The sequence below is a fragment of the Agelaius tricolor genome, unplaced genomic scaffold (genome assembly GCF_023055355.1).
Source record: "Agelaius tricolor isolate 1412-34295 unplaced genomic scaffold, bAgeTri1.0.p SCAF_1, whole genome shotgun sequence".
Classification (NCBI taxonomy): Eukaryota; Metazoa; Chordata; class Aves; order Passeriformes; family Icteridae; genus Agelaius; species Agelaius tricolor.
Genome location: NW_027269261.1, coordinates 70,513,170 through 70,656,705, shown reverse-complemented (window position 1 = coordinate 70,656,705; position 143,536 = coordinate 70,513,170). Strand labels below are relative to the sequence as shown.

Here is a 143,536-nt window from a genome sequence, read left to right as displayed (position 1 = left end):
GCAGCCCTTTGAAGGTGCCTCACCTGTACCATGCATACTCCTGTCTAAGTCTGGTTGATCTCCTTGTAGAGCTGCAACAGAGAGGAAACTGCACTTACCCTTGTACACTTCTCTCAGCAGGCTGTGGACAGACCAGTCCAGCTCCAGATTCACATTCTGAAATTTCATATTCTGAAATTTCACATTCTGGTGACTGTCACATGCTGGTGACTTTGAAAGTACACTGAATTAAAAACCTGTGGGTATGCTTTGTGTATCAGCAATATTTTTATTCGTTACATACTACATTTTTGCTGAAGATGATTCTTGTTCTGCCATAGTTATAGAAAATGCAGTTGTAATGGTATCCTTTGGATGGAGAAGCCTTTTCTTTAAATTGCTTAAGGAAGAATATTAAGAAGGAATAATATGCTAGTTGATAATTTAACACTATATGGAGTCAAATAATGAAAAATAAAAAAGGTTAAGTCTAGTGAGCTTTGTTTACCTGAGGAACTCTTTCTCTGTTAGCTGGTGACTCTCATCACATCTACATGTTGTGTGATGTGGAAGAACACCTTAGGCTGAATGTAAATGTATGAAAAGAATGATTGCAAATGAACAATCGAATTATTTTCTGGTTTGCTGGAGGAAAGGAGTACTAGTGATCCTGTGACCAAATCAGAGGATGCATTTGAAAAGGAGGGTGAGATCCACGTGAAAATTCCTTTTCCTCAGAAAGAGTGGCTGGAAGTTGCACTTCTTAGATAGGCATGGTTACTAATAGTAGGTGTTCTGATGGGCTTGTTCAGAGGCCAAGAGTGTGAATTGTGCAGCTTTGCCTGCTTGGAGATAGGACTGTACTCTTCCTTGCTCATATGGAAAATCAGCATTTGATACTGCAGTGCTGCCACTGCATTTTCCAGGTGTCTGGTTTGACCCAGGCATGAAAGGCTGTGGAAGCTCAGCACCTGTGGGAATTAAGGTGACGATCCTCCTAAATTGAAGCACTCTTGTATCTCTGCTCCCCTACACCTTCTCTGGAGGTCCTCAGGTGGACACAGCTAAGTGCTAATCTAAACACTCCACTTGGTTCTTTGGCTGCTGATTAGAACTGTGGGGTGATTAGTTTGTCTATTCTTGTGGTGTAATAGGATGATTTATATGTTGGTTTTTTTGATTTTTGTTTTAATACCATTAAAATTCAGAGCAGAGAATGATAATTGAGTTAACTTAGGGTGATCTTCAAGGTTAAGAAGTATCTACTCACCTGCATTATCAAGTGTTACAAGCTGATCACAATAAGTGAGCTCAGAGGGCACATGGTACTTAGTGTGGTGTTTGTTGTGGACTGCAAGGCTCTCTATGGCATTTCAGGGCTTTTTGTGACACAGGGGAGACATGTGTGGCACAAGTGTAATAAAAAGATTGATTGCAAAAATTATATTTGGCAATATTTACTGCCAAAACTTAAAACTTGAGAACTTGCAGGTTATTCAGCGAATGTAGATTGCCTTTTGAAATTTTCTGAAGTTTCTTTCTTCATAATAATCTATCCTGTCATGTGCTTTAATTTCTTGAGCAGTTAAACATTTTAATAGCTACCATTCTTGATTGCAGCAATAAGGGAATATCAGAGATGCTTACTGGAAAAAAAAGTATTTGTTAGTCTGTATTTAATAACTTTCTAGAATAGATCTTTTGACAGTCTAATTTTATCTATTCTGTCTAAAGGTGGTTGTTTTAAGCGTCTTGAGTTGAGCCATGATGTTTTACCTTTTTTTTCCCTTCTGAAATAAAAAGTTTTTGAGCCACTCAGTGGGAATGAGTCCATGCTTACACTGCATTTTCAACTTACTAATTGCATTTTCAATTCTGTAATTGTATTTGCTCTTTGTATACATAAATACATAATAACTAATTAATTTTATGCATTTGAATTGAATAGGGTAAGTCAGACTTTAAATATCTCAATAGAATAAAATATTTGTTGGAAACTGAGGATGGCTCCACTAGACTGACTGTAGCTTCAATATTAAGCATGTATTTCAAAAGGAGTTTAGCCCAAAATGAAATTTGCAAATTTAAAACTCCATCTTAAGAAATGGAAACCAATTGTTATAGTTATGGGTTTGACAATTAAGTGCTAACAACCTGAGCACTCCAGTTAGTTCTTTGGCTGTTGATTAGGATTCCATGGTGATTAATGAGTGTGAGAATGCAATCACATCCATAGCTTTAATCAGTCCCGTGCTGGATGAGGAAGTCCAAAGATGGAGAAAGAAAGAACTTCTATATGTAATCTTAGTAGGGGTTTTCCCCATGCTGTAAGAAGCTGAATGGTAAAAAGTAGAGAAGCCTATCCTTTCACCCCTCTCCAAACTTCCAGGATCTTTAAATTATAGTAGTGATTTTTTAGTACCATGATGCAGGAGAATAATATTGCTGATACCTGTGAAGGGTAGACAAGATGCATGGTGATACTCACATAGGCACCCTCTCTGATGTTCAGTATTTCATTTTTACACTGTGAGCAGGATTTGTTTTTCTGTACCATGCTACCATGCATCTGGTTTTCTTTTTTCCAGATCTAGTATTTTAAATGTTTAGCTTGAACATTAACATTTTTTTTGTGTGCTTTATTTTATTTTGTTGTGTATTCTGATTATATGCTGTCTTTTTAACATTTAGCCATGTATCCTAAAAAAAATTATAAATATGCATATTTTTCCCTCTGCCTTCCTGTGAAACAGATAAGTGAATGTTTATGTGTGCAGAAATAAAGAACCAGGGTGGGTATCCTTGTTGACGAAGGAGACCCCAAAAAGAAAACCTTTGGATCTCTACTCAGCACATAACTTCCCTGTGACCTTTCTGAGTGAGCAAAGATCACCATGTGCTGCATCTCCCTTTAGAGCTATCTCCAAGGGTACATTCTTAGCTCAGAGAAGAGATGGTGGTGTTATTGTCTGGCAGTGTGAGCAATCCTCCTACTACTGCCCTTCGGTTCACTGCTGCTGCTGCTGTCCCACCTTTTCTCTCCTCTACTATGCTGAGCTCAGTTTGTGTAAATAACATTTCCCACTTCTGTTTGGTGGTTTGGGGTTTTTTTGTTATGTTATTTTCCATTAGCACCTATGGATCTGTACTTGTCACATATTCACATAAGGAAAGGTTGTTCCTACCCTGCAAAGGTAGCTTATACTCTAACTGCAGGGATCATGTCCTAAAGGGCTGTTTTCTGAGAGTGTGTTGTGATTCAGATGATGATATTTGAGTTGAATGGCAGGAGCTGTTCATTTTATGTATATTCATAGAGTGTCTTAACACAATAGGTGTGGGTGAGCTTTGAAGTGTCTCAGTGAAAATAATTAGCAATGAGTATGGATAGACACCTGAACCTGTAGAAGGGTTAGGGAATTCCTGTGGCTCTTATTTGTATTTAGAATACGATCTCTAAATGGCCAGAGTACTTTCCTGAACTGACCATCAGTATGGAGAGACCAAACATGTCAATTAAATAGGAACTTCCCAGGACTAAAATGCCAAATATTTCCAAAAGGACTAAGTATTTCTTGTCTCCTGTTAGCTGTCCTCTGCTTTTATGCTTACACTGTGCATTACAGAAAACTGCTGTACATCAGAATTCTGTTTTTCCATTTTGTTTACATTTGGTTCAGTTGACTTTCGCCTCCTAAGGAAGCAAAAAATCACTAGGATTATATGAATTGTATTTTATAGATCTCTGAACTGGATTCTGCTATTGCATTTTTGGCTGAAAGGTCTTACATCTAACAGGGTTTTTTGAAATAAACTACATCATGTTGTATCATATTAGAATCAAAAATAGTACATCATTACAGACATAACAAACAAAGCTTATAGGGAAGGAAATATCTCTGTTAGGCAATGTTTGTATCTTAAAAGAGGTCCAAAAACTTAAATAATTTTTTGAACACACAAGTTCTTTTTAACTAGAGTCACTAATTATAGTGTTTTTTCCTGAAGAGTGATAATACTAATTACTTCAAAGACAGAGAAAAGAGAAGGAAGGAAAAAAAAAAAAAAAAAAAAAGAAAAAGGCATCTTCTCTTTAGCTGTATTGGTGGTATTTATATCTTCAGTTTCATGGTTCTTACCTCTGAAACTCATTCAGTGTTATGTCATGGAGTCATAAAAGCTGTCGGTGCATGGAAGGAGTGACAAATTTGTAAGTGGAACACAAGTGGACTAAAACAGTGTAGCACTGGGCACCCATTTCTGTTTCATCAAGCTGCACAGACCTGCATAACATAGCCCAGTACAAGTCTGTATCTGAGTGCACAGGACACCTGCTTGTCATTGGCAGCTGGGCCTCCAGCACCACTGTAAATATCAGGGAACAAATTTACACCAGCTACAGTGTTCAGGTGTGCTTTTGTTTTTTCAGCTCTACCATAACCATGGAATACTCTCAAGTATATGTGGGTCTATGTTCACTTTTCACTATGTGCAACACAACACCCTAAGGGAGCAGTAGAGTTTATAAATCTGACTTGAAGGCCAAAGAGATGAGGCTGAATTCATGTAAAAGTCCCATCTCTTGTTTCCAGGAAAAAACAAGCCATATTGATTAACAGCATTACTAAATTTGCAAGTATCTAAAGTTAATCCAAGTAATCTCATCATCCTCAAAGCTGTAGTAGTAATCTGTGGGGTTTTTCCCCATCTAACATAAAGAAAATAGTACTTAAGTTATTCTACTACTTTGGAAAAATAAACTATTAGGTGGGAAGATGCTGGCAAAGAAAAACTAACTGAACTAGCTTTGCTGTGAAATTTCAGTAATCTTCCTTCTGGCCTTGGCTGCCAGACTGATGCTGAGGAAAAGCTTAAACATCCTCCCTCCCCTGTGCATGTTATTTATTACATGCCTCTGGAACTTTTTTCTTCTGCTCTGTTATTCTCTTTCTTTGTGAGCTCTCATGAAAAGAAAGGGAATAGATTATAATAATATTGTAGCACCGATGCTATTGTGTTTGCAGTAGCCTTAGACCGAGATAATGATTTGATTAGCATGGCTTTTTCACTAACTGGAATTAAAGATACATGGATTTTCCTGGGATTCTGTGCTTTCAGGATGATTTTTGTTTTACCTTCTTTCTTCAGCTGTGTATCTTTGCAGAGAAGTTGGAGGTTAAAAGTAGGTATAGAGCTTTCACTAATAGCCAAGGGCAAAAAATTAGTGCAATGAGTCATCACAGTAATTCCTGCAGATATTTGTGGTCTGTGTCCTATGCAATGCATTTGTTCAAAAGGGCCATTGTTCCCTAAATCACTGATGGTAGTTCTTCTAAATATTTTTCCTGCAATGTAGTTGCTGTGACTGAGGTTTGACGTTTCCAGTTTTGTTATTTGATTGGCCTCAAGGAGGCCTTGAAAATTTTGAACATGCAGAATATGAAATGCTTGACAAGAATATTAAAGATAAACCAATAGTTCACGGTGCAGTGAAGAAGCAGACTAATTTAGTGGATTCTAGCAAATGGAAGAATTTTACTGGTGTTGAATTACATTAAAAAAATGTTTTATTGCTTAAATTTAATTGTTGATACAGCTGTGTTTTCTAAAATACAGAAACTTTCCTCTCTTTCTTCTATAGCTTCTTTTGCTTCTTGCTCTATATAACACCCAGAAGTTGTGTGTGTTGGAAATAGTCATAACAGATAAGCAGAGCTATTCCCTTTGTTGGGGTGGGTTGAGGGGGGTAAAATCTTGATCTTACTGATAGTAGTGAGAATCTTGCTCTCAGCCTCAGGCCTTGAATCAAAAAAAACACCCTTTATTCAGCTGGGTTTAAGTTTTTTAACAGAAGCAATTATTGTAACTACTCAGGGACATCTGTTTCACACTTAGACTCCTACAGGTTGTTTAAAGGAGAGCAGAAAGGATCCTCTTCTGAGTTAATTCATACATTGCAAAAATGAAATAAAATCTTCTAGATACAGAGCTTTTTTTATTCCCCCCTCATCCATTTTGCAGCAAAACTTGTTGTGATTCATATGTTTGATCTTTGTATCAAGATCAAAAATTATTACTCCTCTTAGTAAAAGGAAAAGATAAAATTATTTTTGGCTTATAAAATAGAAGTAGTTTCACTTGTTGCTAGAATTTGTGTTCCATCAAGCTTCTAGTGCTTCTAATTTTGTATTTCAAAAGGTATATATTTTAATGTGAAAATAATTTTTGCAACAAAGCGGTGCCTAGAGAGAATGAGGAATATCCACCCTCATTTCATCCCATGTGCTTCTAATCTATATTAATTTTTTAGTTGATGGACTTGTGATAGGCCTTTTTGTTTTGCATATGTGAGTGATGTTCAGCTTATTTTTTTGCTTCGATAATTGCAAATGAGACTTCAGCTTTTAGATCTTGAATTTCAGTTTTCAGATGATATTCATGCTGATGGTTTATCACAGCAGTGTGTCTTCTCTGTATCACAGACAATAGTAAATACAGCTTCGGCTCGAGGAAAGCTATTTTTTTTTTTCTCTCTGTAGAAATACTGCAGCACAGTCCAGCTTGATTCTGGAATAGACTACAGGAAACGAGAGCTTCCAGCTGCTGGAAAACTTTACTACCTGTAAGTTTATCTATGATATTGTATTAGCTTCCTTCTTCCTTCTTATTAGCCAATAATTTCCTATTCAGTGGGAAAAGAAAAATGTAAAGTAGAATTAGCAGGGTGTGACTTTTCCTTTCTTTGCCTTCTGGTCCATTTTGTTCAGCAAACCGCCTTCCATTATGCTTTGATATTAACTTCATTAAACTACATTTTTGGTAACCACACTAGCATCATTTATAATGTGTGACTGAATAAAAACTAATTAGATTTTTTGGGGAGGTGTGGTATTTGGAGAACTGAAGTGACAGATGGTTAGAAAGTGATGAATATCCTCTTGTAAAAGACTGCACAATTCTCTTATAATAGAATAACATCCTTATTGTATTTAAGTAATTAAGTATTTATAGAAATCCAATGACAAGGATTTATTTAATTTTGGGTGTTTCCAATGCTGTGGATTAAAAAACCCAACACCCTTCTGTTTTGACAGATTGTTTTTGTTTATCATGACAAAATTTCTTTAGCACTTTATATTTGCAAATAAATACATTTTAAAATATATGTGCAGATGTGTTTCTGCTTGCAGCATAAATCTGCCTCATAGGAACATCCTCTTTAATACTTTGAAACCTTTGCAATGTTACATTTTTCTGTCTTGTATTTTCTCTTGTAATATTATTTACTCAGTGACAACTTGAACAAAGCAGACTACAGTCACTTAATATTAGATTTATAATAGTTGTATCTTTAAAATACTGATTTAAAAATCATGTTTCCAGAAAGGTGGGGTATTTTCATCACTGTGATGGGTGTTTGAAACCATGTATGTCCATGCTACTTTTTAATTAAGTTAGATGTTGTAGCTGTTTGTCTGGAAGGAGGAATACTGCTTGGTAGAACTTTTCCTGCTTTTGAAAGGAAGTGACAGAATTTCAAATACGGAAAACAGGTCCAGTGAAAGTTCTGTATCCTTAAACTGTGGCTGTATGAACTTGAGAAAAGTAGCTCTTGTGCTGTATTTTTGCCTGGCTGCACTTGCTCAGTGCTTTGTCACACCTGCTCAGAAGAACTTTCTGAAGCCACCACTGATACCTGTGCTCATCATGGCCCTCCTGAGTGCTGCTGTCCCTGCCTGTGGTGCTGCTCCCTGGGCCTGCTGCACTCTGTGACTTTCTGCTGGACGCTGTGGAGAGCACCTGCCACATTGTTTTCCATAATCTGGAGAAAGGAAATGGATGTTTGTGGTTTCTAGCAGGTAATAGGCCAAACATGGTGCCTGTGGCATCAGCTCTAAGAGGAGAAGCAATATAAACAAATTCCAGGAGTAGTACCCAGCCAAAATATCTCATTGTGTTCTGCTGTAAAACTTCTGATCAAGTGAATGGCAGAGATGGGCAATAATTCTGTCTTATGTTCTCTTACTGGATAGATGTTGGTTGCCTTCAGAACTTGATGTGTAAATCATTAGGAAGCAGTGGGGTGAAAAAATTATTAAAAAACCCCCATAGCTGCCAGTGGAATTAGGTACTTATTTCTTTATCCTTTCTTCTTCTGAGGGAATCTTATTAATTCTTCTATTCAAATTGGTTCATTGGAGCTTTAACCCTGTAGAACTAGCTTAGTATGTGGGGATTCCTTTTGTTTGGTTTGTTTTAAAATTGGGTACAGTATTTTGCTACAGATTCTAAAATTTAATTAGCAGGCTTGTCCCCCAAAGAAAATGTTCTTGTTCAACATGTATATGTTCTTCTATTAATGGCTATAGTATCGTCACATTTTTTTAAAGAATCCTCTTAATGCTTCATATGTTGTGTAGTCCTGTCTTCATTTAAAACATGTAACTGAGGGTTACTTAAAACTGTTTCATACTCCTCTGAGAGCAGTCAGTGTAACACCATTACAAGATGCCTGATCAAAGCAACTTCATCGATCTCAGTCTCAGGTGTCTATTTTCAAAACAAACTTTCTTGGCAATTATGTACAAATATTCACCTTAGCATCATATTCACCTGTTTCTTCTGGTAGCCTTTCAGTTGAAATTTCTGTTACTCATATGCATGCACATGCACATACTCTCTGAGATAGATACAGATATATAGATACATTTATACACACATGCACACACTCTTTACTCCCTTTTATGGCCTTTTTCTCTGGTGTTGTCTATTCTTTATTGTTTTGTCAGAGGAATGCATCACACCAATATCAGTGTTGAGAGAAGCTTCTAGAATTTTATGTAACCTCCTAGTCAGAAAAGGTTTTTCACGTCTTCAAAATGGCACTTGTATAAGTTCATGGGTTTTTAATTTTTTTCCCCAAATTCTTTGTATCTACAAGATTTGTCATCATTAAGCTTTAGCTAAAAAGTAGTTACTTCAGTTCTGCTCTTAACATTTTTAAGGTGCTTAAGGCCTAATGAGCAGGAGAGTATGTGTTTAACAAGCTGATATTCATTTGTCAGTTAAGAGGATGTCTAGAATTGTGTGAAGCAGTGTGACTTCAGTGCATCAAGATCTATAAGATTTCACACCAAAAGTTTACACCAACTTCAGTGAAGCATTATATATCCTAGTTCTAGTTTGTTGTCTACTGTAATAGTAATTTACTATTCTCAGCTGGAAATCTTATCTATCTCTCTATCTATCTCTCAATTCATCTTTAAGAATAAAACATGGAAAGATTGGCTCACTACCCTATTCAGTGATTAAAAAAAAGTTTTCTGATTGGACTGATTTTTTAATTATTTTGGCCCAGAAGATGAATGTAAACTTTACTTCAGCTATCAGCACAGATATTTTGCATTTTTACCATCTGTGGTTGATCTTTTACCAAGCAGTATTAGGAACAGAGGTTGGGAAACTGCTAAAACTGCTATTAACAGATGATAGTGGTATTTTTAATTTCACAGTTAAATTTTGCAAATTGTTTGGTCAATATAATCGGTTGACTTGACACACCAAACCCCTCCCCCCCCCAAAAAAAGAAAATCTGTTTCAACATTTAATTTCACAAAGTCCCCTCTCAGAAATTTCAAAGGATACTTCTTTAGGTGCTTGACTGCCTTCCCTTGCCTTGTCTATTTGCTCTTATTTTGCATGCAAGATAGAGCCAGAAGCCTTTTTTCTCATTGTGTACACATAGTGTTAATGGGTCTGCTCTGCCTGTATTGCCTCATTACTGGAAACAGCTCAAAACACAGAAGTCTTTCAGTGTATGCAAATAAGGCAGAATCATCTACCTGAGAGTTAATATTCTCTACTTTTAAGTGTATTCTAAATGTAATGTTTGTATTTAGAGCATAACATCCTGTTCTCTTTTTTTTATGGGCAAAAAGCTAAGCAGGCTCAGGCAGCTGTTTGATGTTGGCTTCAAGTGTTATTAATTTCATATTCTATTATTCTTTTCACTGTAGCACAAGTGAAGCTGATGTGGAGGCTGTCATGGATAAGTTGTTTGATGAGCTGGCTCAGAAACAAAATGATTGTACGTAAGTTAATTTCTCTTGAAAGAGAATACATTTAGAACACAATGCCCAATCTCCACTGACCAATTAATAAGTTCCATTGCTGTATATGGGTTGATGCCACACTCAAGTGGCAGTCATTGTATCAGCATTTTGTCTAATTTATGTGTTGAATCATGTGCTATTATTCATGAAGCTATGCATTTCCTATCTGTAAGAGATGAATTTTATAGTAATTATCCAGAGAAGATTGAGTCTTTGTTCATGTTCCCATAGTAACTAGACCAAGGATTCTGAAAGTGCAAGGCAGAGAGCTGGGGCTGAATAAAGCATGTGGAACCATTGCAGACTTCACGTTTGAAGAGCTGTGCGACAGAGTGAGTACCCAGTCCAATCTAGATCGGTTAATGCTCAGGCTTTTCACAGTTAAAAAAAAATCAAACCACAAAAATTTGCTATCTTCCCAAGATGCACTGAATTAAAAAGGCTTTTTACAAAACTTGATTAACAGAAATATTTTTAATTTAACAGGAAAAACCCCTTTCTTCAAAAGAACCATACTAATTTTCTTTTTAATGATATAGTAAATTCACTCTTAGGTGTATCACAGATTATCTACAAAAATCCTACTGCAGTATATGCCTGGCCTAACATCAGTGCTGGTGTATGAGTGTTGGTAACATCTCAATATGTAAATAGCAATCAAATGCTGTTTTTATAATCTGGGATTTCAGCTTGATACTCAAGCAAAAGAGCAGTCATCCTGGCACCACTAGAGTAACACACTGTTCCATGCTTTGATTTCAGCTGTGTGTACAAGGAATGTTTAATCCGAGGCCTTGTCAAAATATTCCAGATTTTGCTAAATACTGGCACATTCTCTGCTTTAACATGTGAGAGGTGAATCTTGAAAAGTTCTCCTTGTATTTGACCTCCAGTGGGTTGGAAGACGATTCCCCAGGAGTTGCACTGCACTTCAGTGTTCTCTGTACTGATGTGTGAAGTTGCTGTTAAATGATCACAACCCTAAACTGGCCAATAGCACTTTTGATTCAGGATGGTGACCAGTCTTTTGGTGATAACGTTTTGCTTTCACTTCCTTGCAGCAAAGGAGTTGATAACTATTTGGACAGAAATTACACTGATTGTGTTTCAGACTGCAGGTTTTAGACTTGGAGTTGGTTCTTAGTTTCAGACAAAACCAATAAGCCATTTGTAAGGGTGGAGGTGTGTCATAAGTAGAATAGCTTGCTTTTCACTTAAGGTTTTGAGATTTTTTTCTGCCTTGTGCCCCTTAAAGCATGGAGAAGCTATGCTGTCAGCAAATACTAGTACAATTCTTTAGTCCAGGAAATGCCTTATGTACTTAAATGGGATAATAAGTTGCTTCTAAGTAGAAGTGCTCTGATTGGCTCACATGTCAGTGGTCTGAAGGTTCTCATCCTGTTCAAGAATTATTTGAGGTTCAGATCATTCTTACATGGATTGCCCAAGACTTAGGAAATCTTGCTGTCTCAAATCAGATGCCTTCTGCAGATAGTAGTCCTTTACAGCAAAATCACATGCTTAAAACTAAAACAACATGGCAGACAGGAAATGGTTTTCTTTTGACAGCTTCCTCAGTTATCACTGATTTTTCTCTTCAGATCACTGATGTATCTTCATAAATATTACATCAGTATGTTGGTAAGGGGTATCAGTGTGCTCCTTTCATAGGCAAAAAAGTATAGTCATTGAACTTCAGAATAGTCTATTAAATTTAGATGAATGGTCAGACTTGCCTCCACTGTGATTTTTTTTTCCATTACTGTAAACTTTTGCAATGATTTATAGCAATGGTAGAAAATTTCACTATATTTCAATATAAGCTGTGTTTAGGATCTTGCCTGCCCCATTGCTCTGTTTGCCTGACCTGCTGCCATTAAAATCTGCTAAAAGGAAAACTTCAAAAAAGGAAAAATGCAGCTGTCAACCCATGAAACCCTCTTCCTTTTTTTTCATGAATTCTTTTAAATTTTGATGGAAAAACGTAAAACATGCAGTATCTTTTTTAAACAGTCAGAGAGGGAAAGTGCTCCCACTCATGTCACAGAAGACACAGGGAAGATCCAGAAGAGTGCACTGGTGGTTTATAGCAAAAATTACCCCAAATTAGGAGACATTCAACATGACAGGAAGTACAAAGTTTTTTATATATATTCCAGTAAGATTGCTAATAGTAGGAGTGATTTGTGGAGGGATAAAGCAGAAATCTTTAAGGGACATAGCAACAAGATATTTGCTACTTCTTGTGAAGCCAAATGGTAGATAAGTTGACAGGCATCATAAGTGCTGCTATTAAAAAAAGGAAAGTAGAAAGCTGAAAAAGATGTAATGAAAAGCAAGATTGACAAAAGAAAATACTGGAGGGGAATTTTTTGGATTTGCATGGAGCAGATCTGCAGATTTATTTGTGCAGGACATGGGCACAAAATCCCATGGGAAGACAGATTGTACAAAGGGACATGGGGCAGGAAATCTTCCTTGCTGGAGCCTGTTGCAACCAGGGTGAAGCTTAATTGACAGCTTAAGCAAAACTTCCAGGTAGATAAATGAAATCTAAAGTTGGTGTTGTAGGAGCTCATTAAACTTGTACCAGAATTGAAAACAAGATTTGCAGTCGGTTTTGTAACAGTTTTAAGATGTGGTGACAAGCATGATAAATGGGAAATTCTCAATAATGGGGGAAAATGAGAGATAATTGCTATTATTGAAACCTTGTGGGACAATTCATAAAATAATAATACAGAATGGGTGCTTACAGCCTGCTTAAAGACAGAGTGGCTGAAAGAGGTGGAGAGCAGTGTGCAACATTGAAGGTACTGGTACCTGCCTTAAAGTTAATTAACACAAAGTTCTTGAGTACCTATCAGTCTGCTAATTAACAAACCTGAAAGGAAAGTACTTGTAGGGATCTGTTGCATATGGAACATGAGATAGATTGTTCCTTGAGCTATAAGAAACATATAAAGAAAATACACCGTTGTATGTTATACTATAGATGAAACACAGGCAAAGGTGAAATGTAATTAGCCAGAAAACAGCAAATGATAATTTTCTAGCATAAAATGTACTACATCCAGTACAAGGTCATTTGGCTGGTGGTGATGAATTAATCTAGAAATTTGTGTTGTGTAGGAATAATCTTAATTGTCTAGCCTTTAATGAAACCGAAAGATATTCCAAACAGTGAAGTTGCATATATGAGTGTTCAGGAAAAGTAATTTTCAAAAGCAAAAGGGAAGTGTGACTAACTGGAAAGTGAAGTGTAAACAACAGTAACAACAAAAAGAGCAACACAAACCCAAGAAGAACTCTGAGGAGGAAGATAGTAAAAGTATCTCCTGTGTCACTGTTGAGACAGAATCAAATAATACAGAATGAATGGCAACTAGTTATGAAGTGCAGGAAAATTATAAAGTAAAGGTCATGGGCAAATATGTCCAGTCAGATAAAAGACTTAAGTAAAATTGGAGTTTTGATGTTTTATATTATCTGAATGGTACTGGCTTATTCTTAGCTGGATGAACTTTTAATAATGATGTGGAAAAAGGAAAAGGTTTGGCAAAGAATATGTGTTCTAGGTGAAGTAGAGTGAAATACTAATTTTATTTAAGGATAGTGAAATAATTTTCAGTCTCTATATAGTTAATATATGTTAAAAAGAGCCTGCAAATACATTTTGTATCATTGGAGTCCTGTAAAACTAGGCTGAGACCTTTGACTAGCTTTTTATTTTTATAAATGTTAAAGTGCAAGAGAAATTCCATGTCACTAGAAGAATGCTCTGTGTGTCAGTATTAAAAACAAACAAGTAGAATGCTTATGATGGTGGGTGGAACTGCAGGCTGTTGGTGAGATTTTAGTCCAGGAAGGGTAATGGAGAAGCTGATTCTGGATGCATACAATGGATGACTAAAGAATGGAAATAAGATTTAATTCTCCAGTCTCCCTGACTTTATAGGAAGGGTTGAGTTTTGAAGATGCTGTTCTTATTAGGAAAGTGACATTATGCAGTCTCAAGAAAGTATTTGTTAAATGGGTTCCTAAGTTAGTTAACTAACCTATAAAAAGAAATATTGCTGAAGGTTTTTTGTTTGTAGCATTTCTAATGAGCACATTTTTATACTAAGCCTGATGTAACAGGTTTTTTCCTCCAGGAGTTTTGAATATAACATAAATGCTAATACAAACTTGCTGTAAGTACAGAGTACTGTGTGTATGGGGAAGGAGCAATGAAGACAAGAATGCTTTGTGCAGTTTATCAGAACAGGTATTTTGAGGAAATGGTTGGGGTTGTTTACTTTTTTTTGAGAGAAAGTTTGTTTCATTTTGGGTTTTTTTACATCTAAGAGTAGACACAGCCTCCTTTTACTGTGTATTGGGTCAAAACTGGATGTCATTTTAGGAGGAGGCTTTTGTGTTTGAACTACTTATTAGTTTTTAGGCTTAGCCATCTCTAAAATACAGGAACTTGAAGTACCCCATGATCTTTTCTGGTTTTAAAGTGCCTGAAAGAAGGGATGTGAGGGAGTCAGGGTTCCTGCTGCCTGTTGGCAGCTCTCACTGCTCCTGCACATGCAGTGAACAAGTTCAGCAGCCAGCAGGGGAATGTGCCCAGTCCATCTTGAGGGAATAACCAGCTCTTATGCCCCTCATACTTCTGGGAGTAGGCAATGCTTCTTAGCCTACAATCAGTCTGTGCAGTCAGTTCAGACTGAGTTTATCCAAGGCTTATAACGTCCTTGGCTTTGAGGGGGGTTTCACAGGAAGTGTTATGGGGCATTTCCCTCATACCAAGCAACCTTTCTTCCAAATTTGACATATCTGGTCTGCATTATGGAAGCACTTACAAGTTATAGCATTATCTTGGAGTTGCAGTAGTATTTTTTGAGTTTTCTGAAACTGTTGTATACTGCTGCTCATGTGGGTGTCAGTAATAATTGCAGCACGAATGGACAGCATTGTACTCAAAATTTGGTTAATTGATTCCTTTGGCTGTCCATTACCCTTAAGGGTTCCAGAAAAAAGAGTAAGTTTTGCAAGAATCAACATGTGAAACGATAGATGCTTTTGTTGTGTTGGCAAAATAGCTTATCACTCAAGTGACTCTGCTTTCACTTCATTGCTGCAATCTGTCTTCTAGTCTGGTCTTGGGTAACTGTTACAGTGCATTCCAAGGGACAAATATCCAAACCTAAAAATCTGCATTTGCTGGTGTAGGATTAAGGAGATGTGTTTGAAATTTACATTTTTGGTAAAACAATATTTCATATGAACAGCCTGTAAAACTTCTTTATTTTCACTATAGTTTCCTTTAAAATAAAATCAAAATTCTGTTTTAAGGGGAAATATTGAAACATTTTCCACTTTGATAGCACATGAATTAATGAGATGTTAGCTAATAAAATAGCAAATCAGCAATTGGTAACTATTTATAACATCTCCTAGCTTAAATAGAATTTTCATAACAACTGCTTTTTAATTAATACCTGGAGACCTTGGGAATTAAGAGTTGATACCTTTCTGGTATTGTAATATTTCATTCTTGTTTCATATATTAGCATCAAACTTTTTCATGTCAAGGGTATAAAGAATTACTTCTATCTAAAATAATGCACCAGATCCTGGTAATTACTAGTTGTTCATTAATGTTCATAAAAATAAAATACAGAGAATATGTTGTATGCAATGCTGATATGACATGCAGTTGACTTGCTAAGCTATTGTGTGCATCAATTTGTAAATCCTGGTTTCCCAGATGAGGACAATCCCATGTTTTAGGTAACTAAGTTAATACCAAATTCATACACTTTGTTTTTTTTCTTTACTAGTTATGTGAACATGTGGAAAACCAACAAAAAAATGGATGAGAGGATACTGATCTATTTTGGTTGCTTTAAAGCAAAGGAGAAGCAGTTTTTCAGACTGACACACCAGGGTTTATGTGGCAGAGTGGCACGTGCTGGTCTTCCTCATGGGCATGAAGTAGTTACCCAGGAGTAGAATGGAGCCCTGTGAAAGTGCTTCTCCAGTGTAATCAGACAGGAGGACTCTGCTTGGTTTTCATCAAAATGTAGCCACAGGAGGCTGGGACAGCCACCAGGCAGAATAGAGACATACAGTTCCCAAATTTTAATACTAATGTTGACTTCTCCCGTTCTTTGGGGCCTTTAATTCCTTTCTTCCAGTTTCTCCATCTATACAATGAGGGAAACACTACCAGTGGTGTTATATTTTTGCAAAACATTATTAGTTAATTGATTTAAATGTCTGAATGAAAGATCACCAGATGCCTTTAAAAATAAAATGTATATATTAACTTGATTTTAAAATCCCTATATATACATACATATAAATGTGTGTGTGTGTATATATATATATGCAATTGTGCAAATATAAGTGTTGCCCATTGTAGTGTGTTCACACATGAATAACACTGTTTGTGACACCTTAGAAAAAATTACTCTCTACCAGTTCCCTTTCTTCACTTCCCTTTTTAACAATTTCTAAAGGAAAATTTTATAGTGCCAGTTAGATCTGTTGTAAGTAACGCAGCTGACAGCGTACCTGGTGTGTAATCTCGATGGAGCTGCGGGAGTCGGGAGGTGCCGAGCTGCTCTCGGTGCTCCCCGGGCTTGCGCGCAGCAGCTGCTGCCCTCTGCCGGGATTGAGTGCTCCGCTCGGGCATGCAGCCTGCTCCTCCCAGAGCCTCAGCTGCTTTGCTTCATGGATCCTCTAGGCTTTCCACTAGGTAATCCAATAGATCCCTTCATCCCGCTCCCAGTACCAATGAATGCAGTGTCTTAGCATCATTCTAACCATTAGCTAACATACGATAGCGTTAAAACTCTGCAAATAAATTTAGTATCAGTATTTATGTTGTAAAAGGTTATCAGACTGTGATTTTTTTTCCTAGTAGTTATTCAGTGTTTCTGAAAGTGGCAAAATAGAATTTTCGTGTAGATTAACACAACAAATAAGTGGTGAACAGTTTCTGTTAGGTTGTTGTTCCATTGCAATGGGCACATTGTATAAACCAGGAGGAAGATGTAGTTCTTAACTTGAATAGCTTGCACTTCAAAGGAAAAGATGTAACTAACCTTTTAAAAAAGAAAAGAAAATAAAAAACTCACCATTTTCAAATGCATCAAGTGATTTAGAAATGCAAGTGTCTGGTTTTGAGTCAGCTGAATGTCTGCCCTACATGATGACATAACTCAGCTGCATTTGTGGTTTAATGATTCTGAGTAATTTTGAGGGAACTGTTTTATCTTCATTAAAGGCTGCTGAATGTATCCACAGTATAATTTGGTGTCATCTTCAGGATTGTAGGATTTTCAGATATAGGTGTAAATAAATGTACCATAGATAAGCACTATTTCCAGTAACCTTAGAATCATAGTTTTCCTTAGTTTGTGATCTTAGTTTTATTCCTAAGAGATTAGCTTTTGTAGCTTAAGCTCTAGACTGAGACTCTGTCTTTTATTAGCTACATTTACCTTAAAGATTGAATCAGGTTCTCTACTCCTCAAAAAAATTGGCTTATCTTATTCACAGGCATTTTTTTATAAAATAAACCCAAGAAACTTATTTCAGGTGTAAATATTGCAATACAGTTATATTGTTAATCAAACCACCTTTCTGTTTTATATTTTATGTGTATCAAAGCTTAATTTTTAGAGAGCACTCCTTTCAGTGAAAGCTGCATAAACCTTGAGGGTTTAGATCCTATACTTTGTAGACCAGGTAATACAAGCTTTTTGAAGCTCATTGGAGTTTTAAGGGTTTGCCTTTTTAATTTAATTTTTTTGTTTCTTAAAGTCTTGAATGTACTTCTCTCTCTTTTTCAAAGCTTTTTTGATCATGGTTTTGAAATCTTAACAGTAAGTGTAAATACTTAAATAGCCCTATAATTTTTTTAAGCCTTAACTATTTTTGGAGACCATTTCATTGATAATGCTGTACTTCGCAGTTGGAACTGGAAATTTAGCAGTGAGAGCTTTTAGAGCAGAAACATTCCTTTTCTATGCTTCCAGTATTCAACCAGCTTTGAGCATATTGTTTAAAAAAATACATAAATAAATAAAAGAATGGGAAATTACAAGCATCTTCTTAAGCAGAAAAGCAAAGATCTGTAACAACTTTCCACTATGAAAAATGAGACTATAAAACTTTTGTTGTAAGAACAAGGAAAATTGCTTCTTAGCAGGATTCTGTGGTGAGATAACCTGAGATAGCAAGGGGCTGTGCTTGGTACAGAAAATGTCTTTCATTCCAGGGTTTACAGATCTTATATTCCTGCTGTCCTGGTTGGAAGTAGATGATGTTTAAGGGATCTTGCAACCCAGACTGTTCTATGGTTCTGTGATTTGCACTGCAATCAGTAGCTTTAAATTTTTTAACCAAGTTAGCCATGCCCTACCTCTTCCCATTTTTATTTAAACTTTAGTGTGCTGTGGCATCATATATCATGCCTTGGGTTTTTTCTGTTCCTTTCTTGGAGTTGTGACCTTCACACATTATCTCAGTGCTCTCTTTTATGAGCCTCACTAGTGATAGTGTGTTGTTCATTTGGAAACAACAGAGCTTTTTTTGTTTGTTTGTTTATACTTAAAGATTAAGTTGTAAATATTACCTGGTCTTAAACTGGGTGTTGTCTATAGGAAGTTTTGGAGTGTTAAGAGTGTCTGCACAAAATTATAGTTACTGTCAATCATGCGTCTTCAGGATTGGCTGGAACTGGTCCTGGAATATCTTGCAGCATCAACAAAAAAATACAAATTGAGATGACATATCCTCTTCTATAATAAGTAAAACATTCTGTATTCTTCAGACAATCTCTTAAAGGTGGTATACTGGGCCACTGATGAGTCAACAAAGAAAAAAAGATGCTTTATACTATAATTAAATGAACTCTATAATAGAAACAGGAGATTACTAACTCTAAAACAGCACACAGAGAGCTCCAAATAATAAACATCCTACTTGAACTGAGATGATGATAGCTGAAAATGCATTAAGTAGACAGAGAAACAAAAACAAATAAAGGTGAGAAATCAGTCAAGCAGGTTGAAGTGGAGTAAACACTTTGTCAGGAGTGTAGACCATGTTAGGGCTAATGTGTTTTGCATTAGTATGATGCTTGTAAAATACTGACTCTTGGCATCAGAGCTAATGACAAAAACCCACAACAGTTTTACAATATATACACATGCAGAAACAATAATACCATAAGAAAGATTCTTATTTATTAGTGTTTTGAGTTTTTAAAATAATATTATAGAATGTGAAAGAACTGGTAACGAATGGTAAGTGACGGTCATTACATAAATGTCTTACTGTTCTGCTGTTGAGTTTTGATCAATAATTGATGAAACAAAAGAGATCAGACAGTACCAGGAACACACACCAAATGAAGTTATTTTTACAGTGTTATTCAGAGGATGAGATTAATCAGGCTAAACTTTTAGTAAGAGGATTACATATATATGTATTAGTATTAGGAGGATTTGTGGCTTCGTTAGCAACTTCAGAGGAAGAAATACCTTCATGTATGCTGCTAACTAAAGTGAAATACTTTCTGTGATTGGTTGAGATTGAAAAAATAAATTTCAGCCCTGGAAAGTTATACAGAGGACAGTGCTATGTGTCTAAAATCGTGTGCCTCTAATCTTGTAGCCTAGTCTGAGCTGGTGTTCCTGCCAGTTGGGACCCAGAGAGTGCTTGCTGCAAGGTGAGGGAAAAAGGGCCTGAAGGCAATAAGGCAGTGCTGTGAAGGTAGGGGAGGGCTCTGGGCTGCTGGAGGAGCAGGAATTTACTCCTTGGTAAATGGACTGTACAGCCAGAGCAGTGGCAGTGGCACAATCTGGCCTTGAACCCATTTCCCTGTCTCTGTTCCTGTGTGGCAGAGGTGGGATGTGGGTGCTTGTGCCAGCCTCATCCCAGGTTTGAGGGGCACCAGCCCAGTGAGAATGTGAGTTGAGAAGCTGCCAGGGTGCCCCTCATCATGGTCTCTTGCGTTTGGAGCATTTTGAGTTAGCTGGTGGGTTAGACCAGCTTTGAAGCAATTACAGGGAGCATGGAAACTGGGCCTATAGCAAGGACAGAGGGATACAAAAAAGGGCTCTAACCTGTAACCAGAGCACTTGCAAACTTGCTGGTGGTTCCTTCTTTTTACACTGAGTAAGAAGGAAATTAGAGGACTTCCCAAGACAAGAGTAAGTCATGTTAGGAACAAGATTAAAAGCTTTGTCTTTCATCTCCAGGACTGTCTCTAAACTCCAAAAGCAGGGAGTTTTGAGAACTCCTCTGTGTAAGGGACTTCAGCTGATATCAGCTGAGCCATATGTAACAGCAGAATGGCTGATTTGGCATTTCAGTTGTGTCTCACTAGACTTGAGTCTTGTCAGGGAGGTACCAAATTTACTCTAATAAAGTACTCACGCTGCTAGACTCAGATCTTTCTGAGTGTAAGATTTGGGAGTCTCCAAAGGCACGTTTCTGCTAACATTCACAGAATATTATCACTTAGTGTTGGTGTCAGTTTTTCAGAAGTTCTTGTTAAAGCTTGAAATGTTCTGCCTTTTATGCCCTTAATTAGAGGAATTCTTGAATTGCGTGCTTTTTGCACTGCTGAGGTACATTGAATTTCTGTTTGACTGATAAAGCTGCATATTGTAACCTTCTATAAACCATGATGTTATGTCTGTATGAAAAGCAGTATAAGTATTACATCTTCCATTCTTCCCATTTGAAATGCATTAGCCTTATTTTTGTCTTCCACCTGTTTCTTCCCTCTGACTACCCAGGTTTTTTAATCTCCTGTTTGGATATCCACCAAAGTTCTTATCTGTATAGCTCATTAGTTGGGCACTTTTCTGTATAGCTTATTAGTTGGGCACTTCAGTTTGCCCACTTTGCAAAAGTTTGTATGCTAGTTATATATTTATTCGTTTTAGGAATCACTTTTTAATATCTGATACTTTGAGATGAGGAGGGTGTATTGGTATGGTTTGTGTGAGAAAGTGTGTCACATTGGGTCAGGGCAGAATAATTCCGCAGGGTTTTGAGTTTTGGCAGAAGACTGCTTGGGCTCTTCATGTGATAAAAGAATGAATCAGCATAGCAGTGATTTCTCTAAATTTCTTACCTAAGGGGAGACATGAGAAATTCTTACCTTTCTTGTGTACAGATTACTGCTGTTCTCCCTCATAGGTACTCATCACACAGGCATACTTGATCTCCTCTGTGTTTAATAGTGCTTCAGTCCTAAGTATGGAATAATATTACCAGTACTGAAACTATTTGCTTATCACTAATCTTAAAATCTCCAGCAGCATCCTGGTTGTGTTGCTTTTAGTGCTCCCATTGTTTTTCTTTTGCACTTGATACTTGCTGTCCAGATGTAGCACTTGTATCTGGCGGCAAGGTGTCCAGTGAGTTTGCTCTGTGTTGTTTCCATCCATCAGTTCCTTCCACTTTCTTAAACCTTTTCCTGCTTTATTTCATCAGAATATTTTGAGTTACTCTGGTTTATCCAGATAGGATTTTGGTTTTTTCAGAGGTGTTGCATGAAGCTTTGCTGGGGGCCCTCATGATGATGAGGTTTTGGTTTCTGATTAACAAGTCCATAGTAGTAACTAGGTGACTGAAATGGAGGGAGAAAATAAGCATTAAATATAATTCTAAGGGGAGAATACAGCATATACTACTCTTAAACACTGCTCAAAAGAATTGAAAGATTTTGTAATAATTCTTTTCCATAGATGCTACAGGGAAGTTGAGTGCTTGGGAATGGGAAAGCAGGGTGATTTGTGAGACTGCAAGTGGGAGAGCTGGTGGAGAGTGACAGGCTTTAGAACCTGCCTGGAAGGTTAGCTTATTCCCATTAATTCCCAAGAATTTTTGGAATGCCATCAGGGCTTCTCTCTGCTGTGCTTGTGTAGAGACCATTTCTACAAGTTTTTTTTATTCTAGTATCTAAACAAAACCTAAAGTCCTGTTCATGAGCAGCTATTGATAATTGCTTAAAGTAACTTCTTGCAGAAGTGTTCTAGTTAAGAAGTTATGTTTGGCCTACAACAAATTAGTCTCATAATTTCAGTTAAAGCAAATATTTTATATTTAGTGGTTTTAAGTTAATAGCAGTATTGCAGTGCTTTATAACAGTATTATACTTGGTACAGCACATGGTGCAGGTGATTACCTGGGAAGGGAGTTGTGACCATCCAAAATGCTGCTGAACTTGTTTACTGCAGTAGCTGCAGACATGATTCTGAAGTATTTGTATAAGTAAAACTAATGGAACAAGTTCAGGAGTACAGATTTTAATAGCTCACGATAAAGTACTGCCTGTGGTACTGATAGGACAGATCTTGCATAAAAAAATACCTTCCATGTAATGAAAAAGTAATTTTAGAGGAATGTACTTGAATGAGCTACTGCTATTTGTGCATATTTTCTGTTGATGGTTTAGATACAGAAAGAGAAACTAATGAGTTCTTCTTGAAGATTTTTATTTCATCATTACAGGAGAAACCATGAACAAAGGAACGGCTGCAAAATTGTATTTCTGTCTGTTTCCTCTTGTTTTCCATACTTAAAAAATAAGATACTTATTCAGGCTGGGTTAGTCCTGGGTGAACTAAATGCAGGTCTACTTAGGATTTAGTAACTAGCCTATACATTTGCATTTACAAATCTTTAAAGATCTAGAAAGCATCCTAATAGCTATTCAAATTATTTATGCTTTAGGTTGAAATCACATGTCTTCTATGGATTATGGTTTATAGTGATTATTTTATTTGAGGTTGTCAGAGAGAGAGCATAATGTTGTCTGGGTGCAGAAGAGCCACATTTTTCACTCTCAGTGTTCGTGTAAAGCCAGGAGTATGAACACCCCCAGGTACCTATGTCCCTAAGGGCAATCGAGCATTCCCCAAGCGAGATACAAAGGAATAAAAATAGGATTATGATCAGGACTTGACAGCTCTCTTCTGTTACTGTAGTATGTGAAGATACAGAGTTTGTGTCATTCTGTCATGGGTTTCCATTGCTTATGGTTTTGTTTTGTTTCAGCCTCTTGGAGCCAGCGACTATTTGGAAATATCAAAGCATTTTGACACAGTGTTTGTTCGTGACATACCACTCCTTACAATAGCAAAAAGGACACAAACTCGTCGTTTCATTACTCTTATTGATACCTTTTATGAGCATAAGGTGAGAACCAAGCCTTTCCTATATGCATAGGAATAATATTGGGAGTCCTAAAACTGATTCTTACTATTGGTTTGAAATAAGGCTTTCTGTAGTAATGGTTTGGAAAACATAAGCAGAATGAAGTAGCACTGCAAAGAAACACCATTCCAGCTTCACAGAAAAAAGAAAAAAAAAATGGTCCCATTTCAATAAAGGCAAATAAACAGATTTTTTTTTTTTTTGTTTCTACGAGTATTAAGTATGAGCATAAATATAAGTCTGAGCTCATTTGCCTTTTTTGAATGAGGATGTTCTTTCCTAACCGAGGAAAACAACAGAAACCATGTCATTATTTTAATAATGAAAGATTGTGCTGCCAACTGTGCTGGAATGAAATGGAGTTTTTTAGATTTTAATCTGTATGGGCAGTTGGTCAGGAATCAGTGCCTTTTTGATCAGGAAGGAGGAGTTAATAGCACAATTACATCATAAAGTTTAAAGGAAACAGTCACTATAGGATTTACATTAGATTGCAGAATTGCTCATGGAATAATAATGATAAATGCAGCACTTCATGTGGATTTACAGAGATTTCAATCTCTGTAAAGCAAAATCAGCATAACTAAAACAAAGGGAAGTTCCTGCTTAAGGTGATTTTTTTAAAAGTGATGCAAGGTTTGAAACACTATCATATATGTGATTATATTTGCATACACTTAAACATTTATGCAGTTGGAAGTGTCAGTTGAGGTTGGCTCTTATCGAGAATGTTCTGGCATGGGTTGCTGATCAGAAGGGCCCCAACTCAGTAAGGTGTTGAACTAACTCAGTGTATGAATAGTCTCATTCAAATCAGCCAGATTCAAATCAGTGTCATTCAAATTAGCCAGATTCTTTATTCTTTATGGTTGGGAAGTGGACATTTGCTAAGGCAATATGCTAATATTAAACGAATGGGTTAGAAATAGGGGGATGGTCTGCTCTGTGTTTGGGCTGTCATTAAGAATTGCAAGCAGTCACTTTCTATTATTTCCTCCATAGGAAAAACACAAGGTTAAACTCCCATCAAAAGTAGTTGGGAACAATACCTAAGTATATCTGTGGATGCCTGTCCACAACACAAACATCTTGCTTGCATGCTCTCAACAAGAGTCTCCTTCTATAGTATTATTTCAGTCTGTCTTCATTGCAGCCCCATCTCACACTGCATGTTGTAGCTCTTCCCAGCAGACATGAAAACAGCATCATTATTTTTACTAGCAAATAACTTACTGGAGTAGCACAGATGGAGGCAGGAAAGGCTTCACTCAGTCTTCTGAAACTTGTAATTTTGGAATTGGAAATTTGGAAATTGGAAATTTGGAATTTAAGTATTCTTTTAAATAGCGCAGTGTATCTACCCACTGAGAGGAGTCTCACTATGGATGAAAAGTAAGCATTGCTTACTGTACAGCTCTCATTTTAGAAAGTAAACTTTGTGGTGAACTCACTGCCTGTGTAGCAGATATTCTGGGTATTTGAAAGCACAGTTCTGTTCTGTGAGTAAAAGTTACATCAGTTGTTATTGAGAAAAAAGATCCTGTAAGGTTAATAGTTCATCTAAGTCAGGTAAATCTGTAACAACAGTGCTAATAAGAGAAAGAAAAATCATTGGGGAAAAAACACTGCCAATTTAACGTGAAATTTGCAGTGCATAGATGGTACATTTTACCCTATTTCTGTAAAGCCCAAGGGATTACACTGTTGTTGCCTCTCTCCTCCTCTCAGGTGCGCATTATCTGTTCTGCAGCAGCCCCTCTCCAAAGCTTGTTCCAGGTGAAACAGGACAGTGCTGAACTGCAGGACAACAGAGTGTTGATGGATGATTTGGACTTGAGCCAGGTACACGATTTTAACATTGTCTCCCTTCTGTAACAAAATTTGGTTTAGTCTCATAATTGCAGAGCATTTTAAGAGGGGGAATAAGGAAACATTTAACTATTGATATGCTGCTTTTTTTGCAGTGTCTGTCCCTCTGATTATTACATGTTGTGCTACTTATTCATAGTCAAAGAAAATGTCACTATATGTAGAACCATTTTGTTTAAGTTTTAGGGTAATTTTGAATGCTAATCATTGTATCTGTTCAGTTATTTATGAAAATGCTGATTTAAGTTTAGCACCTACATTTAAAATACAGAAATAAAAGATAGTTTGTTCTACCTGTTCCTAGACTACAGAACAGCCTCAAAAGTCCTCACAAACAGTACTGCTTTGCATGTTGCTTATTCTGTTTTTCTTTCTCCTGTAGCTCAGTTATTGCTAATGACTTTTTAAATAATTTTTAATGGGTGTACAATTAGTCAAAAAAAGGAAAAATAGATGGTTAACCTGTTACTGTGTTGTTTTAAAACGAAATTATTCTTTTTATGTATTCCTTCAGGGGATTTCCTGGCTGAAATAGGTGCTTTTCTTTAATTTTTGGAGATCAGTTTTAATATTTTGGTGCCATACTGCTGTCTTGTTTTGTTAAAGCCTGTAGAGCACTGAGCCTTAGGAGTTAGACAGGATGCACTTCAGTACAGCCATGAGTCTCACAGGTGTGTGGTACTGGTTTTGTGTATTGATGTAGGATTCTGCCAAAGGACTCTCCGTGTTTACAGGAGAAGAGGAAATCTTTGCCTTTCAGCGTACTCTCTCACGGCTCACAGAAATGCAAACTGAACAGTACTGGAATGATGGGGACAGAAGCAAAAAAACATAATTAAAAGTTGAATGAAATCACCAAGAAGTAAAATTACAGCATGAAATCACCAAGAAGAAAAATTGGAAAAGCTTCAGGAAAGCACTGGAAAGTTTTTTAGCACAACTTGAATAATAATTGCACTTTATCATCTGGACCATGTTTTCTTTCATCAATAGTTTTTTGAGTTTAAGACATGAGGTCTCAATTATTTGTCTGTACCACCAGTGTGTGGACATGTGAAATTCTGCCTTCATTTGTTCTTCTTCAAACCTGTCTGGATGTCTGGCTCCATGCAGTGGTGGTGAATGGAATTACCTCCAGCTGGTGGCTGGTCACCAGAGGTGTTCCCCAGGGCTCAGTATTGGGGCCAGCCCTCTTCAGTATCTTTATGCATGGTATGGACAAGGGGATCAAAGTGCACCCTCAGTAAGTTCACAGATGATGCCAAGTTGGGTGGGACTGTTGACCTGCAGGAGGGCAGGAAATCTCTGCAAAGGATCTGGACAGGCTGGATCAATGGGCTGAGGCCAGTTGTATGAGGTTCTACATAGGACAAGTGCCAGGTCCTGCCCTTGGGTCACAACAGCCCTGGGCAGCACTAAGGGCTGGGGCAGAGGGGCTGGAAAGTTGCCCAGGAGAAAAGGACCTGGGGGTGCTGGAAAACAGAACATGAGCCAGCTGTGCCCAGGTGGCCAAGAATGCCAATGGAATCTCAGCCTGTATCAGCAACAGTGTGGCCAGCAGCACCAGGGATTGTTCCCCTGTACTCAGCACTGGTGAGGCCTCAGCTTGAGTGCTGTGTCCAGGCTGGGCCCCTCACTACAAGAAGGACATTGAGGGCAGGGGCGAGTCCAGAGAAGGGCAATGAAGCTGGTGAAGGGTCTGGAGCATCAGTCCTGTGAGCAGCAGCTGAGGGAGCTGGGGGTGTTTAGCCTGGAGGAAAGGAGGCTCGGGGAGGCCTTACTGCTCGCTCTTAACTGCGTGAAAGGAGGGTATAATGAGGGGAGGTTTGGACTCTTCTCCCAGGCAACCAATGACAGAATGAGAGGACAGAGCCTCAAGCTGCTCCAGGGGAGATTCAGGTTGGACATGATGAAGAATTTCTTCACTGAAAGTGTTGTCTAGTATTGGAACAGGCTGCCCAGGGAGGTGGTGGAGTCACCATATCTGGAAGTGTTTAATTGCGGGACATGGCACTTAGTGCTGTGGTTTATTTGATAGGGTGAGGTTTGGACAAAAGTTGGATTCGATGATCTTGGAGTTTTTTCCCAACCTTAATGATTCTCTAAAATATACCTTTGATGTTCAGGAAGTTTGATGGGATTAGAATTTTTCTGGAGAATTGTTCTACAGACAAAGTTAATGGGGTGGGGCGCTATGCAGAGTAATTTTATGATGTCACATAAAGTGGGTATTTCAGTGATTATGCACTGCTTCTGTCATGTATAATGCTGCTTGCACAAAAAAAAAAATCAAATGCTTCTTTAAGAAATTCCTGATATTGTCCATGCTAGATTCCTGGAACTCCTCTGTAGTGTGTTTTGGTTTTGGTTTTTTTTCTATTCTCTTCAGTCTAGCGATGTGTTGACATGCAGGCTCCAGGAGTTTTTTTTCAAATCAGACTGTTGCTCAGTCTGGTTCATTGAAAGCTAATGGTTTTAGCCAAGAGAGAACCCTGAGGAGGAGCTTTAAGGTACTTGAAGCTGCACAGGATTAAGATTTAAATAATGGATGAGAAAAGAGACCTTGATAAGACAGGGTATGCTGTAACAGTAGGTGCAAGTTCATATTCTTCCTAAATTTTGTGGTTCTTGCAAGCCTGGATATGCTGCCTCTACACCAGTGACATCTCTACCCTGAATTTTCTTGTGCTTCTTCTACACCAAGCCTTCCACTACTGCTGACACACCTGCCCTGGTCTGGGGGGAGCAGTACTCAGTACTACTGAGGCAATTCATCACGTTACCATAGGAATGTGTTTTATGGAAAAGATAGGATAAGAACTGATACCTCAAGACACATCACCCATCCTCATGTTTGTAGTTGGAAACTCTATTTTAGAGTTGAAGATACAGTGGTGTCATTCTTGATTTTAATCTAACTGAAACAAAACATGGTATTGTGTGTATTGGCTTATTGTGTATTTTTATAAAGTAATCTTAAGAGCATATTTAGAAACTTTGAGTAGAAAAAAACATGTAGATGGACTGAAAAGACTGCACTCATGTCCTAGGGAGGAGATGTATAACACACTGTCCCCAACTATAAGAGGTTTTGTTGGATTTTGGCAACATGACTTTTTTCTGTCTCTTACCAAGTTGTCTCCCATCACAATTACAAAAGGCATCCAGAAGGGCCTTCTGGGCAGCAGGGAGGGCGGGAGAGGTCCTGTGCACTTACTTTTGTTAGGGAGCCACATGCTCAATTCTAGTTTTCTGTTCTGATCCCTTCTACTTGTCCTGGAAGTTACTTATTCTGGCTATACCTGCTCTTCAAATAATTTTTAAAGCCTATATTTATAGTTTGCAACTAATGGAACTGTATTATTATTCCCACAAGGGTGACTACCATGGAGAATTTTAATGCATATTTATGAAAACTCCAATCAGAATTCATTGTTTATATTAAGAATATCCAAATAATTGTTGTATGCTTTCAGAGTTTTGGATTAGGTTTCTCAACCGAGGGACTATTGACATTCATGCATGTGTGTCTGTATATACAAACACATATGTATATTTAATTTATACATGTACATATAAATCTAGATAAAACTAATATATATGATTTAAATGTATGTGTTTCTGTATTTATATGTGGCACTTTATACTTATCAGCCTGGGACTATGCTGATAACTCTCCTGAAGCTTCAGCCTTGAGTTTTTTTGAGTAGCATTCAAATGCCTCCTGCCTTGAACCAGAATGTGTTGTAGGAAAATGGGAGATGGTGGTAGATAACCTAAGGCGCTTTGCATCTGGATATTTATTTACATTTGCTTAAGAACTATTTATATATTTAGCCTGTATGTCCTTCTCTGTCAGGTGGTATAGGGGAAATGTGCAATTTTGCAGAACACAGATGACACGTCTGGGACACATGGGAGAGGAGGTCCTGGCAGGTTCTTCATTCCCAGAGAGACTGCCTCAGGCCAGGGAAGTGAGGTGTTTCTCCACTGTCTGTGTGGGTGATGACGAAGCTCCTTTAACCACAGGATCCCTGTTTGTGTTCAAACTGCTGCTGCTTTGCCCATTGGTATTTGAGGCTTTTCTGCAGTCTGAATGCACACCCCAAACTCAGATGCCCCAGGTTTTTGAAAGCAGTGGGACTGATGTACCACCTAAATGCAGTGGGACTGATGTACCACTGAAGGCCTCTAAGGATATAGGTGAGCTCTGTGAAAACACAGGAGGGAAGTCCCCCAAAAGCTTCCAGAGCCAGCACTACTTCTGGGACATATTGCTAAATAACACCATAGTGCAGTCTTTCCTTGGCCAGCAAGGAATTTGTCTGTTGGGAGTCCCTGGTATGTACCAGCAATAATCAAGGAAAAGAAATGGGGAAGATTCCAGAGTGTTTTGAGGCTGAAAACAAGAAAAGTTGCCTAAATCGCTGTGCTGTATTTGTGATTGTGCTGCAGAGGGAGGTTTGCCACTTTTGGGTCAGATCCACAAGGAGAAATTTATTGGACTGGTTTCTCAGCCAGCCCAGATGTGGCCAGGGCATAGGGTGCCCCTGTAACCACAGAAGCAGCACATTTATGCCCATCTACCTCCCTGAAGAAAGTGAGGCCCTATTTGCTTATTTGATGGTGCTGTAGCATGTATAAAGCCTTTTTCCAGTGCTGAGTTGGAGGTGCTGCTTCTGGGGTCAGACACCTTCAGGCAACTGGTGCTGGCCAGAATCTCACTGATACCATGGACAAGAGTGGCTTTGTTGTGCCCCAGGGTGCTGGGCCACCTGTGCTCCCAGCTGTCCTGTCCCCTGCTGCCTGGCCTGCTCCTGCTGCTGTGAGACAGCAACAGTCCATGACTTTATTCCACATGAAGATGTTGTATTTGCCAAAATGTAAACAGTGAGATGCCTGTGACTAAATTATGCATGCTCCATAATAGCCTTAAAAATTGCTGGATTTGTGCTGAATGCTTCTATCCAGAGTTTAAGTCCTGGCTTTTTAGGTTTTCCTTAACTTGTGAATTCATGTCATCTCAGATCTGCAACAAATTTTTATTTCCTTTAGTCGTTCAGCAAACACTATTGACAAGTTACTTTTAAAGGCCTTTTCAAGTGACCTTTATTGATGTGGTATAGTATTTTGCTGTCATAGGAAGTAAAATCCTGGTGATTATGGACCATGTGAAACACTTCATGTTTTCTAAAGGTCACATCCTGGCTGAGAATCTCTCAACTAACTTCTTTCAAATACTTGATTGACCAAAGAATGTTCAAAATTTAACTTCTTTTTTTTTTTAATAATAATAAATAGTGCAATTCTGTCTTTCAGAGTTGCTGGTTTTCAGTATTTGTTACTGTGCAGATTGAGGGAACAATTGCAGTATTTTGGGTAGAACAAGACAGCCTTCCAAAGGCTTTGGAGGGAGTGAAGACGCATTTTTGCTGTTGCTGGGTTTTGATCTGAAAAGGAAAAGCATTAATGTCTTTTCTTTTAGTAAAGGTGTTTGTGATGACAACACAGCTGGATAGATGTCACCTATTTTGCAGCAATCTAAACATGAAAAAAAGCAACTGAGCAGGTTTCAAACAGTGCCCAGTAGGGTCACCAGCCACATAACAAGGAGGAAGAACAGTCTCTCCATCATGACGTGGCTAACAGAATTAAGGTTCAGGATTTTTCTTTCTGCAGTTTCCTGGGTCTGAATACACCTGGTGCCTCAGTTTCCCTGTTGATAAAATGGGAATGATGCTACTTTCTCACTTGCTAACTCTGGCATGCTGCCAGGCTTCCCTCATTAATATTCTAAGATGCTTGCTGAGGCTCTGGGATGAAAATACTTCAGTAAAGTATGTAAATAGTGCAAAAAAAATAATTTAGCTACTCAGACTGGATTAGTCTCCTTGTTTGGGTTACAGAATTAATGTCATCCACTAAACACCACATCTCTTCATAGTGATTTTGTTTAATTAATGCATCTATTTTAAGAATCTATTTAAAGAAAAAAAATTTGAGATTTGCGATTAAAACTATAAACCATTTGTGTGTTTTTTCTTTTACTTGTAATAACGAATTTCCTATAAGATTCATAACAACCTCAGGTCCTATACATTTGAAATACAGTGGCTTTGTAAATTCTGTTGGCATTTTCCTTGTATAGAGAGAATATTTTTTAAAATACATCATTTTGAATCTAGTATATTACAAATTGAACACTGTCAAATCCATCTGCTATTTGAGAAGAATTTATCTTGTAATAAAAATTAATAAATCCAGATGTTATGAACTTGTCACTTACTCATGCTAATTTTAGATATGTGTTCTGGATAGACAGACCCACTGTTAGTTAGAATAACAGAATATTAAGGAGTTGGAATGGACCTTCAAGATCATCTAAACCCAACCTCCCCTGCCATGGGCAGGAACACCTCCCACTAGACCAGGTTGCTCAAGGCCTTATCCAGCCTGTCTAGGAACACTGCCAGGGATGGGGCCTCCACAGCTGCTCTGGGAAACCTATTCCAGTGCCTCCCCATGCTCACAGTAAAGAATTTATTCCTAATAGCCACTCTAAGCCTCCCTCTTTCAGTTTAAAGCCATTCCCCCTTGTCCTGTAACTATATACCCTTGTAAAAAGTGCCTCTCCAGGTCTCTTGCAGTACCCTTTAGGTACTGGAAGGTGCTGTAAGGTCTCCCTGGAGCCTTCTCCAGACTGAACAATCTCACCTCTGTCAGCCTGTCTCCATAGGAGAGGTGCTCCAGCCCTTTGGTCTTCATGACCTTAGTGTGATTGCTTTTCTTAGATGTCTGTATCCAGAGGGCAAACCTGGACTGGCAGCACTGCCAGTTTCTGGGCATGTGGTTGGCTGCACAAGCTGTAGCCATTGCCCTACACATGGTTTGGCTTTTGGAATATCCAGGGCTTGTCAGAAAGGTCCTTCTCCAGCAGTAGTTTAGACTTGTCTGCCTCAGTTACTGCTGCCAGCAGCCATAATTTTTGAGTTTGGAACCCTTTTTTCCACCTCTTTGCCTCTTTCCTCCAAAAACTTGAGGGTGAGACAAAATAGCTGCCTGGAAACCACAATTAAAGTGCATTTTCACCCTCATAATTTGAGATTCTTACTGTTCAAGATGTGCTTGTGCTGTCAGCCAGTTCGTTCTGTGGTTGGTTGTTACAGGTTCTGCACAGCTTAGATTATTGCTGGGGGAAGCAGTTGGCTGACATGGAGGCTGGCAGAGAGCCCCACATGGAAGGGCTGGCAGGGTCTGAGGATCGCTGCAGCTCCCCAGTGCAAATGTCCCAAAGGAGCACCTCTGAGCGCTGAGAGCGACACAGCACTGCTGAGCATGGCACTGCTCCATGGAAGCCAGGGGCAGACACGCAGGTCTTGCTGGCAGATGGCAAGCAGTGTTTCATAGTTCAGACTTGAGAAACCAGGGGTGTAAAATTTTTAGGTTAAACTTTGGGTCTATTTCTACACCTTTTACTGCAAACATTGTATTTTCCTGTTTCTTGAAGAGGGATATTGTAATACTGAAAGTCGAGCAACTAACTTGCTCCAGTATCTTGCTTGCAGCATTATGGTACCCAGTGTTTGAGAAGAGCATCCAGAATGGGATGTCTTACTCTCCCATTACAGATTCACACAGATTTGTGAAGGAAAAGGATGTACCCTTAACTGTGTTTGCATGCCTTGCCACTCATGGAAATGTTAGACCCTTCTCCAGATCAATTTAAGATCCTGTTTTTCTTTCAAACATCCTGCAGCAGTAAGCTGTCAGGGTTTAATTAGTAGAAATTTTGCTCAAAAAAAGGTCCCTAGGCTTTGCTGCCTCTTCTGAAATTCTTTGAGAACAGGTTTTGCCAATCTGCCTTTGCAGCTTTGTTTGTCCAGTGGATGCTCCTCTTGTGTCACCCTGATCCATTTGCTCTCAGAGATGAGCAATCCCCAACATGTCCATTTCTTGTCAATGAAGATTGCTCCTCATCCTGGGGTACTTAATATTCTCTTGTTCTGTAACCTCATTTCTGATGGAGAAGCACAGGTTTTTGTGTCTCAGCTTCCCCAAGACCCCTGGGCTTAGACTTTCCTGCTGCTTGGCTTTGGGCCTCAGGAGCTCTGGCACACATAAAATACAGGGTGTGGGGTCTGGGGGTGCACCCATGCACCTGCAGAATGGGAGACATTTCTGACCCTTGTTTTTAGGGCACTGCCTGCTTTTGCCTCTATGTCTGCCCAGAAGGGAGACTTGCAGTAGCAGTTCCTAGCATGAGAGGAGAGGGAGGATGGAGCAGATGGAGGATGCAGGCCACTTGCTCCCTCTCCAGCCTTCTGCATTCTCCACATATTTGTAAAACAACTTTTGTTTTAAATTGAATTGATTTCTAAGAGAGCCATTAAAATACAGAAATGCTTCTCACTGACCTAGTACTCTGCATTCATTTTGGTAAAATTTTGGATGTGTTTCTATAGTCCTCCCGCCAGTTCTTTGTCAGGGTGAAGGGTTTAGTTGGCTCTGTTAATCTACTCTCTAGCTGAAATTGTTCATTTAAATAGTTATAAAAATCCACTCTTTTCCAATGTGAATCCTATATTCCCAGATTTGAGTACTGCTGCCAGAGCAAAGACTTCAAATTCTCTGAGTGCAACCACACTATGTCAGTCCAAAGCCAAATTGCAAACACTTATCCACAATTCCCCTTACTCAGCTTTAAGCTAATTTTTCCAGCAGGCAACAATAGCCATAAAAGTATAGAGGAAGATTATTACAAGAGCTTAAGAAATGGTTAACTGATTTCTTCACAAGCTGTGGGATAATTCTACCACATTCTCTTATTGCAAGAAGTTACTTAATGTATTTTCAGCACACGGTTCTTCAGTGTCACAGTAATTAAGAGCAATCACAGCCACTGAAAAAATGAAGCATGGAACAAAAGATTGAGTGTTTAAGCTGAAGTCAAGGAAACTAGGAAAAGTAAGCTCACCAACACAAAGAAAAAACCTTTGAGTGCTCTGGTCTTTTACAATTAGCAAAGGCAAACACACTTCTGTAACTTTTTCTACATGCAGTGATGGATAATGTTCAGGTCACAACATGCTGTGTTGGGTGGGGAGGTTTGCTCCTGCAGGCCTGTAAAGAGCATCACTCATGTCAGGTCTTTCCTGTAGTTGAGGTATGATGTGCCCAGCAACACTTCCCTGCTAATCAAGGTTCACACGCTTTAAACAGGTAACAGAGTTCCTCAGGGAGCAGGAGGAGCAAAGCTGGTTGGAAACACAGGCAGAGGACCAGTCTCCTCCAGTTGCAGTTGATACCTCCCAAAAAGTAACATTTCAGAGGCCAGTGGAGAGAGGAGCAATTACTGTCCAGCAAAATTACAATCTGAATGGGCTGCCATTTCCAGTGCTTCACTAGGATGGCTGTGATTGCTATAGAAACTTCTGAAAGTGAGACAGAGAGGTTTTCCAGCACTGGAAACTGCGAATGGAGAAGGTTAGACTGGGTGCAAAGCCCATTCAGTCAGGCAGCTGCCAATCCAGCCTCTTTGCCAAGTAGATTGTAGGAAATGCTCATTAAAATGTCCACAGAATGCACCAGGCAAATTAAATTTCAGTCACAGCCGCCTGGGTGGTTTCGGTGGGCAGACAGCTCCAGCCTGTGGTGCACCTGGGCTTGCTCTCCCACTGTGGCCTCTCCCACGGCCACCTGCCCCTTGCACACACGTACTGCAGAGATGCTGCAGCCATGGCAGCCTAAAGAATACTAGTGAGATGAGGCTTGTGGGGAAAAGTCTGGTAAAAGGATGTTTGGGGGGAAAAAAAAAAGCCAGACATCATTCCAGGTAAGGGAGCAGTGTCCTTACCCACTCCAGCTTTGACATTTCTCCCAGGAGCTTAAGTCTAGGAAATGAGGGCTGCTGCCATGTTCACCACCCTGTGACTGGGCTGGCACCCCTAGCCTGTCTCGCCCACCCTACTCCCTGTGTTGGCATTTAAACAGGACTGCTGTCTTTGAACACTGCCTGCCAACCCCTCCCCTCCAAACAGCCGGCAGTGGACAGCTGAAAGTCTTCCTTTGGGGCAGAACAGCTGGCAGTACAGCCAAAAGCCTGCCACAAACCAGGAAAGAAGCCTAAGTCTGAGGGAAGTGTTGGTGCTTGGAACTTCCCCTTTTCCACCTTTTCAGCAGCATAGACAAGCCCCTGAAATCCCCTCCCACAGCCCATTGTCCCAAGCTTTGGTGGGACACCCAGGTGTAGCTGCAAGTCCAGTAATGATTCTTCTTGAGAAGCTGCTCTGACCTCCTTTCCATACCCCCAGTCTCCAGCCCTTTCATCTGTGCTGGGGGAGGGTTTAATATCTTTTTGTGTTCATTGCTGGCCTTGGTAAAGCAGCTTGTCACCCTTCTGGCAGCAGGCTGGCAGCAGTTATTCCAGCACCTTGCTCCCCACTGATCCCCTAAAGGAATGTTGGTATTAGCAGCCTTTATCACCACCATAGTTTCATTTCCTTCTCTTTGCTGTCTCTCCTCAGCCTCCTTAGGTTTAACTCCAGGCAGTCAGCCAGAAGAGTGTCAGGCAGGTAAGTGCAGACACAGGTAACGCTGTGGGGCAATCACACGGCCATTCCGTCCTCCTCCAGGAGCTGGATGCAGCCGCTACGCCAGGCTCAGGAAGCCTCAGCACTGTGCCCCCTGTGTCCCTTCACAACAGCTCCACTTGGGTCAGCTCCTTTTTTGCTCTTGGCTTTGAGGCAAAACAATAAAACCACTTTGTGAATCAAAGGAACTTCTTACCTACCTGTATTGCAGTTTCCAAAGGTTCTTCATAGGCTGTGCTAGGTTCCCATTTAGGTACACAAAATCATATGGCCTGCATAAATAAAAGCAATGAGTTTTGTCTTGCCACATAAGGGTGAACAATGTAAAAAGTCACACTTATCAAATCCATTAAATGTTTGCTGTATGGATTTTTTTTCCCCAGAAAAAAAAAAGAAAAAAGCCCTTTTGGTAGTGAATATAATGGATATTTTGGTTTATTTGTTTCTGCTAATTTACAGTTCCTCAATACACGGTTCTTTAAAAGTCAGAGTGACTTCATCCTTTGCTCTCAGAGCACCTGAGGACAAACATTGAGACATCTGCTCAAGCCAGTGCCTGTCACTGCCTGCCCAGCCTTTTTACATACCTTGGTTATTTGTTTTACTAACACCAAGTTGCTGCAGTACTGTCTATGTGTATATATTACATGTGCTCAAGGAGTTACAAATGGGTTCTGCAGCCCTTGTGGCCTGTAACTGCTCCCACAGCCATGAGTTAAGACTTGGTTAATGGATGCTAATCTGTCAATTCTTGAACAATTCAGGAAATTAGTTATTGACATAATGGAGAAATTACCTGAGTGTATCACAGCAGCCCATACTTGAGGACACCTCTGTCTGCTAGGGTTGACCTTAATAATTAACAGCTTTACCCACTGCCCCAGAGGTGCTTTATAAGGCAAGGGGCTGAAGGTTAAATAGCTTCTGTGCATCAGATGTGCTCATTACACCAGTTTGTCTATAATGGCTTTTCTGAAGCCACAGCAGCTTGTTAATTAATTGTTCTCATTTCGCGGTCTTTCCAGGGGTCCCCTGTACCATTACAAAAGCGCGCACTTGTCCTTGCCAGATTCCCTTTTCCTGTTCAGACTAACTAGTGTTCCCTCTCTGAACAGGGACTGCCTTCCATCCCTTTGCCTGCCCTTGGTGGGCTGTATGGTGCTGCTTGGGCACCCTCCATCCCAGTCCTCCACCTCAGCTCTTCCTTCTATCACACTCACAGGCTTGACTGCCAGCTGCCTGCAATTCAACCACCTGCCTCCACAGCACAGCATCCAGGCAGCCCTGCAGTTCTCCTGGTTTGTCCAGCATTTATTTCAGTTTTCCAAAATGAGGCAGCAATGATGAATCAGAAGCAAAGTGGCATAAGTGACTTGGTGTGGAAGAGGAACAAGGTTTGCAAGGAAAGCACAACTGAGCAGGAAACCACCATTCAGAGGGCACAGCCAGCACGACTTCCTGAGGGCAAGGTCCTTCTTGTCAAACTTCATTTTACAACAAGGGAACCCACCTAGCTGACCAAGGGAAGCCAGTTGATGTAATCTTTTTTAATTTCAGTAAAGCTTTCAATACTCTCTCACAGTATCCTTCTGGACAAAATGTCCAGGACAGAGCTGAATAAACACATCATTCCATGGGGTGAGCAACTGGCTCACCAGTCAGGCATGAAGGGTTATAGGGAATGGAGTGATAGCAAACTGGTGGCCTGACACTGGGGTTCCACAGGGCTCCATCTTAGGCCCTGTGCTCCCTCAACATCTTCATAAATGACTTGGATGCAGAATCTGAAGGGATTCTGGATAAGTTTGCTGATGATACTAAACTGGGAGGAGCTGTTGAAGCTCTCAAGGGCAGGGAGGCCCAGCAGAGAGACCTTGACAAATCAGAGGACTGAGCAATCACCAACCATATAAATTTCAATGAGGGAAAGTGTTGAATTCTGCACCTGGGATGGGGCAACCCTGGATGTATGGACAGACTGGGGAACGAGAGGCTGGAAAGCACTGCTGTCAGGATTTGTGGGTCCCCCTCCTCTGACTTTGGTGCATCTACCATCACTGACAACAGTAAGTTCAATGCTGTATTTTAAGTGTTCCGTTATCCAGGCAAAACAGAGAGTCTGGGCTAAGACAGGATAAACAGTAAATTATCATGAAAGACTGACAGAGAAAGGAAAGCTAGCCCCTAGTTCTGTAGGAATACTTTTGTACTTGGGCACATCACACGCCATCATCTGGCACCACTCTGTGTTGAGATCTCTTCTCTTGCCTCAGGGGAGGCAAAATTTTGTTCCTCACCCTTTCCTAGAGGAGTGTGCATGCACTTGCATCACTCTCTCTTCAGCAGGCTGTTGTAGTAGTGCCAAGCAGGCAATTTCTCATCAACCACGCTCATTGCTTCTGCAATTCAGTGGCACTTCCAGTCAAAATGCATTCCCTGTTCTTCACTCATCTTCCCCAGAATCTGCACACGCTGAACTCTCTGATGGTAAAAAATTAGCAGGCTGGGCCTATTAAATCCTAGACTGACAAGGATTTGTGGGGATATCTGTCTTTAGGATAACAGGAGTCATCCAGATAGCCCAGGTTCCTCACAAGACTTGCACCTGCAGGGGCTCTGGAAACACATCCACTCACTCTGCAATCAGCCACTTCCCAGTGATAAAAGGGAAAGCCTGTCTTAGGACACTGCTTTCGGCTTTTTCCTACCCTTGTTTGCAAAATCACAGAATCAGAATCGTAAAATAGCTTGGGATAGAAGGGACCTTAAAGTTCCCACACCCCTGCCATAGGCAGGGACACCTTCCACTAGACCAGGTTGTTCAGAGCCCCCACCCAACCTGGCCTTGAACACTTCCAGGGATGGGGCATCCGCAACTTCTCTGGGCAACCTGTTCCAGTCCCAGTTATCTTCCATATTTTAAGTCTGCTCGGGAAATCTCCCGTTGAAGCCCCGAGCGCCGCCAGGGCTGGGCTGAGGGCGGCCTGCAAGGCGGGCAGGGCCCACAAGATGGCGGGCGCGCTCCGCGGCTGGGCGGCGGCGGCGCGGGGGACGCGGCCTGGCAAGGAAAAGGTAAAAATACACCCCAGAGTGTCACCGCCAGGCTGAGAACAGTCAGGCAAATAGACCGTACTAGCCTGGGCTCAGATCCCTTCCAGAAAGTTCCGTTTGGAGTAGAGAAGACTGAGAGGGTATCCCATTAATGCATAGGTATCTGTCTCAAAGGCAAGAGGATGGTGCCAGACTACTGTGTCCCACGTCAGGCAGGCTGGACACAAAAATGGGGGGCAGAGGGGTCGTGAGGGGCTGCAGGGCGGCTGCTGGACAGGGAAGTGTGGGGCAGGTGGGCAGCAGGGATCCCTGTCTCCAACTCATCATTTTGAACATATATTTGTCAGCATGTTGCCTGGGTGATGTAAGGCTGTCTCCAGCCTGGAGCGCAGAAGTTCTTGGTGGGGGTCATTGCTGCCCCTGCATGTGGGGACCTTTTGGCAAATGGAGCTGGAAGTACCATCTATTCCTGGGATTGAAGTAAATCTGGGATCCTTCTTGCACATACAGGTGGTCTTACAAGAAACAGTGACTCTCACAACTTCAGACGCGCCTGTGAATTCCCCACATTAAAGGGCAGCTGTGTTAATGAGTTGTATCTCTGTATCTCAGTGAAGAAATCTATTGTGGTTGTCTTCTGCTGGGATCCTGTTCTCAAAAAATCACAAATCTGGAACAGACTTAGAGGAGTCTAGCTTTTGAACCAGCCTGAAACCCCAATGCTGTGAAACCTGGAGCACTTGTAGGATTTAGCTTATGACAGGCTCCTCAAAAATGCCCCCAAGACCGTGCCTTTGTAAAAAAAGATGGCCCTTGCTTGGGCTTACTATGGTTAAGAGCTCCAATAAGCTCCCTTAGTCCTATTCTTCCACCCCTTCATCAGCAGTGTCTCCATTTCTCCTCCTCCTCCTCCCACAGGGTTCAGCTTGGAGAAATCCTACCCACTGACAACATCCTAGGAGAATGTACAGACTGTATCCTCTCCAAAAACATGAGCAAGGAAACTAGAAGGTACTAGAGGGGATGGGTCAACCTCTGTTTAACATTTCACAACTTGTTGTTTGGTTTGGGTTTTTAAAAATTATTTTGTTGTTTGTTTTTTATCATGAGAGCAGCTCTTGTCTGCTTGGTCTTCCCCATGTGATTTCCCCTTCCAGGCTCATACCTCTGTTGATTGGTGCAAGCAGCTCCTTGTGTGTTCAGGTTCTGTTCTTCTGAGGCACCAAACTTTCCCCTCATAAAGTGCAAGCACTCCATGTGGCACTCAGGGAGTCAGGAATTTCAATGCTCAGTGTTCCTGCATACTTAAGTACCTTTTAGGCTCCATTTCTTAATCTCAAGTGTTAAAAAAAATGCTAAATTCAAGTGGAAAATATAGACGAACTTGTTAAACATTGGTCCCTCTGTGGCTTGCCTAAAGGAAGAAAATATATTGAGATTTTTTCAAGTCAAACTATTGCATAAACACATTGAAGGGAAGTACATAAGAAAAGACCTTTACTGGAACACTTTACCCCTATAGAGAATCTGCTGGAGCAGAAGTCTGATGATATGCAGAAAAATTACCTCAGTGTTTCAAGATTTTTGGTCCATGTAGAGTGAAGAAGAAACAAGGAAAAAAATTAGCTCCAACCAAGCATGCTAAAGCATAACCGTCTCTGCAGATGTCTTCTCATAACAGTCCAAGCTCATGAAAGGACTGGCATCAATAGATGCTGAAGCCTACTGAAGGCCTTTAATGTAGCAAGTCAATGAACTTCTGGCTTTTCTGGAAAGTCAGCTGGATTGCCAGGGTAACCACATCACAAAAGGATGCAGGATGGAAGGATACAGACATTTGCTGAAAAGTTCTATGGGCTTGAAAAAATTAAATGAAACTGGATGTCCTAGAAAACAGTTTTCACATTCATCATGTCTCTTGGCTGGATTCCACAGCATTACAGAAACATTTCTACAAGAATTGATTGATTTTCACATTCTGGGCCCTGGAGAGCTTCCCATGCTGCTCAGAATAGGTAGGTTTTTTTGAGTACAGGCCTGGAGGTGAGATCTAAGCCAGCTGGGCAGGGCCAACATCCTTCAGTTACACATTACCATGCATATGACTGAATCCTGCATCAACAAGCTGAAAGGAAAGGGAGTAAAAGGACAATCTGCTAATTTTATCCACATTTAGCAGCAGGATATGCAGATAAACTGTGGGGACAACAGTAAGCTAATCTAAGACAGAGAGCAAAGGTAAATCTTTTCTCTGAGACAAAGAATAACCTTCATCTGGGCAATGACTAAACAAATGGATCCAAGCTACAGGGTAAGGTTAAAAGCAACATTCATTCAGAGTTTAAAGAAGTTTTAGACTCATGTGTTCAGTTCGGACTAAAACATGGGGTTCTTAAGTTCTAAAACTAAATTTTTCCTAAAGTCTGGGTGAGTTCCTGCCAGGCTCTGTTTGCAACTGCAGTCTTTGCAGAAAAGCCTACCAGTGGCTGCAGGACTTCACCACTTCCATCTCTCCAGTAAAGCCTTATTCTTCTTACATCCTCTGTACTTTCCTGTGTTGGAGCTCTTTGCTCATGCAGATACTTCTGCTGCTTTCTAGAGGTAGGAGGACTTCAGGAAAACTGGTTGGAAAACTTCTTGCGTGTCTTCCAAAAACCCCAAATCTAAAACAAACACGACCACCCTCACCCTCCAACATTTCTTATTCTTCAAAAGGTTTTTTTCCCCACATAAAAGTAAGTTCAGGACTCTCACTATCTGGAGATGTCACTTCAAAACCCTGCTCTACCTCTAAGTTCCGTGTTCTAGAGAGTCCATGAACCAGGTTAATGGTTTGTGGAAACTGACAACAATACCATGACAACTGGATGACAGCTCCACCCCTTCATTCATAAAATCATAGACTGGTTTGGGTTGGAAGGGACATTAAAGATCAACTAGTTACTACACCCCCGCCAGGGGCAGGGACACCTTTCACTAGATCAGATGGCTTCAAGCTCCATCCAGCCTGACTTTGAACACTTCCAGAGATCCTCAGCTTCTCTGGGCAACTTGTTCCAGTGTCTCACCACCCTCACAGTAAAGAATTTCTCCCTAACATCTAATCTAGACCTATGCTCTTTAAACTTAAAACCATTCCCCCTTGTCTTAGCGCTACAAGTAAAAAGCCTCTCTCTCTCTTTTTATAAGCCACTTTAAGTACTGGAAGTCTGCAATGAGGTCTTCCTGTAGCCTCCTCTTCTCCATCAAGAGAAGAGCAATCCCAGCTCACTCAGCCTGTCTGGGCAGGAGAGGTGCTCCATCCCTCTGATCATCTTCATGGCCTCCTCTGGGCTCCCTCTAACAGGTTCACATCTTGTGCTGGGAACCCGAGCTGGATGCAGCACTCCAGGTGGGGACTGAGAGCAGAGCAGAGGGACAGAATCACCTCCCTTGACCTGCTGACAACACCTCGTGATGCAGCCCAGGATGTGTTTGGCTTTCTGGGCTGCAGGTGTTCACTGTTGGCTCCTGTCCAGCTTTTCATCCATGAGAACCCAGAAGTCCTTCTCCACAGGGCTGATCTCCATGAGTTCTTCTGCCAGTCTGTACTGTCTGGGATTGCCCTGACCCAGCTGCAGCACCTTGCACTTGTTGAACCTCAGGAAGTTCTCATGCTCCCACTTCTCCAGTTTGTCCGGGTTCCTCTAGATGGCATCCCTTCCCTCTGTTGTGCCAGCTGCACCGCTCAGCTTTATGCCATCTGCAAACTTGCTGAGGGTGTACTTGGTCCTACTGTCATGAATAAAGATACTAAAGAGACAGAGCCTCAAGGGGCACCACTCAGCACCAGCCTAGGCATGGAATCTTTGGCCACAACTCTCTGGCTGCATCCATCCAGTCATTGCCTTATCTACCAACCAGTCCACCTTTCAAATCCATGTCTCTCCAATTTGAAGACAGGGATGCTGAGTGGAAATCACTTGCCTTGTTTCAGCTCTGACTTTGTACCCTGCCCTTTGGAACCAGGAAAAGTGAGCAAACTTGTCTTAGGGCTTGAGAGTATAAAATACTTGCATCATCCCTGGCAGATGGCCAACAAGCATGAAAGCACTGGGACCCCAGAAAAGGCAACAGGAGATAAGAAATTCCTGATTTCCACCACCAACTGGTTTTCTGGAAAAGGAGCCTTGTTTTTAAAATTAGATTCTCGAGATACAGACTGCAGGTATTTTGCAAAGACACCTTAGTGTGTTTCCATCAATAGCTACAGCAGATACAAACTTGTACTTTTGGATGAAAGGTACTTTATCAAAAAGTTCCTGACAAGCTCTTATCTACACAGCACATCACTGACATACCCATCTCGTGTGAAATCTGTGCAAGAAAGACAGTGTTTATTTTGTCAAATTATGGGTAGGAAGCACTCTCCAAGACATCCTGCAACACAGATTATCAATGCAGGAAAATACACTGAGCCTGGTGGCAAAGGCAATACAAGGAAATGGATACGAGGGAAACAAGGGGATGTGAAGAACAGGCGAGACCAAAGCTTATGAAGATGGAATTAAAAAAAAAAAAAAAAAAAAACTGAAAAAGGAAACTACTTATCCTAGCTACCACTGATCCGCTGAGCATCACAAATTTTTACTCATGCTCTCCTAAAATGAAGGGTGCTGATGCCAATCTGTACAGAGAGCTTGTGGACTGGAGAAAGGTTGTTCTTGTGTTGGCAGTGGAGCAAACATTAGCAGAGCCCCAAGCAGGTGAAAGACACAGTCCTTCCAGAAACAGAGGTCACAGGAGTGTGCCAGCAATGAGGCTGTCATTCTGATTCCTCCCTTCCACTTTCTGCTAAGTGCTGTTTTTCTCAGTCTCTGGGCGGTTAAGGACAGATGGGAACCATTAGATCTTCACAGCTCCTTTGGGAGCTGTTAGTCAAGCCTGTCACACACCACAGTCCTTCAAACCTCACCTGTTTACCTTGCCTAAGACTTGACTACAGTGTCCCTCATGCTTTTAACCGTGCTTAGTGCACGCCCTTCAGAAACAGGCCCGTCTTGGCTTGGGCACATCTGGAAAATGTTCCAACTATCCTGACAGCTTGTTATGGTGATTAACCACCTTCATTCCAATAAATTTGTGCCCAGTTTTTCATATGAATGTATCTGATTTCAGCTTGCTGAAACACATTCCCATAATTCACTAGATTAAAGAGCCTTTCAGTACCTGATATTTTTCTTCCAAGGAAGTTCCTTCACCATCATAATCAATTCTCTGCTCAGCCTTTTTTGATAAACTGAAGAGACAAAGTGCTTCATGTCTCCCATTGCGAAGCATTTTCTTCAGGCTCTGAATCATTTTGCGCGGCTCTAATGTTCCACCACCCATTTTTCAACATCAATTTGTAACGTGCAGGCCATCCCAGGGCTGGTCTCACAAATACAGTACATGCTTATATCCATTTGCTTCTCCCTTAGGACTCTTAAAAAAAAAGAAAAAAAAAAAATCTATTCAGAGTCTAAGGCAGATGCAAGCCTGCTTCCTTCTGTCTGGCATTTGGAGCAACCAAAAAAGAGCCATCAGTCACCTCTGCTGCTGCTGCTGCCATCTCAGCAGGTAAAGGGGAAGCATGACAAGGCCGTCTTCCTTCTTCCCCGTGACATAATTCAACACTGGAGAGCAAGGCTGCCCCTGTGCAGGGTTCTGCTCTGAGCACAGATCGCCCCAGGCACACCCAGACCACATCCATAGGGATAAATGAGCCAATGGGCACAGATTAGCTGTAAACAGGCTGTTAAATCCTCTTACCCATCGAAGTGTAGTGACTGCAGACCTTTTATGCCCATACCTGGGAATTGTTTGGGAAAATGCTAACATCCTGAGGCCAACACTCTGCCAGGGACCAGTCTCTCCATGGACCCAGCTGGGCTCCACTATCTGGGAGTACTCCCACCTCTGCCACCTCCTTTATCAAGAGAGGTAAATGCCATCTGAACACAGAACCAGCCTCGAAAGAGGGAGAGGGATGAAATGGCTCCCTCATTTTCTCCTTCCAAACAGGTCAGCAGCATTTCTAAGACCAGGAAGGCAGCAACAGGCTGGGGCATCTGGCAGTTGCATCAAACCACTCAATGCAACCTCATGCCTCCCAACAAGGGAAAGGGCACAGGGCGAAAAGGCAAGAAGGAAAAAAAGGCAATGAAGGCACTTTTGCATAAGCTCAGAGAGGAGAGCTTGTGTCTAGGGCTTGCATCACCATGCAGCTGGGATCCAACCCAGGCTGGCAACCTCACCCAAGCTGATGCTTTAGCCCTTGGGAGACCCTGACCTGCCTGTCCTGCACCAAACATCCACTGGGCACCAGCACCCTGGAGTGTCCTCATCACAGGCCTGTCCTGCAGTTGCTTGTCAGAGCTGAAACAGCAGTCACCCAGGAATCCAATGCCAACAAAGCTGGAGGCACTTCACACAGATTATACATAGAAAAGGTGCCCAGGCTGTGCCTAAATAAAACTTTGTCTTCAGTTCCAGGGTTCTCAGATCAGGAGGCTGAGGGGAGAGTGATTTTGGGAAAATATAATCTCAACCCCAGCTCATCAGAAGGGAACAAAAGTACCTGGTGGCTAATATTTTATTAGGTTTTGATTAGAACAATAGGGACTTTCTTTTTTTGCTACAGAATTTTCCCCTTTCTTGTATCTCTCAGTGGCAGAAAATGCTGAATCACAAACCTGGAGCTTTAAAAAAAAAAGTATTTCATATGCAGAAGAAACATATCTTACATAATTTCATGCTTCCTGCTCTGCTTTCTGGTGCCACGTTCCTCATTTTCTGGCTGTTTTAAAGGTCAGCTTCACAGAACAAATCCTGACCTCAGACATGGGAAATATGCTGCCTCATCACTCCAGGATCTTTTCTCACATGATTAGTCCCAACATTCCTGCAAGTAGAACAGTCCCTACTGCCACTGCTGCAGACATTGAACAAACATACAAACAAAACAATCAAACAAACAGAAAAGAAAAAGGCAAGGTATTTTTTTCTCTTAATGCTCAAAGTTAATGCTCACCAGCATCACAGCCTTATTTTACAGGCTGGGGGCTACTTCAGCACTGTAATGCTATTGCCATCTACAGACAAGTAATAGTCTTAACAAACATACATACAAGTTAAAGTAGAAATATATGCCTAAACTGACAACTGTTTTTGAAAAAGTCTGAGAGGATGTACAGGAGAATTTTATTTAAGATTTTCCAATGGCTAAGATATAGGATCTGAGCAAAAGTTAATTGAAGACAGCAATTAGTCCTCATAGTACTGGTTTTAATTCTGATGATGCTTTCATTCAACTGGCTCCATTTTTCTGGAGATTTTTATTTTGATACTATAATTTGAGCAGACAGGAGAGGTCACATTAAGGGGCTGATCCACAAGACACACGTATACTCTGTTTATTTTGAACAAAAGATCTGAACTTATTTGAAATTACTAATATCAATTACCAAAGAATGATGGAAGGCACAGCCATGATGAACAAGCTCCAGTGCTACAGGAAAGCTGAATATTAATTTACTTGCTTAATAAAGCTGAAAATATAAGATTTCAAAATTAATAAAAAACCAGTTACTCTATTGGTTATAAATGACAAATATATACTGAAAAATATTTTGAAGGAAGTATTAAAATTACTGCAAACTCTTTTTAGTGTGCTTAGGCCTCTAAGAAGCAATATGGCTCTTATTCAGTAGCTTGGTGGACTAGTTTTTTGTCAGTATCTGTAAGAAATACAAAGCAAAACTGAAGCTCCCACTCACTGGGAGACTCTACAGATGACATTTAAAAGAAAGCATACCACCACAGCGAGATGAAAAATGGGGTTTCTGTTAAATTATAACTAGCCAGACAGTTATACTGCTCTCAGGCTCATGATAAAAGCAGAAAGGTTGCCTCCCATGCCTGCAGAGTTCATTGCCAGGTGGCTCAAACCATGCATGGTTTACTTGTCAGACTTGGCCTCTTCTTGTTGATCCCTGCTGAACCAGTGAAAGGGAAATGCCCAGGCCCTGAGAGCAAACACTGCCCCACAGCTTGTTATTCTTGGGGGGAAAGAGACAAAAGAAAAAAAAAAAAAAAAAAAAGCCGTGAAGACATCGGACCCATCTCGGTCCCTTGCCAGAGAAAAGACTTTGTAAGACTGAACCCTGAACAAGTCATAGGAAAAGAACCAAAGCACAAAGTCCTCTAACGAAGTCAGAACAAAAACGTTTGGATAGGATTTCTGGAAGAAGGAGCCAGAGGTGTTTGTGAATAAGCACAAGAATAGGCACTTCCAGTGACAACAGAACTAAAAACAAAAGCACTTTTGTGCACTCCCAGATTACTTGCTCTTATTTTCTCTTACAGTCACATGCTTATGTAGGCCTGTACTGTATGAAAACATGATCTATTAAGACGCCTTAAACTGCAACCAAGTATTGTACTGTTAATAGCAACTTTGTTTTAACTTTCCTGTTCTTAATATAAATTTACATATTTTTAATCTCTTATGCAGCCAAATCCCCACTGATTCCTTTAAAAGTTTTTCTAGATATGTGCGCTATATTTCCAAAGTGTTTCAGATTTATGGGCTTCCCCCCTCCTTTCCCATCATTGTTTCATTGGTTCGGGGACAACCCCTTCTTTTCAGCAGATTGAAACATCCAGTAATGTGAAACAGATCTGGTGACCCTATAGCATTAAATCATGCTTTGTGGTGCTTTATTCCTGCTCCAAAAGACTTTATGCATTAGCGAGTACATAAAATTGCACCAGAGACTGAATGCATATTGAAAAGCAATAAATGATTCCATATGATCTTAATTTTTCAAAGCAGTGCACCGCTGTTTTAAAGCAATAGTGTTTAATTTTCTAATTAAAGGGAGTTTTTTAAATAGCCCTTCTAACCCACAGATATGGGAACACTCTCACTTTGGATATTCTCTCCAGCTGAAAGATTTGGGTACACCAACCATTTTCACAGTCAAATGGTGTCCTTGGTTAGCAAGCTAGCAAGGGTGCAATTAGCCACGGCAGTTAATTTCTTCCTTTTATTCAAAAAAGCTTGTGTCATCATTACTGCGAAGACACAGGTCACAAAGGCTCCGTGAGCAAACTGAATAGCACACGTTCCTCTTTAAGCTTCACATACTTGAACATCTGTCAGACCTCAGCTAGAGTTCCTCCCCCAGTTTTCTCTGTTTACTTCCAAGGAAACAAGTCCATTTTGACTAAACAAGGTTTATAATACCTCTACCTATATTTTAAAATAGACATGCCTATTATGAAGAGTAGCTACTGTGTTTAGAAGCAGCACACTCTCTAGCAGATTGGCATGTATTCAATTAGATGGGCTCAAAAAATAAAATTACCCCCGAAAAATACATTTAAAAACCAACAAAATCAAGTCTCACTCTTGCTGTCATTGCCTCTCCATAGATAAACTGGCAGTGAACGACTTTAGTTGAAGTTTTGATTTGCTAAACTGAAGGAAATGATTTTGCAAGGCAGGCAAGGGTGTGTGCAAATGGAAGAATTCAACTTTTCAGATTCCAGGAAGAGTTTGCAGGGCAGTTGCTATAACTGCATGCCCTGAGCTTGTTTGAATCACGTTCACATGAGCTGCAAGGAATGTAAAGTCTTTAAGAGCAGAACAGTACCGGGGCAGAACCGAGGCATTAAAGTTCAGAACTGCCCTCCCAAAATCCCCTGCTCCTAATTAGACGCCTAATCCTGGAGGCAATAAAGTCCTATTTTTAGGCTGTCAGCATCTTAAGAAACAGGATATTCTGCCTCTCACATACACACAACCACCCCATGTTGGGCAGCTCTGGGCCTGTCTTCCCCCGGACCCAGTGCTGGAATTCGTAGCTCGGACACGTTTCCATGCAAGACGAGACCCACGGCCCCGGCTGCGTAGCCTGCTCAGAGCACATCCAGCACATACCAACAGGCTCTGGCTTCTTAGAGCACGCTGCTGGGATCGCTTTTCCAGGACGGGACGGCATGTAGGAGGTGCCCGGCGCTATCCCATCGCTCTGCGGCTATACAGGCACTCGGGAAACACGAGCCCCTTCCCATTCCTCCGACTTGATGCAGCTCCTGAGTCAGCAGTTACCCAGTTCCTCCGAGGTAGGAGAGAGAGAACCAGCTGCAAATGCTTATAATCAACTTCTCCACCATGTGCTAAGCCGCTGATTGCTTTTGCTTAACACTTCAGCAGCCCTTTTGAACCCTTCCTCAACTCCCCAGGGGAGATTTCCTTCCCTCTGTGTGCCTTGCAGTGCCCCTCACACACACCAGGAGACACGAGGTCATTTTCTCCTTTTCTGCCCGCCGGGGTTCAGATGCCTGGCTCTGACCTTCCCGAAGAGTGCTTTACCAGGGAGGCAGGCCAGCCTGACACGCACTCCATTTCCAAGCAGCCTGTTGAACCCGTACTGCTGCTTGGGGGAGAGGGTGGGGCTTCGGGATTCACGGGAGCAATCAAGGAGAGGCCATGACCCAGCAATAATAACATCGCCATGGGGAAGGGAGGGGACCAGCCTTGGATTTCAGTCCCCTTTTGAAAGTGTGCTCTATGTACTTTACATCAAACATCTGTCAGAGAAGAAAACACAACGTCCTGGGAAGAGGACCAGGAGCCACATCTTCAGCTCCTGAACAAGTGCTCTGATCACTGGAAATACAGGATGACAGCATGAGGGAGGTGCTTAGACTTTCCTCCAGGGGCCACGTACGGGAGAAAATAATTAATTCTTTGGAGGAAGCGAAATAGGCCGTATTGGGCACCTGCTGTCAAAAGGAGAGGCCAGGCTGCAAGCCTGAGAAAAGGTAAATCCTTTCCCGCAGCCCTCATTCTCGTCACCTGATCCCCGATTAAATCCCCTGCTGGACAAGCGCGCCTTCTGTTTGCAGGTAGAGGGAAGCAGGGCTGTGAGAGGTAGTTATTTTAGGGCTGTGCTGCGTGAGCACCACCACAACGAAGCAAGGATCGAGGCTGCATCTCTGCACAGCACCATGCGGACAGGACAGTCACCTCGGGGACGTTTTTGGTCCCGCGAAGACAACCGACACCGACAACCGACATTGCTTCAGAGGTGTGGCTTCCAGGTCTCCCTGTCGGTGCCCTACCTCTAGGCATCTGGCACACTGGAATGGCACACCAGGCTGCCAGACACGTACCCACCCAGTCCCTTCCCCTCCCTCCGCACACAGCCCTCCGCTGCCTCCAACCCACATCTGGAGGGCACCTACAGCCTGGCACAACTTAGCTTTGAGACAAGGGGATCGGGAAAAGCCGAGACATGGCTTTGCTTGGTTCTCAGTGCAGCAGTACCTTCTGGCTGAAGGCAATTTCCGTGCGAGCGCCGCGGCACCTTGAGGAAAGGCTTTTCTGGCGGCAGGGCTGCAGGCAGGACCCGGAGCGAGGGGCCCACCCGGACCCCCGCCCCGCGCCGCATTTTACTCGATTGTTTATTATTTTCCGAGGGGCGGCGGCGGGGCGGAGGCGCCGACCAATGGGAGGTGTCGCTGGCCTGACGGGCGACGGGCGGCGGCCAATGGGAGGCGAGGGCGGGCCCCGGCGGTCACGCGCGGCCCCGGAGCATGACATCATTCAGTTCGCACGGCGCAGCCTAGCTTGGTGGGGGCGGGGCCGCGGCGGGGGCGGTGCGGGGGTGGGGCCGCAGGGGGCGGGGCCAGCGCCGCCGCTCCCCCTCCCCGCGCCGTGTGGGAGCTGGAAGGTGTTAAGTTATAATGATGGAGCAATTAAGCGATAAGTGGGTCTAATTAACCCCACGTGGGGGTAACCGAGACGGGCTTAAGTGGACACGGCCGCGTTGCACAACGAGTCCGTGGCGGGGCAGAACGGCGTTTGGTCATTCAGACTAGCTCAAGCTAAGGGAGAGAGCTGTCTATCTTCACAAGTCAAAATTCTTTCATATAATCCAAGATTAATAATAGAAGTGGAATTTCTTGGTGTATCTCAGCAATTTGACTGCACCCTAACAGTATAAACTCAAGAACTGCATGTACCCCCAAGTATTTAAAAATTATGAAGCAAGCCTTTGAGCAAAGTCAGCCTAAAGAGCAGTTTTTTTAAAAGGGTTTAAAATATGTAATTAGTTTTTGCTTTTTCCCCACCCCTTACCTTTCTTCCTGGCCCTCAAAGCACATTTGGGTCACATCCATGGTGCATCAAGAACTTGGCTATTGGTTTAAAATGGAAGCTGAGATGCTCCTTCAACGGGACATTAAGAAGAGGGATATCAGGGAAATACCAGTATTGCAGGCCTCATAAATAATGCTGAGTCCAACTTGAAGCTAACTTCAAGTGGTCTTTAAATTGCTGTTCATCACTTCAGGGAAAATTTTATAGTTAGAAATCTGTGGCCATCTTTGGCAAACTCATCAATTTCCATGGCACAATTTGGACCCTTGTTCTGTGTCTGCCAGTCAGCCAATCTTTCCATAACAATTGCGAAACCCATTAGCCAGTTTTAGCCAAACTGGGCCAAAAAGTTAGTCTCAGGGTATCAATTTGGCTGGTTTATAAATGACATTTCTTTCTAATCATCAGCATCCAGCTTGCTCTGAATCAGCCACAAAGCCTATTGCCTGTTGCCCAGTCTGTGTTTAAAGGACACAGTAGGGAACTGTGGGAAGAACAGAAACACATTAAGGGAGCCACTCTCTCACGGTGTAACTGGGAGGGGTACACAGGGTTATTGCAGGGGACAAACTGCTCAGAGACCAGGCTGCAGGTGCCTCACAGAACAACCCATGATATGCTTGTTTGTGTGAGGTCCACATAGACAATGCAGCCGTTGTTTAATGTAAGTGCAATATAACATTCATTTACTGAGCGGTAGTACACTTCACAGGAGATGTCCATAATGCTGTACTGACAAGAAATTCCAGGTCTCCCACCCCCCATGCGACTTTATCTCCAACCCTGCTTCTGCAGTTAAGATATTTGTGTGAGAGGTGAAGCCAGAAATGTCACCTGCACTTCTCTAGCTGCCATGTGACTGTGACCCTGCCAGATCCATATAATCCAGACACCGTGATAGGCACAGGTTGCCCACATCAACTTGAGCGGCCATAGTAGATAAAAGGAGAGGCAGATGCAGCCCTGCCCTAAAACACTCGCAGCCTAAGTAGGCAAAGTAAGTGAGCTGGCTTTCAAATGGCCTGAGGGCTGGCCTAACTTTATTCCTGTTGAAGTCAGTGATAAAACTCCCATAAATGGAGCCTTTTGGAAAATCCCACCCTTGGGGCATGAAAGTACTTAAAAGAGGAGACTGAAAATTGTGCAAGCTTTAGATTCAATTTTGATCGGTTTTTATGTGTATTTCAGAGGACCCAGCCATGGAATCACAATAAGCAGAGCTCCTGTGTCTTTCTGTTTTGCTCATGCACTTTTCATAAGCAAAATGTGTAGGAAAAATTATACTGTGGTTTTAATTACGCCCCTAAACTGCATTATCATGGGCACACACGTGCTGCATGGAGCTGTGAAGAACTGGTATCATGACATGTGATAAAGGTTATGTGGCTGATATACCAGTGAATTCTGAAGAGGACAGATAATCTTGCTCAAGGCTGGCACTCAGGTGATCCAGTTTTATTTCTCAGTTCTGGCATGGGCTTCCTGTATGACCTCAGTACAGTCATGTAATTGTTCAGTGCCGCAGTCCATCATCTTTTTAATAGGGTTACTACTTACTTATTTCCTTTCTCCCGCCCTCTCCTGCCTCACTTAGACTGCAATTCTGCCAGGGAGTGGAGCATTTCTTACCACGTGCAGGGCCTTCATCCAGTACAGTAAGACCTAATAGCAGTGCCTGTAGAGTAATGCAATGCCAATTAAATAAATAGATGAAGATGATAATATCATTTAGGACTAGATTTGCTGCTTGCAACCCAGCCCAAGGTCAAAGTGTTATGCTTCCCTGGAACCTCAGGATGCGCTCCATGTGGAGGTTTCTGCAGTGGTCAAAATCAACCCGAAGCAGTACCTAGTTTTGGGAAAGGGCTGAGCACCAGTCATGGTTCACAGGCGGCCTTCTATGGCTAACTGCTGAAAGCCACAAGGAAAGCCTCCTTGGAGATGTGATGTTGGACTAAACATCTTCTCACCATGTCTTTTTGTCTGAACTTGGTTTCTGGCTCTTCAATTCCACTGTGGTTTTCCTCCCTACCAACTGCTAAATCATATACATGAATGCCAGTGTCACAATTGCAGAGTGGCTGCTGTCTTTTTGAGCTGCCTTGCATTCCTGTAGGGGCCATGTTACAACAAAAGCCATGGCAAGGCACTCAACATGGTGACCTAAAATGGAGTTGCGGCCATTATTTCCATTACTCGAACCTGCATTCATTCTGATTAATTCAGTGTCTTCTTGTACATTTAGATAACCAGGGGTTAATTGTATGCATATTGAAATGCTGTCCCTTGTAATAAAATCACACTAAATTATTCCTAACTTCAGTGGTGTTTGAATTCAAAACCTAACTAGACCCTTAGGCCCTACTTAGCAGCAGTGTAAGACACTGACTTAGGATTAGGGCCTTGATGTTTTCTAATAAAACGGAATGGTTTTCAAATCTCTCTACTTGTCTATAATGCAATACATCAGGAATAGTTTGATTTGTCTGCTAATTCTATCCAGCAAAGCTTCAGAAGCTCGCTGCTTCTCAGTCCATGCTATTGTCTGTATCTTGTCTCAGAGACAATGCTACTGTTGGACTAAATCTAGTCCACAGTCTAGGGCGATATCAAGCCAGGTGAGAACTGATACATAAAAGTTGCCATGTGAAGTATTTATAACTACATCCATATTAATAGCTTTTATGTTCCTTGGTTTTGTGGGTCATCCCTTTATTCAACCCACAATTAACATCTTCAAGCGAGCTACTTTGGAGGGCTTTCTGCTAGGGCATGGACTCCAAGGAGGAGGTGCAGCGGCACTATATTCACGTGTGGACATGTCTGAACATGTTCCTGGCATCACCCAAAGGCAGAGTGAAAGTTTACAAAGAATTATTAAATTAGTCTATATTTTAAAGTTTACCAGAATAGCTCGTACACCAATAATTTATGACCAGTGAAAACAAGTACAGAAAACAAAGAGGCCTAATACAAGCCTCGGAGAGATTTACCGGGTACTTGGAGAGGCTTGAGCGCTTTCCCCTGGGCCGGCCGGACAGGGCTCTGCAGCCGCAGGGAGGGCGAGCAGAGAGGCGCTGCCCTCGCCAGGTACCGGCAGCTTCTCCAGCCCGCCCAGCTCCGCCGGCTCCCCCCATCCCGCCGCTCCCGCCCCGTTGGGGCGGCTCCAGCGCGGCGCCGCCCGCCCGTGGGCGGGCCGTGCCGAGCCGTGCGGTTTGGTTGAGCCTCCCTGCGTGTGTCTATAACTTTGTGTTGCTGCCGGTGGTTGTTAGGAGGAGGGATGTGGAAGTCGGCGGCGAGCAGGGTGACAGGCTGCTCGGGCGGGCTGCGGCGGCGGACGGGCTGGGCGCGGGCGGATCGCTTGCCTCTCGCCGGCTGCTCGCAGGGGGAGCGGGCGCTCTGCCGTTTTCCTATCCTTCGCCTTTAAAGGGAAGGCTCTTTGGAGCTGAAGGCGCAGGAGCAGCAGGAACCATGCAGCAGCGCTGCTTCTTCCTCCCGTGAATTCGGATCTCGATTGCTGCCGGTTGTGGAGGTGGCTCTCGATCCAGCACCCCCCCCGCCGCCTCCCGCCCCTCCCGATGTGGCTTTCCCTGCCTCGTCTGCCTGCGCTTTTTAAATGACTTAAGTGAAGGGGGGAAAAACTGTCAAGATGGCAGCAGCAGGAGCAAGGAGGTTATGAATGTGGTGTTGATGCTGGAACAAAACCTATTCTCTTTGGCAGCCCTAGGGAGGGCTTAAAGCTACTGGACCTGTTGGAAGACTGGCGATTTGATTTGTTCCCGTTGTGTTTGCTTTTTCCCTGCAAGAAGGAGGATTTATTACTAATTTTTTTTTTTTGAACCGACCAGCCCCCGGGTTGGCCTTCTCCTGCCCCCTGCTCCGCCGGCTGTGAGATTTTGGGGGGTTGCTTGCGCGTGGCTTGGGGGCACCGCAAAGTGACAGGTTTACGCTAGTGTGCAGCTGGATGTATGCTAAGACTTCGGCTCCCTTTAGGGCGTTTTGAAGAAGGAAAAAGTCTTCGGCGTAACCCGAAGGACCGCTCTCCTTGCCTTCCTGCCGACGGAGGGCGCGAAGGACCACCCCCCCCAAAAGGCAAGATATCTGCGGAAGCGACGAGGAGCGAGCTCGGAGGCGCCGGGGGCGTGAGGGGGTCCTCTCCCGGCTGGATACAGCGCGGTTCCCGCCGGAGCTACTTCTGCATCCGCATGGAGTGAAACATAAACAAACGCACACACGCACCGCGGGAGCGGCCGCCGCTCCGCCGCCGCGGAGGGCAGCGCGGCGGGCAACTCCGGCACCGCCCGGCCCGTGCTGCCGCCCTGCGCGGCCGCTCCGGCTCCTAATCTGATTTTTTTTTTTTTCCTCTCTCCCTCCCCTTCTCCCCCCGCCTCCCAGCCTCGGCGTGCGCATCGCCCGCGGGGAGCGGAGCTCGGAGCGCAGCGGAGAGCCGGCCAGCCCTTAGCGGAGCGCGGCATGCCCGCCTGGCAGCCCCCCGCCTGCTAGGCTCCCGTCGGCACCGAGGAGGCGGCGGAGGAGGAGCGGGGTCGGCGGCCGCCCGCCCGCCCCGTCGCAGCGCCCCGCAGCCGCCCGTGGGGGAGGCCAAGATGGCAGAGGCGTCGCCCCCCGCCCCGCTCTCGCCCCTGGACGTGGAGCTGGACCCCGAGTTCGAGCCGCAGAGCCGCCCCCGCTCCTGCACCTGGCCCCTGCAGAGGCCTGAGCTGCAGGCCAGCCCAGCCAAGCCCGCCGGCGAGTCGACCGCCGACGCCGCCTCCATGATCCCCGAGGAGGAGGACGACGAGGAGGAGGGGGGCGGCTCGGCCATGACCGTCGGCAGCGCGGCCCCCGCGGCCGGAGAAGCGGCGGCGACCACCGCCGTGCCGGAGGAGGCGGCGCGGCTGCTGGCCCCGCTGCCCGGCGGCGGCCCGGAGGGACCGAGCCTCTCGCCGGGGGGAGCGGCGGCGGCGGCAGGCGGCGGGGGGCTGAGCGGGGGCCCGGCGGCGGCGCCGAGGAAGTGCTCGTCGCGGCGCAACGCGTGGGGTAACCTCTCCTACGCCGACCTCATCACCCGCGCCATCGAGAGCTCTCCAGAGAAGCGCCTCACTCTCTCCCAGATCTACGACTGGATGGTCCGCTGCGTGCCCTACTTCAAGGACAAGGGCGACAGCAACAGCTCGGCCGGCTGGAAGGTGAGGCGGGGTCCCGGGGCCGCGGCGCTCCCGCCGCGCCGCCCCGACGGACGGGCGGGCTGCCCGTGGAGGATGCGGCCGCGGAGCGGGGTGCTGGCGGCTCGCCCCGGCAGCAGCCCGCCGGGCGCTGGTGCTGGTCGTGCTGATGGTGGTCGTCCTGTCGGCTTTGCTTTTTTTTAAGAGAGAGATTATGGAAAGTTTTGTCTCTTTCCTGTTGCTGTGTACGGGCGGTGAGGGCTATTGACTCTGAGGGCAGAGTACACTCCGGAGCGGAGTTGAGTTTTGTGATGCACGAGCACATAAGCAGGAAAGAGAGAGGGAGAGAGAGAAAGAAAAATGAAAAATATTTATAACGTGTGTGGGTTTTGTTTTGCCTTTTTTTTTTTTTAAAGTTATGGTAACACCAGAGGTAACTCATGCTGGAAAAGAGCAGAATTGCTTGTATGTATGCTCAGTCTGCGTCTCAAAGCTCAAATGCAGAACGACTTTATTCTTTTTGTCAAGGAAACCCGCAGTTTTTTGCCTATGTGTTCCTCAAAGACAGTAGAGGGAAATTCGGGTTTTGACATTTCTTCGTAAAGTTAATCAAAGCATGGAGTTATTGGCTGTTCAGCCCCTGGAATGCTTGGTGTGCGATTCCTGCCTTGCCAGTGTATGAGAGCACCGTCTACTGATAGCCCAGCATTTTCTGTCCAGCACTGCGACAGTGAGCAGCTAAGAGTACTACCGTTTTAATAAGTGAAGGGGGCAAAAAATAAAATCTGGTTTTGTGGCTTGTTTACTCAGCGCGTGCAAAAGCACGTTGCAGGCAGGCAGGGTTTTACCCTCAAGAAAGAGTCTTATAAGGCCTACCAGGAGCCAGAACTGCACGTAAAGCACATTTGAAGTGATTTCCAGAGCTGCTTTTTTTTTTTCTTCTCGTTTTCCTGTTCATCTGTCAGCGTCTGTTGGATGCCAAAATGTCACGTACTTGCAGCTGTACAGAAATGCAGGTGCTGCTTGACGCCGATACTGTTTGCAGAAGGAAATCCCGGCAAGGTTCAGTTGCTGCTGAGGGCCGATACTAGCTGCATCTGACACTGAGTTTTTGTGTGGATGGCTGAAGGTGAATTTGCCAGCAAGTTCAATGCTTTTACAGAGAAATTAAATTTTGTCTTTGAATCTATCTAGGCTGGATCAGGTGATAACTTTCAGTATACAAATTGGTCAGAAATATTGTACAGATGAAACATTTCTGGCAGTTTCTGTACTAGCAGCCCTGTCTTGTATTTTGATGCCTGAGTAGGACTTGCTGCTAGGAATTGAAGTGTGGCTGTATGATTTTTACCTTCCAAATGAAACACAGGAGAGGAAATTTTTATTGACAGACTTGTCTCAGGCTGGGGAAAATACAAACACAAAGTTTATCTCTGGCATAGCTAGTTGAAGACAAGGCTTTTAAAACCACACATTCTATTTACAGCTTTTGTGTCTCTATTAGGTGTTGAATTTTGATCTGACTTTACAAGTGTGATGCAGAGTGTGATAAAGGGTTACATCTTCCAATGACAGCCTTTCCCTTCGTAAGTTGTTTGGTTCCACACAGAAGCAGTGGCTTTAGATGTCAGCTGTGATGACAAATCCAGCATTTTTATCTGGTACTTTGAATTTTCAGTAAATTCTCAGTATCTGATTCAAACGAAGATTTACCTAACAGCGGGGCTGACACTGTTTTGAATTTGGTGGCAAAACTCCTTTTCACTTTTGCAGAAGCAGAATCTGGGCCATAATATGAAGTGCTTACATTGATTAGTATCCTTAATACCGTCACAATTTTTCTGACAATTTATACTGTTAATTTGATATTGATTCCTTTGCTAAGCAGCATTAACTGGTACTTGAAACTAATTAAAATGTTAAAAATTTGGATCCCTTGAGATTCTTCTGTTATAATTTAGTTCAGAAGTTTCTCATAAGCCTTTAGGACGACCTTTCTCAGGAGATGCAGGCACACTGGTAGCAGCAAATTCTGTCTCTGATGATTGTGAGCCATCTCTGAAGTTAGGGTAAGGCGTTCGGTCACGTTAACGGTGGGTGCAGTTGTGTGTGGGTGGTAGGGGCATGCTGGAAGGGGCAAAGGGGAGGTCAGGAGCTAAGAATAATAATTTGCCAGACATCTAAAACTGGAAAATGTAATTCCTTAGCAGGGCTAGGATTTCTTTTTCAAATGCGTATATGTTCAGAAGAGGACTACTTCAGTTTCTCGGCTGGAAAGTAGCTTAATTTGTGCAGGGGCAGCACTCTTATATGGGGACTCCATCTTAGTCTCCTGATGTTAGAAGACATTATATCTTAATTATCACCTTTGTTTCCTTTACAGGTAATGAATACAACTCTTCAGGAACTAATGTCAGCTTTTCACATTAGACTTCTTCAGATCGCTAGTTACACCGAGACTTTAAATGAACAGAAGATAGTTCTGTGTTAGAAGGCTTTCGTCTTAATTTAGACTATTTTTACACAGCTAAATTAATTGTTGAAGGCAGTAAGCCCATTTAACAATATTCTGCTCTGCCACTGAGTGGGAAAATTGTTATTTTAAACAAAGGGAAAAAGAGAACTTGGTCTTATTACCTTATGTATTATTATATATGAAATATTAATACTGTTTCCAGTGAGATGTGCTGAACACCATAATCCGTAAACATAGCCAGGATTATTCTCCTCAAACAATTATTTTAAGAGCTGTAAATTAAAGTTACAACTATCACTTTTTTTTCTTTTCTTTTCTTTTCTTTTTTTTTCCTGGCGAGGGCATTAAAGCAGAAGTGAATATTTCAGATGTGGTTAGGAAGGCATATATTACGTTTCCGGTAATTCAGATAAGGTTTGCCCAATACACCCCCCCAACAATCTCCTTTGCTTCCCCCTCCCCCTGGCCCCGGTGGGACATTGGCTAAGCTAATAGTGCCTGAAGCTGACTGGGGCAGTGGCGTACGGTGCAGTGCTGCAGAGGTGCCGCACTCCGACACTCCTGTGTGCCACGGGCTGCCCCGGTTGGTACAGTCCCATACACTTCCAGACCACTGGAGAGGGTTTCCATGCACGTTCCGGTATTGGCTTCTGTCTTGAATACTTAGGGAAGGTCGGTATTTATCTTTGTCATCACCGGAAGGGGGAACAGATCCGAGGGTGAGCTGGTTTCACCCTTGTGAAATTCACTGTGCCAGGTGACTGTTCCAGGTACTTCACAGAGCTCCTTGATGACTAGATCTTTCCTCATTCAGGTATCTGTTACCCAATCGAAGTCCTGCAGTCACAAAACTAGTGTGCTGACTTAAAAACCAAGTTTTATCTTGCAGGTATTTAGGGTGAAGCACTCACTTCCCTCAGTAATCTTGAAATAAGAAACTGGAAAACCTTTTGGTCTGTGTACGTAGTAGAGATGCCCAGTTTCACTACAGTTTAAGTAATTCCATACCTCTTCCCACAATGTTATTTTGTAATTTCTTGAGCACTATCTTGTGAAACAGTCTTTTCTACATGGAGAGTACACTAGGGGGACTATTTTCCTCTTTGCTAAGCGATATGGCAAGACTATGAGTCTCATCCTTTATACAGAGATACCAGCAGTTCCCAAATTTAAATGTAGCTGATTTGCTTTGAATTGTGTTTCATATCAGAAGCCTATTCTGTTTTCCACCTGTTGTATTCATCTTCCCCATAGAAGATAAACACTCGCTGCTGGGATATTTACTTTGAAGGGGAGGTTTTTGTAAACTTTGTACATTTCTTACCATGTTTTATTGGCCAGTATGTACCAAAGGGCTGCAGTCCCTTTGGTGTACCAAATGCATGAGTCTCTTCTTTAATTACTGAGACTTGAAAAGGCTTGAGAAATTTGCCAGTGATGTAGACAGATGTCTAAATCTGTTAGCCAGATGCTGATATGCAAGATGTGTCGGACTCTTTTTATCATCTTCTTGCAAAGATGTGAGAAGGAAGTAACACCACACTCTTTCTTCTTACTTCTCCTTCCTCAGACTGACACACAATGTCTTCATCAGGAGTGGCAACATAAACTGGAGTCTGCGTCAGTTTCTTTTTTTCTTCTATTGACTTCTAAACTTCCTTTTATTTATTTAAAGGTTCTGTTTCCCAATTAACTGCTAGCAGGAATATTTTTTTCAACCTTCTATTATTTTTTAAATATATTTTTGTGTTGCCTTATTTATCTGTACAGAAGGGTTTGAGTTACAAGCTGTAGCCTGATTATTTTAAGTTTTGACCTACCAAGGAGAGCATGGATTTAAGCACGTGAATGGATCCTTGGGACTTCACTGGGATTACTTGTGTGCTTAAACTTGCTGCTTAAGCATCTTACCTGATCAAAGCCTTACTATGTTGTGCTTTAACAAAATACTCAGAAACATTTGTAAGTGACTTTTGTGCTGAGCAGTGTAAGAGATGTGTGGTTCCAGCGGTTGAAACCATCAGATAACAAATGTCTTTCATCAAAGAGGAGTATACTGTAGTAGCACAGTAACAAATGACTTTTTAAACTTTCCAGTAGAAACCATTTGTAGGTATTAGCACATATTGTTATTTCATATCTGTAATACACATCAGAGATCTCACTTTTCCCCAGCTCATGCAGGCAGGTGACAGCTATTAGAGCAGTGAGAGAGAGACCAAGTAAGTAGCTCTCCCAGAATCCCTCTCATTGTTTGGTCCACAGTGTGACAGTGAGGAGCACCTCTGCTGAAGGACTTGTTAAATGCAGACAGAAACACATCACCTTGGTGAATGTGTTCAGCTGGTAAGAATCACAGGCTCTGATGAACTCAAATTTTGATGTGAATGGGAAACTTCCAATCAATGATGATGTGATATTGCTGGATAGTTATCGCTGCCAGGTAGACCTGCATGATAAATGCTGGAATCGATGTCCCTCCATTGTTCAGAGACAGAAGGTTACCTAGAACAGTCATGCAGCAATTGACATTGTCTATAATAGATCGATTAGTGTCAGTATTTGTACATATTTAAAATTTGTGCATATTTAAAATAGGAAGCTTGAGAGTCAGAGGTTGGCTCCTCTTCTTACCTGTGTGCTTGAAAGCACCCAGTTAATGCCAGTAAAAATTAAATCACCTTAGTGGCAGCAATATCTGATGTATTGTACTGGCTTGAACAAACATTGTCTGAGACTGAGGCCAGGGAGGAGAAATGTCCTGGCACTCCTGCCCTGGGACATCCTGCCTCTGCTCGGTGTTGTCCTGGTGAAGCGAGCGGTGCCTTACTCTCGAGGCCATTTTGTATTCGGGTCATTTTGGTGGTGCTACACTACTTTGCTGTAATCCTGGGAGATTAGGGGAGGCTGGGCACGTGCTGGTGCATTTAGAAAGGCGAGTGATTAGGGTTAGCTGTGTGGTTTTGTGAAAGCTCTTTGTGCTGATGTGGACAAAGCAGCAGCCCAGAGTGGAAGGTAGGCAGCTCTGGGGCAGCCCCCTTGCACCCTCCCGCAGCGGCTGGGTGGGTTTCAGCCAGCTCGCCTGGGGTGCACGGGGTGAACAAGTGTGAAACCACCCCAGAAAACTACAGTGGGTGTGCTGGCTTCATCAAAGGGAGGCTGAAGGGATTGCCTTGGAGATAGGGAAAATTGAGGATAAGCAGCCAAAGCATTTCTCTAGGTGGCAGCCTCCTAAAGGTGCCCTGCTAGATTTTGGCAGCCAGCTATTTTGCGTGGAAGTATGGAAAATCTTTTGTGGGGATTGTTTCTTATTTGCAATGCAGTTAAACTCAGTCTTGGTGTAGTGGCGAATTGCCAAAGGAGAAACTGAAAGTGTTTCCTAATGCAAGTTGCTACTTAGACTAAAGTCTCTGCATGTTCTTGTTTCTCTCTCACTTTTTAAAAAAGCCTTACTTTACTACTCTGTCTGTCACAGAAAATGTGCCCAAGGGCAGCATTACAAAATGGCAATATTAGTTTGCTTTAGAGGCAAGGAGCCCTCCTCTTTTGGAGGTACTCTGTCTGGAGAAATGCATGCTCTGAGCATCCTCCCTGTTGCTGATCTGTTCCTCTTGCCATGGAAAACTGCTATTTTCAAATTGGCTCTGGAAAGGGGCACAGCTTGGCCAGGCCCTGGAACAGAAGGTACGTTCAGGTCCTGCACACAGTGACAATCCCGATAAAGGCCTGGCCGATAGCAGCACTCAGGGAGTGCAGGGATTTTTTGACGTGGCTTTTCTTGGGACTGACAATATGTGTGTAGCGCAGCGGTTCAGGAGCAAAATGAAGTGTTCGAGTAATGTGCATAGTCATGCAGTTTTCTGTACTGCTGGGTCAGCACACCATGAGTTAAGTGAAGATTATGCTTAACCTTTTATTTGCTCTTCTTTTTGTGCTTCTACAAACTTATGCTGTTCTGTTACAATTTCCTGAGCATTGCCACACACCAAGCTTGGAAAATGACGTGCATTTAGCCAATTTATGGCCTGACATATGTTAATTAACATTAATTACCTGCTTGAATAGTCCATTTAGCACTTATTATTAAAAAGTGGCTTGTCTACAGAAGGGGATTTTCCTTCAGAGTGAGATGTTTTGTTCTAACTTGTTTCAGATGAAGTCAGGTTGGGGTATCCCGTGCTTCTCTGCATGACTGTACCAGTTTCCTGATGTTCTATTGTACCTGTGGGATACATTTGTACCGCTGATAGGCACCAGCTCTTTATCCATGTGTATTTGGCATTTATTTGACAACAGTTTAGCTTCCCAAGCAAACTAGCGTGTTTCCAAGCATTTTCTGCTAGTGGTGGGTACAGCTCTTGCTCATCTGGTTGAGGCAGCAGAGAAAGAGCCGTGCTTCTCAGCCTGCCAGGAACTGCAGGGGCATCTGGAGTCCTGTGGTGATGTGAGCCCAGCACCTTTGGGGTGAAGGAGTAGGAAAAGCTCAGGTGTGCAAGGCTGGAGAGGGTATGTAGGAGTTGCTGGGGCACACCGTGGTGCCTTGCAGGGAGGTCATCTTCTGCTCTGTGTGGAGGAGGTAGATGGACCTTAGGGCTCCTGCAGCCATTGAGAACAGGACACTGCTGGAGTGGAGCGTGATCTCCAACAACAGCAGGAGTCTTGCTGTATTCATAACTACATTACCCAAGTTATCTCCTGGGCAGTGTGTTGAGTAAAGGTTGTCACAGATCATTGGTCTAAAACCTGTGAGGGTAGTAAGAACCAGAGAGGACATGTTAGCTTTCCAAATACCAATATTAAAAAAAAAAATCTGTGCCTCAATTCCCCATATCCCAGTTTCTCATTCCTGTCTTGGAATGAGAAACTTCCCCTCCAGGGACGTTATGTCCTACTTCACCTTCTCCATCCTTCCCACTTGTAACACCAGTGGGAGGGTTGCATGTTACACTTCAGTGGGAGGTAGAGGGCTGGCTTGTAGCTGGCAGTTTTGGCTGGGGATACAGCGAGGAGATGATTAGTCTACAGGACTGATGAAAAGCAATGCCATTACAGTGTGAGGAGTTGGGAACAAGTGAGTGATTGCATCCATGCTCTGCCTCATCCCTGGGGTGAAATAGCAAGGAAGCTGCCTTCCAGTAGGGCTAGAGAAGAGCATTGCTTTTTGCCAAAGTGCAAAAAGCAGAGTTCTCCTGGTGGTGTGCTTGGCTGCGAAGTCCAGGAGGAGCCCCTCTTGCCCTGCAAAGCCAGAGTCCTTTCTTTGGGCCACCTACCTTGCACATTTGCTCAAGGATTGATATGCTTATAATGCTGTTTTGCAGGGAATTTGAGGGAGGTTGGGAATTAGTAGCATTGATGTGTTCTTAATAACTCTGTCTGTGTGTGTCCTACGTGGACTTTGCTTACTGGGGCAATGTTCTGTATCTGTATGCTGATACCTATTAAAAATAAAGGCTATTTAAATACTTTTTCAAATACCTTCTTAAGATCTCACAGACAGAGAAATGCCCTTCTGTGGATTTGTACTAGTAAAGAAATGCCTTGTGAAAATTAGCTCTTATAACAGATTTGTCTAACAAATTAAATGGATTGCTTGCTCTATCACAACATGCTACATACTTTAGAGCTGAATTATGGAATGCTGGGTTCTCACATGAACATGTTTATTTGGCAGGGTATTATTTTGCTTTTCTTTATTATTTTTCCCCTGATGGTGAAGTTTCTACTCGCTGTGTGTAAAGAGAGGTGTGAGGACGGTGCATGCTGGTACAGAAGTGTAGAGGCAGCCCACGGACCGTTGTTGGAGGAGCTGGTGGAGGAAGGACCACTTGAAGCAAGGACAGCACTGTGTGGCACTGCCAGCTTGTTGTCAGGGCCCTTGCAGTGTGTGCCTCCAGTGCTGGGGGTCAGGAGGCCGTGGGCGCAGGGCTGTGCCTGTGCAGCCTGGGGCTGCTGTACACCCAAGTGCTGCCCGGGTCAGGTGCGTTTCCGTGGGGTGAGTCACTGGATCACCCCACTCCTGCATCCCTTCACCCACTGCCCCTGCCGAGGTGAAGGGTGGGTCCCTGCTGACGTCTCCACGCCAAAACCCAGTTGAGAGCTCTGGAATGAGAGCAGGAGGAAGGAGTGCTGCCAAAGAAGCCATTTTTCTCCTTTGACACCTATCTCTCAGGCTGCCTTCACACTCTGTGTTGGGCTGTGGGTCTGCCTGGGATTCCTCACAACCCAGCTCTCAGCCTTGCATTGTCTTCAGGCCAGCCTGACTCCCCATCCCTGGCCTTCCAGTTCTTTGTCTCTAGGGAGCAGCGGAGGCCATGGCACTCCCGGGACTGTGATCAGTGGGTGGGATTCAGTGCTAGGAAAGAGTTTCCAGGAGGTTTGCTGGCTCCTGAGTCATGTGAGCAGAAAAGGGCAGGTCTGGCTGCTTGCCAGGACTTGAACAGGGAGGTAACATCTGCTTATCCCAGCCCTAGAGGAGTGGGAGACCACAGATAAGTCGGAAGACTGATGAAGACAGAGTGCTGTGGGAGGACAGATAGAGGAACACCCAAAAACATCAGGATGTGTCTGCTGGGCCTTTGCTCTGCGTCCTGGTGCTGCGACTGCTTAGCTGGGAGTGGGAATGAAGAAGAGTTGGCATGGATGTGGGTTTATGACAGTGCAGCTTTCATGGGTAGATGAAGTAAAGAGGGCAGGTCTGAGTTTCATCCCTGCTAAAGGCTGTGTCAAGGCAGGAGCACACATTTGCATTAGTGCTAGACAGACTCAAGCCCGCAGTGCCAAAAATTCTGGTTGCAGCTCAGCCTGAGCCCCGTGTGAGGACTGAGTATGACCAGGGAGCATTAGTAACAGTGTCATACTTAAGTAAACAAAGCTTTGTTTAAAAATGTATTAATTACCTAGTAATATCTAATACAAGCTGCTTTCCTAGTCTAGACAGTCAGCACCTCTGACTCTGGAGACAATTTGCCCTTATAACTTAGTGTTTTCTCGTGCTGTATCATGTTGGTTTCTATGCTTTTTTCAAAATAGGTTGCAGAAGAATAAATGTACTATTCTAAAGAAATAATTTTAGGACATGGGCCGAATATTTGTTTTGTCTAGAATGTGGACTGAATTGTCTTGATATGTACTCACACAGCAGTTCTTTTAAATCCTGCTGTATCTGAGGTTTTTTCTCTCCACACTATCTCTTCAAACACCTATTGCAGTTCTCCAAAGACGCATTGTGACCAAGGTTAACTCCACTTTCTTACTTGAAATTTGCAGTGTAAACATACCTTTAAATGTGAGACTTAATCCAGATCAAAAGTTTCTGACTTTGTGTGAACCCCAGTCTTGTGTAAATATATTTGCTAATACTTCATGGAGGATTTATCAGTTTCACGTATTAAGTTCTAGATATGCTTCAGTAAATAAAATTTGGCATCTGACAAGTGAGAACAGTGCTCAAGAAAGAATGTCTTATTGTGAGTGTTTCACAAGTTCTCACATTATCACCACTTCTGCTGACTAGTTTTGTGCGGACAGCAGTGATGTGGTTTCCTGAAAGCCTATAACTTACTGTTTGTTCTGCACAACTGCTCTGAGCCTTGACTAATTTTCAGAGAAGGTTTTTTTCAGGCATTTGTACAAGAAGGTGATGCCAGTTCAAGTCGTGTCCTGAGATGCTTGTAAGCTGAGACGTGGAGCTGCTGTCCCTGCTTTTGTGCAACATGATCTATTGTGCCTGAGAGTTTCACTGTATGGGGGAACTCAAAACCGTTTGTGTGAGATGTCAGGTTTCAGAGTGAATGGTGCTTCTTTAAGTATGCATCAAGACCTACAATGGGAGGCTGCTGACCCTTCTATGCCTTTGTAGGACAAGAACATTGGCACTGATAATGATGCTGCCACTGAGGAGCTGTAAAAATTCTGAAGCATTTTTTTGAATTCGAAACCTCAGCTGAGTATAAGTGGGCTACATGTAAAATCTTCGACTTGCAAATGGAAGTCATGTCAGAGCTCTGCATGAGTTGGGCCAGAGGTTTCCAGCCTAGTTTGTGCAGCAGCCAAAAGCTCTGACCTAATATTATGTTCATCATGATGTTGACAGTGTGATTTTCACTTCCCATGGCATGTTGAGATTTATTTCTTGCCCCATTGCTCTTGCATCCTGATTCATGCACGGCAAAAATACTTCTGATTAAAATGTGCTAGAAGGTTTGCATGCTTGGGGTAGGAGAGAAATCTTTTATGAGGAACTATACTATATAAAGCTACGGGGAGGGGAGCTGTGGTGCTTAGGTGGGTATTTGAAAATCAACAATGAGGCCATTTTCCATACAAAGAAGAGGGGAAGTGTGTAGTCCATAAGGTAGTGGCATACGGGACTGGGAGGAGGAAGGATTCTCTGAGCTAGCAGTAGGGTGTAAATCAACCTGATGTATGTTCATAGACATCTGATGTCTACTGGGCCTAGTGGGGTAGCTCAAAGCAGGTGGAAGAAGCATATTGTTTACCTAATTAGAAACATAAATAAAATCTTTCCAACATTCTTCTAAATTAAAATGCATTTGAAGCATATGTCAGACTTCTCACATCCAGGAAAGATCTCTTAAAACCCCGCCGTTCCTCATGGAGGCTGTTTCTAGCCCACTTTCTGCAGGGCTCTGCCAGGTAACAAGTGTTCTTGGTTGGAAGATGGAGTGGGATGTGCATTAGCAGCTGGAGAATGCTGGGGTTCTTCCTGAGTATACCTGTACTCCTTTTTAATAAGAGGGAAAAGGCCTATTGTTTGAGATGATAGACCAGGAAATTGGAATAACAAAAGAAAATTATCATTGTTGAAATAATTGAAGACAGGATTTCACCTTTGTATTTATTGAGGAGTCAGTGATGGTGGGAAGCAGGGCCTGGGCTGCAGTACTGTCAGAGCAGTTTCATATCTCCAGTGTATTTTAGACACTGAGGAGACAAAGATGATGCTAATTGCAAGAGAAACTACTTAACTGCTTTGTATTATGTGTGAAATGAAGGGGGAATAACGCTGATTGAATGACCTATTTTGACTTTCTCAGTATAATATGTTTAATGTTTTAGTCTTTTCCTGGACAGTGAATTATAATTTTACCAAATCCTGCTGGAAATTAATATGTTGCTGGGCAAAGTTATTTTATCCTCGCAGTTTTAACTGCAAAGTTACATCTTGCCACTTAACTCGGTGGCAGGAGTTTTCTCTTTCAGCTGGAAAGGGCTTTTGCCATGCAACACAGCGACAGTAGTACTTTTTGTTTTATACAAAATAGGGACCTGTCAGGAGGAATATAAAATAGGGCACTGAAGTAGTCCAATTTAGAAGGAGAAAGGGCATAAATCTCCACCTCTCTCTGATGACAGAAGGCCAAAGTACAGCAGAAATGTTTCCCTGCTTGTAAAATGCCAGATGCCAAATGTAAAATACCAGAGAGGTTGAGCTGTTAAAGGCACAGCTGTATCTAGTGTCCTTACAAGTTTTTCAACCTTATTTTCAATATGTAAGGGGGTTCTTAGAAGCAGCTCTGTTAGGGTCTTCTCAGCTTATTGTGCAGTTACAGAAATTATTTGCTGTCTTGGACCAGTGTCAGGCAGAATAATACTGAATAAGTCCCAAATGAATGTGGGTGGTGAAAGGAGAAAAATAATTTCAAATAAAGAGGGGCATTATCAGCTGAGCAGCCAGTGTTGATCCTATGGTGCTGAAAAATGAAAGCAGGAAAAAGGCACTTTCTTATGAAGAATGGAAATTTTCGCTGAAAAGTCTGCTCTGACCAGAGCTTGGTATTCTACTTAAACTTGCAGCAAATTAGCATTGGTGCAGCAGTGCTGTGAAGCACTGAGAGGGAGAACAGAAATAGGAACTCCAAAAGTAGAAGCCTCCAAAACTTGAAGAGAATCTTCAGATTCCCTGTCCATTTTGGAAAACGTGACCTGTAGTGTCACTTGCAGCTGCTGGATCCAAGAGTATAAATAGTGAAAAGAACACTGGTTTGGCCAGGATAAAATGTTCATTTTGGGTTTTTCCAACAGCTGTGTTGGGACTTAACCCTGGCAAAAACTTCTCACGTGTCATTGCTATTCAGGCTTGTAAGCATGTCGAATGACAATGTTCTCTAATTGAAAGTAAGAAAAGAGGAATAAAGTAGTAAATTGAGAAATAAGTGTGTATTCGGTATCTTCTCAGCCTGAAGGAAAACACTGCTTGAATTGTATGATAGCAGTTGTTGGAGAAATTAAGTATGGATTTCCTTCAATTGTAGTTGAATCATGGCATCTTGCTAAATTTATCCAGCTTTGAGTGCCTGCTTTCTGGTTTTACATTTTTGTTGGTGGCTGTTGGCTGTGTTTGGTTTAAAAAAAAAACAACAAAAACTTTTCATTGCCACTGAGGTGGTATTTTCCTTATTTTTTGCAGGAAATTGTATCAAGTATCAGACCATAAATTCTTCTAGGTGATTACAGACTTGTGGGGGTCAGCAGCTTTCTCCCTAGAAGTACCATGAGGCAGTGGGTGGGTTTGAGCAATGCCAGTGATGGGCTCTCCTCATTTTCTAGGAGCTGTCAGGGAGATTTTGCATGGTTTGACCATAAACTGTAGATTACTGGAGTATCTCTGTGGATAGTTCTCACTATCTTCTGCTTGGCCCTTCACTGTTCAGTGAAGGGTTAAGCAAAAGAACTAAATAAGAGCATTCTTTATTTATCCAAAAATCTAGTCAGAAAAAAAGTATCAATATAAAAGTTAAGTGCTTGGAAAGTACAAAATGTCAGAAATGAAGCTGCCGCTAACACTTGAAATTACTTCTCATGCCGGTTGTGACACTGTTATTAGTAAGGAGCTCACAGGCTCCATCCACCCCCGCTCTCCTTGGTGGGCTGGATCCTTCAAGGAGTGCTCAGGGTTTCAGCTCATCCCCTGTGCTCTCACTGTGGGCCCCGTGCCATGGCTGTTGCACTTGGCTCTGAGTAAAGAAATACGCCCTTCTGGGTGTGCTTGTCTGTGTCTTTTGCCTCCTCAGTATCCATAGGCTTCCCTGATGAGCACTGTCCCAGCACCAGATATTCTCCCCTCCCCAAGCTCCTTACCATGTTCTCTCATCCCAGGCTCTTTCTCTTGTGATTCCCTGTCTTGCTCCATGCATTCCTCCCTCCTTTTCCTGTGACCTTCCCCACCTCTGCCCACCACCACTGGTTTTCATATCTGGTCTGCTTGTCCATCTTGTCTGTTTTTTTTTTTTTTTTTTTCCCAGCTCCCCATTCCACATTTCCCCCCTGACCCAGGACTGTGTATTTCCTGTGTCTTGCTTGCCTATCCTGGAACACTTATCCTGTTTCTAATCCCAGTTTCATTTCAGGTTTGTAAAGTTATTAGTGCTGAGGAACAAACAGGGTTTTGTAGTAGGAAGTGTTGGACAATACAAGGTGTAGGTGGGGCTCACAGCACCACCTATAATTTAGAACACTGTTTATATTTTTAACTGATCCACCCTTAGGTAAGCAGTCCTGGTGCTGTCAATGTGCAAATCCTTAGTCATTGGGATAATCCTGTTCCTTGTGCCAATACTGGGTACTGAGAGGTTGCTCATTTGTGTAAGAGATGGAGGGTCCTGTTTCAGAGAGACTTGTCTGTCTTACTTCTCTGTGGCCTGACCTAGACACCAAAGAGCATCTGAGATTCTACAATTGATGGGGCTACTGAGCTGTCCCTAAAGTATTTAATGGTATAGGTAGTAATTGCTCTTATTTCCATGGTGTGAGGGGCTGTTCCTTTTTCCTTCCTTATCTGTGAAAAGAGAGGAGACATTTGAGTACCTCACCAAAAATAGAAAAGATAGAAGGCATAGAAGTGCATGAAAGTGTACAGTCCATAGTCATAGCATATTCTGTGTCCTCCAGTAAGGACCCTCTGACTTGATGAATAGATTTAGACTTGAAAATATAATGATACAGCTGACCTTTTCTGATACTGCTTCATGGTTTCTTGTACCTTCTGCCTGTGATGCTGACTTCATGCCTGGTCTTTAATGGTTCTGGTAAAATGCTTTCACATCTAGGGAAGCTGATGGCAGTGTTTTTGTTATCAGAATTAGATTGAGAAACTCATACTGAATTGTGGTGCTAGCTAGACCAAGTCATTTATTGGTGTGAATAACCCTGTATTGACCTATTAAAGAACTTGGGCATAGAGTGTGTCATCCATGAGACTCTTGTTCCTTCATGATAAAAGTTCAAAACTTTAATCAGGTTAACAGGGTGTCCTGTCCTCTTTCCATTGCAATAAAGTGTATGCAAACACACATTGCAACAAATAGTGCAAAGGCAAATCTAGCACATCCTGCTTTTTCTCCTGCAGTTTGTTCTCTGCCACTGCTCCCCGAGCCACTCTGGCAGGGTGGCTGGCTGAAGGGTTTACTTCTGATGGCTGATGCCTTTCAGGTGCAGTGTTACAGTTTCTCAGGCTATTGATAATGGCTGTTTAGACACAGGGCTCTGGGTCACGATGTATGGGGATTTTCTGATGGTTGTGGTGACCTTGGGGAGAGAATTAGAGTGGACGTAATGTTCCCAAGAATTGGAGACGCCTGTGCCATTGCACTGGTGCACATTGCTGAATCAATTACTAGCATTGGTAGGATTTTGCTTTAGGAAAACCTCACAGCTATATCACAGTCTTGTTATTAGTAGCATATTGTTAATTTGTTTTAATGCAGAGCCAGATATTTGCAGGGAGGAGGAACCTCAGTAGTTGGTTTCTGTGAAGTATTTTCCCTAAATGCAGCACTGTTGCAGTGCATACTCCAGCATTCTTTCTCACTTTAGTTTTTAGGAAATTTTTATTAGCTCCTGTGTGGAAATAAATTTGGTATAAAACTGTCAGCCTCAGGTGAGGAATTGCAGCATGGTGTCCCTACCTCTTCCAAAGCCATTGATGACAACTAAAACTCTCAGCATGAAGATTTTCTAACTTTTTTTGTTATGTGTGTCACTCTGGTGACTCAGTCTACTGAGACATAGGCCCCTGGTGAGCTTTTGCAGAAAGCCTTCCCAACAAACCTGTGCAGCCCTTGAACTAAATCCATATCACCAGCCTCTCCTGCACCCATTGCTGTAAGTTTACAGTGTTTGTAATTGATTGTCAGTGTGTTGCATTTAATTCAGGGGCTGGTAGAGTATTCCTTGAAATGCCTGTGTAGCGTTAAGCCAGTTAGGAGTTACAAATGTAAATATGTTTACAGAGAAAAGAGGAGTGCATGAAAGCTGGCATTGCCTAAACAGCCAAAAGCAGTGTGATTTTATGCTAGAGGGACACTGGAAATGTAGGTTGCTGGAGTGTGCTTCCAGAAGTAAATCCCAACCAGAAGCACTTGCAGTCCCTGCCTTCAAATGCACTGCCCATGTGCTGGAGCTGCTGAGGCACCATGGGGGACAGGGCTCAGGAGTCTGTGGGCATCCTTGTGGAGTTTTGTAGGGAAGCTTGAAATGCCAGAGGGAAGCATGAGTTGTGTCTGAAGGGCTCCTTGTTTGAGATTTTCCCAGGCAGGAGCAGTACAGCTGGCAATGAAGTGACTCCTGACGCCGGTGTTTCATAACTGAAAGTTCAGCATTTTTCACAAGCTGTCTTCCTTGGGGTTGTGAGCGCGGGCACACGCACACCCCTCGCACACCCCCCGCACGCCCCCCCAGCACATTGTTTACTTCCTCTCTAAGTTCTGGGACATTCAGTACTAAGGAGCATGATACGCTTGCATAAACACCCCAGCCAGATTTATCTCTCAAGCCTATCTTTCCTTTCCCATCTTGGAAAGTGATTAATCTGCAGCACACATTTTGTTCTTTGATTGCAGGGCATTATTCTGTAATCATTTACAGTTTTGCAGAGCTGTAGCTCTGGCTTCATGGAGCATTTCTGTCATGTAGCCCCTGCTGTCGGCTGAAGCTTTAGCTGTGTAATGCAGGGGGAGCATTACCCCGTGTCTCTGTGTCATGTTAAAACTGTTTTCTATTTACATTGCCTGGTTTCTGCACATTCAGAAACATTCAAATGTACTCATTTAAAGTGCAGATAGTGTCTGCAGCAATACATGCTGAGAACTGAGGTTTAGGAGCAGCATCAGTACTGCACCGTGCTGGCTGCCAGCTGAGGTTTTCCTTTGCGTTTATGGAGAGTGGAGAAGTTTAAGTAACTTTTGTTTTCCATGCTGCTGGTCATCTATTGAAGCCTGCACCAGTTAGAAGTGGGCAATTTATGTAGCTACAAGAATTGTACATATTTCTTAGGGTCTGTGGAAAACAAGAAAGTGAAGAGATTGAAGTTGAATCAAAAATCTGTCCTGTCTGTACTGCACTGAGGCTTCTCCATGTGCCCTTTGTGTATTTTGTTTGTTTGCTAGTGTGCAAGGAAAGGAGATGGAAGAGGTAACAATCTTGAATTAGCATGTTGTGAATTTGAGATAAGGCTGTTGAGCAGAGTTTTGTTTGATGCAACTCTCCATGCTGTAAGCCTCTTGTTTCAGTAGAAAGATGTGAAAAGTAGGTAGAAAAAATTCAAAGAAAACCATGTTACTTTGGGTTCTGACCTTGTGGTAATTCTCTTTTTTTGCAATGTATGTGCACCTTTCTGGCCTACAAAGGCCCTGAAATGGATGGGCCTAGTCTAGTCACCCGTGCCAATGAGTATCTTTTTCTAAAGTCTCTCAGAAATCTGGCCCACAGCACATCAGATAAAGCATTTTTCTGTCACCTTATGGCAAACCAAAGTCCTGTAGTTACAAGACAGAGACCAGAACAGCAATGTATTGCATGCAGATACCAGGAAAAACTGAAGGCCTTGCAGGTGCAGCGTGCCTGTTAAATGAAATATCCAAAGGATCCCATTAAAATCCCAGGAAAAGTTTTGTGTATTTTGCTGCTGAGAAGTCAAGACAAAAAAAAAAATCTTCCAACAGCCTTCCTCGTCAGTCTGATTTTGAGGGCAGGACAAAGAAGGGGATTTTCTCTGACTGCAAATCCAGCAGTTGTTTTAAATGGGCAGGTGTCAAGAAGAGTACTCTCCTCTGCCTTGGGGATCTGACAGTGCTGGAGCAGGGAGAGCAGCTGCTTCACTCCTCCAGCAGTGGGCTGTGGAGCAGGAAGAAGAGGCAGCACAGACCAGTAATACCATGGTATTTTAGTTTAAACTCCTGTCCCCTGATTTTTGATGTATAGGGGTGTCTTGAACATCTAGTCACAAATGTCCTTTTCCCATCCTAGAAATGTAAATGCCTGAATTCTAAATAAAAGGGAACTTAAAAGCAAGGAGAAGGAGAGCTAGGGATCTTTGGAAGCAGCAGCTGTTTAGGGAAACTACCAAATTGTGTAAGGAAAGGACAGATTGAGTGTGTGCACGTATGAAGGTATCCAGCTGCCTGGGTTGTGCTAAAACCCGGGATTAAGGTTCAGTTGGTGCAGCCAGCTTTGGGCACTGGTGAGTGAGGGGAGGTGACTCCAAGTAGGAGGCAGAATGGAGTGCAGTGCTGCTGAAGTGCAGCCTGGCAGCACTAGTGCTGTGCCCTTCTGGCATGGCTTGCAGGCCCAGCTTCTGGACCACTGGGAGCTTCCTCTTACTGCACTTGGATACGTGCCACAGGGTCTTGGAGTCAAGGTTCAGCTTTGCTCACCCCAAATCCCTTATCACCTCAAAATGATTTGTAACAGTTGTATTTGTTTGTCTTTAACAGCGGGAGATGAACCCCTTTAATCTCTGTTGTTTGTTACTGTTTATACAGAGAACAGCTGCCCACAGAAAGATTTCTGGGACATACTGGATTCAGTACAAAGGAGCTTCACACTGAAAACTTGAGGCCCCATTCCATAAGGCAGAAAGGAGCCTCTGTCTCAGTGTGGGTTAATTATTTAATAGTTGGCTGAGTAGGCAGGATGATCATGTACAAGGAATGAGGCTGGTCAACTATGTCCAGCCTAATATTTCATGGAGTAGGAGGGGTTTTGCTTGGCCCTCCAGAAGCACCAGAGCTAATGTCATGCTGAAGTTAGGAATCACATAAAAGCTTTGGGAGGTGAAGAAGCTTTGGGCTTTAACACATTCAGTTATGGAAGAATACATGCACTGAAAGCAAGGTCCTCTTGAGTGGAACACATGCCTCTAAGGGAGGGTTTGGGTAAGAACCAGGTGCTGAGAACATCTGTTGGAGCACCCCAACCACTCACAGAGCTTCTCCTTGGAGCTCAGTAAAACCTTAGTCTGCTCCTGTGTACAGCCTCCTCTGCACTGTAACTGCGGTACTGATGCTTTACCTCCCCTCTTGCCTGGTGCAAGGGTGGGTGAAAACAAGGTGAGTTTGCTTTTCCAATCCGTATGGGTGAGTTTAGGAGGTGATGCTGTGGATTTCAGTTCAGAGAGGCCATCTTCCACATGCAGAGGAGCCACTGGCTCTTTTTCTTGCATCACATCACAGAGAACCCCTGAACCATGGAAGTGTCCCATAAGGGTGGAAAAGTGTGCTAAATTGCATGCCACCATTTTATCCTATTTCAGTGCAACTGAAAAGCATGTGTGGCGTTCTTTACCCAAGAAATTTGTTTTTAGACAGACTAAGATCACCGTTGCCAAGTGCTGCTGTTGTGCACCTGCACAATTTTTGACAGTGATGGCTGCAGTTGGGGCAGATCTTTAGAGAGGACTCTGGCTGTGCCAGCCCTAGTAACATACATAACAAACCCAACAGAGACTGGAAAGGGCGGTGGTGGTACCTGAGGGACCACCAGATGACAGGCAGCTCCTCTCTACCACCAGCCCCTAGCTAATTGCTGACTTTCAGTCCTTTCTTTTCCCTAAACTGTGAGGCATCGGAGATAAGTCCTGCTTATAGTCACCCACAAGGGAAACTGGACATTAAATTCTAAACTTCTAACCAGGCTAACATTTTACTTCTTCATTTCATGCTAGAGGCTAGTTCTGGTCTTGAAAGCACCTCCTGTGCAATGTAAAACAGGGCCCAGGGAAAGGAAATGAAATCAGAAATGGAGAAAAGTTATTTTAATCACAAATAGCTGTGGTAGGAAGGTAGATGTTTGTATGTGCAATAGTACAGTACCTACTGTGTGTATTTTAGGAGAACCTGAGAATAGCAGCTGTGCTGAAATACTTGGCAGTGAAGTCAAATATAGTTTAGGTTAAAAAAAAAAAAAAAGTGGCCGGGGAGGGTGGATTTGCAGCTTGAAGCCTGTAGGTGCTATCTCTGCCGCGTGGCCCAGAACAGCCTGTGACTCTGGCACTCGTTTGTGGACGCGCAGTTCCCGTAACGGGATCCGTCCCGCTCCTATCAGTGTGGCATTGTGTCTGGGTGAATGCCCCCCACCTCCCAAACTTCCTCAAGAGCCACAGTCAGATGGATGACAGCTTTGTTGCTCCCAAAGCTGCCTTTTCTGAAGTGTTGCTGGTTTTGCAGCCAGTGGACCTGTTGAGCTTTAAATCTATAGAGCTCAGAAGAAGCAAAGCTGCAGGCACTAAATCTGGAGCTCTTGCTAATGTGCCAAGGTCAAAAGGATCAAAACCTAAATTAAACTTGTCCCTGAAATTTGGCTGTGAATCACAAATTCAGGAAGTTGTACATGAAAATCGGTCTGGGCACTATTTCTTCCTTAAGAGTCCTTTAGCTAAAAATAATGTATTGCGCTGTAGTTATAAATAATATGGGTTTTTTTTTTTTTCTTCCCCTGTCTAATTAAATTGTTACTCTTGCCACAACGAAAGGAAAGGGAAAAGATAATAACATGAATCTGGTTGAACAAGTACGTAGCTTGCAGGTTTCAGCTAGAGTGTTTGCAGCTGCAGACGATGCTGAACTCTATGCTCATGTGTTTAATTGTCAAAATGAAAAGAGGGTGCTCTGGAGGGATCCGCAGTGTTTTCCATGTGTCCATCGTTTGGGAACCCTTTTGAAAGCTCACACAAAGTGGGTTTTTCCTGCACTGTCAAAATACAGAAAAAAAGGAATTTTTATTTTATGGTGGTGGGGTTTTGTTTGGTGTTTTTTTATTTTTTGCTGCTAACCGAGTGGATTTTGTAAAATTGTGGTTGAACTATATGGTGGGATGTTTTGATGGACCATGGTATCCTACTTAAATGACAAATAGTGGCTACAGACAGCTCTGCCATTATACAGTGTGACACTTGGGCAGGTTTGCTGTGGGTAAGACGTGGATAAAGCTGGATAAATGAACTTTTCTGCATATTAGTTATGGCATTGAGGTGCTCTTTGAAAGCCACGTGGGCAACCTGGCCGTGGCCTCCTGCCTGCTGAACAGTAGTGAAGGCCAGCAGCCTGGTGAGGGTACTTACCACACCTATTGCTGCTGCTGTGTTTACTCCAGGAAAATTTTGTGTATCTTGCTGCTGAGATTTGCCAATGACTTCTGGGGCCTTTTAGCAGTGTTCAGGTTTGTGGTGGCTTGTAGATGTTATTGGAGAGACTAACTCACTTGCTTCAGGGAGGGCAATGATAATGGCCAGTGAAAGCAGTAATCCCAGGAGCCTAAGGGACATCGACAGGCAATAATGTGGCTGCCAAACTTTAGGCTTAATCATGACATCTTTCAGGTGGTGAGAAAAGTTATTTTCCTCAAATGAGGCCATGCTGAAGGAGAAAGAAGGATCCTACAAACCAGAGAAGCTGGCCTGTGTGAGCAGTAGAGCTGGGCACAGGCTCAGAGATTTATTGCACTGAAATTTGCTGTCACTTTAAAAAAAGGAAAAAAAAAAAGTAGTGAGGCAGCTGCGTTATTTCACTGGCAGTGATGCAATGCTGGTGACACACCAGGACGGGAGGGACCAGCACGTTCTGTGACAGCACAGCATGTACATGGTGTCACCCGAGAGTGCCCCACCAGCCAACAGACCCAACCAAGTGCCAGCATGTCGGCTAGGACTTCATTTTCAAGCCAATATTTATACATAACAGCTGGAAGTATGTTTTTGGAAGTAACCCATCGTGACTGCACGTGTACAATTTCCAAAACACCCCCTTTTGCCCCTCCTATATTCTGTGCTTTAGGGGGTTTTAGACTTTTTTCCTAAAGTTATTTTATTGCAGTGCACTCAAAGCATTTACTAATTTTTCATTCACTTGTCAACTGCTGTAAAAGACTGAAAATCTCACAGGAAAACACCATGCTCTGGTAAGGTTGTAAACAGCAGAAATCTTGGTATTAATGTTTACTGCATTGTCCTGAAGATTTCTGCTGCCCCCAAAAGTTAGTGATGGCACAGTCAAAAAAGACTATTGTAGTATGAAAAGAAAGATCCAAAAAGAAGAAGCTTAAGGATTTTTTGAAGAAAAAAATGGAAAAGGGGTGAGGAAGAAAGCTGCTGGTATATTAAGTGTGTGTGTTTGGTTAAGGAATTGAATGGGTAGCAAATAGTTTTCCATGTGTGTGGAAAATATGAGTTGGCTTTTGCAATAGCAATTTATGGGAAGAAAGATCAAGGGTTCAGGAGCTGAAATACTTATTCATAAAATGTAGGGAGCAAAGACAAGCTACTTGTTGTGCTTCTGCCCGTTTTCTGTAAGTCCAATCTAGCTGAATCATTTCTAGGAATGGAGTGGGTAACTGGATTTCCAGCCTTCTCTCTGTCCTTGGCTCCTCTCCTGCATGGCTGCTCCTGATTAGTACTTGTTGTACTGAGCTTTATATGAAGGGTAGGTTCCTGTCCACTGCATTGCTAAAGCTTTTACCACCTTGGGATCTACACACAGTCCACTGGAAACTGGATTAAAACAGCCAACTTGTTTCACAGAGGTTTTTTAACAGCTGTCAGACAGAAGCTGACCCGGGTAGGATTTTGGTCTGATGCTGGGGAAATGAAAGGCCCTTCCCCATCACTGGTCCATTGCCACACTTTGTGGGTGGTTTCTGACAAAATCAAACCCAACCCATGCATTTTCCCTGCTGTTTGAGGTCTTCCAAAAAGGCTGAAGACGGATGATCTGCCGCATGAAGCCAAGCTTGCTGCAGGTGTAGCTTGTATTTGTTCAGTGAATGTGATTTTTTATTTGTGTATCTGAAGAAATTTGGTGTTAGGCTGCAGAGACTGCTTGCCTGAAGGTTTTTGCTGTCTGCTCCCTGCACAATGCCCAGACAATCTGAGCCCCACTCAGCTGCCACGGTGTGCAGATAGGTGTGTGCCAGGTCAGCACAGCAACCTGGGCTCGGCCCCTGCACAGTCCCGTGCTTGCCTTTGTTTAATCTGACACCCTCCCAGCTCACCTGAGACATGGCTGTGTGCCTCAGGGTGGGGTGGCTCTGCAAGGCTGCACTGCACAGGGTGGTGGTTTTCCCCTCTTTCCAGTAAGTGTAATGGGAGAGGGAATTAAAACAGCCGTTCACAACATTTTTAAGAACTTTTGAGAGCCTCTGTGTTTTCCATGGGTTTCAGGACAGGTTGATGCTGCATATGAAGGCTAAAGTTTATCTGCCCGTCAGGAGGCAAAGGGGCTGAGCTGGTGCCACACAGGGTGAATTTTGGTCACTTTGGTTAGGAAAAGCAGCTGTGGTTATCTTGGTGATGAATATAAACCCTTCTGGTTGTTAACTAGCGAGTTTTAGTGTTCTGTATTTTTGCACTTCAGTTCTGAAAAAGGCGCAATTTGGAGCTTCTGATCTTTTCATCCCAAAAGAAGGAAGTGTTTTTAGTGGTGGTCTTGATCCAAGGTGCAAATTGTTTTTTAACAGCAAGTGAAGTAGCTTCCTAGACAAAAAAGGTTCTAGGTAAGACTGTCACCTCTGCGTCCTGCAGTTGCTGTGCATTTAATGAGTGTCTTATGAGGGCTAAAAAAATTAAAAGCACTTTGTTTACCTAAAGATAATCTATGTGAAAATGCCATGTCTGGAGGAATTCAAAGCCCTCTGATGATTGAAAGTTTTTTTCATTTTTGTTGATGGTTTTAATCTTAAGCACGATTCCCTTTCACCCGTGGCTTTTCTAGCTGTGCACCCATTTGTGTGTGTGCACTTGTGTGGTTATCAGCACATGTGTGGCTCCAGGTCCCTCGGGGCAGCAGCCTTTCCCTGCCTAATGGCTCTGAAAGGGCTCTGCAGAGCCAGAAAGACCCTGAGGATTTGCAGTTACCACCCTGTTTTTAATACAAGCCTTTCACAGGCCCTGCTGCCGAAGCAGGGCTGCGCCAGGTTGGAGACTGCTCTGCTCTTTGGAGCAGCTCTGGCAGCTCAGGGGTGATCCTGCTGCCCAGGCTGGTGGGGAGATGCTGCCAGGCCAGGCAGAGCAGCTTTAGTTGGGAGGCTGCCAACTTTCCATCTCCTCTGATGGGATCTCCCCACTTCTGCTAGGGAGAACCAAAAGAAAAGGATCTGTACTCCCCAGCATGCTGTTGCAAACACAAATAGGGGCACAGAGAGGGCCAGCTCACTCCTCTATGTAGTGCTCCATTTTGGTGGTGTATGAAATATCCACCTCCATTACCAGTTCCACAGGCACTTCCTTCCCTTGCTGGCTGCCTCCTGCCTAACCCTCTCATAAGAGGTATTTTGGCAGTCATAGGTTCAGCAAGGTTAGGGGAGCACTCACTCAGGCTGAGGGTCTGCTGTCTCTTGCTACAGAGGGGGTTGAATTGTAAGGAGGAGATGATGGTCAGCCTTTAGGGTGTGAGGAGAGGGACATCTTGGGCTGGCACACTCCCCATGCAGTTACTGTGAGGCCAGGTTTCTTCTTCAAAGCCAAGAAAATACTCCTCACTGCTCTTACTGCTCACCATGGTGAACGTGAGTCCTTCCCTGTTTAAAACATGCATTAATGTTAAAAGTGGGCAAATCAGTGGCAGAATGTTTAAGATGGCAAAATGATAATTGGTGTCTGCTCTTTCCTTTTCATGGGCAGAGGCACCCCACATTGAGCTGCCAGGAGAGCCTGGCCCCATTGTGTGAAACATATCAGTGCTGCTATGCTGGAGTTAGGCTGGTTTCTTAGGATATGGGTACTGTGTCCACCAGGACTTCTGAAGGCATTTGGGGGATCCATTGGTGGGGACTTCGCCATCTTCCTCAGGACTCCCGTTATCCTGTGAGGAGATGTCTGAGTCAGGAACTAGAGAGCCAGAAAGGGAAGAGTGTAAATGCATGTGATATTTCAATCTAATAGCATGTCTGTGTTTAAATACCTTTTGGCTGCAAGAACTTGTCTTTCATACCTCATGCTGTCATTTAAAGAAATAAATAGCAAGAGATGGGACTGAATTGTTTTTTAAGCATCTTAAAGCTAGCCAAGATATAGATGTTTCCAAGACCTCTGGCAAAAAGAAATGAAATTGTTTTAATCTAGTGTATTAGGATCAGAGGCAACCTGTCTTTAGGAACCTTCTGCCTCTTCTTCCCCAGCCACCTGGGGAAAGCAAGCCTCTTTCTTTAGGAATAAATAGTTCTTTCCAGTGCTGGGACACAGTTGTCCAGCCTTCCTATCTTTGCTGCCTCCAGCCAGTACTTTACTGAGGGAGTTGTATTTATTCTTTTTTAGCCCGTGCTCATTTCAAATTAGTGCTGTGTTTCCACATAGAGTCAACTCAGATCCTTTGTTATTATCTCTAATATGTGAAGCAATTAAGGTTGTTGAGTATTTGCAAGATGAGCAAAATCCAAAGATGTTCCCCTCTCTTCCAGCCTCTTCCACATTGTGCAAGTGGTTTCGCTCAGAAAAGGCTGCGTGTTTCGGGAGCTTTTCTGTCCTCCTTGCGTGTTGGGCCAGCAACATTTTAATCCTAAAGGTTGTGAGGCAACTGCCTATGTGCTGCTGGAAGTGTTGCCAGGTATGGGGTGATCCTACCAGGCTGTTTGAAGGTGGAGGATGTTGACATGGTCTGGTAGGGTGTGATTTACAGCTGTCCTCCCTCAGGTGGGAGGTACCAGGGACAATCAAAGCCATGGGACTCAAAGGCTCTGTTCACTGCAGAATGCAGGCAGGTAACTCAAAAACCTGAATGTTTCCTTTGCAAGACCTTAAAAATTTCATTCTGTTGTAGACAGTTAGGTGTATTCAGAACAAACAATCAACAGACTGAGTGTTTTCTGCATTGTTTTCCTGTAGCAAATATTAGAGGGTTACAGTTATCATGGGATCACTGTTTTTGTCAGGATACTTGTCAGCCACTTCTCTGTACCAGGATGAAGATGTATTGATAATTATATTGGTGCATAATATGCTAGGTGAACTAATTCCTGCTCAACAGAAATAATTCAAAATTCATATTTAATGGAATGGTTTTGAGAACACTTTTGTAATCCTTTACTTATTTTAGGTACTTCTCAGTAGTCAGGTTTTTTTACCTTCCAGTAGCCTCTCTCTTTTCTTTGTCTCCAGAGATTATTTTTCTGGGAGGTTGTTTCATTAGCCCAGTGTGTGTGAGGGTCATAGTTGTCTACCCAACAGCAGTTACTTGGATTCTAAGCAGGAAAAAAAGAAAATTAATTTGAAATTTCATACTTGTCATTTTTATTTTATCTAAATACAGCTGCAGGATTATGCCAGAAGTCTTATATGAAGCTAATATTCCATATATTTTTGGTTTAATGCATGATGTACTTCTCTGTCTTCTGACTCAGAAAGGAGGGAATGAAAGTTGATTTAATGTCATAATGTGACATCAGTTTTGGACTACATCTCTGTTTTTTCACAGAAGAGTGAAAAGTTCTTAAGGAACAGTATGAACAACTTTCCCAGACAATAAAAGTACATACTGAGATTTTTCATTTACTACATTTAGGCGTCATTTTACAAACTCTTGCTTTAGATGATAATTGCTTCTTCAGAGCCAATGTGGCTAGGCATGGGGAATGATTTAGGCTGTGCTTTCAGGATGTTAAACACCTTCCCAAAAACATCCTCTTCTTGAGACAGGAAGGGGCAAGATGAGAGGACATCACTGGGACGTGGGACAGTTTTGCAACTGAGCTGGACACATCTGCCTTTGGCCAGTGTTTGTGTTAAGGCAACACAAAAGCTGACTTATTTGGTGTCAAAAGGCTCTGCTGCCTGCCACTCCGTGTTGGGAGCCTCTGGGCTCCAAAAGAATGCCACTTGGGAGTTGGTCTTCTATTATTATAGTTCTCAGTCTGGCTTGGCGGGCTGCTGAAAAGTGGCTCAGACCTTCAGTGAGTTATGACAAACCAACTGAAATTAATACCATATTTTACATTGTTTTAGAGAGTGACCTTTCCTCACTTGGGAAACATAAAAGAGCTCATCTTATTTCCCCAGTACTTCTTTCTGAGTCTGTGTTAATTTCCCCTTGGTTAGGCTGAATTTATAATGCTGGAAACAAAGACAAATGCAGAAGATTTAAAAGGACTTGTTCGTGAACTTTAAAAGTTCCCTTGAATAGACTGGGCACTTCTAAATTTCTCCTTATTTACAGTTGGTTTCCATTTTCCTTTTTTTTTTTTTTTTTTTTTTCTCTTTTCCTTTTTGGAATTCCTGACTCAGATGAAGGAGATTTCCAGTATTACTGTGCTAGAAAATGCTGGAAATTTACCTGTGCTTTCCACAATACTTTAAACAGAAAGGATTGCAAAAAAGCACCCTATGTCAAAGCTGTATTTCTTTCCTATTGCATTGTTAATCTAGTTACTCAAGTGTAATCTTAAAACACCTGATAATCAGATAGAATACACAAACTCACTTTGTTGGATTTTTTAAATTGCATTGCATTTCTCAATCACTGGCACCTGAATGAGGACAAAAGGGCAGACACCAGAGCAGTCACCTTCTGTCTTCCTTTGCATGAAGGATGGGTGGCAGCTTTAACCTTGTAGGCTGAATCTTCTTCTCTAGGGACTTGTTATGATAGATTTGCAAGGTGCTCTTTATTTTCTAAGGGTTTTTTTAGAAATTGCAAGCAGGGAAGTAGAACTAAGATCTAGTATATTTTATCAGAGTTATTACCTGTGGATTTAAATGTGTTAAACAGTGATGAAGGAGGTTCTTTTGTTCACTACTCAGTTGCTTCTCTCAGAGCTTTGATCAAAAGTTTTAGGGAGCAAGTTAGTAGATTTTTCTTAACAAAAGCACATTGTATCCTTCACATATAACCCGGTATCTTTTCTTATCAGCAATTTTTCTCAGAATTTGTGTTGGATTGGACAATTGCATTTTTTTTTCTCTAGCAAGATTGACACAGTGGAGATGACAACTTGGAGGTTTTTTTTCCCAGAGGAGTCCAAGCCTTTGGACACAAATCATCTTGATATGGATGTACTTCCTAGGAATCAAAGAGTGCTGTGAGGCTTTCAGGATCCCTGACAGCTGGTGGAGATCTCATCTGTCTTTGTGATGTGCATGCCCCATGCAGTGTGTTGTACCCAAATTTGCAGGTTTGTAAGCACTGTGAGCCCCAGCTCTGATGGACAGAAAGGTGAACTCTTGACTGATTTGTGTAAGCCAGCTTTAGCTGTGGTCCTCAAGGGAAGTGTTCCATGGAGGGTTGAGATCTCCATGTAGCTGGTCTAGCAGCTTTTTGAACACAGTCAACCTTTGCCTTTATTAGCAGGTTAGTAGTTATCTCCTTATTGGTACCTTTCACATTGTGTTTTGCAATTCACTTTTGGTAGGAGGACCTGTTAGGCACGACCCAGCTCTGTCATTGTCTCTCTGTACCCTTTGCATCTAGCTGGAGAGGACAGCCCCAGCCTGAACCACGTGCTCCAAACCACATTCCTTCTAGCTCCAAGGTCTTATCCAGGTACTCTGAGTGACTGGACTTCTTACTGTTTCAATTTTTTCTGATGTTCTCAAGATTTCTGGCTTCCAGGGCTTTTATTTTTCCCCCCATCTTTCATTAATCCATATTAGAGGTAAGAGAGCAGTGGTTGTTGTGGACTGCGGACCCAGGCTCCTAGTCTCAGAAGATTCCCATTTGTCAAAGAAAACAAAAGCTGTGCTTCTCTTGCAGGACAGCAAATGGCTGAGCTGAGCAATTCTGCTCATTAGGTCTGTAACTTGCTTCATCTCCCTCCCATACAATTATTTGCAGAGAGAAAAACTCCCATTGCATATTTTCATTCACATCAGCCAAGCTTGAGGACTTGGTCTAGAAGATTAAACTCGTGTTCTGTGTTGCCTGCCAAGATGCTGCAATCCACTGGAGATAAAATTAATTCCTTTTTGCTGAGTGAGAATCCAAAGCTATTTATTAATAAGGAAAAGAAAGTGCCAGATCTTTCTTCTTCTCATCTCGTATGTGTGGGCATGGAAAGGGTACACATCCTGCTTTTGACCCTCCATTCCCCCTTTCCACGGGACATTTTGTACAAATCAGCATTAGAATCATCAAGTTTCTGAAACAGAAAAGACTTTAGTTTAAATGCCTTTTAATTTAAAGTCATTCATGCTTTCCAGTTTTCAGTTTGAAAAATAATGAGGAGATTTTCAGGTATACCAGGAGAATTAGTCTCTCAACTCCTGTTGGCTTTTACTGGTGGGATATGAAGAGAAAGCTGAGCTGTTGTCCTTGAAAGATCTCTTTGTAAATTGTCTAGCATTTTGTGATGAGTTGGTGTTTCTCTCCAGGAGTCTTTGAAGCTAGTATTTTCCTGGATCCTTCTTACCAGAATTACCAAGCAAAGCTTTATATTCAAATCTTTAAAAGATTGTAATTGCTTTAATTAAAAAAAAACATGCACCTACTTGCATTTGATTTATATTACAAATACCTGTATTATCAGGTTGTATTTGCCAGAGTAAATACCTGAAAGGTTTTAAGAACCTCATTACATTGAAGCTCTTGGACTGAGCTGGCCTGTTTCACAGGTTTCACAAGGTTTTGTCCTATCTCCCTATGTGTGTGCATGTTTATATGGGTGTATATATGTCCTTGTGTTTACCCTACCAAAAAGCTAGCAGCCTGAAGAGCCAAAGTCATCTGTGGTGAGGAGAAATACCCATTGCCAGGTTTTCTGAAACTCCTGCAAACACTGGTGAAATTGCCTTGCATAGCAGGAAAAGGTTTGCTCTGCTCGTATGGGTGCAATCTCAGTCTCTTCTGTGCAAACTAAAGCAAAGTAGAAAACTTCACTACAAGTGAGAGCCACCATCCCTTTCTGCTCAGGTGTGTGTGTTCCCCTGGTAGTGTCACAGCTGTCACCTGAGAATCACTGGCAGGACTGAGTGATGTGCACATGATCTTCTGCTACCTTGAGATTTAATTTTATTTTTTTTCCCCTGTATGGGGTTATATTGGTTTCTTACACTCCCACTTAAAAATGCGTGTTGGGAAAAAACATTAAGAAGGTCACAGCATTTTCTAACCTGTTTTGTAAGGGATTTTATGCACACTATTCTGTAGGAGTTGTAATGCACACTTGCACAATATATTGTACCACATAAACACTTTAGCACTTATTTAATGGTTCATCAAAATGCATCATGCTGGGGGGAATTTCTGCTTGTGTCACTTGGTGAGTTGGGGACCAGTGTGAGCCAAACTTATTTTAGGAGCCAAGGTCAAGGCAGGCACTTTTGAACTAAGCCTAACTTCAGAAAATCTCAGGAATTCAGAAGTTAAATTTCACTGAGAAGTAAGTTAAGTAAATTTAATAAAGGGCAAATACTTTTTTTCCCCAGAGCAATACAACAGTCCAGCTGTATGTGCTTTAAATGTGAAAATAGCAAGGGAGGCTCCAAATAGGGAAGGGTGACAGATAAAGCAGGAAGTAGAAGAAAGGGAGTGGGAGCCTGTTTTTCCTCACCATGTTCCAAGGAATGGTGCAGTAGTGGAGGATCTCACTGGATATGTGATGGGGGTTGAAGGTACATGTGTAAAATCTGGAAAGAGCCTTCAGCTTTGAGCTCAAAAAAGCCACCTTTGTTTGAAAGTGGTCTTGGGAAGAAGCAGAGCAAACAACACTATCATAATGCGTCTTCTCTTCCTTGGCGTGCAGTTGTCACGAAAGATTTGTAACTCTTTTCTTGGTTCATTGTTCCCCAGCTAGTGTGTATTCTCCATTCAGTAGTGCCAGAATTAAGATGAAGCCTGCCCGTTTCAATAAGGCGGCTTTGTTGTCCAAATGGCAGCACTTGTATAGAAATTGGATTGACTCCAGCAGAGCTTGCACGATACACTGCAAAACTGTTGTCATATGATCCTTTTTATTACTAAGAAATAGCCTGTTCTCAAAAAAATGGACTAGACCTTTTTTTTTTTCTGTTTTTTTAGGGAGGGGAAAAAAATCACCATAAAGTTCTTTCCATTAATAATAAAATGCAAATTTGAAAACTATGCCTAATGTTTGAGTGAAAGAAAGAGATTGGATTAAGTAAAGTGGCATTAATGTAGAAATATGATAGAGCCTCATCTACTTCATTTAATGTATCAGGAGCTGTGATTAATCTACTCCCAGGTCTGAGTAAGCATGTACTGTTCAACCTTAGTAAGAGGGGATGGGAGGTGATGGCACAACAGAGAAGAGGGAGATGTTGGAGTGATACAAAGTACAGCTGAAGTTTCCAAAAAGTACGGTTCTCTCACCTACCTTCTGCATTTCCTTGAGATGTGGGGAAAAGGCAGCTTGCTCTAAACAAGCTGTTTGAAAGAGCAGACATTCCTTGGTACTCTGTGTTCAGGTAGCACCCAGCACTGTGGGTCTCTCATCCAGGCCAGCCACGAGGGAGGATGCATCCTTATGAGAAAGACATTAACTGATAATGTGTTCTAGTGCTAATAATGGAAATTGCTGTTCCAATTCCCTAAGATTTTTTTTTCTCCATTCTGGAATGAAGCATCTGTAAAGAGAGCACCTTCTTATCAACTAGGGTCCAGGTGGTGGATTTGAAAAAGAGACTTTTCCTCCCCTTTACTCTTGTTTGGTTTGTTTGGGTTTTTTTCTTTTCTTTTTTTTTTTTTTTTTCTTCCAGTCAAGCAGCAGAAAATAGGTGAACACATTTTGTTATGATTATTGATACTACTTATTAACCATGACATTTTACTAAAAAAATTGTGTTTTAACAATGTGGTAGCATGAAGAGGAATTGGCATAGGTCTAGATGAATTTTATAAAGCACCTTTTTTTAAAAAAAAATTGATTCATTAATACACTTTCATCATGATAAGAAGCCTCATTTTGCAGTGCTTTGAGATTCATGAACTGTTTCTTCTTTAGCTTGTCTTTTGCAGCAATGTGATAATATTTGTATAGATTTTGATGGTTCCAAAATGTAATTGAATTCCTAACACATATAGAATAGAATTAATAGATTTTAAAGCTGGAGGGACTGATTATGCTCATGATCTGATGTCTGTGTGACATACAGGACATCAAATTTCATCTAATACTTCCTGCATAAAGGATGTGAATTCTGGCTGAGCTTGAGGTTACTCTTAAGGCATCCAGTTCTGATTTAAAGACTTAAGATGAAGCTTTTGGAATTCTTTTTCCCAGTTGATAATTACCTTAATTTTTTTTTCTTTTGTTATAAGCTTGATACTTCTTTTCTTCTCTGAACTTGTCAAGCCACTGTTTGGGCTTTTTGGTATTCCATTTTTGTGTGCTAACATCAGCTTATGTCTCATATCCGAGAACTTTGCACAGGGAAGGTACAAATGACCAGGTGTTCTCTTAGATAACCTGAATCCTTGGACTCTTCCTGCTCCTCCTGAAAGTTGTGTCTTTTAGGGCTTTACTCTGGTAGTCCTTTACTTTTCTTAATAAAATTTATGTAAGTATTGCTACTATAGTGCATCCTGAAATGTGCTTGCAAACACACTTCATAGTATATGAGTCTCTTCATTTGCTCCAAAGCATCTAGTTGGAGTCTCCATTAAAATTCAGTTCTATTAGAAGCTTATTTTTTAGTCAACATCAGGGTTTGTGGGGGTTTTGATTATTTTTTTCTTCTTTTAATTGAATTTAGTTTGTGGATTTTTGTTTGTTTAGCATTGTAATTGAATATATTTCTGATGCTAGGGCTTCAAAATCCCCACTTCCCTCTCTAGACCTCTGTGTTGGGAAAGATAGTTTTCTTTACCTACCCAAATAGGTTAAGTGTTTTAAGTAGAAATAATGTGGGTCTTCCATTCTGTATTCTTGATCCATTTCCCTATTTTGTTCTGCATGTGATGAAGAATTTGGGCTTTTGTAGATGTAGGAGCTGCAGCTCTTCTGAAGCTACTGGAGCTCCAGTCTCCGTTTTCTGCTGCTTTTTGTTTGCCTCTTACTTTGCACAGCAATTTGCAGGGAGAAGCAGCACTGAAGCTGCTACTTCTTGAAAGGAAGAAAAGAAACTGTGAGTTCCAGCATTTCAGAGCCACTTGCAGGAGGCTAAATGCACTTTTACCACAGAGGTCAGCACCGTTTTGGGAACCTTTTCTTGCTGCATGGGAGTGTAGAAAAAGTGTCATGTGATTTTTTTTTTTTCAGATATTGAAAAGGGAGCTGCTATTTGTGTTGTACATGGCTTCTGTTCCTTGAAAGTTACCCATGGAGAGGGAGGTGCTTGTACCCACAAATGGTTACAAAAAAAAAAAAAAAGGGCACTGTCTCTGTGCAGGGAAGGTCACAGATGTCTTCTCTCAATGGCAGGCTGCTGGAAGCTCCATGACAATTTTGGTTTGCTTCTGTGTAAATCCAAATCCACAGCTTTCCAAGTACGTGGCACAGGGGAGGTTACTACGGGTCATTTAGCAGTTTCCAAGTTTGGTGAAGCTGCTATGTAGTGCTTATTAAGGGGATGGGAATATAACAGGTAAGCCAAGTAAATGAATTAGCTGTAAGCAGTCCTATTGTTGGCAGTGCCTGGAGATAGGTTGTGAACCAGGCAGGCATGTCTTGCAAGCGATATTCTTTCATCCCCCCGATTACAGAAGAGCAGCATAAATAGAGTGGCCTACATTGAAATGATTCCTGGAGGAAGGAGGCACTTAAAGCCAAGAATGGCTACGGGTACTCGGAGCAAACTGTTCAAACAGAATACCATTTCCAAGAAGGAGGGGAGGGAAGAGGGGAAAGAGCATTAAGCCAAGTGTCTCTCTGTCCGTCTCTGTCTGAATGCCTGAAATGTTAGAGGACAAATGATTCCTTCGAGGCATGCAGCACTGCTGTCGTCTTTAGAACCCTCATGGAGCAGCTTTTACCTTTATTTTTAGTGGTTGGCTACTGTTGGCTTGAGGCGGAGTTAAAAGAGGAAGGTCGCTAAAGATGGTGCCTTTGTGTTTTATCAACAAGAATGGTCGTGGGGGGGGTAGAAGCATTGTCCACTTCCAATGGTGCATATCGACATGTTTGGAGAAAGCATTTGCTCCAGCACGGGCATTGCTAATAAAAGTCATGGCTTGTGCTTTTGTGCCTGTAGTCCCTGTCCAAGAAGGTATTTGACTTTTACGTCTGCTTACCCCGAGCAGAAGAGAGCATGGCTTTACTGTGCCTGCTGGGCAGGCGGGATGCCCACCCACGCTGTACAGTGGCAGCTGGGGGGTGCATGGAATGGGAATGCCAGCTGCTGTTTGTCCCCAGGCAGAGCCCTGGCTGTGGAGGGTGTGCTCTCCTTTCCCCTGCTCTGTGGCTTCCTTTTCAGCAGAGCAGACAGCACTGATCAGTTCTCAGAGGCGTGCTATTCTTGGTGGGGTGTTTTTGGTGTCTCCCCCACCATCCTGGCAAGGTTTACAGCATTGCAAGTGCTTGACAGCATGGTTTGTTGAGATCAAAGGAGTTCAGAAGGCTTAAGGTTGTATATTTATGTGGTTTTTTATTACCTACTATTATCACTCATATTATCTAAGATTACTCAAACTGAAAAGCTCAGGCAAAACAGTTGTCTCTCCAGTGTTTCTTACTGTGCCTGCTGCACTCCAGGCTTCTTTCAGGATGAATCTGTGTTACCTGGGGCTGCCTCCCCCCATCAGCTCCTGCAGGTGTTACTGCAGTGGCTGTGTGTGTCCAAGGTGCTCTCTGCAGGCAAGGAGAGCTCACAACACAGCTCACACCTGCTGTGTTGAATCGTTCTCTTTAGGAAACCTACTCTACTCCCCATATTTCCATTATAGCACTTAGGTACCACAGGTATCTAAATTTGATCTCTTAAGGTCAGAAAAAGACACTTTCCCAATCCTGGCATCAGTCTAGGTTCCTACCTAGGTATAAACAAGCCCTTTCAGGTGGGCTGAAGGGGTCTTCAGATACAAAAGAGGTTCTGGGCAGTTCTGTCCTACCCTTGTCTCGCCAACCCCACTCTGTCTTTTTTTTTCCTCCTTTTATTTTATTAAGTTAATTGGATTTTGAGCTGATAGCAACTTCTGATGAAGATGGAAGGACATTTTCTATTGTGTGCATTAAAAGTCACCTGTAAGGTAAATGTCTTACATGCAGACTACATTGTTTAAAGTGTCCTGCTGTTTCTGCCAGGTGGAGTTGCAGGAATTAACAGTTTTATCACTTAGAAGCAATCTTTCACTATCTTCAGGCAGAAAAAATACACTGGGAGATAGAATGAAAAATCAGGTGATTTGTATCTGGAGAATAGGGCTGTTGATAGAACATTCTTCCTCTGTACTTGGCACTGATGAGGCCACACCTCAAATCCTGTGTTTGGTTCTGGGCCCCTCAGTTTAGGAAGGACATTGAGGAGCTGGAGCGAGTCCAGAGAAGGACAGTGAAGCTGGTGAAGGGTCTGGAGCACAAGTCCTGTGAGGAGGAGGTAGGGGTGTTTAGCCTGGAGGAGGCTCAGGGCTGACCTTACTGCTCTCTACGACTCCCTGAAAGGAGATGGTAGCCAGGTCTCTTCTCCCAGGCAACCAATGACAGGATGAGAGGAAATGGCCTCAAGCTGTACCAGGGGAGGATTAGTTTGGACACCAGGAGGAATTTCTTCACAGAAATGGTGGTTAGATATTGGAATGGGCTGCCCAAGGAGGTGATAGAGGCACCACCCCTGGAGGTGTTCAAGGAAAGACTGGATGTGGCACTTAGTGCCACGGTCTGGTTAACAAGGGGTGGTGTCAGGTCATAGGTTGGCCTCAATGATCTCAAAAGTCTTTTACAACCTAATAGATTTTCTGATTCTGTGTAACATGTTAAGTATTAAAGGATTGCAGGGACAGCTTCCCTCTGGGACTTGTCATCTACCCACTGTAAACCTGCTATATCAGATGTGTATGTGTTGGAAATATTGCAGTTTTATAGAAAAAAAAATGACTTTAAGCAATTGGTCTAAATAGGAATACTCATTTTCTGATGTGTTTGATTTAAAATCTTTGTGTATCTCCACATGGATCATTTCCCCCTCAAAAGTAATGGGTTTTTTTCCATATGAAGTAGTCTACAGTTATACCAAAGAGCATTAATATTTAGCATAGCATGGAAATCATGCAATTTGAGTATGTCCAATTTTCACTTGTGTTGTTTATTTAAAGGATTTCTATTAATGCAGCTCTACAAATATCATGCAACACTGTCTGCAAATAGAGGCTTGAAATCACTGTAATGCAGAGATCCCTGCAATTCTCCAGTGAGGCTGAAGAGCTTTTCGGTGCCTTGCAGCAGGCCAGAGGAAACTACTTCAGCTGCATTCCTCCATTGACATTTCTGTGATTGCTTCCACTAGGAATGATAAAGTGATATTTCACATAACTTTGTTCTTTTGGCAGTTCTTCACAGAGAACTTTGCAAAGCAGCAATGATCCATTTGAGCTCCACTTCAAGCACTGAGGGTGTCAAAGAGTGGGTACATGCCATCACTTTTGGTCTCACTTTATGTGAAGAATCGACGAGTTTCATTTCAGGAATGTTAATTGAGCCATTTGAGTTCAGGTATGAACTCTTTGCATAACTGCCTTCCATCGAGGGAGCGAATTCACATGACTCTTGCCTGTCCCTCCTGCCTTGTGTTGTTTCATTTTTTCACCACAGCCCTGCTCCAAGTGTATTCCATAATCTAGATTATGGCCAAGGGCAAGACCTACATAAGCATATGGTGCACATTGCACGTTGCATTATCTGAAGTCATGAGGGTGTGATTAATGGGCTTAGGGTTTTAATTTGGCCTATCTTACTCTCGTGTCTCTTCCCAGTGAGGTTGCAAAGCCTGACCAATCACTGTGACTGTGGGGTGTGTGCACAAAGTGGTGAGGTGACATTTATTTCCTTGAAGTGCTGGGCAGCTGCTGGAGGTAAACCTCTGCTGCCAGGAGCGGGGGTGAGCCTGCTTCAAACTGGCTGACCTGGTTTGGATGGCACGGCTTTGCCAGATGCGAGTGTCTCAGGGCAGCTTGGGCTCAGCTGTCTGAGTGCTGCTGGGAAGAGTGGGTGATCTCATTCATGGCTCACATCAGTGGTGATTCAGGTGTTTGCTTGGCCTTGTGCAGTGGTGTGGATGTAGCGGGCATCTGCTTCTGGGGCACTTTCTGTGATGGGGTTCAACAGATGGGCAGGTCCTGTCAGGGAGGAGCTCATACAAGCTGGATCAGAACTCTGATCTGCCTTGTGAATTTGTGTTCTGCAGTGTGAAGGTTGTACCTTCATCCTCACATTCAGAGCATAAAATGGTTTGTTAGTGCAATACTTGGCTGTCCATGAAAAATATGTTGGATGTGTATCCTGCACACACGGCAAGAGGCACTGGCTGGCCTGTCAGCTCGCCATGCTAGACAGACAGGGGCTTTACCTGCTGTGTGGCACAGTGGGGGAGGACGAGTAGATGAAAGCAGCAGGTACAGAGGCTCCTGTATCTACACTATATTCAAACTGAACATTTTATTCCGGACTAGATTTTGTCTGGTCCTTTGGACTAAATGTCCCCACTACATGTGTGGGTTGAATCTGCCCAAAGCACTACTTGTTTCATACACTACAATCTTAATTCAACGATGTGAAGGCATTTGGTATGTCCTGGAGCTGAATTTCCTTTTTAGTTTTTTCTGAAAATAATTTAATTTTGACCCAGCAGAGCCACCTTGTGAAGAAAGCCATCTTGCAATGGGAGGGATGGCTAGGAGGGTTGCTTCAGAACTGCTTTGGACCACCCACGTGTGTGGACACAGCCAGGGTGATCCTAGCTGGAGGTTTAAGAAACCCAGGTTTCCTTTGCATCTGTGGTAGCAAAGGGAGCCGTGTGGCTTATGGGAAACTGCTGCACCTCAGGCTGCCCCATCTGCTTCAGGAAGGGTGTTGTGAGCTCTCCAGGTGAAATCTGCTTCATCCCAGCCAAATGGACACATCCTGCCTGCTGGTGTTCTCATAAACGCTGCATGTGCCTTGTGCTGGGACTTAGGGATCTTGCACTGACTGCATTTGTCTTGCATGTTGTTGCCTTTGCTACTTTTGCAGTGAACCCCGCACTTCATTCATAAAATAATCTTGAATGTGTAGCAATGGAGCATGGTTGTCACCTTGATAATTCAAAGACTTGTATTTACTTGTAATGAGACATCTTGGAAGGAAAATGAGGTAAAGCTTCAGTTTACAGCCAGCTTGCTTAATGTAGTGAAATTAACTTAGAAATACAAAAGTTGAAGTTGTATCTCTTTTATCCATGGTGTTGCGTTCAAACAAACTAAATTAGAAGCTTTGTTTGTGGACTGATAGTCAGAATTCTGAGTTTTTATTTATCTTGGAAAGATGTAATAGTTTGTTTTTAGTAATAACAATTCTGCTAATTTTTATGTTAGACAGTCAAATGTTGTTGGCTTAGATATCCATGTCCTTCAGAACTGCTGTTTTTAATTTTTGGATTTGGAACAAACCCAACATCCTAAGTTAAAAGCAAAAGTTTTCTCAGCAGGTTGAGACAAAAAATAAAGCGATTTTATCACAGAATATATGCACTTAACAGCCAAGTTTTTTGATTCCATGGTTACAACAACAAAACAAAAAAGCCTCACACATATAGCCAGTTGGTGATTTTATTGTTCGAGTGAGATGGCCTTTCTTTAAATTAATTTTAATGGACAAGAAAGAATGTATTCCTGTACTTGTGCAACTGAAGTTTATGAAATAGGATTAGAAAAATACACAGAATAATTGGACACATCCTGTACTTAGTGAATCACCAAGGTAGTGCAATAAACATTGCTGCGTTTGGGAATTTAGATCTATACCCTGCTCTTGCCAAGAACAATGGGAATTGCTTGGGATCACAGCCTACCTGAACTATTTCTTGTGCAAAGTTGTTCTTTTCTTTGGGTATTCTGTGTTCTGAGGTAATTTCTGTTTTCATAAAATAGTTGTTAGTCCAGTTCTATGACACCTTAGACTGACTCAGTGGAGCCTGGGAGACAAACTAGGAGCTGTATGTGGCAGGACCTCTGCAGACATTGGTATTGGTAAAGGAAAGAGATTCCTGAGCAGGAAACTATGCAGTCTACCCAACATCTTCCTTCAGAGAAACAGTCTTTTGTCTTCAAAAGTAAAAACAAAAGCTACAGACATTTGATAATTTCAATCTTGTTTGCCAGATAAGAGCGATAAACTTGTGAACATATTTAAGAAATTACTGAGTTTCCAGAAAACAAACTGTTACTTAAGGGGCATGAGAACCATCACGAAGCCAGAAACAAACACAACATCCAAATCTGCTCTTGAACACACACGTGGCTCTTGCAAATTATGAGAGCTGCACATGCACAGGCTTAATGGAATCCTGATGGAAACCATCCAGGGCTGGAGTCTGGCTCCTGGTGAAATTAGGACTGCTGTCTGGCTAGGACTGAAGTTCGGGTCTCAGGCAAACTGATAGAGATGTTTTCTTCCCTCAAGGAAATATGTGTTTAGTTGTCAGCCAGAAAGACAGGATGGCTTGTGTACAAGGTTTTTGTAGCATTGCTTAGTGTGAGCTCTGGACTTCTTCCATCCTATTTACTTACCCAAAACATGATCATCCTTCTAAGGATGATTTAAAAACTTTACTGTTTTTCCCAGTAGCAGAGGCAGTGAACCGAGTGTGCACTGAACACTGTGCTCCTGTTGTTTCACCCTGTGAGGGCAACAGCCATCCAGCATTTCTGATACCACTGAGCTGAATGGCAGAATTTATGTATTCAGCCAAACCAACCAGTAGTTTCTTCGAGTGTCTGCAAATATGCATTGATAAGTCCCCAAAGGGTCTTTTACAGCTCTGCTCCATCTAAGGAACAAGAGCCAAGAAAGTAGGAATAGGCTGGAAAAGTCTCATTAGCCCCAGAGTAGTATTTCTGAGTAGTATTTGAAGTAGTGGAACAGCAGAAAGAAATGGTATTACTGAAATTTCTATGTTAGCACAATTTATGGATGTTAAACTTTAAAACATGTTTTCAACAAAACATGGCCTTTTTTGTTAAGGATGTAGCTTCTCTTGGGGGAATAGAGAAGTGGGTTCAACAAGCAGAAAGCATTCCCTGGTCTTCTTGCCCTCCTGGATAAACACCATTAAAGGTTCAGGACATTTCTCGGGAGGGGAAATCAATTTTCTGCACTCCTCAGTTCAATGCAGATGCAGCTGTGGCCATACAGTAAGTGACTCACTCTGTGGCCATCTTTTTAATGATGAAACTATTATGTGCTGCACTGCCCATTCAGGCATTTTAGTTTCTAATTCTCTACCCCTGCCTCCCAGAAATATTAATAATGATGCTTTTACCAGTGGTGTGGGAATGCTCCCTGAGACACACCACCAGGGCAGGACATGCTGTTGGCTGGTGCCATGGATGGTATTAGGGATACGGGAGCGTAATTGGCTTGAACTTCTGCTCACCCCTAGACTTAAGTCCAAAGCTTTTTTATCAAGTTCAGATAAGGTCCCTACCTCTGTTTGACTCCCATTAGAGCTCTGCTGTTCTGTGTAGTTCTGGTGGTGTCTCCTCCATTCTGTTTGGGGTTTCAGATGGGAATGCCAGCGTTGTTGTGGATGCAATAGTTGAACCCTGGCCTACAAAACCCAGCCAGCTCAGATGATAAGGAAAGGCAGCTTATTACTCCAAGAGCTGCCTTTCCCACATCAGGTAGATCTGCATCAGGCAATTGCATGAATCAGATGCTGATCTCTATTGCCATAAAATACAACAAGGAAAATCCCATTTCTGAAAGTCTTTCTACTGTACACAGACCCAGATGTATAGCACTGCTCTGTGCAAAGCAAATGGGACTTGTATGTATTTTAATAATGTAAGTGTAATGTAATTATTCTCTTGTCCATCTGGCAGGTGGTGTTTTCATTAAGAAGTGAATAATCTAAGCTATAGGCTCTGTAGAGGGGGATGAGTATGGAGGAGATTCAGGTCATCTGCTGTGGGACCATAAATAGAAGCTAACAAGGGAGCCCTTGCTGTCCTTGTCCACTAAAACTGAAAATCTGTTGCTTTTATTTTTCCTTTAGCAGACTGCTTGCAGGCTTAGGAGCTGGTCTATTAGTGAAAACTTCTCACCATCATGTAGTTTAATTCCTCATTTATGGCAGTGGCTGGAGGTACAGTGTGAAAAAATAGGTTTTATATAAGAGAAAAAACCCTAAGTCCTTACATAAACCACTATGCATAGAAAGATAAGATTAAAATCACACTTGTGGAGGTGCCCAGTATGTCTCTGGTACTGATTGAAAAAGAAACTTAGATTACTTAGATTACTTTTTATTCATGTAGAAGGTTCTGATTAAAAAAAAAGCAAACCAAAACACACACAGAAGAACAACAAGCCTGAGCCATCATCCAAAAAAAAAAAAAAGTTTTGGGAGGAGTGTTGTGTGTAGCTTTCTAAAGGAAGTCTGGTTGCTCTCTGACCATCTGTGTGGCATCTTCTGTTTTCCAGACAACGTTTTCTGATGTCCACATGGAAACAGGAGCAATTTCCTCTTTCCTTGTCCTAGCAGGACTTTTCTTGGCACAGCACAAGGCCTAGTTTGAGTTTTGCCCTGGAAAGATATAAATATCCTGGCCCTGTCCCAGGAACATGCAAGCAAGGATTAGGTTTTATTTTTTATCTTGTAGCATTCAGAGAAACCTATCAGGTTGACCAGGCTGGGAGGGGTTTTCATTCACTAAAGCTTGTAAATAAAGAAACTGAGCTTTAAAGAAATTATTATTATTTTTAATCTATAATTTTAAATTTAGAAGGGGATCCTGAAATGGTGCTGAGTATCATTCACTCATTTTGTAGGCATCACCAGGCAGAAAGTTAGAGATTGTCATTGCCCTTTTGTGAAGGTGCAGATTTTCATTCTGACAGGCTCGTTCTTTCACGGAGGATCCTGCTTATTTTGCTTCCCAGAAGCAGGGAACTCAGGTTGGGTTGCTGTTCAGCCAGGGTGGAACACAGAGGCTGTTGTACCACCACTTTCAAGGAAACACTTCCTAGGGTGTTCATTAGCCGGGCTGCAGATAATAGGAAACTAAAAACAAACCTGAGCAACAGCCCCTTGAAAACAGCTTTAGAGGCTGGGTGCCAAACTGTTTAGTGCAGTCTGGAGGTGCTAGTGTGTCTCTTCTCATTAAGGGTGCTGCTGAGCCTCTTTCTTTTGTGTGGGCGCTGAGAATACCTGAAAGAAAATATTTAACTACTGCACAACTTGCTCAGTACAAGGAGCAATGGGAATAGGGACAGTAAATACAGCATCCCAGGCAAATGGTGAGCTAAAGCTTTGTCAGGCTGTAATAAAGCATGGGTGAGCCTTTGTCAGACATGCTTTTCTCTCTTTATTTAAAGATATTATTTATCCCCCTGACTTCATGAAGTGTTATCTGGAAAGGTTTGCTGTGCAGATCAATCTTTATCCTGTCTGCTTTGATACACTCTGCTTTAGAGGGGGTTCCTTGGGTTCTGTAGGAGTCAGCGATCTCAATGTTTTGTGGTTTCAAGCGAGAACTCGTTTCTCTGAATGCATCAAGCCTCAGTTGTTTGTATATGTGTGTGAAGGTCAGTGGGCTTGTCAGATAACCAATTGTAAATCCTGTCACTAAATCAATTTCTTTTAATTAAAAAAATGTGCTGCTCTTCAGGAGAAGTGCACCCTTTCATCTGGACAAAATCCATTATATCCCAACACAAATATGATAGCCGTAAGCTCTCTGCTAGTCTCATGTTGGCTGCTTGTCTCAGCTGGTGCATTGGAGGTTTGGAAATATTGGTGGTCAGAGAGGGGCTGTGTTTTCCCCCCTCTGAAGGAAATGACTGTTGTTACTATTCTGACATCACCTTACTTTGCAGCCTTTGAAGCAGAAAACATTAAATGACAAAACAAGTAGCCACACCAACAGGTGAGAGATGTTCGAGTCCCATTCTTGCTCCCTGTGGCGCCTGCACCAGAAGCAGGGAGAAGTCTGTCACAAGGGCTAAGAGCAGAACAGGATTTCACATTCGTTTGGTAATTCCCTTGGGGTTATACTCTTAGATGACTTAATGACTTGGTGTATAGCCTGTCTGGAAGATAAGCAGGCATAATTCATTGCAGGCAGGTTGTTCATCCTTTGAGATAACCAGCAACTACACCCCATAGGGAGCAGGGAGATAAAGACACTAGGCATCAGCAGCTGTAGTTCAAGGTTTCAACCCTTCCACCTCCTTCTGTGACCCAGAAGTCATTTACAGTTGATAATTCAGTCGTTTGCTTTCTTTAGAGAGAAGTACAGTGGCCGTGGTTGGCTGAAGTGAGTGCATTTTCCATTCTGCCCATGCCTTTCAACACAGCCACAGCGTAGCTCTACCTGGAAGTAGGCATTCTTGTGTCACTTAGAGACTTCAGGGCTGTGTTAAATGCTGGTTTTGAAAACTTACTGTAAATTGATTCCAGTTTTTCTAGTGTTATTTAAATGGTGACTGTTGTTCATGTACTGCTTGGCATGCTTACACATTGTTAACTTTAAGTTTCAGTTCAAGTGAAGCTTTAAGGGGTCCAGTTTATGTGTTAGGTCCAAACTGAGGCACAAAGAGAGAGAGTGTATTACATAATGTATACATAATATATTCTATTTGTTGATTTTCTTGTGAAGAGACATTTACTTTCAGTATCAGCAGGTCTGTTTTAAAATTGAACAAGTCCCACACAACCGTGCTGCTCCAAAGCCAACAAATATTAGGATCAAACATATGACATGACTTCTCCCTAGTTAATATTCCCTCCTCCAAAAAATCTGTAGTCTGTAAACAGCAATCTACGTCTTGAGATCGCTTGCATGCAAAGATAAATGATTGCCTCAGTGGGCACTTTATGATGACTAGCTCTCAGTAAAACATTTTTATCTTGTCTGCGTGCACAGCAAAAGAAATAACAAATACAAGGCTTTTGATATGGTCATATGATGGCCACAATGTGATTCACAGTCTGTGATGTTGCTTTATTTAAGGAGGAAGGGAGGGACAGAAGGAAAAGTCTATTTTTGTTTGTTTGTTTTCTAATTACTTGGGCTGGTTTTTCTTTGACTCAGCAACTCTGAAGAGTACATACTGTACTACAGTAACCAGCAGTCAGGGCTGGGAAGTGGAGCTATAGTGATAATAGAAGTAAATATCCTGCATTCTCAGAGGGATTAGGAGGAGATGGAGGATTTAGTCTCGTTATGGTTTGGTGTGGTGTCACAATCCCTCTGCATCAGTGCTGTCTTGTATGTAATCTTTCAATCTGTATTTCTCAAGTGAAGTATGGAGAACAACCAAGCAGTCAGAATAGTTTTATTTTCACTTTAGGTATTTTTCATTTATGAAACGCGTGTGTTTAGGCGATGGAAGCATTCACCTTGCACAAGAAACCATGCAGCAAACAAAACGGGTGTCTTGTTTTCAGTTCTTCCCTTGACAAATGCGGTGCTTATGGCCTGTCTGGAGTGTGTCCTAAGAGAGGAGAGTGATTTTGACTGCCATGAAATAATTTGATAATTGACATGAAAAAATTTGGGTGACATGGAATACCCCCTACCTTGTGATGCTTTCCTGTCAGTCTGCATAGCACACAGCAAGAGTTGTGCTTATCATGGCACACCGTGTCACTCAAAATGGTTTGAATCCCAGCTTCCAAGATGAGCCCTTACTACTTTTAAAGGTGTTAAATTACATTTGTGATTTCAAATAATGAAGATGCTCAAGGCTGTAATGGATTGCAGGTGATTCTGTCTGCAAGGGGAAGAAGTGCAGCCTGTGGACTGCTTTGTGCAGGAAGGGATCCTCACTAAAGCACTTGTCATCTTTGTGTCCTGTGTCAACCTGCTCCATTAATGCTGGACATTCACATGTCAGGGTATGTTAAATACAAAACTTCCTGGCTCCTTAGGGGAACAGCCTCACTTTTGTGAGACCTGTTCATTCAAGTTAGTTGTGAGCAAATTTTAAGCGAGATGTGAGTTTTAAGCAGGATATCCAGGCAGAAGAGCTCGTGTTGATGGCAACTGGGGAGAAAATTCTGGAGACAGTCTTTCAGAGATGCATGGCTCTCAAGAACTGGGAATAGAAAACTACTTTTTTACTCTATCTCATGGGCTAAAAGCCCTGCAAAGTGCATTCTTCCCCTTTGCAACGTGCTCCTCTGAGAAGTCACAAGTCATGAGGAGGCTTTGTGGAAAGGCAGTGGGTTTCTTTAACAGGTAGCAGCTCCTATCTGGTTCCTTTCCAGAGACCGCTGTTACAGATTTTTTAATGCTTTATTCCATGTTCTTGCTTCTGATGTTTATCACAGTACTGAAAAACCTAAATATGCCCCCTTGCAGCCTTTAATTATGTGATAAAAACCGTGTCCAATTTAAAGTCTGTTCTTTTACCAGAGAGGGTGACCTGATGATGGCATTCTCTTGTGAAGAAACAGGACTTCACTGCTGTTGATGGCCTGCCCTCCTTCTCTGTTCTTTACTGTATTTTTTTTCATTTCTCTGATGATTGTAATTGCACTAAATGCATTTGATAATGCAGAAGTGACCTATTTTGTGCTCCGTTCAGCTGATTCTGCAGTTGCCTGTAGGGTTTCCTAGCAATGTTCTTCAGCTGCTCCTTGGCTTACAAAAGCCTGGTAAGTTAGGCATGGCCAGCACAACATACTTGAGGCAAGGAAAGTTCCAGGTAATGAAGGAGGATAAGCCACGCAGGTGTGAATGCACTGGACTGAGTGTTAGTGAGGCAAGCTGGAGGAGCAGATTGGGATGAGTGGAATAGATGTCATTAAACATATTAAACTGTTGGAGGCCCTTTGCACAAGTTTGTTAATATCCAGTGACATGGCCAAACATTGTGCCCCTGTAGGCTCAGCAGTTAATGTATGGTACCTCTGGCATCTGCAGTACCTACTGAACTATTAAAAAAATAGATGAGCTGGGACCCATTACCATAAACACCGTCTGCAGCACTAACCCTGGTAACAGATTGTTCTGTGCCTCATTAAAAAGGAGATAGCACTGTCAGAGGAGTCAGGGCTTCATTTTGCCATGTTTGCTACATAATCAGTTAATTTTGCTTAATAGTGCATTGCATCGCAGATGTGCAAAAGGGCAGAGCCACTTCTTTTTCTGCATAAAACCTCCACTCTGGTGCAGCTGCAATTTTAATAGAGTGTGGTACAGCCAGTGAGCTAACCTTAGTCACTGTCCCTGCCTTGACCTGTCCTGGGCTCTCCCAACATTCATCTGGACAAGTGGCGTGCTTGTACGAGTTCAAGGTACAAGTTCCTGAGGAGTTAGACACAGATGAGTATGAGAGTGGTCATTCAGTGTCGGCTGTGCTTGTGCCTTTTTTTTTTAAATCTTACACAAGGTACTGTCAAGGACTTCTACACATTTCAATGGAAAATACTTAGTGCCTGTCTTTCATTTAAGCATTACGCAGAATGTGAAAGTTAGCATTACTGATTTCCAATGAGATGAATCCAAATATGCCTATCTTAACATGGATCTTTACATTTTACTTTCCTTTGAGTGCTGCTTTTGGGCAGATAATTAACAAGTCAAATACAGTAAGACAAAACATATGGAGAAGCCAAGTTTTGACCCCTGTTTAGGGACAGATTATTAAACATTACAATTCAAGGTTTTAGAAGATCAGTGTATTACATAGTAAAACAGCATATCCAACAATTAGTGCTAATATGCTGCCTAAATTTGTAGTGAAACTGGGTATGTGTAAATAGTTTTCTTCAGATGAAAATTAATGTATTCCAAGTAAGTATATTCTGTACTTACGTATCCCAGTCTGAGAATATTATAAGGATATAAATATAACTGAGTTTATAAACTCTGAAGTGTGGTGTGAACATCTTGATTAAAAAAAAAATCCCTGTAAAAAGTAATGCTAGATGTCCGAAGGGCCCTTGTTTAGAAGAATAGGTACACATGTAATTAAGTTCATCTGCCTTCAGAAAAGCAAGCAGGCAAGCACCTACTTAAATCTAAATGAGCTTAAGTTGTGCTTACTTCAAGAAATACTTAAGTATTGTAGTTAACCATCCACATAAAAGATTTTCCCCAATAAAGACTTGCACACATACAAAAGGAGAAAGGTATTTCAAAACCTAGGTATGATTATAGGTGTAAGCACTGGGTTTGATTTTAGAAGAGCCTTGATTTAGAACACTAATTGAAATTCTATGAGTCTGTCTTGGGTCCCTCTGAAAGCCGTGGTCTCTTTTAAATGCTAACAAGTGAGGGAGGTGCTGGCCCTTCCAAACTGATTTCATATTAGCACACCCAACACCTTCCTGGATGTTTCTCCCCAGATGCTCAGTGTGAGGATGGAACCTTCTGCACATAATTTCTCCAGTACTGCCAAATGTGCGTCGCTTTGAATATTTTTGAACTGAAAATCCACATCAAAATGCCAGTGTTTACAAACTTCACTGTTTATCACCCAGGGAGATTTGCAGAAGATGAAGGGTGGGGTGGGGGTGGGGGATGATGGTTCAGTTGCTGTGCTGTGAAGAGCATAAGAACCTTTTGGAAGCAGGTCCAGGAGAGAACTTGAATTCATAGCTGCCTGACTTGGGTCCCTACCTGAGTCCAGGCATCCTGCATAGGAAGATGAGATCTAAATTTTGAATTGTGCTCTTTCTCTGCTTTTGAAAGATGAACCAAAACTTTTTTTAAAAATACTTGAATTTTCAGTGCTTGGTTGATTTCATCTGAAGCCATGGCTGTGAATTCTCAAGGTGGTCTCATGCTCACTGAGGCACAATGCAGAGCACAGAGAGGAGTGAAGAAGACTAAAAAAGAGACAAGTGGACTCTGGAAACCCTGTTTGGAGCAGTGCCACCCAACATGAGCCTTCCCCACATCTTGGTTGTGAAGCTGTGTGTAGGCAGGCAGCTCCCTAGACAAAGGAGCTGCTAGGGGTGGAAAACGATACACTCATGCAACCACCTAATCATCTCCAGAAAATCCAGGGGGACAGTCCAGGGGCAGGCCTGGGCAGCAGGTCTGTTTCACATCTGTAGCCATGGAGTTGCTGTGCTCCTCTAAACAGATGCATTGGGACATGGAGGTAAATTCCTTTAAAGAAAAGGAGGAAGATTTGGGGTTGACTGGGGTTAGTTCTTAGGACAGTAGGTTGAAGTCTTGTTGGTGCTCTGTGCCTGGTAAATCCAGTTCTGATGGCTGAGCTGTGTGGCCCATGGGGTCCATGGCCATGGGCAGGCAGTGGTACATGCTACTTCCAAATTGCAGGTTGCTCAAATCAATGGTCTTGCATAATGGGGCATACAGAATCTCTGGGATGCTATTTATTTTATTTACTTTTTCTTTTTTTTTTTTATTTTTATTAAAAATGACTGGCAGCAATATGCCCTTCTGAAGCTGGCATACTTCTCCATTAGCCCTTCCACTTGCACGTAGACACATACAGTCAAACTTGTGCAGCAGCATGTCACATGCAATTTGTATTCTTTGTTTGAGAAGCAGCCTATAGACAAAACTCGTTTGTTTCTCCCTTTTGTGGCATTAAGCGGTTACTGAGGGGATTTCAGAGGCGTGGATGGGTTAGGCACTTGATTTCTGCAGACTTCAGTAGGAATCAAGGCATGTGCTACTGCTTGTGGTGACTAAAAATTTCCCCAAAGGTTTTGGCTTGCTGAAAACTTCTGAAAGCTTCTTCATTTTGTTTAGAAAAGGATTAATAAGTCTTAAAACAAGGAGTGTGTGCTGTTTTGCTCTGGGGGTGAAGGCCTTGTCTCGTTAAAGCTCTTAGGACTGTACCTCTTTCTTTTTTTTCTTTCTTTTTTTTTTTTTTAATTTTAATTTCTTTTAATAGCTGCTTGTTTTCTGAAGTGCAACTTTGTCTTTCCCAGTGTTGATGAGGAGATTAATGGTCAGGCTCCCAGCTGATGCTGGGTTCTGCACCCGCTGCCTGGGGTGCTGGGCTGGGAGCAGTAGGTGCTGCCTGCTTTGCTCCCGCACAACACCTTCAAAGTTAATCTGCTTTTAGGCTTGTTTGCACTCCCTTCTTGAACAATGTATGCTGTGTGCATTGTTTGCTTTTCAGGCTTTTAGTCAAGCAGAAAGGCAACTTTTGCATTTACTCTGTGCCAAAAGCGATGGAAGTATTTTCTCCGAGTTCATATTTGGACTCCATAATGAGCTTAACTGTTTAGTAGCTGCTGTAAAATATGCTCAGGGAAAGAGTTAAAAAAAATGACTGTAGTTTAGGCATGCACTGAAATGTACTTCTGCCTTACTGGGAGATGGACAGGTTTTTTTGTAGGGAAGGGCAGCATGTAGGCTCTTTCACTGGGATTGCTAATGACAGGGCACAGTAGCCTCACTGCTGCCTTATTAGCTCAGTATTACAAACATGTTTCATGGAGTCCCCATCAATAGCACTGCCAGCTTTCAATATGTAGCAGGAGAAGCGAGGTCACCATTAAGGCCTTGACTCATGGAGTTGTGGGGCAGAGCTCACACCTTCTGCAGGCCGTGCCGTGCCGTGCCGTGCCAGGGAGGAGGCTCGCCCTGGAGCGAAGGCAGAGCAGCACTGGTGCCACAGCCCTGAGGGCTGTGTCGGGGATAGACAGCTTTGTCTTGTGGATAAGGCAGGAGACACAGCCTGATCCTGTGGGTGGGGATTAGAGCCAGAGGCTGACAAAGGAGCATACTGAATGAGTTTGTATCTTGGCCGTGCACCTTGCTGGGTGGTGGCACCCTTTTGGGAGGTGCTGGTGAACCTCCCATGCTGACAGTCCTGGGCTACACTTGTGGAGTGCTGTCTGCCCCTTCCAGGCTAGCTTTTCATGCCCTCTTCACACAGGTGATGCTGCTGTACCAGCCTGTCCTCTTTTGGAAGTACTGGCAGAGCCTTTCCCTTCCATCCTGCTAGACAGACAAGTTTCAGCATCCCCCTGGCCCTGCTGCAGCAGCCTGGGCAGTGAGCCCTTTGGGGGGCTGGGGTAGCACCAGGGTGGTGGGTGCAGAGTCTGAGCCCTGGCCCCTTGGGCAGCCCCCTGACATGGTGTGAGCATGGTCAGGTGACTCTGTTGTGGCTTGAACACTTGCTCACATCCCCTTGGGTCTGGGCTCTAATCCTGGCTTGAAATTTTATATTGACAGAGTTAATTCCTGACTGCTTCAGACTGCAGAAACTGGTCTCTGATAAGGCTGTGTTTAATAAGGATATTCGTGGTAAAGAGCTTTGTTGGCTAGACAGAGCTTTACCTTGCTGAGCTCTGCTCTGTCGGACGAGGAGAAGGTCCCCTCCCAGCACGCTCCCTTCTTGCAGCCTGGCAGTGTGGTGGAGTAGGAGACACAAGGGAGGTGGGGGGTGGTACCTCTTTCTTTCTGACAAAAAAATAGCCACTAAATATCTTTACACAGATGGCTGGAAGCAGTACACGGAGCCAGAGTAAATGTACTCTTGCAGTAAGCCTAAACTCTAAAGTAAATGCCAAAAATAAAGCAGCCTGCCTTACTTTTTCCACCTTACATAGCAGTTTCCAACCACATCAAGTGAAAAGTCTAGGTGGGTGTATAGTGTTTATCATCACTGAGTAATACACATTGCATTAGCTGGGACATCTGTTTTGTACCTGACTACTGGTTTAAAAATAGTTTTAGTGAGGGCAGGCAAGATTATTTAAGTTTATATTGCCACCTAAGAGATAGGAGTGTGTTCCTGATTTGGGGAGGAAAGCTGGGAATGTAAGGAATACTTTTTTAATATTTTTTTTCCTTCCCCCTTCCACTACAACTGTAAGTGGGTTGAAAGACTGTGGAAGTGCAGTATCCAGCAGTGCAGTCTCACTTTCTCTATGATCATGTCAGAATGGTTTCTATGCCTACATCCATCTGCAGCAACTGCATCCTCCAGTATTTGAAAGTTGTTTACATAGGTAGTAGCAAAATTTTATGTCCAGAGCAATAAAAAATTGTAAACAGTTTTACATCCAGACCTATACTGTCACTGATACATGGCCAGAGATGGATTGAGGAGGTCTATGAAATTAGGGTGAGAGACTAAAGTTCCAGTCTGCCCTTTCTTTACAGCCACTGAAAGTCAGAAATATACCAAACACAGACCCAGAGGATATGTGAGAGTTAGCAGAAGGGGAATGCTGGTGCATCTGGAAGTGGTGGACAAAGAAAACCTTGTTACCTTGCGGTGCCTTAGGCTTTGATGCATTCATTTCAGTCACAGGATGTTCAGGTTTAGCCAGGAGTTGGCAGCCAGATGGACCGCGAGGCAGTTCCCAGAGTGACTCAGTCTAGGCCAGCGTGAAGACTCATTCACATAAAGGTAACCTATTACAGTATTTTCTTAGGATTTTTCCCCCTGGGTTTTCATGTTTTTGTGGTAGTACTTGGAGTTTTGTTCATGGTAGTTTTCCAGTTGATCACTGCTTCCTGCCTTCTCTTCTACCCGGCCATGCCTCCACCTCAGTGGAATGGAGATAGAGGGCTTCTGTTTGGCCTGGTCCAATGCCCAGCTGTTGTTGGTGGCCAGGTGGCCTTGCCTTCTACAGGACCTGTCAGGCAAAAGTATGGTCAATGTAAAAACTGTGACAGCATCCCTGTATTTCCTTCCCACCTCCCCACTCCTTTGCTGTCCATGCTGGCATCATGGAGGATGGAGAAGCACCTGTGATGTGCGATTTAAGGCACTTGTCCTGCTGCTCATTGCTTGGTGAGATCCTGTTTCTGCAGTCAGGAAAGCTCTTTAGGAAGAACTGTTTCACTTGACCTTTCTTTCTAGAAAGCTGTGGTCTTGAGACTGTATCACATGGTGGTGATGGTGTTTTTTTCCTAAATAAGGAAGGTAGGAAAGCACTGTACTTATTTATGCCAGCTTTTCTCAAGAGGGAGCTGAATAGGAAAGTTTCTCCTCTGAATCAGTGTAGACAGATTTTTCCTTTGGACTGAAATTTATCAGTTTCTTATCTCATCATTTGATGCCTGCTAAATTGCTGTGGAAGCACCAGAGTGAGGAGCTAGTGATCTTTTTTAGAAGTAAAAGAAATTTTAAAAATGAAGGATTAAATAGTTTATTCTCTGAGGCTGAAATTACAGATATTAAGTGCATTGTCTGTTTTATTGTTAGACAAACCTTTATTGTTTGTTACAAGTTATTTATTTGAGAAGGGCAAGAAGAAAGTCTATAGCACCTGTTTGTTGGTAGAGATGAATTATCATGTTGTTTCAATTACTAATTCCTTTTCCCATACCTTTCTGCCTGCCTGCCTTCCCCGTCATTTGGGGCATAAGTGTTTGCCTCCAGTCACCTTAATGGAAACACCATGGTCTTGAGATAAATTTCTGCTTTTTCATATGCTATTATTATGATTTGGTTTGTTTCTCTGGGTATGCAATGATGAGAACAGCTTCCACAGACATTGTAATCCCAGCAATGAAAAGGAAGAAACTCAAAGAAAAAATATCTTCAGAAAGAGGGAAGAGGAGAAAATCACTATGGTCAAGCTTGAGATGTCCTGTGCCTCACATGAGCAGCAGGGGCTGTTCTGGGGCCTTTGAAAGAAGCCTGAAATGTGTCAGGATGCCTCAGCAGCCTCAGCTCCCAGCTTGGACATCCAGGATGCCTAAAGGTGTGCCATAGGGCTTGTCCCTCTCTTCCTTGCCCTCTATCCCCAGCATGGCATGCATCTCCAGCTGGGGATGGAGAGGGTGTATGCCCCAGTACTGGGATGGCTGCTTCAGGGATGTGCGTAATGTTGGTTTGGTATCAAAGTGGTTTTAAAAACAACCAGGCAAGCAAGACAGCAGGTGCTGGTAAAATAACTTTAGGAAGGTGCCTCAGGAGGGATTAAGATACAATGCTGAAGCTATTAACTGGGAATATGCTACCTCCTCAGCTTCAGGGGTTTTTTGCCAATGTTAAGGAGGAACAGATCAAAGGAACTGTGAAGAGTTAAAAAAGCTCTTCAGGCAGAAAGTAGGCAGTTGTTCGAGAGCCACTCACTAGGATCGGACACCTTGCTTGTAAGTTCACGGGAATCTCAACTTCTCAGCAGCTCCTGGAACATGTATTGGCATAGGACCAAGCTAGGAGGGACAATTACCCTCTTTTGAGTCTGTTTTACAAAGCATTTATGCTACCTACCTTCTGTTACTAGTAAATCATATCTTGATTTGAGAAGGCTTTTTCATGGGTTCACTGTCATCAGCAGCCAACAGGACTCGAGGTCTCTGAGTGCTGCTCCTCAGAGCTGTGGTCACAGAGTCTCAGTGGGCACTTTTGGACAGGGAGAAAGGATGCAGCCACACTGGAGAGTGTGTCTGTTGCAGCTTGATACTCTGTGTTACACTGACCCTTTTTGTTCACTGAAAGGTTGGTCAGGCTGCCCAGGAATGTGGTGGAATCACCATCCCTGGAAGCATTTAAAAAATGTGTGGATGTGGCACTTAGGGACATGGTTTAGAGCTGAACACGCTGGGTTTAGGTTAGTGGTTGGACTTCATGATCTTAGGTCTTTTCCAGCCTTAAGGATTCTGTGATTCTATGACCCCTGCATACCCCACGGGAAGCAGTAAATCCTTGCAGGCCCTTGAGAAGGAGGGTGCAGTGAGACTTGGGCAGATAAGGTCAGGCACCTCCCAGCCCTCCAGCAGCAGTGCTGCATCTTTTGTTCGAGGCCGTTATGGGCACAGCCTTCAGCTTAAGGCATGTAGCTCCAGGAGGCCTGAGCTTTTGCAGTCTACTTTGAAGTCTCTCCTGCCTTCTCTGAGGGTTTTTAAAAATCTACTTTTCCAGTGGACAAGAGTCAGTCTTTGCCCTTGTGCTTCCTCTCCTATCACACTCCAAAAAAAGGAGTTGCTCGGCCTCACTGGCAGACAGTCTCTCATAAATCTCTATGGGCCAGATGGTTCATAATTTATTGCCCACTTTACCCCACCAAATATTTTCACATTACTCCTGTTACTTGGTGGTCTGATTTTCCTATCTATTTCCCCATTCTTACCCAAAAATTTATCCAAGGCCTTTCACACACAAAAAATCCTTAATTTAGATGCATCAATTTTGAAGAAGTCTGTATTCTCTGCTTTGAGTATAGTTTGGGTATGGTTCCTTCTTGACTTCTCCCTAATAGAAATTGGTGTTGCAGAGAAATCTGTGGCTATTGGGTTGCCTCTTGCCTCTGCTCTCTTATTTGAAGCAAAAAGCCTCTGAATTTAGGAGGCTTAAACCGTGTCCTTTCCTGGATCTCTTCTGCCACATGTCATTTCTTGTATGTGAAGTTGTTTATTTGGCTAAATTATGGCAGTCTCTGGCTTTTGCTATCTCTGCAGACACATATGGTCCTGCTGATAGAGTGGTGTGTGTCTGCCTCAGATTTGTGGGCGACAGTGGCATGTGCAGAGAGCAATGGGTGGAGTCGGCCGTGCTGCACGGTGTGCAAGGCCCTGCAAAGCCCCCATCTGTGGGAATTCCTCCTCAGCTCTTATCAGTCACGTCCCGATGCAGTGAGTTGTAGAAATCAAATTAGCAGGCAAGTCAATTGCTTACGTCAGTCAGAAGTTTTGCGGTGGGGATGATGTGATAGCCCAGGGCCCTTCACTGGGTAGCCTTCCTGGCTTTGATTGCAAGGGCTCTAGCACAGTGAAAACCTGACAGTGCAGTTTCACTTCTGTTCTGCTTTTTAGTTTTCCTTCCTTCTTGCTCAAAAGACTTTTTCTCACTGTTGTTTGGGGCAAGCAGAGCAGAGACTGTGTCTTTGCTATAAAAGTAGAGAAAGCTCTGCCCTGTTATTTTACAAAACAAGTTGTTGTGGCATTCTACATGGTTCCTCACATCACTCAGTAGTTTGTTAGTCTGTCACTGTACAAGCATACTAAATGACAAGCTAAAAAAACAGAAGACAGTACAACAGTCCATTAAAATTCATATAGGATATCAAATATTCAAAGTAAGGGATGTAAAAAGAAACTGCTTGCTGTAAATACTAATACCTGTAGTTGCATAAACATAAAGAAGAAGTGCTGTGCACCACAAAGCAGTGGACTGCTGCTGACAATTCCACAACTGCCTGGGAATCCCTGTAGTTATTTATTTCCAGAGAGCTGCTACCACTTCAGGGAAAGGTCTCCTTCAGAAGGTCCAGCCTGTCATGTGATCCTCTTCTCCTAAACAGACACCTTGGCTAACTTGAAATTGGAGGCAAGATCAATTACTTTCAAGCTCTCAGTGTCATGGAGTAACAAGAAATGATGTTATTCATTTCTTGTGTCCAGGGCAAAAGCAATGAATCTCAGGCTTAACATTTTGGAGAGCTTTTACTTTTTTTCCCCTGTACTGCTTTCTCTGGAGAGTTAACTTCATATGTCATTATATCTTCTGGTAATTCTTAATTTTCTTTGAAACTGCAAATGCCTGTGTCAGCAAACTTAGGACTTAACTTCCCAAGCACAGGCAACAAGCAGGCTTTTAGATTTTTTTAAGGGCAGGACTTCTGAGTTAAAGTATCAGAGCTTCCATCAGATCTTTCAACAACAGATCCCAAATTCAGTTTCAGCTTCATCCCACTTTTTGGAAGAATATCCAGCCTTAAATGCAAAAGCTTAAGGCAATGGAGAATCCACTTCATCTTCAAGTGTGTTTTTTAGAAGGTTAATTACCTTTGCTATTAATATGTACATGCTATTCCTGCTGTGGTTTTGGGTTCCAAATACTTGGGTCTTTTTAAGGCTTTGTCTGCTATTAATATAGTCCCCAGCCTCCTCTACCCAAATCTGTAATAAATTAGTTTTCAAGGCTTTTGTCTGTAGTGATTCTAAAAATAATTTCTTATTGGAATCCAATTGAATCTGAGGGAAGCGAGGTGATAATCAAATGATGTCACCCTCACGTCTTGCACTGCATCTCGCTGCCTGCCAAAACTAGCAACTGTTGCTATGTACCCAGGGGAAGGTGATACTCCCAGCCTTTTCTTGGTGCTGGAAAGCTCTCCTTTCCACTGCTTGTCAGGCCTCTGGGAGCTGCTGACGTCTGTTCCAGGCTTTTCATTTTACCCTTATGTGTTGGGATGGTCATGGAGAAGCGTGCATCGTGTCCTGTAGGATGCTTGGGATTTTTCCTGTTCCTGAAGAAAACCATTCCTATCAACCACTGCAAATCTGGAGGACTGATGTGATTTAACCCATTAGGTGCTGTATTGCAGTGCTTGGGCTGTGGGGTGGAAACCTTGCTGCAGCATGTGTGGCAATGTCCAAAAATCCATCTGACAGGACAATGGCGTGACACCATCACTTTTCCCAGACATTTTTCTTCTTTTTCTCAGTGACTTCCCTGAATACTTGGCTCATGGGACTCCTCCCCCAGCTTTTCTTTAAGTACTTCCTGAAGTTAAAAATACCTCACCAGAAGAGCCGAGCTCATTGTCATTTGACACATGGGGGTCCAGGAGATCTTTGATAACAAACCCAACTGTGTCCCCAGATGACTTCATGCATGTGGGACTCAGGGTGGAAACCTGGGAGTAAAACAAGTCAAATGTTTGTAAGGCTCCATCTGGTTAGTGCCAGTGCGTCTTGGCAGTCACTCCCTGCCCTGTCTGCATTTAAAAGGGGTTGCTTACAGTTTTAGTCTTCATTTTGCTATAGTTGTTATCTAAACATGCAAACACTGTCTTTGTGGTTTTGGGCAGCAGAAGGGGCCTGAATCTCAGGCAGCCTGAGGTACAATCCTGGACTTCATGTTTTATTTCAAACATGCGTGGCTGCAAATAGCATTGTGCTGAGTTCCAGCAATGTCCTAATTCCCTGGATGGAGTGGGGGACAGAGAGGGGCACGGCAGAAGAAAGCACTCTGTGTTCACTGGCTGCTGTACCAGAATGATGGGGTAGGGTTGAAGCACCGAGGCATTTCATGGTGTCACAATTCCCAGGGACTCTTTCCCAAGCATGTACACTGTCCCTGTATATAGCAGCAATCCAGAACTAATTGACATGTAAGTGCCACGGGGGAGTAAAGTTATTTGAAGTTATTAAAGTTGTTTTGTCTTTCACCAAGTGAAAAAATCCAAAGTTATCCAGGTGGAAAAAAGGAGAGGAGGAAAAAACCAGCCCAAACTGTGACTTGTTCAGACTAGTTTGTGAAAGTATCTTGAGGTCTTCTATCCTGAAAACCTTTGAAATTTGAAGACTGTGGACTCTTGTCTCTTGGCACTCTGCCAATTCCTCCTCCTCCTAGCAGATTCTGCCTAACAGTTGCCCTTTTTTTCCACTTTTAAATACCCTGAATCACAGAGCTTGCTCATTTTCTTCATTGAGGTCTAAGGCCTTAAGGACTGTGTTGAAGTAATGAAGAGGACAGCATGTACTGGATACTGGAGCCAAGGGAGAGGGGGTGTGGGCAGAGGGAAGAGATGACCCTGCTTCCAGGCTTTGGTCCTAATCCTGCAAACTTTTTCTCATGTGAAGAGTCCTGCAGAGGTCAGCCAGACATTCTGCACGAACAGCGACTTATTTGCTATTTGGCATCATGCTTGAATTATGCTTAAAGTAGCCATAAAAACACGGTCAGAGTTTGTGATAAGGCGTGGATGGGGTGCTTTAAGCCAGCTCAACAGGGAGTCTGCTGGAGACATGCATGGGATTAATTAAATAGAAATTTTGTGTGTTTGGCAAGCGTGGCTGGGTTTGGCTAGCCTCTAGGACTCAGAGAAGGTGCCTCTCTGAAAAGAATATATAAATGCAGTGTCCAATGTGCACTCCCTGGCATTGCCCTCAAGAAGGAAGGTTAGCACATGATAAATCTTGCCAGGATTTATCTGCCCAGGTGGCCCAGTTCCCTGCATGCCAGTATCTTGTGCACTCCCGTGTTTGGCTGTCAGATCAGGAGGCAGTGTTCTGAACCACCCCATGATCATGTTGCATTTGTGATTACATTGTTGGCTCTTGCAGTGGGAACCATTTGTTGGGGCCTGAAGGTGCAAAAGCAGCTCTGCTGGTGCAGCCCTTTACAGCCACTGAAAGGCTGCTGGTGCAGCCCTGATCCTGGGCTATTGCTGGCAAACATGACCTTGGGTAAGCAAGCAAACATTTCATCCTGTTGTGCTCTAAAACCTTATGACTGTATATAGGGTCTCTTAACACAGAAGGCCTTGTCACTTGATTTTGTGGAGAATTAGCTTCAGTCCTTACTTTTCTGCTGAACAGATGTTTTCTAGAGTATGCATATATTTCTTAGCTACTTCACTAAAATGCAACTTATTAAAATGCAACTTGAGACATGGAGTCCAAAGTGGCCAACACTTCTGTGGTGTTGGTAAAAAGATGCTCCTCTGTACACAGAGCCTTAAGGTTTCTTGCCATCCTGACTTTAATTGCTTTTGACACACTTATTTAAGGGCAGTGGGGCAGGGAGGGGACACAACTCTTCAGTGTGAGTTAAACAAGAGGAGCCCAAGTGCTGCCTGTTCCAGCTCGTGCAGGCAGAGTGCCACGGGGGCAGCAGCTGATGGAGGTGGCAGCTGCTGCAGATGCAGGGAAGGACCAGCACCCAGCTGCTCCCTCCTGCTGCCTTCCCCCCGCGCTGACAGCATCGCTGTTTGTCCTGCCGGGTCCTTGTGTCCTGAGTCTCCCCAAGACCAGAGTGTGGTGAAAGACCGGGCTGCTCCCAGCCTCTTCCTCCTTATTTATGTGTCACAGGAGGAAAAAAACCTAGATGGAGATAGGGTGTTTGGGGTCATCCTGTTGTAGTTATGATGATGGCAACAATTCACAGCTGAAGCATTTGATTTGTTAACCTTATAAAAATATGCCATTAAATACTGTATTTAGCTCCTCAGGGGAAGTAGCCTAGTTTCTTTTTCATTTTCCTTTTCTTATCCCTGTTTTAGCATTAGTGACTCAGCTGTCACTCTCCTGCGGAAGGGCTGCTGGTGTCATAGCTGTGATTGGATGGCACCAAAAACCCATTTCTGCTGAAAATAATTAATGTGGTGCATTTTCACCTCAAAAAGAGCCTGTTACAAAACTACTAGAAGGTTTTCATTAACTTTTGCTAGCTTTGAAACTTGCCTGTGAACAAAATTGGCAATTTCTGTATGTCTCCTCGTGTTTATCCTTGTCAACAAGGCAGAGTCTGGCAAAGGCTGGTGCACATCTACCCTACACATTGAGGGCATTCCTGTTGAAGCACACAAAGTAGTTCATATGCATTTAGGCATGCAAAAAAGCCTTTGCAGGTGAGAATCTCACTTTGCAACAGGCAATGAGCAGATCCTCATAAACAGAATTAATTTCCACTAGCTCTGAAAAAAGTCAAACTGGTGATGAGTGTGGACTCTTCCATCTCTTTATTTTTTTTATTCCCCTTTTTCTAACCTTAATCAGAAAGTGTGTGGTTCTTTTATTTTTTTCTAGATATCCCATCTCCTCTAAACTTCAATCACAGGGGCAGGGGGAAGAAGAAGGAAATAAAAAGCACAAAGCTAGTAAACCCATTTTATATTTTGCATATTGTCTCATATTGCAAAAGTATTAGCAGACCTGTTATAATGGATGTACATGTCAGGGTTCTTGGTGCAGTGGGTCCTTTCCCATTCCAAAGGAGGGAAAATATCTCCATAATTATTTGCCATTGCTCGCTCTTTTTGCCCTCATCTATTCAACTGCAACTTGAAGGTGCTTGTTTCTTGTGTACTTTGCTTATGAAAATGGTACCTGGCATACTTAGGAGGCCTTGCATTCTTGAGCTATGAATGCTGTGAACAGTGTCATAAGAAAAAGATGATGTACAAAGGCATCATCATTCTCGGCATTGTCCTTTAAAATTTGCCCTGTGTCTTGGACATGTAGGTGTTGAAAAAGAGCTTACTTCAAGCAGTGTAGTTTCACTAATAAAACTCATCAGTTTTCCCCTAAAAACCAGATGTGGCCTGTGTCTACCCAACCCATGTGACATCTGGGATAGTTTCTCTAAGAAGCAGAAAATTATCTGAGAGAGAATATATCTGGAGGAATTGTAAGGGCATCTCAGAGTCCATACATTTGCTGCAACCCCAAAATGCATAGATTTTGATTCAGCTAGTCAAAACTTTGAATTTTTCAGAGTATAAGATGGTGTCTATGAAGTTGGCTCAAGGCCTGTCCTGAAGGGCCGGGAAGACAAGGCTGGTTTGTGCTAGCGAATGAAAGCAAAACAAGTGTCCTGATTTTATTTTCTGTGGAATCTTTATGGAGTTAGTGCTCCTTTGTCTGCCTGTTGATGCTGTAAACTTTTAGATGCAAGTGTCTTTCACTGGTGCAGTCCTTCCCACACCTGGAGCTCAACCAGACTGCATCCTATAGGGAAGATAATTCTTGTCATATTACCTTGTGAGGACTCTTGCTATTGACACAGTCAAGGTCCTAAAACCCATTTCCCTGTGGCTCCTCAGCTGCCTCTGAAAAAGGCATGTATGGAGCAATACAAGGACCCCATCATGGCCCAAGTGTTGGCCTCAGGAGGGATTACTCATGTGTACAGGTTCAAATGCAGAACATGAAAAGGCTCCTCCACTCATCATTCTGCTATTCAGGCTCTGGTGTTGGGGTGGGGCTTGAACAAAGCATTGAGTGTTGAAGCATTTTGACAGTCTAGCTTTAGGCTCAACATTCAGCACTTGGGTTTATGATTGTATCGATGATGGTGGTCTTATTTTCTCAAATTAGGTAAACAGCTTAAAAAAAAAAAAAGATGATTTTCATACTTGTGCATTTACCTGGATTGTGAGGTTTCTGGGATGGTGTTGCTGCCAGTTACATGAGAAACAGGAATGTCCTGCTTTCTGTAGCAAGGGGCTGATTCACTGGCATTGTAATAGGTGTCATATTCCCTTTTGTCAGCTCCTCAGGTATATTTTGCCCCTGCAGTAAACAGAAAATAAATTTTAAAAATCCAGTAGAACCAGTAACATGCAAGTCATCTGAGTGAAGTGAGGTTCAATGAAAACTAAAACAGCTCATGAGTGGGGTAGGTGAGGCTGGGATGAATCTAGAGTTTGGTTTGAGCCCTGAGGAGCTCTCTGAGGCTGCCATGCCCTGGGCACTGGGAGTCACCATCCCAAAACCTGCCTGCCAGATCTACCCCCACCAGCAGAGAGGGTCAGGCACTCTCAGACAAGAACAAGAAGACAGGCTGGTGGGCATGTTGGGTGGAGGTGCCCCTTTCTCCCCAGGAATCCTGAGGGTGGCTGGTGTCACTAGCTTCAGGTCTGACCTGGAGCTGCCCAGGTTTCAAGTCTGCAGAAAAGCTTTTTCCATAGGGAGGGGAAAAAGAACCAAGTGCTGTCAACTTGGAGATTACACCCAGGGCATCACAGCATGGAAACTAACTTCACATGCCTTAGTGGTGAGTTTCTGGGCAGACCTGGTTTTGGGACTGAGTGCCCTGATGCAATGCATCAGTAGAAGTCAGATCAAAGAATGGGCTGGGGAAAGACTGCTGGAGTAAACCCACCTTGCTACTGTTCTTGTAAAAACAGTGTGGAAATGGGTATTTTTGTCCACCCATGTCATCTGGCACAGCATGAGCTGTGTTTATGTATACAGAAAGCAAATCTGTAGGATTCTTCAAATACACTCTTAAGTGCAGTGTTTAAAATATGTTCCCCAATGCCAGTGAGGGGAAAATACAGGAATCTGTGTAACCAAGAGGCTGGAGAGGACCCATGTGTTATTCTCAGGACAAAAGCAGAATGCACAACAGAATACATCAGAAGGAAAACTGATCACTTTCTACTTTCAAAAGGCATTAATATTTTACAGCTGCCATTACATTTTGAAGAGTGCTCAGGTATTTACTGGTAGCTATCCAGTCTGGAGTCATGAAGGAGATACCTGTTTTTCAAGTTGTTCTGTTCACTTATCCCTTGTCTCCTAATTCACACCCTGTCCACAGCAGTGCTGCAGTAACTGCAGTCACAGCTGTGTGTTCCCACACCAGCTGCCCTTTGGGAGGCTCCCAAGGGGTTTTTGCCTTTAAAAGTCAGTGGGTCAGACCCACTGAGAGCCATGCTTAGATGCATCCCCAGCTTCCACCAGAGCTCAGGTCTGTGCAACAGGACCATTCCCTTTGCCACCTCAGCTGCCACTGAAGCACATCATATTTTAAAACACTGTTGTTTTTTTAAAAAATCAGATAGTATCTTCTGGTTCAATAAGAAAGTAATTATGTGCTTAAAATAGCACAGGAGAGGGGTCCTGTTGCAGATTAGCTGACAGAGCAGAAATGCTGGGGGCTGGTTTGGAGGTTGCTTGTGGGCTTTCTCGTGAGAAGGTCTCAGGTGCCTTTGCTGGCTTCTGAAGGGCTTGCTGAGGCCTGATCAAACTCAGTCAGGCGACAGTGCATCAGATCTATTCCTCTCATCAGTCACATGTTTGCTGTTACTGTCACCAGATTCACAATTTAGTGTGTGCAGCTCAACACTTCCAATTAATCCCGGCCGGGTGTTTAGCAATCTATCATTTCAGAGCTAGCACTTCGCAGAGCTGCGTGCAGGGCAGCCTTGAGCTTGGCTTCCAGAACCCTGGAATGCTGTGTCCACACAGATTTTTTTCTTCCCCTGCCACTGTGTGGTGGGAGTTGTTGCTGGTTTACTTGCATTTCATAGAAAGTGTTAAAAAAATCAACCCATGACTGCAAAAGATTTCAAAAAATGAAGATTTATAATAGGTGATTCAGCAGTGAGAGGCTTTTATGATCTTCCATGGGAAGCTACTATTTTTAGTGAATTATTATAAGCAGTAGCATCACTCACATTTATTTATAAAGGCATGAAAGAACGCCCATACGTGTTTCTAAATAGTCAATGTATAGTAACAGCCATATGCTGAGAATGAGTAAAAATAGAATTGAGCACTCTGGCTTCCACAATGATGCGTAGATCTTTGCATCTAAGAAATGAAAAACAGAAGCTTTTTTTTTTTATCCCTAGATCTTCTTTCTAGCAATACAAACCCAAAGCCTTCATGATGAAAGTCTGCCTTGCAGTAAAATTGCATTGTTTTCATTAAGGTCTAACTGGGTGACCGCTGAGGTTTGGGAGGACTCTTCAGTAGCTTCAGCAGGGGTGGATTGGGGCTGTGCTGACAGGAGTAGCTGTTTTTGTGGGTGTTACTGTTATGTACAGTGTTCAGGTTGATTACTCCTGTGTGCTTGCACTTCTCTGGGGGCTCTCTGGTGTGGTGGAGAAGTGCAGTGATGCTGTGCTGAAGAAGCTCCACAAATAAAGCATGGTGTTATTTCCAAAGTTCCTACAGTGGAAACACTTGAAATGCTAGGGCTTGCCATTGAAAAACAATAGGAGAAAAGAAAGATGTTACCTGCTGGTGATACCACTCCTGAACAGAAATTACAACTGTTTTGCTCTGTCTCTGCAAAGACCCAGCCCTGACAGTCCATTGCAGCCTTTTTGTATGCAGCTCCTTGGGCTTAAGTTCAATAAGGGCAACATCTCCCATTTTCTTGCTGACTCTGTTCATGTCCCAGTCAAGCTTGTGATGAGTTCCCTTGGGATTTCACCTTACAAGAGCAATCCCTCGCGGTAAATTCTTGCTCTTAATTAACTTAAATCCTTTTATTTAAATCAGCTGTGGTTTTGAGTTTTGGGCAGCCGCAATATGAAGTGGGTGGAAGGGACTGAAAAAGGTGTCTCTTGACAAGGTGCCCTAGCAACCTCAGTGGCAGTGCCTGCCTCCTGATTCCCAAATCCTATTCTAATGTGGAAAAGCATTGCCACAGCATGCAGAGGATAACATTTTATTTTTTAGGGGACTTCCTATGGCAAAGGGTGCTGAGGTACCTGGCTCCTGACACTGAGGGGGGGTTGCTGGAGAGCCTGACTTTCCTGGTCCACAGCTGTGTTAAAATATCAGCGTTTTCCTTGCACTCTGCTTCCTGTCTCCCAACAGCCAGTGTAAATGACAACCAGCATGCTCTACTCACAGCAAAACAAATGTTATTTATTAGAGTCCTCATGTGGTCAGAGCAAGTCTGACTGTAAAATAACTGGAGATTTTTCTGCTAACTGGAAGCGTGGTGCTCTGAGGCAATTTCCAGGCAGTGTATATTTTCAGCTAAGTTTTATTTACGTCAGCGTAGCAATTTGCAATATCACTGTTTGCAAAGAGTGAAGCAGTGGTTGTTTTAACTAGAATTAATTTTTTTAACTTTTCTTACTGTTTTTTTTTTTTAGGAAAAACTTTCAAGTCATGACTCAATTCCCATAGGTCCATGCTTTGAGATGCTTTCCTTTTGGAAGAGGAGGGCACAAAGCCCCGTGATGGGCAAGTGGCTGGCTGCCTGCCCTGGTGGCCAGCGCAGCTGGGGGAGCGTGGTGTGCGTGTCGGGGAGGGTTTGTTTTCCCTCTGCTAATCACTTTCTCCTGTTGGAATTTGGCACAGTGCAGTGCCGCGTGTGCGGGACACAGGAGGCAGATCCATGTGCTGCTCTCCTGTTCGAGCACATTTTGGGGGATAAACCTTTTCCTGACTCACTGGTCTCCCAAGGAGCTTAAATCTCTCAAGGCTCTGCTCTTCTGGGGTGGGGGACAATGGCCAGAGGTGCAGGCAGAGCTGATCATAGCAGAGGCATCTTCTGGTGTTCTTCCCCTACCACCAAGGTCAGAAAACTCCTTTGAAGAGTGGATGAGGAGGGGAAACCACAGAACCACCCTTCAGATGCAAAGCTGACTTTCTTAAATCTGTGGGATATTTTTTTTTCCATTTTCCTGAAGGAGGGCGTGCTTGGGTAGGACTGAGCCTGTGTCACCCCACATATGCAGGAGTGTGAGGATGGTGCCTTCGCCACCTGGGTGTGAAGGGCTGTACCCTGCAGGACTCTGGTGTGTGCTGGCTGCCTGCTTCTGCTGAACAGCTGGTGGGATTTTTGGGAGCTGCCTTGGGAATGTGCAGATGATACCAAACATCAGACATCAAAACCACTTTGGGTGTCAGAAAAGATTTCTTTTTCTGTGTGTAATTTTCTTAATGCTTTTTTTGTCCCTGCAGTTTCCGTACTTTAGGGAAAATATAACAATCTGGAACACATAATACTTGTTTTATATGGAAAAGAGGTATATCAGGACAACATGGCTGATAGATATTGTGGGAGAACTCTATTTATATTTTAGTTCTTGATTTTTCTGTATCTGCAGAGCACCCTCACTACTTTGTTAAATTATATACATTTTTCTGTTTTGCAAAAGCTCATGGGAAAGAGGAAGAAATTCTGAGGCCACTTTGGGACTTCAAAGTTCTTTGAGACATGTAGCACTGCAGCCTTATGCAGTTAGGCAGCAAGGGACTGTATGGAACCACTAGATTGGTACTTTCTAAAGATCAGCTTCCCTCGGCTTGCAAATCCCTTTCACCAGGAATTCCTATGTACATTCACACAATTGGCAGCTTCAGCCACTGCATCTGTTTTCTTGTTTACTTGCAACTGAATCTCCGTGGGGACTTTAAAGCAAACAAAATGTAAAATATGTGAAATGTGATTGTCCCACTGTGCTCTGCACTGATGCAGCATCGCCTTTCATCCTGTGTGCAGTTTTGAGCACCACAGTACAAAACTGAGCTATTGGAGAGTGTCCAAAGGAGGGCCACAAGGATGGAGAAGGGCCTTGAGGAGAAGCCATATGAGGAGCACCGAGGTCACTTGGTCTGTTTAGCCTGGAGAAAAAAGAGACTGAGGGAAGAACTCCTTGCAGTCTGCAGCATCCTTGTGAGAGGAGGGGCAGACACTGATCTCTTCTTTGTGGTGACCAGTGGCAAGACCCAAGAGAATGGCATGAAGCTGTGCCAGGGGAGGGTTAGTTAAATATCAGGAAAAGGATTTTCATCTTGAGGGTGGTTGGGCTCCCCAGGTAACTGGTCACAGCATCACTTGTCTGAGTTCAAGTGTTCAGACAGTGCTCTCAGACACGTGATGTGACTCTTGGGGTGTCCTGGGCAGGGCTGGCTGTTGGACTTGATGATTCTGATGTGTCCCTTCCAAGTCAGCATATCCTGTGATTCTATGATTCTGTGAAGACTGATAGTTGAAGTAAGTTTTGAGTTACTTCATGAGAAGGCACAGACACTGGTCTGAACAGGTGGGCAAAATGCATTGAATTACTAACAGACTCTGGTTTCATCAACCACTGAATGCAAAAAAGTAGGGTTTTCTTAAAGAAAATAATTTTTTGGTGGAAGCTGTCTCTAGAGGTGTTCATCCCAAACGAGAGCTGCGTGACAACATTTTGAGCAAGATGACATAAGCTGAAAACTGAAATTCAAGTGAGCAAGCAGAGCCTTGGAGGAGCTGGACTCCCTCTGTTCAGTTAAGCTAGAGTTATTTTCATGGCTTCTTTTCAGTGGTATTACATCTGATGCCTTTCTCTGCTGCATGGCTACCAGACAGCTTCATGTGGTGAAGTAAAAACATTATATATGTTAATACAGGATAAAATAAAGTGTAATTCTCCCAAGTGAGCATTAGCAGCATTTATTGGTCTGCAGATAGTGTTTGTTTTTCTCCCACCATGTCTTAATATCCCACTTTTTAAACTACTGCTTTTGATTTTTAGCTCTAACTTTACAGTTTAGGAGCCCATATCTGAAATTTCAAATTTGCTACTCACTACAAAACACTGAAAGAAAGACCAGTGTGTAACTTGGACTCATCAGCCACCAGCTGCACCTCATCTTGCTAATCTTCAGGCTTTTTCAAAAAAAAAAAAAAAAAAAGCAGGGACTTTTAAGAGTTAAGTTACACAACTCTCATTTTATTTTTAAGGAGAGTGGATTCCATGTTGCGTTGTCGAGGATGATAAATTGATACCACATGTTGCTTCCAGACAAAAAAGACTCTGTGCTGCAGTGGAAGCGCTTGCAGCTGGTGTCTGAGTTAGTGGACAGGCTCCACAAGGTAAACACTGCTTGGAAGAGGCTGAAATGGGCACAGGGAGGGGGAATTTTCTCCATTTTAAAAGCTCAAGCATTTGCTGCTGTTGTCTGACCAAGTCTGAGTGTTGAAATAACACACAGTCCCAGCCTCCTTGGGAGACTCATTCAGTTGTTTGTATCAGATTAGGGATACGGCACTTTGGAAATGTTTGAGTGTCCTCTCTGTCAGCTTGCCCGTTTGCAGTCTTATCAAAATATTGAGAGAGACTCGTGTAATTAGGACATGCCAGCTGATCTCGGGGGATTTTCCTGAGAGCAAAATGTAGCTGGATCCCTCAAGGAGTACTAACCAAATAAAACACAGTGCAGTGGATCAACATTTGTTGAAATTGAGAGCATGTCCCTGAGTTTGGGGGAAGTGGCATAAGCCCTGGTGTTGCTGGCCTGGCTGCTCTGGCCCCCAGCTCACCCCTTCTCCTGGTGCCATCAGCCTAAGCCAAGGGAGGACAGCAGCACTGCTTGCCTGTGGCACTGCACCACCCTCTGCTCACACCAGTTCTGCCCTGAGTCTTCCTTGTCTCCAGGGACAGTCCCTCTTCTTGCAGGACCACTTTCAAAGGGGACTTCAACCCAGCTGGTTTGGCCTCAGGGCAGTACATGATGCTCTAGATGTTATCTGCAGGAACCTCAGTCCTCTGGCTTTCAGTAGAGCACACGACATTCTTCAAGTCTGGTATAAATAGCAACACTAATAAAGGGAGGAGCTCATCATATTTCTTTTTTGCTCTGCTCGAGTACAGCCCATATGTTGTACCCATCGGTGGTATCTGAGCTGTCTGCAGCCTGGCTAGCATCTCTCCCATCTACATATGGTCTCCAGGACAGATGATGGAAGTTCCTTTATGGATCTTTTAAAGTTTCTCATTGCATTTTGGCATGGAAAAATGTGTTAAGTTTCCATCATCATGGCCTAATTCATCTCCCACATAAGTCAAAGACAAATCCCCATTAATTTCATCAGCAGTGGGTTCAAATGATAAACTGTATTTTCTTTGCTTCCCCACCTCCTTTGTGGTTTGTTGCATGGTCACATATTAGTAATGCCCGTAGTTGTGAGCAGTGATTGTCCCCATATACTTTCCTGTCTTTTAAGCAGATAGGAATATTTTTTGACAGCTTAGAAAACAGGTAGAAAATACAGTTATTTTCATCCAGATTGCCACCTGGTAGCACAGTGCAACAGCCTTCACTGATGTGAGTTGTCAATCCTGGTGGCTTCTGTAGCAAAACTTGCATGAGAAAGGATAATAGGATCCAGCTCTGATTTGATTTGGCAGGGCACCCAACAGAAGGAGAAACCAAAAACTCAGATACTGTTGCTGAAGAGGTTAGTGGGGGAGGTTACGTGAAAGTAGTGGGTTTTAAGGCAGTGTTTGAACAGAGGGTGGAGATGGGGTACACAAAAATAAATTAGCCCACAATTATGCTTAAGAAAATCTTCCTGCAGAAGAAAAGCAAAGAAAAACAGAAGCAGGATTATAAGTGGCATAGTGCTTAATGTAAAGGAAAACAAACTGCTTGGATTTTTTATAACTACCAATTTTCAATGCAGAAGGATTATTACATTCTTTTATTATTTGAGTAAAACCGATACTGAGCAAAAAGATATAATAAGAAAATTACACATGTGCATATACATATCAACAGATGCAGGAGTCCTCATCCTGAAAGGTGCCTCAGTCTCACAATTTTACCATTTAGGATTTTTCATGGTTTTAAGCCAAATACTTTCATACTACGGATACCAGCAGCAGAAATAAGCCCCTTTATGAGAATACTATAGACTGAAAACTGTTAGCTGCTGGCACTTTGGATGAGTTTTTTTATATCTGAAGCTGTGCGTGGCACGCTGCACATGCCACCTCAGGTGTTTCTCCTCTCTGAGATTTATTTTTCATTAGCAAGAGTCATGATGCCATGTATTCTTTCACCCAGCATTTTTAGGTGGGGAACAGCATAGCTCCTGTGGCTTTTGAAGCCTGGCCTGGACTTTGCATGGAAAAATCCCCATAAAGATGTTCTCACAAGTGGTTGTCCATGGAAGTTACAGGGACTGAGGGTGAGAGCTACCTGCAGAGATGCAGTACAAGCTGGAATATCAAGAAAGGTTATTTAAAACAAAAAAATCGGTTCTCCAGCCAGTTTTACAGGGAGAAACCTCAAAAAGTAAGGAATGGTACCTAGTTATTAGAAGTTAGACTGTTGCCAGACTCAAAATATTGTTAAAATGCCATCAGTTAAACAATAAAAAGCTTTTCCCCTCCTTAGGCTGAAGAATTATTATGATGCAACTCAATCCACCATATTTTGATGGCATGATAGTCGCTCAGAAATGGAAATGTTTATAGCTGAGGCACTGACCCAAACTTCTCTTGAGCATGTCAGCAAAGTCCGATCAGTTGCTTTGTGTAAATTGTTTAAAACATAACAGTTGCTGTTTTGAAGCGTGGTCCATATGATTTCTCTTTTCATTAAGTGATAATCACAACCACGTCTGCTGTCTGCGTGCGAGAACTTCAGGCGTGTTTTCCATTTCACAATCTGACAGAAACCACAAAACAGTGAGGAAAGAAAGGCATTTTATACTGAAAAGAATTGTTCTTAAAAAACAGCTGGGCTGTACTTCTTTATATGTATCTCCAGTTTATTTATGTCAAGCATCCATGTTTCCTAAGGATGCAAATATTGTGGTGAATGATTTGTCGATTGATTCATTCTTTGCCCATTTAAATCTGGAGTTTCTTCAGTGTTTTGTAAACGAAGGGCACTTGTTCTGAATGGTTTGATTGTGTTATGGTCTTGCTGACTATGTGTTTTTAAAAGATGTTGATAGGACAAATATACTCTTATTCTTTTCATAGATACACTTGCTAATTGCCAAAATTTAAGAAAAAAGAACTCTACACTCTTTAAGCTTAGAGGAATAGCACAAGGGCTTTCTCAAAGGAATATGGGATTGCTCCAAAAATCTTTTGGATTTCCACATGGGAAAAAAATGTTGGTTTACCAAACCTGGAAGCATTCACACTAACAAATACTATTTGCTTTTCCTTTCCATATTTTAAGCACAAGATCAGTAGGATGAGTGGAGTGGGATTTTCATCTCAGTTATTTTGGTTTAAATCTGGTGCCATTTCTCTGGGGGTGGGTGGGCTGGTTTTCTCAGGCTCTTTCTGATTCTGAGGTGGTTATCACCAGTTTGGGCCAACGTGGTGTTTGGGCAGTTTGATGCTGCTGACTAGTGCGAGCAGGTAGGGTGCAAGAGCAGGCTGTGTGCAGGCTCCCCTGAGAGCCCTGTATTCCATAGCATCCTGTACAGCACGGAGCATCCGGCTCTGTACAGCAGCTTCATACAGCTCTGCATCCAGCAGCTTACGGGGACAGGGATATCGTTGCACACTGTGTCACATCATGTTTTGAAGACGGTGAGGATACTATAGCGAGGGGACAGCTGGCCAGCTACTGCCGTATGGGCATAATTCTGGTGCCTCTAATCAAGAGAGAAAGTACAGCTTAGTCATGCACAGAGTGCCTGTGGGAGAGGAGCAACAGCACTTGCAGTGTTCTCAGGAATTATTATAACAAATATACAGCACACGTGCCGATGAAGAATTAAAAAGACATTTGCAGAGGCTGCGATAAGTGTGACTACCCCTGCAGCCAGATTTTTGTTGTGCCTTTGCAGTTTTTATTTCAAGGAACTGATGGCAAGATTACTGATAGTAATAGTTTGTCCTGAGTAAAAAGTAAGGGAGAAACATTTAGCTCCTTTCTAGCAGGAATGTCACTCTCTTAGCAATGTCACCTTTTCTTAGGATGAAGCTTTTAGGGGTATGGAGATGAGCACAAGGAATGCACAACTAGTGCAAGCTTGGGGCTTGCTTTACAGCACGATGCTGCCATGCCACAGTCACACTCCAGCCCTCCCATATCCAGCACCTGAGAAATTCACAGAGATGTCCAGGAGGGTCCAATGATTTTATTCATGTTGCTGTTATCATGGGATGTTGGTTTAATGATTGAGATTTGGGTTGTAAAAGAAGTGGGGTGCTGGTCTTGACGCTTTGTTTTGTTCCTTTCCTGCAGAATTCAATCCGGCACAACTTGTCACTCCACAGCCGATTCGTCAGGGTGCAGAATGAAGGCACCGGGAAAAGCTCTTGGTGGATGATCAATCCAGATGGTGGAAAAGGCGGCAAGGCGCCCCGGAGGCGCGCTGTGTCAATGGACAACAGCAACAAGTACACCAAGAGCAGAGGGCGGGCAGCGAAGAAAAAGGCAGCCCTGCAGACAGCCCAGGAGACAAGTGAGGACAGCCCTTCCCAGGTCTCCAAGTGGCCAGGGAGTCCCACCTCCCGCAGCAGCGACGAGCTGGATGCATGGACAGATTTTCGCTCCCGTACAAATTCAAACGCCAGTACGATCAGTGGCCGCTTGTCACCAATTTTGGCAAGCACCGAGCTCGATGATGTTCAAGATGATGATGCTCCACTTTCTCCCATGCTGTACAGTAGTCCATCGAGCTTGTCCCCGTCGGTAAACAAACCGTGCACTGTGGAGTTGCCTAGGTTGACTGATATGGCTGGGACAATGAACTTGAATGATGGACTGACTGATAACCTCATGGATGATCTCTTGGACAATATAACACTCCCTCCTTCCCAGCAGTCACCCACAGGAGGGATAATGCAGAGAAGCTCCAGTTTTCCTTATGGTTCCAAAGGTTCAGGGCTGGGCTCCCCGTCAAGTAGTTTCAACAACGCTGTGTTTGGGCCGTCGTCCCTGAATTCCCTCCGCCAGTCGCCCATGCAGACGATTCAGGAGAACAAGCAGGCCACCTTCTCTTCCATTTCTCATTACAACAACCAGACGCTGCAGGATCTCCTCACCTCTGATGCGCTTAGTCACAGCGATGTCATGATGACACAGTCTGACCCACTCATGTCACAAGCCAGCACAGCTGTGTCCGCCCAGAATTCCCGCAGGAATATAATGCTCCGCAACGACCCCATGATGTCGTTTGCCGCGCAGTCCAGCCAGGGCGGTCTGGTCAATCAGAACCTGTCCCATCACCAGCACCAGTCCCACAACTCCTCTCTTAGTGGCAGCCGTGCCTTGTCCAATTCCATCAGTAACATAGGCTTGAGTGACTCCAACAGCTTGGGATCCACCAAACATCAGCAGTCACCTGTCAATCAGTCTATGCAAACACTTTCTGACCCGCTGTCAGGCTCCTCTTTGTACTCCTCTAGCGTGAACCTCCCGGTCATGGGACACGAGAAGTTCCCCAGTGACTTGGACCTGGACATTTTCAATGGGAGCTTGGAGTGTGACATGGAGTCCATTATCCGCAGTGAACTCATGGATGCCGATGGGCTGGATTTTAACTTTGATTCCCTCATCTCAGCTCAGAACGTTGTCAGTCTGAATGTGGGGAACTTCACTGGTGCTAAACAGGCTTCATCACAGAGTTGGGTACCAGGCTGAAGGATCTTTGAGAACAGGGAAAACGGGCAAACAGGTCAGTGCCCCATAGATGTGGTAAAATAATTGGTTCCTTAGTTTTATTGGAGTTTGCACTGAACCCTTAATAGTTAGTGCTCACTAATAATAGTAATTTGGCTTGTGATGGCTTGCTGTGTGTTGGTATGCAACAGGCACAACCAAGAAACGTGGAGGTGTGGAAGGAAATGAGGCTAAGCTATAAAAGCTGCTCGACTGCAACACTGTCGGCATGCATCTGGTGTTCAGCGCCCTTCTTAATTTAGGCATGAGAAATGTTAATGACAAATCAGGCAAACCAAGGTGGAATATTTGTGGTTTTTAGGAATCACAGAGCTCTAACTTGTCTTCTTTGAAGTCGCAACAGATGGATTCCCTCTTGCAGCCGATGCCACGTGTACCCAAGCTGTGTTACACAGGGATGGGGCGAGAGGCTCTGCAGTCAGTGGAGCAGAGTTGCTCTGGGGGAGGAGGAAGAGTGTCTTTGCAAGATCAGAGCACTCACTTGGGATCAGGTGTGTGGGACAGATCTGGACAGAATCAGAGTTGTGCTGCTGCTGTGGCTTAGCAACACTAGCAAAGTTGTTTGGGTTTGCTTTTTTGTAAAATTGTATTTCTTGGCCAAAAAAAGGTATCAAATGGAGGAATTATATATTGGTGGGATCCTGGTCTCAGGAATGTCCTGGCCTACTTAATGTTTTAAGTATGCAATAACAGTTTTCCTCCTCCCCCCTCCCTGGATGGGGGAGGAGGAAAAAACATCTTTTTCTTTTGGACTCCTCCAAGAGTATATCTGTAGATTTAGGTTCTGACTTAGGTGTTTTTCAAATGTTAGCTTCTTCAGATTAGTTTTTTTTCAAGATTGATGTGGTTTTTTCTGTTGCTTCTTTTCCACAGCTGGGGGCTTGTAATCATTGTTTCTGTCATTCTTTTGTGATTCTTCAGGATCCTGCCCATACCTCTGCCTGCTCACACATACGTATTCCCTGACTCATAGGGCAGGTGCCACACGAAGTGCCCTTTCTCCTTTGTTTATTTATTAGTATAAGGGAGTAAATTTCAAAATGTAGTAGGATAAAAGGTTAGCTATAAATTATTGAAAGTGTTCTATTAACTTCAGAATAGTATGTAGAGCATCTCAGTGGTGAGGTTAAATGAGGCATTCATTCAGTTTGCAGCTTACTTCCAGCTTTCTTATTTTCCAGGTGAAGGACAGAAAGAAGGAGTCCATGTCCTTTGACTTTACAGTGCATAATTTGCCCCTTTCATCTTTAATTGTGTTTTCATTCACTGTTTCACAGTTAGATGTTCAAGGGGAAGCTTTGTGGTAGGTGAGCAACAGTGGTGAACCTGGAGAATGTTTTCCTGTTTCCTGTGTGTACGGAGCACCTCAGGATACATGCTGTGATCCGCTCTCTGTGAGGGACAACAAGGCTGCCCAGGCAGCCTCCTTTCAGTCCACCTGCAAAGCTGCCCCGCTCTGATGGAGTTGTTGGTGTGCACAGTCCTTTCTCTGTCAGTGCAAGGATTTGCTCTGGTTCTTGCACATCTTCTCACTCTTAGCAAGAGCCTTGCAGTGCTCAGCCAGGAGATGGGCTGTGGAGAAGGCCTGTAGAGGACACCGCATCCCACAAACCCTGAGCAAGGCAGCAATGTGGCAATGCCAGGGCCACAGATGAATTTTGGGGTTTCTTCAGTTCTGGTTGTGGAGAATTTAGGAAAAAAAAGGGGAGAAAAAAGAGATTTGATTCAAAATTGAGGAAGCCGAAGTTTGCAGCAGGTCAGGCTTGCTGACCACTTATCTCTTCCTTCAGGTGTGTGTGCTGCGTGGATTTAAAAACCTTCATTGCATGATATAAAAAAAAAAAAGCTGTAGGGACTTTATTGCTGTGCAACATCCAGCGGTACAATCTGTCAAATGGGGCCTGAAAAATAGATGTTATTGACAGTTTTGCTTGACACAAGCAAGTAGGGCAGCCTCTTGCTTCCATAGCTTCGTGTGCTGCATGTAGGTGGCAGCCACCGAGGGGGACTTGTGTGGGGAGCATGGAGGAGACACAACACCCCACCTCCTCACTGATGCTCCCTGCTGCCTCTTCACCCTGGCTGCTGGCATCCATGGAAAGCATAGCTGCCATGATCTTTTTCAGACTGCTCCCTCTGAATAAAGGAGCTGACACATCTGTGTGAGCAGAGTCTCATTGCAGAGGACAGATTTGTTAACGAGACAGCTCTCCTCGCTGGATTACTGTCCAGTCATCTGTGGAAGCCTCTCTCCCTCTCCCTGACAAGTGGACCGGCTGCTGTGGGGTGCCTCTGGTATCAGGTGCAAGCACAGATGATTTCTGCTGAGCTGGTTCATCACCCTTCCTCATCTGTAAAGCAGCACTCTTTGAGAGTTTGCCTCCCTGTGAGCATCTCGTGTTTTGATAGGGGCTTCTCGCATGACATCAGATGCGATCGTTCTGAATTGGTTTTCTTGGTTACTTCTCCACTGCAGCAGTAGGAATCCCTGAATTAAAATCTTCTCTCAGCAATGTTCATGGCCCCAGTAATGAATCTTTACAAGTCCAAAGACTGGGGTACATTTTTGGCAGAACAGCCTGGCAATTGCTTATGTTAAATCCGTTTCACTAGGGCAGCCAGGTGTGCTTTGCAGGCAGGCAAAAGTGGTTACAATGGATTATTGGCATACCTAGGAATAGTGAGTGCTGTGTGTTCTATTAAAAATAAGAGAAACATTGGAGTCGGTTTTCAGGAAGAAAAGAAAGAAGGCAAATACACAGGTATTTAATTTATACATACTTAGGTATTGAGGGAGGTTTACTTTGGAAGAAAATCAACTACAGTTTCTTCATAGGGAAATTAAAAAACCCTGCAGGAGATGCCACTGTTGCAGGTTTAGTGGCTGTGCACGTTTGCTGCACACAAGCCTGTGCATGGTCCCTGCAAAGAACCCTGGCCAGTCCCACCCCACCAACCTGTGCCCATGAGGCTGCCCAGGCCCAGCCTTTCAGAGGGCCCTCATTGGGGCATATAAATGAATTTGGGTTCGGTTTGGTTTTTTTTTCCTCTTACAAGAAGGAATTGAGAAAATAATTTTTTTTTCTTGCTTTATTCACTCAGTCATAATTTCCCCCTCTTATACTGCCTGGGGCCTCTGTTCCTCTCTCTCTACCTACTTTCCAAAAGCACTGCATAATGCCCTCCACCCACTCAGATAATCATCACCTTGGTATTTCAGAGGGTTTAGCAATAAATAGGCATCACTATTCCTTCACCTGTCTCTAGAATACCTTTTATTTTGAAATTAATGGGTCCTTCTCTTAGACTGGGTTTCCCACAACTCTGCACTTTGCTCCAGGGTCTGTCTCACCTGGCAAGTTCAAAGGGACTTGGCTTTTGCCGAGGAATAATCCCAAAAGAGAGCATCAGGGAAGACTTCAGGACTTGTGCTGCTGCCTGGAAGGTCAGGAGCTGGTGAGCAGTTGCTGCATGAGCAAACATTTTCTCCAGCACCAAAACTCATCCAAGAAGTTGCTTTTACCTGGATTGTTTCAGTGATCCAGTTTACAATGGCATCATGTAGGCAGCAATGCTGTCAGGGTTAGGCAAAGGGTGGAGAAAGGCTCAGCACGATCAGGGCAGGAACTTCTTGAGTTGGTGTCATAGTCTGAAAAACTCATCTAAGCTGCATCTTCTGAAGGAGGTTTCAGTGTGTCATTTATCAGGGTGTCTCTGGGGTCTGTAACAGAGCTGTGATGGACTCACGTTGATTTATTTGAAAATTACATGTAAAATACTTGACAGATGAGTTAAAGTCACTCATTTTCCACTAGTATCATCTAGGTCCCACATATTCTTACTGCAGAATACACAAGCTGCAAATAGTCACGTAACATTCACACTTGATGACTAACATCTCTGGTGAAAAAAAATCTTAGGAACCCTAACAAAATGTCTGTTAGTCATTCATTAGTCCGTATCAGCTTGGACTACTTGCCAGTTTGTTAATTGGTGTTCAGCCAATTCTCTGTACAATTCATACCTAAGACAAATTGGTCTGAGGATGACTTCATGTTTACAACACCATCTTAAAAGTAAAAATCGGTAGTCAAAGATCTCCATTTGGATGGAGTTTGGAATCAGAGAGTTGTGTACAGTTTGCCACAAAGGAAATTATTTTTGTTTGTTGCCAGAAAACTTCTGCCCATGAAAGCTGAATTACTGCACCTCTTACCTGATGACATGTGACTGCCTCAGGGCCACAGCTGCACTTCCTTTTCTCTTATTTTGAAAAATGAGGTCTTAGGGATAGGACTGTCAGGTTTTTTACACAGAGCTAAGGTGGAGCTGTCCACCTTCAAAAAATCTAGAGGAAATTCAAGAGCAGCATATTCTTCTGCTCCATTTCTAGTAGGCCAGTGGTTAAGGTGGTGGCACTTGTAACATTTAAATGTTGTTTCTGCCAGCCCAAGTTTTGAAAGGTGGTTTTGTGACTAGCTGAACTCTACACATGCCAAGTTTAGTCTTTGAACAAAAATATCTATGTAGAAAATGTATTTTGTGGGGAACAGGGATCCCTTCAACTCCAAGGAGGGCCTGCCCTGAGCAGGCTCCTCAGTGGCTGGGGAACACATCTGTGGCAAAGGAACAAACTCTGTGCTCATGGCTGCTGGGGAGGAGGAGAGGGGATATTGTGGCAAACCCCATTGGGACTGTCCCCCATGAGGTCCCACTGAAGCTCATCAAAGCCCCTTGCATCCAGAGACCAGTCCTGGGCTTGCAGGGATGCTGTGGCTCTTGCTGACACACAAATGAATTGCTCACTCCTTCTGGGAGTAGGGCTTTTTTGTTCTGGTATGTTTTTAATCTGGGTTTATTGTTTGGGGTTTTATTAACCCAGAGAAGAGATCTGTAAAAACCAGGATTGGCTCCACAGGCTTGTTTTGTGAGTGTAAAGCAGCTGAAGCCAGGACAGCGGTCTTATCCTGTGGTTTGGGTGTTCTTCTGGTGGTGTTTTATATAGATGTATTTTTTAGAACCTCATGCTTTGTCATGTGATTCAGCAGCAATAATTAGGCAGAAACTTGCTGTCCCTGCAGATGCTAAGATTACAGGATGACATACTCTCACCAGATGACAGCACAAACTGATATTTTTAGCACAGCCCGCATCAACTGGTCTCCCCAGTGCTTTCCTCCTTGGATCAGCAGTGCACAGGTTTTGCTACAGAATGAGTCTTTGCAAATCGTCTCTCTCATGTGAATGAGCCATAATGACTGTTTAGAGCTGCAGATCAGTGTTGGTCCCTCGGTATGCAGTTTGCCTGATAACTGGGCTGGTTACAGGTGGATTTTCTTTGTTCATTCCTTCCTTTGAGCCAGACTTTGAAATAGCCCCCATGAAAGCATGTTTTCTTGAAGAAGTGCGTAATAAGAGCTCCTTTTTAGAAACATAGCGTCATGCAGCTGAGGAAAGGTCAGGATCTTTTTTTCATATCAATTGGGCACTCAGCCCAGGTGATGGACTGACATCTGGAGAGGTTTAAGTCTTGTGTTGATGCCAGCCAAAAAGCCCAGGTACAGTGTGGCAGTGGGAGTGCACGATGGAGTAGTACTGTTAGGCAGCCTTTCTGTCCTGGCCTGGGGAAGGGGGATGAAGGAAGGAGCCACGCTGGGCTCCTGGTGCCAATGGTGAAGGAGCTCCAGCAGGATGTTCCCATCAGCACTGTCCCCGATCAAGGCCCGAGCGGCGTGTGGGGACGCTGACCCCGTTAAATCAGGTACCTGTGGCTGGGTGGTGGGAATGCCTGCTCTGGTCCAGTCTGCTGGGGATGTTTAATCAGCTTTTCCACTCAGATTGCTGCACAGGGTGGCAGTTATTGGAGTCTGGCAGAGGGACATCTGCTGAGCAGGAATCGGACAGGGACACAGCTCGGCTAGCGGAAGCTGCTGTGCAGCCACGGCTGTCTGCCATTCCTCCAGGAAAAAGGCCACTTTTCCCAGATGATGCTGTGGAGAATTGCTTGTGCTTATGCACTTGTATAGCTGAGCTGAATGTCTTGCCCATTGTTTTTTCCTTGCACTGCCTGCATCTCCTGACTTGAACAGAAAGTTGGACCAGATGATGCTGATCTCTTCCAGCCTGGACTTGTATATGGTGCTGTAGAGCAGTGGGATATCAGAATAACCTGCTTATAAATAGTTGTGGCACCCCACTACAGTTCTGGCCTTTCCCAGGGCACTGGTACAGGATGAGAAAATGATCTGCTGTTTTAATTACATTTACTTCCAAAATACTTGGTTGTCTCCTATGGTTTGCAGTGTTCCTTGGAAGAAGAGCAGCAACAGAAGGAAAAGAGATACTTTTGTGCCTTACGTGCTTATGCAGCTACAAGCACTGCAACATTTTAGCTCCCATAAGTCCTGGTTCTGTGCTGGCATTCTTCCTCTCTTCCTCTTTCCATCCTTCAAACCCTTATTCTCTGCCCCCAGTTCTGAGCTGGGAAAAATCTATTTTTATGAGCAGAATTTAAAGAGAAAAAGCAAAGTTGCAACATGCCTGAAAGTTCAGGAAATAAAGCCACATTAAGTTGCCAACTCTTTTTTTTTGTCCTTGGGCTTTGTCCCCTGACCTCAGTGTTGTCCCTCAGCACTGGGCCATCCTGTGGCATCCTCGTGCAGCCTGTAGGGTGTCACTGTGGCATACCTGCTGTAGGCATTGGGATTTCCAATTATTATTGTGCTTGAAATATAAATCTCATGCTGTAGTTTTGTTGTTACAGAAAGACTGGCCACAGTAGCTATCTTCCTTACTTGTTTTTCAGCAAATTCTGTTTATTTTTCAGTCTTCAGCTGTGAACCTCAGGCAGAATATTAACTTCTAACCACACGAAATCAAATCTTGCTTTTTGAGCCTACCCCCACTTCGGAGTAGAAGCTCAGTTGCTAGAAGCGATGACAAATCGAAGGGCAGAGGCACCAGAACAAATGCACATCTGTCACTAAAGGACACAAGTTTCCTTGAAAATGTTTGCATCCCAAGTGTCTAGACAGTAAAAGTAGTTACTGGGATTTCCTGTCCCTGGAGAGTTGGAAAGTGGTACCCAGGGAGAATGCTTGTTTTACAGACCTCTGAAGGTTGATATTTTCCAATATGAGATCCACTGAACAAGCCTTCCAGCCAAATCAGGAGATCCATGTTAGGCTGCCATACAGAGGAGCTGTGTGTTGGCAGTGCAGATTCTCGTACCATAATTGTGTAAAGGAGCACACAGCTTTTATTCCAGCAGAAAACTTCATGTGCTGGTGGCTGTGCTGGCTCACTGATAATCCAGGGCACATTATCTACACCCTGCTCTGGGGAGCATCACCACGTCACCTTTCTGTTCTGAAGAAATTTCCAGTGCTTCATAATTGGCACCACTGGGAATCAAAGGGAGAAATCCACAGGTGGCAGATGATTCTTCAGAGCTGCTCTGATGGTGCACAAGCTGGCATGGAGCTTGGGAGTCCGGTTAAGTGGTGAAATGATGTGAGACAGAGGTGAAGAAATGTTGTTGCTGGAGGGAGATTAGAACTGGTCAGCTTGGCCGCAGAGTGAAATGAGAGTAGCATTTGTAACTGGTCAGTAGCAAGGTAGAGGATGGGAGGGCAGAGAATAGGACAGAAGAAAGGGGCATCTCATCTCCTGCATGATTGTTTGCAAAGCTTTTGGCAAGGCATGTTCCAACAGGACAAGGGTAATGGTTTTAAACCAGAAGAGGGTAGATTTAGAAAAAATAATAGGAAAGACTTTTTTTATAATGAGGGTGGTAAAACACCACAACAGGTTGCCCAGTGAGGTGGTGGATGACCCATCCCTGAAAGTGCTCCAGGCCAGCTTGGATGGGGCTCTGAGCAAACTGATCTAGTTGAAGATGTTCTTGCTTACTTCAGGGGGATTGGACTAGACAATCTATTAGGACTCTGCCAGCCCAAAACATTCTATGATTCTGTGATAAATGAAGGCATAACTGGAGCACTTGTTTCCCTGCCTTGATACAGTTTTCATCACTGTGGGGTAGCCAGCTGCTAACTCAGGGTAAATAAGCTTTTTGTGGTGAGACAGAAAGCAAGACTGTGTGTGTCTGCTACAGATGTTAACAGGGTAATTTGAAGGCAGGCAGGTTAAGACTTTGATCTAGCTCTTTTCATTTTTAATCCATTTGCAAAGTCAATGTAAGCAGAGGTGTGAAAATAGAACATAGTTTGGTTTTGCTATATGATGCACACCTCAGCTGTGCATCTGTCTCCAAAATGTTGGCACTGTCTGAAGTACAGGTCCCACAAGAAAAAATATTTGGCAGTGCCACTTCCACAAAAGATGCTCAGCTTAACCCATCCTCCAGTTTTTTTCTCATCACTTGGTTTCATAGCATAATGCTTCACATAGATTTTTAATTTAAACATTAAGCAGTACCCTGGTGCTTTATTGTGAGTTTCTGTACTCTTTTACTTTTAATCAATAGCTTTATTCAAAGTCAGCAAGACTTCTCACATGTGCCACAGTTAAGTCCATGCTCAACATAACTGGCAGCTGCCTGAGAGGGAGCTGACTTGCTGGGCTGTGGCATTTGGGACACGAGCCTTGCCTTCAGAGGGTTTGTGCTTTGGGAAGTCACTCATTTCCAGCCCCCTCTGGTGCTCAGGCTTTAAGAAATAGAGAAGTGGGCTTGCACTTGCTTGAGCTGCTTGTGAGCCACTGGCCAGGTTTTACTGGGGGCTGCCAGGCCTGTCTGGGTATCTCTTGCTGACCTTGTTACGGCCATCGGGGCACACCAAATGGAGTCATTGGCAGGCAGTCGCATTAACGAACGGCCAGCCTTAATTTGCCCTTTGAAAATGAAGAAATCAATATGTTGATCCAGTCAGAAATCCCTTTATTCACAAAACAGTCTACCCCAAACCCCTCCACATAATTAAGGCTAAAGCCAAATTTTGTTTGGGTGAAATGCACAATCTGTCTGCTCCCTAAGCTGTGCTGAATGAAGTTCTCCCCTAATGGCACAGGGAGCAGCTGTCACACTGTTGCTTTAATAACCATGAGACAAAATGATTAAATTTCCATCAATCATTTAGCATTATCAGAATAGGTCATTTTAATAAATTGTTATCATAGGATCAGTGCCTGGCACCTTAGACAGGAGACAGTTTGAGTGATCCTCCTTGCAGGAGATGCCCATCCTAGTTAAAGCAGCAGTTCCACTAAATCCGCCATTTTTCTTGAGGGTGCCTGCTATGAGGGTCTTTTCAAAATAAAGACATTCCTGTAATCAACTCAATGGCTTTTTGGTTTCAGCCAGTGTCCCCTTGTTCTTGCACTGTATAAAAAATCATCAATCTTTCGTCTTGGGGAAAATCCTCAAAAGGCAATACGTGTGAGGTGTGAGGGGACTAAACCCTGCTTTCAGAAGCCATTTCAGAGCCAGAAGCTACATGCCCAGCAATACAGATGTCTACCAAGTGAACTTTCTGAAAATGTGAGAGGATTTCATGGCAATGTTTAAATGTACATACTTTCCAAAACCCTATGTGGTGTTTGCATATATCTCTAAGCCACTGAATACCTTTAAAACTCTGTCCCCTTGCCCCCCTTCATTGAAATGTTCATCTGTTTTCAGTGTTTTACTTACTTACCATGTTTCTTCATAGTTATCTCAGTGTTGTATCCAAGGTGTCTTCCCCATGCTTCTCTCTCCTCAGAGAAGTTTCTTGGCTAGAGAATGAGATAGACCCTAACCAAGTTTTTAAAGCCAGCTGGACCCTGTCTGTTGCTGGTGTATTGTGTGAGCAGGAAAATGGAAAACCCCAAAGTCCACACTGAAATTCGTGGCTCCTTACTGTTTGTCTTAAGCATCCTCTTCATCTGTCCTTCAAGGGTGGTGGTGGATGTCAAACACTTAGAGAAGATTTATTCAGCTTTTTGGTGATGCTGAGAAAAGGTGATTGTGAAAAATGGAGAAAAGCTGGAAGATCCTTCATTGCTTCTACCTGGAAATATGTTTAACAAATAGACACTGCACTCGGTTTCTGTAAATCAGACTTGACCATCATTTTTCATCAGAGAGAGGGTTTTTCTGTCCTGTTTGGGAGCAGCTCAGCCATCAAAGAAACACATGAACCTTGGCAAGGGAAAAGTATTTTCAGGCAGGGTCATCTTATTCCTTGCTATATGTTTGAAGTTCCTGGGTGCAAACATACCTGAAATGTTCCTCAGTGTAAGCTGTTGTTTTGTTTGGATGCTTGCTTGGTTGCCTTTGCTGTTGTGGTGGGGTTTTTTTTGTTTTGTTGGGTTTTTTTTTAATTTTTGTTTGTTTTTTTCTACAAACAGTAATCTCACTGTCTTTTTTTCTTTTTCTTCTCCAGGCCCTCAAACTGACACGAGATGTAGAGAGAGAACCCTTTGCCAAATCTGCTGTCAGCAAGTGGACAGTGATACTGTTTACAGCTTACGACCTTTGTGAACCCTGCATTATTTTCCTAATGAAGCAGACTGTTAATAGGCCCCTTACTGGAGTGAAGAATCTACTTTTTTTTCTCCCTCTTTTTCTTTTTTCTTTTTTTGTTGAAAATTGAACTCATTCTGAAGTATGCAAAATCTTCCTTTTCTGGGATGGCCAAGCACCTGCTGTGGAGACAATGTTCAGCACCATCCTGTTGAGAACACACTGTGTAGCCTTTACACTAGTTACTTGTCAATGAGTATGTGATGTTTCAATATATTAATGGTTTATGGGATGTTTTAAGTTGGTTTTTCTTTTTGGAGGTTTTCCCTATCTGCCCACCCTCCCCCCCTACAGCCTCCAGTTTGATTTCTGTAGATTTTGAACCATTTTTGCTTTCTCTCCCTGGGGAATCTGAGGCACTCTGCACACGAATGGAAATGACTGTAACCCAGCACCGCTCAGGTGTCAGGGTGTTCTGAAGGTACAGCGTTTGTCAGTCCTGTCAGCCAGCTGGATTCCAGAGAGGGGATGTGTGTGGCCTGCTTGTTTGTTGGGTTGGTTGGTTTGTTTCTTTCTTATTCTTTCCTTAAGTTTAATGGTACACCCCTGTTTTCCGTAAGGGTCAGCCCAGAGCTGGTTGCAAAGCAGGGGAAGCTGGTGAGTGCCTCTTGGCTCATGAGGACAGACTGACAGCGGGTGCCACTGCCCTCACATGCACCGAGGCAGGAGCCCCTCTCCTGCCCGCTGGAGCAGGCTCCCCTCCTCCCTTAGGTTAGCAAAGCTGCCCTCACTGCTGTGGGGGGCTGGTGAGGAGTTACAGGCTGAGCTGCCACACGAGGTGGATGTAGTCACCTGTAGAGATGTTGTTTGGAAGCACAGGAATTAAAGGAAACCGAGCGGCTGCGCGTCGGCAGGTGACTTGCAGTGACAATGCCAGGAGCTGAGGCACAGATCACTGCAGGGTGTGTTATGGCATTAGTGATCCTGTTTATTTTTGTTGTTGTTGTTGTTTTGGACATATCCTTGATTATTTTTTCCTTCTCATTATGTATAATCCATTGTGGCAGAAGAAGCAGGAGTGGGAATGGCACAGTATCATGCAAATGGCTTTTCATACGAGCATAGATTGTAGCAGGATAAATGACACTGAAAGACAAGGCAGTTTTATATATTTTGCTTCTAAGACTTTCTTTTGTAAAATGGATAATAATTAATAATAATAATGAATAAAAGGTATGGTGCTGTATAGATCCTCTCTATAATCTGGAAAGTTTGATTACTTTTTATTAGTATCTGGGGGAGGGAGGGATACAAAAAAAGAGGGGAAAACACCAGTGGTACATAGGAATTTGGTATGAAGAGGTTCTGAATAGGACAGTGTATACATAATTCTCCAAAGCGATATATGAATTTTTTTTTTCCTTTGCATAAAAGCATTATGCATATAAATATATAAATATATTTTATTATGTACAGAAATGAATCATTATGCATGGATGTTAGGAAGACAAAACTAGCATTTTAACCCAAGGTCTCAGTGCATGAGTTCCCACCGACCCGTGTCCCATGCAATGTGGAGTGACTCCCTCTCGCCACTGCCACCACACATGCACAGTCATGCACCAACACTCACACGCATTCGTGGGCCCTTCCTCACTCCTTACCTTCCAGGTCCCTGAGGTGATTTTGGTGAAACAATGGCTCCTAGTGTGATGGAAGTTTTGGTTTTTTACCGTAGCCCCCATGCTGTTCTCTCATAAAGATGCACCTCTTGGTTTCTCCCCCCAATTATGACTCTGTAGGCTCTGTGCAGTTGTGGGTAGCATAGCCCTGTAGCATATCGCATATCAACTCTTTCAAGCAGCCAAGGGTTTATCATTTGCCTTTTAAAAAAACTTCTCTTTTCTTTTTACACTGAGGGGTTCTATTTGTTAGCATGTGGCCTAGTTTATTACATTCATTGGAGCTGGCTGGTGCACATTACCCATGTCTATCAGCAACCAGCTTCCCAGGATGCTTGTGTGGCACAGCTGGGCACCCTGCTTACCCGAGTCCAGTTGCAGGCACCTTTTACTGAAATTGGTCAAGAGGTCATCACTGGCCTCCCCTGAGCATGTGCCATTAGCCCTTATCTTCCTGGTACACCCCAAAATGTGAGTGTATGCTGAAGGACTTCCCTCTGGTGTTTCTTTCACTGAGGCTTCTCTGCAGCTGCTGCCCTGAGGCTGGACTTGTGCCCCAGCCCCATGTTCTGGCTGCCAGCAGAGCTCACTCAGTGGCTCCCCGTGCTGAGGTGCAGCTTTTGATCCCTACACAGATGAGCCTCCAGTGAGACCCGTGGTGCTGCCCAAAGACCTGTTGTCACTGACAGATCAGTAAAGCCTCACTCGATGGTATGGCCAAAGTCAGCAAACCCCATAATTTATTTTTTTCTTAATACAGATTCAGTTCTTGTCAAAGGCAAGGGAAGGCCTTTTGAAAACTTAAATGAAAAGGCTGCAAATTCTGCTCTGTTCCAGCAACTTAGCCTGCTTGGGTTCAGAGGAACTGCTTTCCACTGGCAGAAATGAGAGATGAAGTGATGGCCTGCTCTGTTCAGAAAATGGAGAAAAACCACTTGGTTTAGAGACAGCCCATCAATGGCAGAAAGTTTTTTTTAAAAGAAACAATAAAAGCATTAGTGGCTGAAAGGCTTAACCTGCCTCCCAGCAATGTCAAGGGGAGCATTTCCATTGGCGTGGCTGGAACAGCTTGGGCCCCTGCTTGGAGAACATCCCAGCACTCACTGAAGAGGGATGGACCTAGCCAGCCTCTTCAGTTTGGTTTGGTTTCTATTGCTCAGTTTTGGGGCCAAAATTTTCAAGCAGAAGTGCCTGGTATCAGGCACCAAACGTTGGGGACTCCAGTGTGGCTGCAGGGGACGAGCTGCTCTGCCCTCATGGCTTCTTGAAGGATGGGGAGGGACAGGTCCCCCCAGGCCCAGGGGAAGGTCATCGCCCTCTTCACCTGCTGAGGTGCCCAGCAAAGGCCCTTTACTCCAGAGGTGCTAGATAAATCTCCCTGAATTCAAAGGGCCAGTTGTTAAGGTGTCAAAATTAAGCCTTGAATAGTTAGTTTGAGGAACTTACATTTTGAAAATTCGGCCTTTGAGTCTTTGAACATGCTTATGCCTAGGAGTTGTCCCTGTGAAATCATGTCAAACAGATGAAGGTCAAGGTCACAATTACATGGTTGGCTTTTCAACACTTGGACTAAACAAAAGGTCTAAAAAGGTGTTATTTATGCAGTTTCTAGTCACAGGTTGGGGCTTGATTTAATGATTTTGTAAAAGAAATTTTCTTTGAAGAATAATCGGATAGTTAAACACTGCTTAACTCCAGAAATTTTTGTGCCACTGCTTAAAAAAGTTACCTTTTAGGTCATGTATTTCTCCAAAATTATATCATTGCTTGGCAATTGGTGTCCTGTAAGTGTTTCAAGTACACAGTATACCTTTGGAGTTGCCAACAGATGCGAAGGGGGACCAGATACATTTCGTAACTATGGGTTGGAAAAAATGGATTGTACATTTGGCTTCACATGTTTAACTTTTTTTTTAAAAAGTTGCATGATTGGAAAAAATATGTATACAGTATCTGTAAAACTGTTTTATCTGTTTCTGTTTCAAGCCATGTAAATTGGAAGAATATTAAATCCACAGCCTTATCACGCATGGCCGTCTTTACATACCGAAGAGCTGAACAGTTTATACTTTTCATTTGGGCTATCTTGTACTTTCATTTGAAAGCAGACACTCTCATGTTGCAGTCTTACTGAGGATTTTATATTTAAAAAAAAAAAAAAAAAAAAAAGGAAAACAAAGAAAAAAGATGCTGCCCTGGAGGAATATATTACCTTACTACTCAGAGGTTGGAAGGAAGTTTGTTTTGGAGCAAAACCTGCCCCTTTCCAAATGAAGTAGAGATGCAGTGCTTACTCCACTTGGTGTTAGTAGATATTGCCTTGTGTATTCCATTTTAAATTGTAATCTAGTTTGTAAAAGAGATGGTGACGCATGTAAATAAAGCATAATGGATCTCTACATTGCACATTTGCCTTTGCTCTGTTTTATTGTGTCACAGACAGATGTGTGTTTACACAGGACCTGGAGAAGGGGTGACTTTCAAGCAGCAAGTGAAAATGGCTGGTGGGGCGCTTGTGGCTGGGCAGGGGTCTCCAGCCTGCATCCCCTAATATCTGTCAATGCATATTGACATGGACCTCGGCCCCTGAATTCTTCAGCCAGTGTAGTTTTGGTGCTCAAATAACCCCCAGGAGGATCATTTACTGCTGCTAAAAAATCACGAAGTTCTCTTGAATGTGGGGACAGAGGGGGGTTGTCCCCATGAGTGGCAGCTGCACTGTGCCAGCTGCAGACCAGCTCGCCTGATCTGGGAGAGAACCAGTCCAACCACAGACCTGTCCAGAGAAGGGTTACACCTCCCACCAGGGGCTGGCTGGGTTTCAAACTGTCTTTGAAAAATGCCTGGAGTACTTGAAACCACCCATTTGGGATTTGGGGTAATAAAACCAGCAGCCTGACT

General features: G+C 43.1%; 2 protein-coding genes and 1 long non-coding RNA gene across 8 annotated transcripts in view; 2 read left to right on the top strand and 1 right to left on the bottom strand.

Moving 5' to 3' along the window:
- Nucleotides 1–31,456, top strand: part of AFG1L (AFG1 like ATPase) — a 64,563-nt gene extending 33,107 nt beyond the window's left edge. For 2 of the 3 annotated variants that reach the window (XM_071439146.1, XM_071439136.1), the window contains exons 8-13: nt 6,519–6,601; nt 9,996–10,066; nt 10,323–10,423; nt 23,166–23,306; nt 25,053–25,166; nt 25,897–31,456. In XM_071439146.1, coding sequence (XP_071295247.1) covers nt 6,519–6,601; nt 9,996–10,066; nt 10,323–10,423; nt 23,166–23,306; nt 25,053–25,166; nt 25,897–26,028 — 642 coding nt within the window. In that variant the 3' untranslated portion in view covers nt 26,029–31,456. The remainder of the gene's footprint in view (nt 1–6,518; nt 6,602–9,995; nt 10,067–10,322; nt 10,424–23,165; nt 23,307–25,052; nt 25,167–25,896) is intronic. The other variant, XM_071439156.1, reaches the window with a different exon arrangement.
- Nucleotides 31,457–55,480: 24,024 nt separating this feature from the next.
- Nucleotides 55,481–143,041, top strand: FOXO3 (forkhead box O3). Of its 2 annotated transcripts, none has more exons than XM_071439099.1 (3): nt 55,481–56,209; nt 127,049–128,483; nt 138,874–143,041. In XM_071439099.1, exons 1-2 carry the CDS (start codon nt 55,628–55,630, stop codon nt 128,447–128,449), a joined length of 1,983 nt encoding a protein of 660 aa, XP_071295200.1. In that variant the 5' UTR covers nt 55,481–55,627; the 3' UTR covers nt 128,450–128,483; nt 138,874–143,041. The 2 variants fall into 2 exon arrangements, with proteins under 2 accessions (XP_071295200.1, XP_071295208.1); XM_071439107.1 differs by lacking the exon at nt 55,481–56,209 and adding an exon at nt 122,633–122,924.
- Nucleotides 96,830–110,268, bottom strand: LOC139595619 (uncharacterized). 3 transcript variants are annotated; one of them, XR_011681074.1, is made up of 3 exons: nt 109,134–110,268; nt 107,175–107,544; nt 96,830–100,454 (listed from the first exon to the last, which is right to left on the bottom strand). It is a non-coding gene; the product is annotated as an uncharacterized lncRNA (long non-coding RNA). The 3 variants fall into 3 exon arrangements; XR_011681073.1 differs by having other exon boundaries at nt 96,830–98,166; XR_011681075.1 differs by having other exon boundaries at nt 96,830–98,166; nt 109,993–110,268.
- Nucleotides 143,042–143,536: the final 495 nt, after the last annotated feature.

Bases quoted from the DNA above. Each gene is read 5' to 3' on its own strand.
- FOXO3 (XM_071439099.1), top strand. From the start codon at position 55,628: ATGGCAGAGGCGTCGCCCCCCGCCCCGCTCTCGCCCCTGGACGTGGAG. The intron at 56,210-127,048 runs GTGAGGCGGGGT...CCTTTCCTGCAG, and splicing joins ACAGCTCGGCCGGCTGGAAG to AATTCAATCCGGCACAACTT.